This window comes from Doryrhamphus excisus, chromosome 1, assembly GCF_030265055.1.
Source record: "Doryrhamphus excisus isolate RoL2022-K1 chromosome 1, RoL_Dexc_1.0, whole genome shotgun sequence".
Lineage (NCBI taxonomy): Eukaryota > Metazoa > Chordata > Actinopteri > Syngnathiformes > Syngnathidae > Doryrhamphus > Doryrhamphus excisus.
Window position 1 is genome coordinate 2218119 of NC_080466.1, and position 133157 is coordinate 2351275.

Here is a 133157-nt window from a genome sequence, read left to right on the forward strand (position 1 = left end):
AATTTCCCATATTTTAGTTTTATTTTTCATGACAAAAATCCGTTCTGGTTTGCCGGAGCAGCACAGCTTCCGGTCGGCCAGCTTTGGCGTAATTGTCTCTGTATAGTATCCGTTAAAGTCAGGCCTTCAAAATAAGTGAAGCTCATTCGTTTTCACCAGGAAACTACCGTATTTACAGTTTTATTTCCGTATTTGCGTTTAAAAATGTGAAATATTTTAGTTTTCATGACAAAAATCCTCTCTGGTTTGCCGGAACAGCACAGCTTCCGGTCGGCCAGCTTTGGCGTAATTGTTTCTGTATAGTAGCCGCTAAAGTCAGGCCGTTTTCACACAAGGAAACTACCGTATTTACAGTTTTATTTCCGTATTTGCGTTTAAAAAAATGTCCCATATTTTAGTTTTCATGACAAAAATCCTCTCTGGTTTGCCGGAACAGCACAGCTTCCGGTCGGCCAGCTTTGGCGTAATTGTTTCTGTATACTAGCCGCTAAAGTCAGGCCTTCAAAATAAAAGAATCGCACCTGTAAAGTTAGAGAATTGCGCCATAGTTGCAGTCGTGTCTACACTTGCATTACTCTCTCCACCCTCTGCTTTGATTTTAACTTTCATTTTACAGCACCACAGACATTACTCGGTCTCTTTTAGACCTAAAACGTTTCTAAGAACACCTAAAAAATAATACAATAACAATAATAACAGTGAATAATGTAGAATTGCTTTTTGACAAATTATAGGAATTCCGACTGTAAAAACGCACCACCAAGCAACGTTGCGTGGCGGAAGCGCAACCCACAAACTGCGGAAGATAACGCCCCCTTTTTGCGTCATCAACATGAGAACCAATTGTAGCCCTCAACGCTTGGAGTACACGTCACTTTTGGAGCACAAGCCGGCTGAGAGGGGTTGAACACCCGCAGTCAGCACTCTGTCCGTTTCTGTCTGTCGTCTTTTTTAACGATACATGTTAATTTTTTAAAAATAGAACAAGCAATTAGTCCATTGACACGACTCGGACACTCTGATATTAAAGGTAAGCGTCTGTATTTAATCTACAAGAACTGGCTGGCTGAAAGTGGGTTGGTGCTACATTCTGATAGCTAACGATTCGACGTCGCGTTAGCATACAGGTTGTCTTGGCACAGAATGTTGTATTTTATACTAATTTCAACACACATCATTGTCAGTAAGGTTTTTTAATCCGGCAACGACATGTGTATTTGCTTGAAATATGTCAGGAAAAGATTTTTGGAAGGTGGTCACCTTATCCTTATCCAAAATGTAGGGGGCCCACAATCAAAACGTCAACAATTTGCATATACTACTACTACTTCTAGTGGTAAGATGTATGGCAATTAATTACAAAAAAAAAACAATTCCACTGCATTTTAGCCCTGATTAAAAAAATACAAATACAAAAGGGCTATCAGACATCCTGTTCGTGGTTCACTGGTTGACATACTAGGTGTTGACAAGGGCAAAGGCTGGAGATGACTGTCATCCTGATGAATGACAATTACAACCTGTGAGCTTTAAAAAGAGGTGTTGTGTTTAAAATCTGTTTTTCCTCTGTTAACCATGGTTACCTGCAAGAAAACACAGTCATTATTGCAAGATTGTGCCGAAGCCAACCATTTAGCAGATCATTAAGAATATCAAGAAGAGAGAGTTTCAGTTGATGTGAAGAATGCTTCAGAGCGCCTAAGAAAGTTTGTTTTTAACTGAGGGATAGGGGTACAGACAGTGCAGCGCTTGTTCAGGAATGGTAGCAAGCAGGCGTGAGTGCATATGCTCACAAAGTGAGATGAAGATGACTTGGTGTCGTATTCTGCAAAAGATACAGGTATTGGATTCCAGAAGCCTGGTGTAAAACCATTTTCTCTTACGAATTCCCTTTCTGATTGTTTGGTGCATCCAGAAAAAGTTTCCATGGCAACAGTAAACCATCCTGAAATCATTCATGTGTGGGTTGCTTCACAGCCAATGGGGTGGGCTCACACAATGGCCCTTAGCCTGCATCATTTTGTATATGATGAAGGGCCACAGTCCTGTCCTGGTTTGACTTATGTGATCTGCTAGCAAAAAAAGGTTTCCAGCAACAACAAGCTTGTTTGCTGAACATTTCACATCACTGAGATGTATCAGTAAATGTGTCGCCAAAATATTAGTAAAATGTCTGATTCACTAATCATAACAGGCTGGTCAGGTTTCCCGGGGACACAGTCATGCTATCAAAATATTGTTCAAATATTTCCTTAGCACACAGTTGGGAGCACTTGTGTATTGAGAAAGGGCAGATCAAACAAGAAGCAAGTGTGATGTGACCAAGTCTTGACGGGCATTTTCATCTGTTGGTTTCTCTCTGCTTCAGCTTGCTGATGGCTACCTACCAGGAGTTCATCCAACAGAATGAGGACAGGGACGGGGTGAGATTCAGCTGGAACCTCTGGCCCTCCAGCCGACTGGAAGCAACTAGGCTTGTGGTGCCGGTTTCTTGTCTCTTCACACCCCTTAAGGAGAGACCTGACCTGCCTCCAGTCCAGTATGAGCCCGTCATGTGCAGCCGGGCCAACTGCAAGGCGGTGCTCAATCCACTGTGGTGAGTTGCAGAGAGAAAAAAAAACATGCATGTCAGAAATATGCCTGTGAATATTCATTCTTCCAGGTCATTGTATTCTCAGGACAGCTGTCCTATCTAGACTGACTGGTGCGTGCCCCACCTAGTCTTTGAGCAGGAATTAATGATCTGTGCTCAGTTTCAGACTGGTAGGATAGGGTTTGCCTTTGTAGACTGCATTTGGAGACGAAAACAACGTGACTGGTGGAAATGGGAAAATAATGGAAAATGAAAATAACTCAGAACCATTGCACAAATACTTTTAGAATGTCTTAAAGAGATTAAAGATATGGTTTGCATGAAAAATGGGTGTGTTTAAACAAAATATGCTATCTTCTAAGTTGTGCCACCGGCTCGGATGTAAATACCTGGAAATAAAACTGAATTGTTGCTCTGCAGTCTCATATTCATCTTTTCATGTCAAACCCAAACCATTTTTTTCAGTCTACGGCAATAATGTAGTATGTGGTATAGCATATATAATAAGTAAAGTGTAAATGTGACCCAATAACGATGAAGGACGATAGCTGGATCGGCCATAAAAAGTTAGCACAACTGACTGCAAGTCATTTGTTTTAAAGGTTTATTTTTTAAACATACTTTTCCTCTTGACTTTGCAAATACTTTTGTTCCATATTTTACAGCCAAGTAGACTTCCGAGCAAAGATTTGGGCATGCAACTTCTGCTTCCAGAGAAACCCAGTAAGTACTAATGTTCACTCAATGTTTGCCAAAAGTGTAGGAAGCGCCAACATCACGAGGGCTTTCTACAGTCATGGAAAAAACCTTGTTTTCTCACTTTATTGATCCATTTTAATGCCTGGCACAACTAAATGTACATTTGTTTGTACAGATTAATGATGATAACAAGAATAGGTGGTGAGAGTTTAATTAAAGAGCTGATATCTAGCAACTGACATGGTTTTCTTGATAACCAAAATCACTTAAGTTCTTACATCGCTAGCTATAGTATTTTACTGCCCAAACTAAACAGAGTTATTTGGTTGTCATTATATTTGTACAAATAAAACGTACCGTTTAGTTGTACCAGGCATTAAAAAGAACAAGAAACTGACGAAACAAGGGTGGTTTCGTCAATTAAAATTTTGTAAAAATGCCTTTTTTCTTTTTTGCAGTTCCCCCCTTCTTATGCAGGAATATCAGAAGTGAACCAGCCAGCTGAACTCATGCCCCAGTTTTCCACCATTGAGTACATAGTACAGGTTCGAACTACACATGTTTGAAAATGTGGCTATTTGGACATCATAATACCACACACATTAAAACAACCCTGAATCGTATACAACTATCTTGCCCTTGATAGCGAGGACCCCCAGCTCCCCTGATCTTCCTCTATGTGGTGGACACATGTTTGGAAGAAGAGGACCTCCAAGCTTTGAAGGAGTCCCTTCAGATGTCCCTGAGTCTTCTGCCTCCAAATGCCTTAGTGGGCCTCATCACATTTGGACGGATGGTGCAGGTTCACGAGCTCAGCTGTGAGCTGATCTCCAAGAGCTACGTCTTCAGGGGCACCAAGGATCTCACCTCTAAACAGATCCAGGTGGGTGGAGCAAGACTGTCGTTTGGCTGTTTTATGTGGCAGTTATTCCATATGCTTTTTATATGGCCATAAAATTAACTTCAGCAATGCAAGTTTGTCAGACAATGACTGTGTTTTTAGGAGATGTTGGGTTTAACCAAGCCGGCAGCATCAGGACAACCAGGACGCCCTCCTGCACCTCAAGATGCTGCAACCTCTTGCAGGTATATCACCAGCACTTCCTGTCTTAATGTTGTTAATGTATAGCAGACATTTGAAAATTAGAAAAAAATAAAGTTGATGATGTATGTTTGATATGCAGGTTCCTTCAGCCTGTGCACAAAGTTGATATGAACTTGACTGATTTACTGGGGGAGCTTCAGCGAGACCCCTGGCCAGTTCCTCAGGGTAAACGGCCACTCCGTTCTACTGGTGTTGCTCTGACTGTTGCTGTTGGGCTGCTAGAGGTAAACGAGCCACAAACACACTCATAAAGCAGGAATTTTAGTACCATTGCTTCATCAAGAAAGCGACATATTTTGAAGAGAAAAAATATTGCCATGTCATCTATATTTGTAGAATTCTTCACTTTTTCATTGGAGCCAAAATAATACAAAGTGACTATTATACTATTATCTTGTTGTGCCTTAATTAATGTGTCTCAGTAATGGCTATTTTGTACTTGATGTCTTCGAATAGCTCATGATCTATAAAGTCTCGCCTCTTTTTTTCTTCACAACAAAATACCAAAAAGACGTTACATTGGTGTTGAATTGATCTGCTATGTCAATAAAGTACAAGTCAACAATACCCTGCAAAATTAATCACAGCTCTAGGTGGAAAAATGGAGACTTGTGTTGCCATGTCTTGATCTTTTCCATTTCATTATGGCCGAATAAGCAAGTGCACAACATTTGATTGCACTTTAAGAGAAACTGTGAGTTTGTCATATTCATTAGTGTGTGAAGTATGTAATTTTTACATTTATATATCGCCATATTAGCTGTTATTACAGCGTAGCCTGAACTTTAGCCTCTTCATGATGATTCTTCCACGTTACTGTCCATAGTGATGCATACCGCAACACTGTTATCTTGTGCAAAACCGTGTGATTTGCCAGTTCAAAGTTCCTTTTTGCCTTGTCTTTTCCCCCCTCTACTGTCATCATCCCCTAATCTGTATGATTATGTAATGCTAGTGCTGCCAATAATTCAACTGATGCACTCTCCTTCTGCAGTGAGATTACATTTGTTCTGTCAGTGACTTCAGACTTAATGGTTTGTCAAGCGACATTGTTACTTAATGGATGCCTTAGATGTGTGATACAGCATTGAAAAAAAAAACTGGAGTTGACTTACCTTATTAGACAGCTGGTCCTCTTTGCACCAGAAATGATCCTGTTCTTTAATGGAAAATGTTTCAATATGGCCTTATTTGTGAATTACCATGTTGTACAAGTACTAATTGATTTGGCACTTAGCTTCAAATGGCAAACGTCAGCATAAATTTAGCTATATTCAAAAAAACATAAGCAGTGTATACAAATGAATGGTGTGCTTGTGTTTAATGAATCCTTTTGCTTACTTATCTCACCCCAAATTAGGGCACATTCCCCAACACAGGTGCTCGCGTGATGATGTTCATCGGAGGGCCTCCCACCCAGGGTCCCGGCATGGTGGTGGGAGATGAGCTGAAAACCCCCATCCGCTCCTGGCATGACATCCAGAAGGATAACGCTCGCCACTTGAAAAAGGCTACTAAGGTGAACAAATGGATAATAGCCAGTGGTATTCAGGAAAAACACGATTGGACTAAATGTTTTCTTTCTATAAACAACGTACAGAATCTGCCCTAACTGACGTTTTATGTTCTTTCTGACATGCAGTACTATGAAGCCCTGGCCAATCGCTCAGCAGTAAATGGCCACAGTATTGATATATACGCCTGTGCTTTGGACCAGACTGGACTGCTGGAGATGAAGTGTTTATCTAATCTCACTGGGTACGTCACCACCTGACAGCTCAACAACACATGCGTGTGTGTGTGTGTGTGTGATTGTTTAGGCCATCCATGGACGGTGTTCTGCACACACCAAACAATCAGTCTTGATCAGCAAGATATCCAAGGTAGTCAGTTCCAGTTCTACAAGTTTGGCCCAATACTTTGAATTTTTGGGTTCAGACTTTAGAGTTATTCCTCGCACCTCTTACATTTTGGAATAAGATGGTGTGGAAACTTTGTGTGTGTTTTATAAAACACTGAAACTAACAGGCAGAGTTCATAAGTAGCTCTTCTGTATCAATGGTAGTGAAGAAAGAGGTATTGCACCTATTTTTGGGGGGTGTAAAACGCAATCTGATGGATTTCTAAGTGAAATTATACAACCATTAATTTGTTTAAATTCCAACCAATTCAAAATCAGAACTGTGTGTCTGCTCTATTCTCAGGGGCCACATAGTGATGGGGGACTCTTTCAACACCTCGTTGTTCAAGCAAACCTTTCAGAGAGTTTTCAATAAAGACTACAATGGAGACTTCCGCATGGCCTTTGGAGGCGTCCTGGAGGTTAAGGTAAACGGTTGATTTGGAGGCACAATTGAATTGTTCAGTTATATAATTAAATTAGCTAAATTCCGTGATCACATTTGAAAGGTCAAGAGTACTTTTTTTTTTTTTTTTTTGCCGTGTAGACTTCGAGAGAGCTGAAGGTTTGTGGGACCATTGGACCTTGTGTTTCACTTAACTCCAAGGGCTCCTGTGTGTCAGAGAATGTAAGTCATAGCCCCACATTGACGTTATTGGAGGAGTCACTGAATTGAATTCACTCAAATCTGCTTTTGTGTAGGAGATGGGCGTTGGTGGCACAAGCCAGTGGAAAGTATGCAGTCTCAACCCTTCCACCACGTTGGGCATTTACTTTGAAGTCGTGAATCAGGTAGAAAAATATTTGCATGAGCCTGAAGCTAATGGGCGTTACTAACTTACAACGGAGTATCTTTTGCATCTCATTAGAGCTGCAACAACAACTATGCTAATTTTTGGGGCTTAGTATTGACAATACAACATTTATACTATATGTCAGAAGTTTAATTGCTGATTAATTTGACTTTTTTGGTATTGTAGTAATTGTTTTGTTTTAAAAATGTACATATTATCTGATTTCAGCTTTTCAAATGTGATTTTTTTTTTCCTTCATCATTGATGAAACCACACCTTTTGTGTGATATTCACACACGTCAGCTTTTACTTTGGAAAACCGTGATTGACATGTTTGCCTCTTGTGTGTGTGGTTCATATTGATCTTGTCTATCTATAGTCTAGGCCAGGGGTCAGCAACCCGCGGCTCCAGAGCCGCATGTGGCTCTCCAGCCTCTTTGTTGCGGCTCCCTTTGCAATGCTTGAATATTTTTTAGCACCCGTGTGGTGAAAATGCACGTCTTTGTTATGAGTTTACAAAAATCCAACTTTGTGTGAGACCATGAATGCATCCTGACTGAGTTCTGACTGGTGACTGAATGAGCAGACAGGATGCTATCCAGTTCTCTCTGACAGGTTAACATGAAGGGAAATGAGTAATACTTTGAGTTATTTGAGTTATTAATTATTATTAATGAGTTATTTGACGATTCTAAAAAATAAATTAGAGCTCATTTAAAAACAAAAGTTTATCTCCAGTACTAGCAAGAGTACTCCAACTCGTCTTTTTTTTCCCCTCCAATGTTGTTTTAAACATACAACGTTTTGCGGCTCCAGGCTATTTTTCTTTAGTGGGCAAGTGGGTGAAATGGCTCTTTTCATAGTAAAGGTTGCCGACCCCTGGTCTAGGCCCTAACCCAGGGGTCAGCAACCCCCATGCGGCTCTTTAAACTACTTGTTGCACCTCACTTTTTGTATTTTGTTTTTTTTTAACACCGAGGTGGAGGAAATGTACATTTTCAAAAAGAGTTAGAAATATCCGGCTCTCAGAAGTCTGTGAATGCATCTAGACTGATGATTGGATAAGCAAGGGAAGGGGGAGGGGTGCCAGTGTGTGCAGTGAGACACAAAAAAGTCATGATCGTAGCATATTTTCAAGAAGTGAATGAACACTCCAAACTCAACTTGAGTTGCTAGTGTCATGGCCACACAATATGATGACAAGGAAGGAGAAGCCGTTCACAGATGGAACATACATGAAATAAGTCTCACATGTGTCATGTTTTGTGTGTGCAGCACAATGCACCAGTCCCACAGGGTGGCCGAGGTGCAATCCAGTTTGTAACCCAGTACCAGCACTCCAACACCCAGAGAAGGATACGGGTGACGACCATTGCCAGGAAGTAAGACTGCTTGTATTATTAAGTGGATCTAGTCTATTGGGTGCTTACGCAAACGTACGTCATTTTATGTTTGTCCTCACGTACTTGCTATGCTGATGAGACTGATCTTGACTTAGTCAAAAGGTGACAGCTCAAAGTCGTGTCCTCGTGCGTCACCTGCACCACACCCATGTACGACTGCACCTACAATGTTCTTCCTATGCTTTGTGTCCCCACCCAAGCTGGGCAGATGCACAGTCGCAAATTCAGCACATCGAGTCTTCCTTTGATCAGGAAGCAGCCGCTGTGCTCATGGCTCGTCTGGGAGTGTTCCGAGCCGAGTCGGAGGAGGGGCCCGATGTCCTGCGTTGGCTTGACAGGCAGCTTATTCGCCTGGTGAGTGGAATGTGAAGAACACATGATCTCTTGTTTTTGTGTGTACAGTAGTAGATTGCAGTTGATTGGTTCCAGACCCGACTGAAAAGTGAATTTACGCTAAGTATGTTCCCTTATTCATGAATGAAATATTTTCGTAGTTAGAACATTGAATCCCTGTTTACAATCCTCTAAATATATTTTTTTACATTATTAGAGCACTGTAGACATGAAACAGCACCCCTAAAGTCACCTTTTAAACTTTGTATTACCGAGTATAGAACACAAAATAAAAATAAGCCATCAAAGTAATCAAATAAGCCTGGGTAATTGCTGCAACAGTAGCCTGTTTTTTTATTATAAGGGATTATTGTGCCTGTTGAAATAATTCAAACCTGCAATAAAGGCTTGTTGCGCCTCACCAAACATTTCAGAAACTTTACTAACACCTAGTGGCCGGTGTCAAATACTACAGTGTATCATTTTGAATGTCTTTTATATTTTCATTTTAGGTCATTCAGTCATTTCTATGCTTGAAAATTGTTAATTTGGGCAAAACATTTTTTTGCATGAATATGCATATTTATCGAAGAGTTACACTCTGTATTTAACCACAAAAAACAAATGGTGAGGGATGACTATGTGCTTTTTTTAACATGCTTTCATGTCTTTGCAGTGCCAGAAGTTTGGTCAATTCAATAAAGATGATCCTACATCCTTCAAACTGTCAGAGTCCCTGTCACTTTACCCTCAGGTAAACCGTTATTTACTGTACTACATGTTGAACGTGACTGTTGCCTTTTTTTTTATTTGTAAACACTTCAATATATTTGCCGCTGCCTGTTCGCCCTTGTTCAAAACTAATGGGACTGTCTTGGTATAATGAGTCAATAACTTCATGTCCTGTTGGCAAATGAGGTTTAAAAACATAAGCTAATGGCACAAACCAAAAAGCTCAGTTTTACCAGTCCAGACACAAACACTCCGAGTCCGAGTGCACTGAAAATCTGCACTCTGACAAGAGTTTTGCATCATGGCCGATTATTAAAGTTTTAATCAGGGACCCCTTCAGTCAAATGAGTTCCACTACTCTCCCAAATGATGAAACCCATATTCAATTGTCGCGCTCAGAGATGTTAATGTTGCAATGTTTGAATGTTTTATCCTTCTCGCAAAGGTAACTGAGCTCATCAAATAGATACTTTGTTTACGCTGCAGTGGAACATTTAGTCTGTTTTTGTTTTTTAACATTGTGTTCTCTTTCACACCTGCAGTTTATGTTCCACCTGCGGCGGTCGCCCTTCCTGCAAGTGTTTAACAACAGCCCGGATGAGTCGTCCTATTACAGGCACCACTTTGTCAGGCAGGACCTGACACAATCGCTCATCATGATCCAGCCCATCCTCTACTCGTACTCCTTTTATGGGCCACCAGAGGTCAGCCATGTACCTTTCAGGGCACTGATGTTTGCACTGAGGTGCATCGTCTGTTCCTCTCCAGGCTTCACCCGATTGTTTTCATTGACATCTTCTTCTTCCCCTATCAGCCTGTGCTCCTGGACAGTAGCAGCATCCTGCCAGATCGAATCTTGTTGATGGACACATTCTTCCAACTTGTTATCTACCATGGAGAGGTATTCAGATTAATCTAGTCCTCATATTTCTGCTTAGATTCCGTAAGGCAGGACACTGCAATTATAGAAAGAATGCATGAGGCTGCTTCTGCATCTGCAAGCTTCAGAATGAAATTCTTGAAAGTAGCTGTAACAAATTTTTAAGGTTTCATTGAAAAATTCTCCTCGTCTTTTTGTCCCCAGACCATCGCTCAGTGGCGAAAGGCCGGCTACCAAGAAATGGCTGAATATGAGAACTTTAAACAGCTTCTGCAGGCTCCACTAGATGACGCGCAGGAGATTCTGCAAACACGCTTCCCCATGCCACGCTACGTTGATACGGAGCACGGAGGCTCGCAGGCTCGCTTCCTGCTCTCAAAGGTCAACCCTTCCCAGACCCACAACAACCTCTACGCATGGGGACAGGTACACCGTTGACTTCTTCTGGAAACGAATTATTTAATCAGGCATTGTGGAGACAACCTGTAATTTCTCAGTACAGATAGCGGCAGGCATAAAAGTCAGTTTCTGATAAGTTCATTGGCTGTACTTTAAAATAATCGTACAAATCTTCCTCTGTTTATGTACTCAGAAGTAACTAGTAAACAGTTACCTAAGCCCCTACTCAAATTAAATATAAGGCGTACTTATAACACCTGATGGCGGATTAACTGACAAAGCTATTTTTAAACAAGCTCCAAATAATTAATCTCTTATTTCCCCAAGTGAAAGAAGATGTGCAGAATAAAGAGCTTCACACAGAGGCCATAAATGGGTCTATGGCAGTCTCGGAATGAGAATACCAAGAAAACTTGCATAAACTAATCTCAGTGACAAATGCATTTAGTTCATTAGAGTGGTCAGGGGGATTAGAGGCAAAATGAGATTGGATGGTCTGAAAGAGAGAGAGGGTGCAAAATAACCAATCCGGTATTTGGTGTGCAACCAACCACAGGAAACGGGAGCGCCGATCCTCACTGATGACGTCAGCCTGCAGGTCTTCATGGACCACTTGAAGAAGCTGGCTGTGTCCAGCTCCGCATAGACATCGCTACATCCCATCTCACCGTGAGAAAACACAAGGAATTAAGATAAGACATTCCAGTTTGGCTTTTAACATCCAGAAACGTTTGTGTTCCCATCCCCCTAACGCCCCCTTAAAAGTAACCAGTGTCTACACTAATAGTGTTATTATTGCCCACTTTGTCTGACCTTTATCATGTGCAACAGGACTATGGTTTCATCCAGGTTCTCTGCTAATCTACATCAAAATTCCTATTTTATATTTGATATGACCTTTTGACATGACATTTGTTTGTTTGTTTTTTGTTTGTCCGAAAAGTGTATCTACTACAGCACATTATGTTGAAATTGCCGTTTAATAAAATGCATATAAATGTGTGCTTTGAAGCGTAGAAATGATCCCTTAATAAATTAAAATGGACCCCTGCTTCTTAAACCTTGACCAACCATACTCCATTTTTTTTTTTGCAGTATGTTTTAGTGTGGGTTGTCAGTCATCCAGGTCTATGGGGTGCACCTTTTAATCCACAAGGCTTCTTATACCTGTATGTCCACCTGCTGGTGGCAAGCATTGTTAGTGTTCCCGTACAACAATACAATTAATTTTGGTATCAAAAGGCTGAAAGGTCGGCAGTGGTTTACCAACAAATATTATAAGAATATGACATTGAAGTAGAAATGTGTCTTTAATGATAATAAACATTACAATTTATTAGGAATTTTGTAGACGGAAGTCCACTTATCCAGTCTCGGTCACCATCTGGTATTTTCACCCAGTGTCTTTCTAAGTATCTTTGTAATCAAACTCCGACAGTTTGATTTAGGATGTGTCTGGATTCCTAATGTGGTCCATGTAAAGATCTGTCGTCCGAGTTGGCTGTCCTCAAATCAACCCTTACTTCAGTTTAACATTTCATATGTAGCCCATCATCCGTTTGAGTACGGTGAATGGCTAACTTGGACAAAAATAATTGCACTTATCAGTCACAACGCTACTAAAATGCATCGTGATTCAATAAAAGAAGAAGTCCAAGTATTAAAGAATTTTGTTCATTATTGTGGTTCTGCTATGCGGTGCTGTATAGAAATGTGTCACAGTTCTGTATCTCCCACAGGGCTATAATCTATCTGTGGCGGTTGGTCGTTGATGATGACATCAGATTTACATAATTGGCCCTGACACGTGAGCATGTAATTTTTATGGCTGCCATCTGTTGTGCAGAGTTCTAATAATTGAATGTATGCATGCAGTTTGATACAATACGTGCCTACTGGTGTCAGGGATTTGGGTCTTGTGGGGGAAAAAAAAACATAATTGTGACCCTTCTCAGTTATGTGAGGTTCATCGTGACAAGTAGGGCTTCCCTCAATTTTCCACCAGGGATATCTTCATCCAGGTTACTGCAAGGAGACATATGCTATGTGCACATTGCAAAACGACACTCCCCCCTAAACAACTGCCATGTTTCTCATTTGTGCTACTGTACGTAAAACCCGCATCTGCATGCAGTCGCAATCATAAAACCACTCACACTCCATCTACTGTCACTGTAAGCTGATTTCAGAGCACCCAGACAGTATGATTTCGAGGATCAGTGAACGGCAGATTATGAAGACTAATCTCTCATGGGCTATCTGTTTAGCAGGAAATTCTACTCTTAGCAGCTTTGAGGGTTGAGTTGCCACTGAAATACAAATGAAGTCAGTGTCTAGCGAGAGCTTAGGTCGAGAAGGTTTCCGCATAGGAGTCCACATATGCTCCAGAGGTATTCAAGGCGTGGCATTTTTAAGCTCCTTTGACACATACACTTGTGCAAAATACCAAATAGCATCTATTTTCCTAACTGTAGTGGTGCAGCGAGGGGCATTTGGGACCAATTCCGTATGTTGACAAAAAAAAATGATCCTCTCAAGAGACAACAATCACACCAGCCTCGCCTTTTTTTAATCTGTTTGTTCCTGCTGGGATAAGTTGAACAAAAGAGCATTAAAATTGCTTTCTGACCTTTTTAGTGATCATTCAGGATGCTCATGTCCCATGTGACGCACAACTGTATTTCTTATCAAATCCCGACCAGATCACTTCACCTCCCATCAGTCCATTCTGGCTTCTATCCCTGATAAATTATGTAAGAATTCTATATCGAATATGTCTTAGAGTCTTTATGGATTAACTATGACACAATGCTGGCGTCAGCGGATGCAAAGATAAAGTAAGACGTTGAATGAGTAAGCGGCTACAACATTCACAGTTGCAGACACTTCATTAGGTACGACTTTGAATGCACCACACTTGTGTGCTTTGAGACCCAAAAGTAAAAATGTGTTTTTCCTTTTTATATGTCTTTTCACAACATTGTGAGAATGTATCTGAAATTGTTTTCTAAAAAAGAAACAGTCTAGTGCACGATATAGAATGTATATAGCAAGTTTTACGCTGCTGCACGGGGATCGAGTGGTTAGCGCACAGACCTCGCAGCTAAGAGACCCGAGTTCAATCCCACCCTCGCCCATCTCTGTGTGGAGATTGCATGTTCTCCTCGTGCATGCGTGGGTTTTCTCCGGTTTCCTCCCACATTCCAAAAACATGCTAGGTTAATTAGCGACTCCAAATTGTCCATAGGTATGAATGTGAGTGTGAATGGTTGTTTGTCTATATGTGCCCTGTGATTGGCTGGCGACCAGTCCAGGGTGTAACCCGCCTCTTGCCCGAATACAGCTGGGATAGGCTCCAGCACCCCCGCGACTCGTGAGGATAAGCGGTAGAAAACGAATGAATGAGTCTCGTGCACTATACCGAATGTATATAGCAAGTTTTATGCTGATGCACGGAGGTCTAGTGGTTAGCGCACAGACCTCACAGCTAGGAGACCCGAGTTCAATCCCACCCTCGGCCATCTCTGTGTGGGTTTTCTCCGGGTACTCCGGTTTCCTCCCACATTCCAAAAACATGCTAGGTTAATTGGCGACTCCAAATTGTCCATAGGTATGAATGTGAGTGTGAATGGTTGTTTGTCTATATGTGCCCTGTGATTGGCTGGCGACCAGTCCAGGGTGTACCCCGCCTCTCGCCCGAAGACAGCTGGGATAGGCTCCAGTACCCCCCGCGACCCCGTGAGGATAAGCGGTAGAAAATGAACGAATGAAGGAATGAATGAATGAGTCTAGTGCACTATATCGAACGTATATAGCAAGTTTTATGCGTTTGCAGCTACAGTGTAGACAACCAAGACCTCCTCAGTACAAACTACAATATTTACACAATTCAATATTCTTTTCCCAATCAATACACATTGTGTTATGATCTGTGTTGTCGCTCTGCTGCCGCCTCCTGCCTTTTCGTTGCGTCGCACTTCTGACTGGCAGGAGGCGGTCCTCTCGTGCACACACCTGCTGCCAATTTACCTGTCAGGCTTCTTAAGCGTGACTCATACGTTCCTCATGCTACACGCCCTCCGCTTTGCTTGGCAACGTGTAGGTTTTTTTGTGTACCTTAGCGTGTCTTGTAAGTAACGGCCTGTTAGAACCTTTTCTGCTGTTAGTTGTTTGTTCTGCCTGCTGTTTTTTTTTGTTTTACTTTGTCTCCTCGACAGCACGTGGAAGAACGTGCTAAAAATACAACTGGTTTTAGCCCGTGTACACAAAGTGTTTACAGCGTGACAATAAATGAGGCCACAGAGGCCTGACATCTTTCTTACCTCAGCAGCATGCATTCATCTTCATCTTCATCTTCCACCACGCAGGCTAAGCTCTCCAACACGAAGCTGAGGACGGACAAATCAGGCCGAGGCGCGCCACCAAATGTCCCAAATACTGTTAAATAAGCTGCTGCTGATACGGCACCTATAACTTAGCCACCTTAGCTCACCTTCCCATGGGGCCCACATGAAGGTGACCAAAACCCACAGCAGTGGTACAGTAAACCTCAGATATATCGGACTCGGATATATCGGAAATTCGCTCACAACGGACAGATAAAAAAGAACCAATTTTTCTGTAATGCATTTCCAATAAAAATTCATTGCATATATCGGATTTTTTATAACGGATTTCGCCTATTTCGGACAAAATCTCCAGTCCCGTTCCAATGCATTTCCATTAAATTTCCCTCGCATATATCGGATGGCCGCATCGTGGCGCTCCGATTCGCCGAATCGTGACAGGCCGCTATACGACGTCATTTGCAGCGTTTGCAGCGTTGCCTGCGCGTCCAGGTACATTGGAAACATAGTCAAGGAAGTGCCTTTTTATAACGGATAAAATCCGATTTACGCATATACCGGATATAAATCCGATATATGCGTAAAACGGACATTTTCCGGTAACGGATTTCGCTTATATCGGACAAAACCAGTGGGAACAATTGAATCCGATATATCCGAGGTTTACTGTACACACAATGCCACCACGGTGTATAATAACTAGTAATAACTAGTAATAACAGGTAAAGTTTAGCGGAGACACAGGCCATAGCTGGGATAGGCTCCAGCCTAACCCGAGACCCTAATAAGGGCATGCAGCATAGCAGGTGGATGGCTGGATGGATGTACACCCTCGCCAATAAACACATTATAATAGGACTGTTTGTGTAACTCAACGTTACCGTAATGCATTCCCACATCGTATCAGCATTTGGAACCAAATATGAGATGAAAGAAAAATACAGGATCTGTGCAGCTCGGGGCGAAAATTAGATGGTGCATTCAAGGACCAGGCAGCATAATCCTACAAACTGTAGTATTTATGTAAACTGTGGGAACTATATATATTTTAAATAAAATTTCCAGAATTGATATGAATTTAGATACAATTTGATGTAGTTATTTACAAATGAATTTTAAAAATGAAAGGGGACCTATTATGTATGCTTTGCACTTTTCCTTATATGGGCATGCCCTGGCAAAGCAGAGGAGTGTGACCAATCACAGCGGAGTGGGCTTTGCAGAATGCATGCCCGGAGGGGGGTAAATTACACAGCGAAAAGCAGGAAACATTGCAGGAATAGGTACAGAGTCTGGGAGATCTAGAAAGCTTTATATGTGTGTTATTGTGTGTAGCTGCTCTATGGGAGTCCACGGCTCAATACAAAGGCAAATGGAAAGGAAAATATAATAGGTCCCCTTAGAGTGTGTGCCCCCCCCCCCCCCCCTCCCTTGTCAATTCAAATGTTTATTGGGTCTTTAACTAGAAAAAAAAACACATTTATGAGTTTTCCTTTTCTAGATAGAGGCAAAGACCCGGAAATGAACAGTCTACATTTGAATGAACTGGAATTCTTCTGAATGCTGGCTTGGGAGGGGGATGGAGAGAAAAAAGGGGGCGGGTGCACGATGAGAAAATCCAACACTTGATGCAAGGAGGAGCCAAATCCTTTAACAACGTGACTTCCTATAGGCTAAACCCTCAAATAGAGAAGGGGGGGTGGGGTGGTGTAATGATGCAAAAGTGACCCCAGCGTGGTGAGACCTTGTGTTTCCTCTCCTCAATGGAGCTTCTATGGAAATGGTGGAGCATGTGCTAACTTCCTCCTTGAAGCACCGAGGATATAACCTCTATTCTTCCACTTTGCACCCATGAACTCCCCGCGTCCCAGACCATGAAGACAACTCGCAAATGCAGGACTCTTCTGTCGGTGGGCCTGAACTTCTTCGCCTTGTTCTTCTCCATCACGGCTTTCATCACCACCTACTGGTGTGTCGGGACGCAGAGGGTACCCAAGCCCAAGTGCAGTAAGCTGCGAACCCACCAGTGCATCGACTACGGCGTGAACGAGACGGACCCCAACAAGGTGGTTTACAGCTGGGAGACCGGGGACGACCGCTTCCTGTTCCGCCAGTTCCACACCGGCATCTGGTTTTCTTGTGAGGAGAACATCCACGATGAAAGTAAGAACACCAGGTGTGTGTGACTGTGCTTAGAAAAGTTAGTAAACAATATGTGAAGGTGGGGCATGTATTGCTTCGTACTAAGAAGGTGCCCGACTATTTTGGCCCTCAGCACATCTCATTCACCCAAAGTCAGTAACATTTTATAAATATGTGCCAATACGGGTAACATGTACACCATACATGTTTATGTCATCATAATTTTGCTGGTCATGGTTTTCCAACAAGCTGTGATGTCCCACTTTGTTTGGTGGTCCTTGAACCCAAGATGTGAAACAAAGCAAAAGGAGGGACAAACTTTGTGTCAAAAATTGTTATGGTAATTTCAATGACTTGTGGATTTTTATTATTCGCTGTTGGGTCCGGAATGGAATCTGCTGTACTGAAAAAAGCACAAAATGTAATTTATTCCAGAAGGTCCGAGTCCGTTTTTCCGTTAAGAAATAAGGTAAACCCAAAGAATCCATTCCAGAAAGCCAAAAATGTTAACACAAAACGTGTTTTTATAGTTTTTCAGTTATTAGTTGACATGTAAAAAACAATTCAAAATTCATAGTAGGGATTTTCACCTCAATAATCCAATATGGAGTCAAAGAAAGTTGCAAATGCCGGCATTTTCATAAAGAAGAACTACTGAATTCAAGAAATAGGTACACTGTATTAATAAAACGACATGGTCGTAGTGTAAGATTTACACAAACTTGGGAAAAATTATGTCAGAAATTTTCTACGAAATTCAGTAGGGATTTTCACCTCAATAATCCAATATGGAGTCAAACAAAGTTGAAAATGCTGGCATTTTCATAAAGAAGAACTACTGAATTCAAGCAATAAGTGTACTGTATTAATACAAGGACAAGGTCATAGTGTAAGATTTACACAAAGTTGGGAAAAATTATGTCAAAAATTTTCTACGTTAACCAAAAAACATGCTAAGCGAGGGTCCACTGTACAGTCATTCCTCGCGATATCGTGGTTCGATTATTGTTCCCTCGCTATATTGCATTTTTTTCCAAATTGATTAATAAATGTGTGGTAGACTAGTCTTTTTATTAGTAGTACTGTGCAGCAGTAATGACACAAAACACTGATACATTACCTTACATAAAAAAAAAAAAAAGTTCTCCTCCCAATCTGTGTGGAAGTGGTATATTTTGGGCTTTTTAAATTTAGAGGAAATTCCAGGCTAACAGGTTAGCTTGATAGCTATCTGCCATCTGAAGTCCCTGCAGAGGAGAAGAGTTGCGCAATGTGGTCTATATAATGATTATTTTTAATAATGTTAAACACCATATTCAGGTTTTCTATGCTCCAAGTATGAAAATATTCCATTTATTAACATTGAATCCTATATTGCGGAAATGTATTTTTCAAGGTCGGGCCTTGAACCAATTAACTGTGTTAATTGTCACAAAATGTTTTCATTTTTTTTTTTGAAATTTGATTTGCCAACAAAAAAAGAGTCATGGTAACTGAACTTCCGTTCCCACTCAGTGATGCTGTGAATGGTTGCGTGTCTCCACATGTGCCCTGAGAGCAGTCCACGGTCACTGAAAGCTGTCTGGGATAGGCTCCAGCCAGGATATGTCTGAATATAATATACAGTATCTTATATATATTATATAACACCACAGTATTGATCGTTACATACTTACATTCTTGCGTCTATTTCTTGCTCAGAAGAATGCAAAAGGAGTTTCTAAATTAATTAAAGAACATTTTCTAATTAAAGAACAAGAGTCTTGTGGGAGGAGATGATTGTAAAAGCGAAGTGTGCGTAAGGTCATGTCAAGTGAAGGTCAAAGCTGTTATCTGACCAGATTACTCTCCTGTGGCGAAATCTGGACTTACTATGTTGACAGTTACCCAAATGTGTTCCAACGTACTGTAACTGCCCTACACGACTACATACTTTATGTGTAGCGGCAACATAAAAACAATGCACAAATGACGATTATTCGTGAGGAAATTGCTTTGCACGTGTCTATCTCATCAAGTGCCCCCCGTACGATGGAGGGGGAGCTGAGACAGCTTGAGTTAATAAGGATTATGTAACAGCGGACTTGATGAGTTTTTCCTCAAAACAGCTGTTGCCAACCTCCGTCTACCTGATTAAAGAGTTCCTTTTAAAAAAAAAAAATCCAGCAACGTTCTCCATCTGACACAATGTTTATTAGGCTTCATGTTTAGACCTTCTGTTTTGTTTTTTGTTTTTTTTTTTAATATATGTTGTTTATTTCTATGCAAAGTGACTATAAAGCTAAAGAGTTAAGAACCAGATATTAAGAGGGCTTGGCCAATGACTGACCATCTGTCGGATGTCAATTACAGGCGCTAAATATATCAATCAGTTTGAAATGTGTTGTTTTTATGCAATAGATGTATTGGAATATACGCTATATCATAGTAATAATAATAATTTTTGCTGTGATACTAGGTGAGAGATGCAGAAGCTTCATCGATTTGGCGCCTGCATCAGAGAAAGGTGAGCGTCCACTGAACTAAAATGTGTACTGTCATGTGATGGATGTTCTGTTTTATTTTTTCCCAAATTCCATTTAAATGTTTAAAAAAAAAGGATTTTTTTTTATTTTTTTTTATTTTTTTTTTATTTTTTTTTATTTTACTTGTACTTTTGTGTCAGTGAACAAAATGTCCATTAAATAAATACAAAACCCCTTACTGTAAATTGAAAAAGAAATTGTAAAAAAATGATGTTATTTTATTTTTTTATTATTTTTTATTTTACTTGTACTTTTGTGTCAGTGAACAAAATGTCCATTAAATAAATACAAAACCCCTTACTGTAAAGTGAAAAAAAAATTGTAAAAAAAAGATTTTATTTATTTTTTTTCATATTTTTTTATTTTACTTGTACTTTTGTGTCAGTGAACAAAATGTCCATTAAATAAATACAACACCCCTTACTGTAAATTCTAGTGTATAAGCCACCCCATACTAAATTCATGTTCTCATATGTATCTATGTCATAAAGTGGAATATTGTGGCACACAAGAGTCCAGGCAGCTCTTGTGTACTCATATATCATATTACTCTATTATGATATCATATTACTCAATGTAACAGTTTGATTCACGTTTCATCTTACAAGCAACATCATCACACAGCAACTCAACACTCAAACGTTATACCTCAGAAATATAGAAATAAGCATCAATACACATTTTATATGAAAAAAGAACATTTATTTGGAGAAAATTACGCTGCATTGTTGTTTCTGTCCACCAGAGGACCCGGAGCCCAAAGTAAAATGAAAGAAGCTGACGTCATTGCAGCGCCCCAATGAATGCGCTGATTAGACACAATGCCTTATAGGACCTATTATGCTCTTTCTTCGTCCCTTTGTATTGAGATGTTGATTCTTATAGAGCAGCTTCACACGATAACCCGCACAGAAAGCCTTCTAGATCTTCCAGAATCTGCAACTATTCCAGCCTTATTTCCTTGGATATGTAATTTTATTTTAATTTATTCCACCCACGGCCTGCCTCCAGTCACGCCCACTCCACTGTGATTGATCCCACTCAGCTTGTACAGCTCATAGCATGTACAGCTTGTACACAGGCATGCCCATATAAGGTAGTTCGACTCACTGTGACATCACAGTGAGCTGGTGTTCAAAGAAAACGCTCTGAAATCAAGCGTTCAGAGCCATCCAATTTATTCGGGGGTCACTTCCAAAAGTGCAGAGCTCATTATCTGAAACTTTGGCATCGTTTAACTCGATAATACGACGATTATAGGTCAGAAAAGTGGAAAAAGTACAATAGGTGCCCTTTAAATTGATATTGGGACATGTTTGTATATTTGTATACACATCTTTTGAGTATTATGTTGTAGTGTATACAATACTCAGTTTTTTTTTTAAATGAAAACTTGTGTAATGGGATGTAGAACTGTAATGTCCATGCTTATGGTTAAGGAAGACGTAATTGCAATTACTTTTTTTAATATAAACAATTTTTAATGACGCCCTTATTTTGTAAACACAACTGACATAGGTAGAGTGTGCATCACTCTTATTTTTAAAGGATGGGAGTGTGTTTAGAAGGTTTTCTGTCTGTTGCCAAGTGAGACCAGCTGGGAGCCTCTTGCCGTCGTGGCTCTCATCCTTATTTCACTCACAACACGCAGCCGCACCAGCATGCTCTGCTAAACTAAACTAAGCTAACCCAGTCAGATTATACTGGTCATTGCTGTATGTGAGTTTACGCTTACGCTTGGGGACAAAGTCAGAGTTTCAAAGTTTTTTTTTTTGCAGACTTAGACGGTCTTTTACGTCGTTGTGTGTTGGCCTGTTTAGTTCAAGTGCGGGCTGTCGTTTTCCACGAGACTACATTTTTTATTGGCAAGTTCAGCTATTCCGTACGATAGCGACCTAACAGAGCACATAAAAATAAGGCGAGGAGGCACAGCTCGGGTGAACATAAAACAGGAAAACAGCTCACATAGATGCAATGGAATACGTCCAAAACAAAGCAATGAAGATGCACACAGGTGCATCGATTACGAGCAAAAAATATTGAACCTACCACTCGCTGAACTAAATCGAACACATGCAAAACACAAGCAGAATATGTGAATAGCGAATCAGTTAATTTGCATTGTTGATCATGACGCTTGTGCATGTCATTTTTTATTGACACTCTAGGAGACAAAAAGTTTCTTCTGTTGTTTCTTTTAATATTGTTGTTTTTTTTGTAAAAAGTCGGTGGATTTATTGCTGGTGTTTTTTTATTTTTTTAATTTTATTTATTTTTTTTTTTTACAATGCTTTCTTCTGTACAGACTTGGAAACACAGGCTCCATACAGACTGTCCCGTTATAATATGCTTATGGAAGAGTGTGAAATCTACAGTATTTTGTGGCAGGCCTTCACAAATCATAAATTCATGGAAGGTGTAATTGTTGTGATGGAAATATGTAATATTATATTCATTGTATTTAACTAGTGATTCCAATGTTTCTCATCAGGGATGCTGTGGCTGTCGCTGGTCTCTGAGATGCTCTACATCATTTTACTGGTGGTGGGCTTCAGCCTCATGTGCTTGGAACTCGTCCACTCCAGCAACGTCATCGACGGACTCAAGCTCAATGCCTTCGCTGCGGTCTTCACGGTGCTCTCAGGTTGTCACCATGTTTTTTTTTTTTATCTGTTTGTATTTTTGATACTACCCTGGGGCTAGTGTGGAGCTATGTCAATAATTCTGATGATTAAAATGGATTGGCAATTGGCAATACTGCCTCTGTCCACCAGAGGATTCCACAGCCCAGAGGGAGACTGACGTCATCGCAGTGCCCCCAGCAGGCCCCAATGAATGCATTATGGGAAAACCTTCAGAAGTATTTCTTTTTTTTTTCATTTTTGTATTGGTTCATATTTGTATATTTCTCAGGTATACCTTTTGAGTGTTAAGTTGCTGTGTGATGAGTTTATTGTTCTTTCTCAGGTGACACTGAGTCAGACTGATATATTGAGTACTGGCCTTCTGTAATTTCCAACGGTTGACAAGCTTATGATTTTTTTCATATTTCATGATTGGCTCCTGCTAAATAATATAATAAGCTACCATTTCCTCAGTGACTCCTAAGCGGCACAGTATTCAAATGATTAGTAGTGGTTCTGAAGTAAAGATGTCACAAGATTAGAATTTAGTCATAAATTAGCTGCACTTTTTTGTAAGGGTTCCAAATTTAAAAAAAGAGTAGTAGCTTATTCACTAGAATTTATGGTAGTAAATTGCAAAATATTGTCATATTTTCTTCATTGTACTTTTCTTTAAAGTAAAGTTAAAATCTCATCTGGTGAGGAAGCTTTTTTCAGCTTTTTAGAATGTTGTAAAATCCACAAATAGTAATTACGCACTAAATTTATTTTGAGGTTCGGACTTTTACAACAAAGTCACAGAGCTTCTCGTGGAGAAGGATCGGGTGCATGTACTTCATAAACAGCTGAACCTCAGTTAGCGTCCGCCACAGTTAATGTGTTTTTTGGTTAACGTTGAACATTTTGTTTTGATTTGTGTATGGTTTTCTTTTTTTTTTGGTTGACATACATAATTTTGCTCATCTTGTCGTGTTATGTAACTGTGTTCTTAATGTATTTATATGTATTTTATCACAAACTAGCATATCTTCAAACTAGCATATCTTCATCAACAAAAGTTGAAAATGTTTACATAAAATGTTTCACTTCTAACTCATTTTTATTGCAAAACTAATTTAAAGGCATATAATATAAAATGATGAATGAAAGTGATAAATGCACATTTAAGGTTACTTTTACCTTCATTGAAGGCGTGACTGTTCTCAAAGACACAATGAGACCCCACACAGACACCGGTTTCCTGTTTTGTTATGAGTTATTCCTTGAATTTAATAGTATTTATCACCTTTTTTTAAATCAAAATTCTGCACTTGCAACTTTTTTTGGCAGCATTTTGAGTCACAGAATTGAGGCGAAAAAAAATTCAAGAAATAACTCATAGCAAAACAAGAAGGTGGTCATGTCTTTGGGAGATAGTCATGTCGGTACATTTTCTAACCTTATTCCTTTCCAATCCAGGTCTCCTGGGCATGGTGGCTCATGTGATGTACACACAAGTCTTCCAGGTCACCGTCAGTCTGGGGCCCCCCGACTGGAGACCCTATAACTGGGACTATGGCTGGTCCTTCTGGTACGATCCAAGTCTGTTATTGACATTGACTTAGTCATATGAAAGATAACATTTCAAATCCGAGACAACATTTTTAATCCAAGCCGGTATTATTACCCGATACTTTTAAGAAACTCCCAACCCAGAGAAGATGTAGTAGCCTGAAATAGTCGTGTAGCTGGACTCTCACCTTCTCCCCAGCATCACTGTCACTAATGAAAAAAAAAAACCCAAAGCTCTCATGTTAGGCAGGATTAGGCTTTGGCGCCAAAGCCCCGATACAGGCTGGATTGGGATTGCATAAGGGGATGATATTTCACCCCTTGACAATATGTGCAGTGTGTGGAAAATTCATCTGTGAGGCTAAACAATTCTTGACCTTTTAGGAGCGTTGACCAACCTGAGCGCTGAGTCGTTACACGAGATGATGATTTGATTGTCTGACCTTACACGCGACCTGCTTTACTTGAGGAGAGGAAGGGGGACTTAAAGGGATTGACGCTAATCTAGGCAAACATGCGGTGACGATATTGAGGTTGGCGTGGGGGGGGGGGGGGGTATCGAAATGCAGTTTGTATCGAGCGCCACTTTTTCCTCCCAAAGTGAATCCCGAGTAACTAAATCTGTGTTATGTCGTTTCAGCATGGCCTGGGCGTCCTTCACCTGCTGCATGGGCGCGTCGGTCACCACGCTCAACTCCTACACAAAGACCGTCATTGAGTTCAGGCACAAACGAAAGACCTTCGAGCAAAGCATTCGGGAGGAACACGCCAGGGAGGCTTTTGAATATTTCCGAGAACCCTCTGTACACTCCATTTCCAAATCTGTGGAGATTTATTCCAGCCAGACTCTGAAGAGTGGCAGGATAACTCCCATACCGGCGGACTCCTTAGACCTGAGTGACATTCGGGGTTCTTTGGGGGAAGAACAGTGCTGAGAGAGGCCATACGGTGGTCTATAAGATCCACGGGAAACATTTAAACCTTGCCTTAATTCAATCTTGTCCCGTGGGGGGGTACGGAGTTCTCTTTATAAACAATGTAGATGTTCAAGAAAATTCCCGTTATTGCAGTGAAGGTCTCTTGGATGCTTCTTGCCTTATTGAACAATCTTATCTTACACCCTAGACTGGTGGCCAGCCAATCACAGGGCACATATATATAGACAAACAACCATTCACACTCACATTCATACCTATGGACAATTTGGAGTCGCTAATTAACCTAGCATGTTTTTTTTTTTTAAATGTGGGAGGAAACCGGATTACCCGCTCATAAATTGGTATTGCAATAAAACAACATTATCGGCTGCACGGTGCTCAAGTGGTTAGCGCACAGGCCTCACAGCTAGGAGACCCGAGTTCAATTCCACCCTCGGCTATCTTTGTGTGGAGTTTGCATGTTCTCCCGGTGCATATGCAACGCGAGGATCCATTGTGTGTTACATAAAGATAAGTCAAAAATGTGAACGGCATGATATCAAAAACATGTTTTTTTGAGGAATACCTGCAATATGAAATGATTAAAAAAAATTTCATTATGAAGATATTTCAAGAAAACAACCTGACCGAGTCATTTTTGACCCACTTATGGAAGGTTGGGGTAGTAACACAAAAATAAAAATTTCTTAAAATGTATAAAAGGTAACTTAAAAATGTGAACGGCATGATATCAAAAACATGTTTTTTGAGGAATGCCTGGAATATGAAATGATAACAATTTTTCATTATGAAGATATTTCAAGAAAACAACCTGACCGGGTCATTTTTGACCCACTTATGGAAGGTTGGGGTAGTAACACAAAAATAAAAATTTCTTAAAATGTATAAAAGGTAACTTAAAAATGTGAACGGCATGATATCAAAAACATGTTTTTTGAGGAATGCCTGGAATATGAAATGATAAAAAAAATTTAATTACAAAGATATTTCAAGAAAACAACCTGACCGGGTCATTTTTGACCCACTTATGGAAGGTTGGGGTAGTAACACAAAAATAAAAAATTCTTAAAATGTGTAGAAGGTAAAGTAAAAATGTGAACGGCATGATATCAAAAACATGTTTTTTTGAGGAATACCTGGAATATGAAATGATAAAAAAATTTTCATTATGAAGATATTTCAAGAAAACAACCTGACCGGGTCATTTTTGACCCACTTATGGAAGGTTGGGGTAGTAACACAAAAAATAAAATTTCTTAAAATGTATAAAAATCTCTGTGTGGAGTTTGCATGTTCTCCCGGTGCATGCGTGGGTTTTTTCCGGATTCCTACCACATTCCTAAAACAAAAAAAATTCCAAATTGTCCATAGGTATGAATGTGAGTGTTTTTAGCATGTTTTTGGAATGTGGGAGGAAACCGGAGTACCCGGAGAAAACCCACGCATGCACAGGCTACAAACATGCAAACTCCTAGCTGTGAGGTCTGCACGCTAACCACTCGACCGCCGTGCCGCCGTATTGAACAACAGGTTTTTATGCAAATGAAAGACGGATGCAATCATTTTCAACTCGCAAAATAAAGCCACAAATGCTAATCTTGTGCCTACACAGACGTGCAATTGTGATGTTGACGTATGTACTATGTAAGTAAGTAAGCAAGTCCATACTGTAAGTGTGTGGTATTTTTGTACACAGTTATAGTTATACTGGATCATCGTGAAGGATGAAAAAAGGAAGAATCTGTCGTCTTGGATTTCAATTTCTGGCATTTTTATGTTTGATGTTTTCTGCTTCAGTTTGAAGACAATAAATTGTAAGTTGAGAAAATGTGTCATTCTTAAATTTAGTTTGGCCAGTGATTGGACGTTGTACCTTAGAGGGCAGTGTTGTGTCGTGAAAAACTGGCAGAAGCCTTTACTGTGAAGGAGTAAGTATTCAGCCAGCTTTATTACTGGAGTGTCCAAATTGTATACATTTTTGTGCATCAAAACAAATCCAATATATGCTAACCTAGTCTCAATAGGCGGCTTGTGGGCCAGATTTGACCCACCAAACAATGTAAACCAATTTACCAGAGGCTTGGATCTTGAGAGTTTTGTGCAGGATTTTTGCTCTTCACCTTGTACTTACTAAAATTGTGCAGTATATTGTGCAAATTTTCTTCATTTTCTTGTAAAATGTTTAAGAGATCTCGCTTTAATCTGTTAATAACCCTTAGATGCACGAGTGACTGGATCCTACACTTTTCCATAAGTGGGTCAAAAATGACCCATACTAGAATCAATGCGTTTTTATGCCAATTTTGCCATTTTTATTAGGAATAATCACTTGTATGATATTTAGTATTATATTTAGGACCACACAAGAATGATTTCATGTTAGAAACATCTTCATTTTTCACTTTTTTCCATCTTTGAAAAAGAAAATGACCTACCCTTAAGTTTTCATTATTTTCCGTTTTATTATTATTATTATATTTATTTATTTATTACTGATTGATTGATTTTCTTTATTCTTGTTTATTTATTTTTCATCTTATTTTGTATAGAAAAATAAAAATTAAGATATTTGAGAACAGTGGAATGTTTTATCAGAGCTTTTATTGTAGAAAATTGGAACCAAAGCGAAGTTTTTACATTTTTTTTATTTTTAATAAATGTGTTTTTTTGGGGGGTTTCACCCAGACCCGAGCTCCAGTGGCCCCCAAGTAAATTGAGTTTGAGACCCCTGATGTACAGTATATATATTTGTCATTTTTTCTGAACTGCACGCTGACATAAATAGATGTGTGTGCAAATTAGTTTTGTTACCTTGAAAAAAGTAGAAAAGTAGAAATGATGACTCTAATTCTTGCTGTTTTCTGCATTAATTACTTACAAACTTTGAGTTCAGTAACCGTCATCAAACTCATTCTGGGCCTGCTGCCGGGCTAACATTGCCCGGATGAGAGCGCTAGAGCTGACAGGAAGTGGATTTTCTGGAGGATTAGTGGCGTCCCAATAAAGACTTTCACTTCTCTCTGCTTTCTGTCTTGCTTGCATGACTTGCATCATAGCGTTCGAGTATGAAGACGGCACGTCCTCGCTTTCTCGTTCTGCATCCTCCTCTTTTTGTCTTGCCTGCATCGCCTGCATCAATGCCGTGGATGTGTTGAGAGGATTTTCAGGAAAGTCATCTACATCCCTTTCGTTGTCCTCATCCACGTCCCTGGCACCGATCCCTGGAGTGAAGGACGACTGGTGCATTGGGTAAAATTCTTCCCTGTTTTGACCCTCAGCTCTCCGATCGGAACTGAAGATACCAGAGATAACAGGAGCTCCAACATGGCTGCGTCTGTCTTCTTCTTCCTCAAGTCGTTGGTGAAGAATTAAAGCCTGGACCATAGCGTTGGAGTTGGACTGGGTGCCTGAAGAACCGCCATCAGGGCGTTTGGGGTGCTGATACAAAAAAAAAAGTGAATTTATTTGTATTTATTCAAATGAAATGAATATTCTACTTTAAAAAAAACATACCTTCTTTAGATTTTTCAGTTTGTGTTTCTTATTAGGATGAGATTTCTGGAGGTTCTGCAGTTTTTCCAGCAAGAAAGTCTTGTCTTTGCCCTCCTGGTGAGGAAAATTAGTACACAGGGTAAAGTTTTACAAGTCAAACACACACACTTAGGAGTCACACTCACGTTAACAATTTGCTGTCTCAGTCGACGAATAAGTTGCTTGCGGCCTTGAGTGACTTGCCAGAAGAGATAAATGATAATTCTGACAAGAATCATATACAAAGAACATCAGTCGAGTGGAACAAAGAAGAATTTCTTTCTTTCTTTCTATGCCGCTTATCCTCACTTGGGTCACGGGTATGCTGGAACCTATCCCAGCTGGACTGGTCGCAAGTCAATCGCAGGACACATATAGACAAACAACCATTCACACTCACATTCATACCTATGGACAATTTGGAGTCGCTAATTAACCTAGCATGTTTTTGGAATGTGGGAGGAAACCGGAGTACACGGGGAGAACATGCAAACTCCACAAATAGAGATAGCCGAGGGTGGAATTGAACTCAGGTCTCCTAGCTGTGAGACCTGCGCGCTAACCACTCGACCACCGTGCAGCCGATAATGTCGTTTATTGCAATACCAATTCATGAGCGGGTACTCCGGTTTCCTCCCACATTCCAAAAACATGGGTACACCCTGGACTGGTCGCCAGCCAATCACAGGGCACATATAGACAAACAACCATTCACACTCACATTAATACCTATGGACAATTTGGAGTCGCTAATTAACCTAGCATGTTTTTAGAATGTCGGAGGAAACCGGAGTACCCGGAGAAAACCCACGCATGCACGGGGAGAACATGCAAACTCCACACAGAGATAGCCGAGGGTGGAATTGAACTCAGGTCTCCTAGCTGTGAGGCCTGCGCGCTAACCACTTGACCACTGTGCAGCCGATAATGTCGTTGTCGTATTGCAATACCAATTCATGAGCAGGTACTCCGGTTTCCTCCCATATTCCAAAAACATGGGAACACCCTGGACTGGTCGCCAGCCAATCACAGGGCACATATAGACAAACAACCATTCACACTCACATTCATACCTATGGACAATTTGGAGTCGCTAATTAACCTAGCATGTTTTTGGAATGTCGGAGGAAACCGGAGTACCCGCTCATGAATTGGTATTGCAATAAACGACATTATCGGCTGCACAGTGGTCAAGTGGTTAGCGCGCAGGTCTCACAGCTAGGAGACCCGAGTTCAATTCCACCCTCGGCTATCTCTATTTGTGGAGTTAGCATGTTCTCCCCAGGTACTGCGGTTTCCTCCCACATTCCAAAAACATGCTAGGTTAATTAGCCACTCCAAATTGTCCATAGGTATGAATGTGAGTGTGAATGGTTGTTTGTCTATATGTGCCTTGTGATTGGCTGGCCACCAGTACAGGGTCGCCTTTGGGCGCCACTTGCCCAAAGACAGCTGGGGTAGGCTCCAGCACCCCCCGCAACCCTCGTGAGGATAAACGTTAGAAAATGAATGAATGAATAATAAACAACAGTTGTATTGAGCAACTTACAAGATGATGAGCGTGCCGAGAAAGTAAATAATTTCACTTTTTATGACATTTTCATAAATCCATATAGCCCCCTGAGAACCAGGGATGTGCTCTAAACCATCAATCCAGATTCCAACCACACTGAAGGTGTTGTTCAGGCCCCGAAAAGGCCCACACTGCTGCGAGGGAGTCAGTCTACAAAGAAAGTGGACATGACTTGATTTGAATAAAATTGTTACAATTAGAATTCTCACTGGTTCGGAATATGATTTTTTTTTTTTTGTATTTTAATTGAGTTTTACCACTAAATCTACTTTCCATATTGTAATACAGTAAAGTCTCGTTATATCGATATTGTCGGGAGTCGGAAAAAATATCGATATAACCGGACTGTCGATATATCCGATCCTGCGCCGAACTGCATTAAAAGTGGGCAATAATCCATAGTATTGTTCTATAGTATAGAACAATGTCGAGCAGCTTAAATCAATCTTTGCTTAAGGATTTCAATACCAAAAAAGAACACGGCGAACGGCTGCTTCCAGTCAACTTTATTTTTCACACTTCCACCACCAGAGCGCAGCACACACACCGATTCCCGCACTTCCTGGTTCACAGGTCATGCTCAACCCGCCCCACATAGCTGGCCAAACACATGCCTGCAACAGAAGAACCAACTGCGTTCGTGGTTTCTCTCGAGTGTATAGAATAAAAAGATATCTGAATACAACACAATTAAATACATGTATTTGTACGCTTGTGTCTTCGTTGGAATAGGTGTGTATGCTATGTCAGTTGGTTCTTCTGTTGCAGGCATGTGTTTGGCCAGCTATGTGGGGCGGGTTGAGCATGACCTGTGAACCAGGAAGTGCGGGAATCGGTGTGTGTGCTGCGCTCTGGTGGTGGAAGTGTGAAAAATAAAGTTGACTGGAAGCAGCCGTTCGCCGTGTTCTTTTTTGGTATTGAAATCCTTAAGCAAAGATTGATTTAAGCTGCTTTTGTATCGATATAAGCAGACCAAATTGGCTGGCGGGAGATGAAAAGGGCATCGTAGTAACCGGATTATCATAATAACCGGGTATCGTACTAACGGAACTAATTATATCATAAAAGACTAGAAATTTACCAGGAAATGAAAATAGTATCGTAATAAGCAGTAATTCGTTATAACCGATATCGATATAACGAGACTTTACTGTATATAATAATTTTATCCTGGTGATGATGTCCTCGTACCTCCATGCAGTGTATGCAACCATGCAGAGGGCTCCCACAAAGAACGGGAAGAAGAGGAGAGCGATGAAGATGGTTTGCATCTGAGCTGCCCTGCCTGTTCGTCTTGGAGGCTGACAGTTGTGGGTCAAGCTGACCTGGAGAAAAGCAGACTGATTCATTTCTATCATTTTTACCTCCTGGAAAAAGTATCTCCAAATCAAAGTAAATTGCTGTTAATGTTCTAAAATGTGCTCCGCACTTGAGATTAATATGCAAATAAAACATTCATTCATTCATTTTCTACCGCTTTTTCCTCACGAGGGTCGCGGGGGTGCTGGAGCCTATCCCAGCCGTCTTCGGGCGTAAGGCGGGGTACACCCTAGACTGGTCGCCAGCCAATCACAGGGCACATATAGACAAACAACCATTCACACTCACATTCGTACCTATGGACAATTTGGAGTCGCCAATTAACCTAGCATGTTTTTGGAATGTGGGAGGAAACCGGAGTACCCGGAGAAAACCCACGCATGCACGGGGAGAACATGCAAACTCCACACAGAGATGACCGAGGGTGGAAATGAACCCTGGTCTCCTCGCTGTGAGGTCTGCGCGCTAACCACTAGACCACCGTGCCGCCCCCCAAATAAAACATATTCTGTTAAATTTGTTGAAATCTTGTGCAAGGTTATCTTAAAGCTGTGTTGTGAAAAGTCATTTTAGGCTGCAAAAATCCCCCCTAAAAAGCCCCCTCTGGAGCTCCTGTATAATGTCACAAAAGCTGGAAAAAGCAAAGTAATTAAATTTTCATCCTGTAATGGAAAACACGAGGGGTTTCTTCTATGAAGAGCTTTGAATGGCATGACTTGAAAGGTCATTCACGACGTTCATGAAAGATTCAGCAATGCCGCATCAAGCCAGGGTCCAATTACCAATTATCCTGAATTCATTTATTTTGTGCCATTTGGGTGACCTCTCATTAAAATGGCTTTTCATCCATAAAGTCTAAACCGTACTGGATATTTCGTTACTCCATTTCGATTACTCTTCCTTCACTGGGATTGAATTAACATTATTAGACATTGACTAAGCTACCCAAATATTGTAAGAGCTAACAGTGGTACACAGTATATACTGTAAAGTATATATTTACCTTTTTAATGTAAAACAAGATGAATAACTTGACAATCTGGATGGCAGGCAGCAGTGGAGAGAAATAAATTCCAATCCTAAAGTTAAGAGAAGCAGAGAGCAAAACAATGTATGATACTGCAGGTAGGGATGCCTTAGAATAGTCCACCATTTGTGTGAGGGACGCCTCCCTGGTGAGGTGTTCTGGGCATGCCCAGTCGGGGAAAAGGCCCTGGGGCAGACCTAAGACACGCTGGAGGGATTATGGGAACGCCTTGGTGTGCTCCCGGTGGAGCTGGAGGAGAGGTGGCCGGGGACCGGGAAGTCTGGGCTTCCCTACTGAGACTGCTGCCCCCCGGACCCGGACCCTGACCCGGATAAGCGGAGGAAAATGGATGGATGGGTTGTGTGATTCTGATTCGGCTATCGACTTCGAGGTCGAACCATATGAAAATGTCATGTGACTACACGACATAGCCATGTACTAGTGCTCGCAAGCGGCATTGAGAACGTAAACAAAGGCGAGGAAGCCTCAAGCTAACACGGCACACTCTCCGTACTTAGCATTTTCCTTGCTGATGCGCCGTCTTTAGTGAATAAAATGACTAAAAAGTCACGAATGCAATGTCAAGCTCTAACAACAAACCGATTAATCAATAGTTAATCGATTACCCAATTAATTGACAAATATTTTGGTAATAAATAAACCATTTTTGTAGTGAAATATACAAATATTATCTATTTTCAGCTTCTGAAATGTGAATATTTTTTAAATTTCATTAGTCATCTGTGAAATCAGAACCATTATCTTGGTGTTTTAGCCAAAACAAGATACTCACACATATCAGCTTTGACATTGGAAATCAATGATGGGCATTTTTACCTTTTTTCTGTTGTTCTGATGTTACGGACTCAGACTGTATTATGGAAAACAGGAAGTGAACAAATGTAACAGTTACTGATTGTAAGTACCAGATGGAGGGGTAGGATTTAATACGCTTTGCTTCTTCCTACTCCTTTCGGACATGTGGAACTGTGAACTGATTATGTGATGCACTCAATTGTAATCTGATGCATGTTCAAATGAAATAAAACCATTACCATTACCATAAAGAGACAGAAATTTAAAATCGGATTCATTGATTAATCTAAAAAATAATCAACCAATTAATCGGTTACTTCACTGCGAACCGCTTTCGGCGAAATTGAAATTTAACTTTGGAAATTCTTAGTCAAAAGGAACTAAAAAGTGTTCACCTCCATGATAATTGCAGTTATTGAGTCAATCATTGCGTTTACCAGAGCAGAGTCTGTGCGTAGATCAGCTCAAGGACATTCCTGGCAACGTCAAACTCAGGGACGCCAAGACGTGGGAAGAATTTAGTTCCAATCAAACTGCAAGAGATTAGTGATAAAGGAAAGTCATATCTGGCTAGAATGGCACATGTCTAGCAATGATATAGTGTTTTAAATCATCAAAATAGGGCAAGATACTGCAACTATTACATGTTAGCATCAGTGTACATGTTAATGCATGATCACAGCATGTATATCAAAGCATGCAACGTTGTTAAAGGCTGTGTCTCAATGACGTGCATTGTTAGCTAGCTTATATTAACTCGTTTTCTCGTGTTATAATGCACAGAAAATGAAAAGAAATATGTGTTCATGTTTCATATAAGAATTGTGAATGATGGGCAAAATTGTTAAAGGCTGTGTCCCAATGACGTGCATTGTTAGCTAGCTCATATTAACTCGTTTTCTTGTGTTATAATGCACAGAAAAGGGAAGGAAATATGCGTTCATGTTTCATATAAGAATTGTGAATGATGGGCAAAATTGTTAAAGGCTGTGTCCCAATGACGTGCATTGTTAGCTAGCTCATATTAACTCTTTTTCTCGTGTTATAATGCACAGAAAAGGGAAATAAATATGTTTTCATGTTTCATATAAGAATTGTGAATGATGGGCAAAATTGTTAAAGGCTGTGGCCCAATGACGTGCATTGTTAGCTAGCTCATATTAACTCGTTTTCTTGTGTTATAATGCACAGAAAAGGGAAAGAAATATGTGTTCATGTTTTATATAAGAATTGCGAATGATGGGCAAAATCGTTAAAGGCTGTGTCCCAATGACGTGCATTGTTAGCTAGCTCATATTAACTCGTTTTCTTGTGTTATAATGCACAGAAAATGGAAAGACATACGTGTTCATGTTTCATATAAGAATTGCGAATGATGGGCAAAATTGCTAAAGGCTGTGTCCCAATGACGTGCATTGTTAGCTAGCTTATATTAACTCGTTTTTGGTGTTATAATGCACAGAAAAGGGAAAGAAATATGTTTTCATGTTTCATATAAGAATTGTGAATGATGGGCAAAATTGTTAAAGGCTGTGTCCCAATGACGTGCATTGTTAGCTAGCTCATATTAACTCGTTTTCTCGTGTTATAATGCACAGAAAATGGAAAGAAATATGTGTTCATGTTTCATATAAGAATTGTGAATGATGGGCAAAATTGTTAAAGGCTGTGTCCCAATGACGTGCATTGTTAGCTAGCTCATATTAACTCGTTTTCTTGTGTTATAATGCACAGAAAAGGGAAATAAATATGTTTTCATGTTTCATATAAGAATTGTGAATGATGGACAAAATTGTTAAAGGCTGTGGCCCAATGACGTGTATTGTTAGCTAGCTCATATTAACTTGTTTTCTCGTGTTATAATGCACAGAAAAGGGAACGAAATATGTGTTCATGTTTCATATAAGAATTGTGAATGATGGGCAAAATTGTTAAAGGCTGTGTCCCAATGACGTGCATTGTTAGCTAGCTTATATTAACTCGTTTTTGGTGTTATAATGCACAGAAAAGGGAAAGAAATATGTGTTCATGTTTCATATAAGAATTGTGAATTTTTGGGTGGGCAAAATTCCCCAAAAACAGCACAGTTCCCCTTTAAAGCCACATAACTCACTTGCTAAGAAACTCTCCAAACAGGGAGCCCAACATCAGAAAGAAAAAGTCAAAGATGACCAAGCGGTACAACGCCTGTCCGACCATGGATTCCCAACACTGTGGAAAAAAAATTCAAAATGTGACTTTATATGATGTAACTCATGCTCAGAAAGTTTCCTTTTTTTTTTTTTTAAATTCAACATACCAAAAACTTGTGGGCCACCTCATTCATCCAGTAGTAACATAAGACACCAAGAATTAACATCTTGAGAAAAACATTCCTGTAAATAAGAAAATATCTATTTTAATAGAACGAATAAGTCCCAAATAAATAACATGTCTTGATCTGTTACTATGAATATTCAATTCATAGATTGATTATGGTCAAATAGCCCTTTTTCAGACCTGAGCACCAGAACGTAGATCTGCCTGCGTTGACTAGAGTAACGCTCAAACTTATTGAAGAGAGAATAGAAGAGTGGGACCACCAGGTTCATCAAGGACACCACGAAGGGAACGAGGAGAGTCTCTGCCTCCTGAAGCAGCGACCACTTTGGAACATCCGTTGTCCTCTGCCAATAAGGAAGTCACATTAAAATCGATTTATAAATCCGAAGTCACTCTTATGTTATCTGTGGTGCATGCTGATAAGGATGTTAATATTATATGGCAAGGGTGTCCAAACTTTTTCCACCAAGGCTCATATACTGAACAATGAAAGGATGCAAGGGATAAAATGATATTTTGTAAAGAAACACATGTCAATATTGTAAGTTGTACATACATAAAAAGTGCATTATTTGTATGAACTGTGTTTTTTTTTCCAACATAATTTTATTTTGTTTTGTTTTTTTCTCGTAATATGACAACTTTTAAACAAAAAAGTCAAATTGACATTATTTTTCATCAGTATTATGAGCTTAATGTCATAAAAATGAAGCTTTTTCTCATTAGAGTATGACATTTTTCTCTTAATATTTTCACTTTATTCTTGTAAAATTTGCAAGTATTTTTTCCATTTCCACTGTTGTTTTGTTTTCTTAAATTTCCCAGCTATTTCATCTATCTTTGGATAGAAGTTTTACAGGGATAGAAGTAATACAGGGAAGTTTTCTTTCCTGTATTATGACTTTATTTACATAATATTTGACATCTTGTTGACCTCTTGTTTTCTATTCTAGGAACATTACAACTTTTACCACAACCAAATTTTCAAAAACTTTATTCCTTATTTTGTTTGTTTCTAAAAATACAAAAACTTATGAAATGTTTTTTTTATATTCCAATTCATGCCATTAAAATTACAATTACATTATATACATGTATGTATAGTATGTATAATATAATAATTTCTCTTTTCAGAATATGTTTTTCTCATTATGGTATAACATTTTTCTCTTAATATTTTCACTTTATTCTTGTAAAATTGCAATTATGTTTTCCATTTCCGCTGTTATTTTGTTTTCTTAAATTTCCCAGCTATTTCATCTATCTTTGTGTAAGTTTTCTTCCCTATATTATGACTTAATTTACATAATATTTGACATTTTGTTGACCTCTCGTTTTCTATTCTAGGAACATTAGAACTTTTACCACAACCAAATTTTCAAAAAAATTACGACTTTATTCCTTATTTTGTTTGTTTCTAAAAATACAAAAACTTAAGAAATGTTTTTTTTTAATATTCTACTTTATGCCATTAAAATGACATTATATACATGTATGCATAATATGTATAATACAGGGGTGGGCAAACTACGGCCCGGGGGCCACATCCGGCCCACCAAGTGTTTGAATACGGCCCGCCCAATCTTTCCAAAGTATTTAATTTAAACTCAACATACAACCTGGCATCATGGCCTGAGCCAACCTTTTGATGGTTGTATCAATTTCGTTGTTTGACATGGTCTGTTGTTTACAAAGTGCTCCTGAAAAAAGAGACACAAACACATAATAATAATACAAATAAAAATAATAATTATTATATTATTATTATTATAACTATTATGATTATTATATTATATTAATGCTAATTATATTAATTATATATAATAATATTGTTATATTTGCATATTTTACATAATAATAATATAATAATTATTATTTTAATTTTATTTTAATTATTATAATATTTTATTATTTTTAAAATATGTAAATATAAATATAAAATAATAAATAATAATAGCAGATTGCATGACAATTTTACAGATACAATAATACCAGGTGGACTGTTACGTGTAAAACAAATTTTGTTATATCAATGCGGCCCGCGAGTCAAAAAGTTTGCCCACCCCTGGTATAATATAATAAATTCTATTTTCAGAATATGTTTCCCACTCCACTCCAAAATGGTTATTACATCTGTTCATGTAATTCTACATGACCCATCATTTGTTCACTTTTCTTACATGAATTATCAGTCCAACTTCGACGGCGCTGTACTATGAGTCCCATATAGTGAAATTCATGCGATCATCAGACCTGAGTACCTGCTGTTCGTATTGGCAGAGAAAATAGATGCTGGCGCCGCAGCCAACAGCCAAGCCGGTGGAGAGGAGCCACGAGCCCAGATGAATCCCGATGTGCTTTAGCTTTTCGATGAGGGTTAGCTGTTCTCTCTGGGCCCTCTCTGACATGGACTCCTGGAAGATACAAGACGGTCAAACATGGAATCTGAACATTGGAAGCGTATGGTAGTATTCCAGTGTAATCCTAAGAGAGGCATGTATTCTCATTGGTATTATTGTTTAGCAAAAATACTGAGTCACAATGAGAATGATGAATACTGAAACCAGCCATGTTGTTTAGTCTAGAGACAGTGCCACTGAAGACAGCAAGCAGAAATTAAGGTATCAGATATGAGGATGCTGAGGTTCTCATTGGGAGTGACCAGGATGGATAGGATCAGGAAGGAGTACATCAGAGGGACATTAAATGTTAGAGGCCTTGGAGATAAAGTCAGTTATCGGCCAGACTGAGATGGTTGGGACATGTCCAGAGGAGAGATAGTGAATATATCGGTAGAAGGATGCTGCGTTTAGAGCAGGGGTCTCAAACACGCGGTTTGAGGCCCCCGCCTTGATATGAAAGTTTAATGTTAGTGCGGCCCGCACAAGTTTGATATGGATGCTGTATGGTATCATGTACCCAGAAAAAATTATTACGTTTGATTAATGTTCATGTTAAAGGTTAAATAACTGTTAATCGTTATCCTCCCTATCTGTGTGGAAGTGGTAAGTTTTTGGCTATTTAAGTTGAAAGGAAATAACTTGAAGGCTACCGTTTAGGTCGCTAGCTCTCTAGTTTGCGAGTTAGCATGTGTCTCAAGACCCTGCAGTTGCGCAATATGTTGTAAATAAAAAGAGTATAAATGTGACTATAGTCGTGTTTTGTCATGTCTACAGGGCTCTAATAATGCTTTGTTCATTTTAATGTGAAAAAAATAATTTGTCTACCCACCAACTATATGTGGTTTCTTAAGTTTTTATTATTTGCCGTTTTATTATTATTATTATATTTATTTATTTATTACTGATTGATTGATTTTCTTTATTCTTGATTTGTTTATTTATTTTTCATCTTATTTTGTGTAGAAAAATAAAAAGTAAGATATTTGAGAACAGTGGAATGTTTTATCAGAGCTTTCATTGTAGAAAATTGGAACCAAAGAAAAAAAATTTGTTTTTAATAAATGCATTTTTTTTTTTTTGGAAAACCTGATGTGGCCCAGTCTCACCCAGACCCGAGCTCCAGTGGCCCCCAAGTAAATTGAGTTTGAGACCCCTGGTTTAGAGCATCCCTCAGCTTGGGATCATTGCTGAAATCAGTGTGCACAACGCGCCTTTCAAGTGCGAGCATGTCATGTCTAGAGGGCTCTAATTATAAAAAAAAAACATAAAATAAAACATATTTGAATGTCATAAACAGGTTGCTCTAACTACAAAATATTATTTATAAATAAGGACTCCTACTTTGCGGAAATTCACTTATCACAGTCAGGATAAACGAGGGATTACTGTAAAAGCGGGATTATAAATGGTTATCATTCCAACAGAAAAAACAATAATTTTCATATTTAGTCAAAGCGTGTGTTACATTATTCACCTTAAGTTGTACACTGAGGTTATTCTTGCGCTGTCTCACTGCTCTCTGGTTGACGATGCTGAAATCCCAGCTGCACAAAAGCTGCCATGCGCTGTTTGACACTTGATCTGCAAGCACGTAGTTCGTCTTGAATGACTTTGCCATGCTGACGAGGACAGAAAGAGCATCACATCGACTTCTTATAAGCAGTCAAGGGTTCGCAATATTTGAGGCGTGTGACCTAGACTGACCTAAAAATGAGTGCAATGCCACACAACACCATGTAAACGGCAATAGTGAAAAAGTAGGCCAGCTGCATGTTGTACTCCACGGGGTCCACTAGGGTTTCATTGCTGTAGCCGCCGTAGTACATGACCGTGTAGGTGAAGTAACCCTGAAGGAGTTGAAACAAGTTCACTGTAAATGTTCTCTTCAACTCGATGCAAAATGATATTTCAATATTGATTAATTTCTGATGATGATAACTATACAGTAATATGCTACAGTCTTAGGTTTTATTGTTTCAATGAACTTTTTCTGGCATCCATATTTACATTATGGAACAGTCCAAACCAGAGTCGCATAGGTATGCTGGAGCCTACCCCAGCTGTCTTCGGGCAAGTGGCGGGGTACACCCCGGACTGGTCGCAAACCAATCACAGGGCACATATAGACAAACAACCATTCACACTCACATTCATACCTATGGACAATTTGGAGACGCTAACTAACCTAGCATGTTTTTGGAATGTGGGAGGAAACCGGAGTACCCGGAGAAAACCCACGCACGCACGGGGAAAACATGCAAACCCCACACAGAGATGGCCGAGGGTGGAATTGAACTCGGGTCTCCAAGTCAAATCCAAGTCGTTCCGTCGACATGAGAATTATTATAATATAATATTTTATATTTACTATGTAACAGCTGCTTGGGTAATTTCTGTGTAAGCCTTGTGTACAACAGCAATAAATCTAAAAATGCATAATATACAGGTAAAAAAAGAACATGCTTCTATTTTGAAGCTTATTTTGCACTGAACAGGAAGTGACTTTTTTAAGGCTCCCCTTGACTTAAGCAGGTATTTTAGTAATAAGAACATGGTGGACTGGGACTGGGACTGCTGGAGCCTATCTTCAGCTCCATCTTCCCGCTGTCTTCGGGTGAGAGGTGGGGTACACCCTGGACTGGTGGCCAGCCAATCACAGAGCACATATAGACAAACAACCATTCACACTCACATTCATACCTATGGACAATTTGGAGACGCTAACTAACCTAGCATGTTTTTGGAATGTGGGAGGAAACCAGAGTACCAGGATGAAACCCACGCCCAAGGAGAACATGCAAACTCCATACAGAGATGCACAAGCAGAGTTCGAAACCAGTTCTTCCCAATCTCCTGACTGTGTGGCCAATATTCTAATCCAGGGGTGGGCAAACTTTTTGACTCGCGGGCCACATTAATTTAACAAAATTGACGGGGGGGGGGATTATGTAGTATTTTACACGTAACAGTCCATTTTTACACCTATATTTTTACACATATTTTACATGTAAAAGTGTCATGCAATCTGCTATATGTGGACTTTGAAATCATTTATTTGATGTAAAGTGTGTTTCTCAATGTATCATTATTATTATTATTATTGTTATTTTTATTAGAATTATTATTATTATTAGTTATAGTAATGTTATTATATTATTATTATTATTATTTTGTTATAATAATAATATTACTACCATTATTATATTAATATTATTAACAACAATATTAATATAATAGTAGTATTATTATCATTATTTGTATTACTATTAGTGTGCTTGTGCTCCTTTTTCCAGGAGTATTTTGTAATATTAATACCATTATTATATTAATATTATTAACAACAATATTAATATAATAGTAGTATTATTATCATTATTTGCATTACTATTATTGTGCTTGTGCTCCTTTTTTCAGGAGTATTTTGTAATATTAATACCAATATTATATTCATATTATTAACAACAATATTAATATAATAGTAGTGTTATTATCATTATTGACAACATTATTATTATTATTATTATTATTATTATTATTATTATTATTATTATTATTATTATTATTATTATTATTGTTATTATTATTATTATTATTATGTGCTTGTGTCCCTTTTTACAGGAGCATTTTGAAACAGACCACATCAAATAACGAAATTGATAAAGCAGCTACCTCAACCATCAAAAAATTGGCCCAAGCCACGATGCCAGGTTTTATGTTGAGTTCAAATGAAATATTTGGAAAAAACAGGCGGGCCATATTGAAACACTTGGCGGGCCGGATGTGGCCCCCGGGCCGTAGTTTGCCCACCCCTGTTGTAATCACTCGGCCACATTGAGGCCTGGGCTGTCGTAGCTGTATTTTTTTTTAATATTGTGTAATAAAGGCTAGATCAGTATAGTCTTAGGAACCTAGGTGGCCTAAGGTTGTACAAACTACATAGTATCATTTTATGAAGATGCTCATATGAGCCTAGACTCACAGCTCCTGTTAGTATCTCTAGTCCCCTGAAGCTCACACTTGGGGGTACGTTAGGGCAGTGATCATACACAAGCAGCGGGATGGTGATGAATCCAAAGTTGACCAGGAAGGAGAATACGTTGAACATGAGCAACCACTTGAGAAAGAGAAAATAGGAGAGCACACTGGTGCCGAACTTTCCTCCTATCTCTTTCATAATGCCTTGCCACAGTTCCAAGGTCTGTTTAGCTGACCGCATACTGTAGCCGACCCTGCGAAGAGACTGCAAGAGGAGACGTTTAAGGACACGCAAGGCAATACGCGACATGCAATAGCACAAAACAGATCATATTGTGATCTCGGAGAGACTCACCACTGAGGCACTCTCGGAGCAGTCAGCAAAACATGTGAACCGCCGAGATTGCCTGGAAGACTTATATGCAAGCACTTGACTCCTGTGAACGTCACTCAAAACGTTATTTGCTGTGACATAAACAACAGTAGTCAATTTGCTTCTATTTTAATTATTTTTGATTTTTTTTTTTTATTGCACAATCTGCTGTAATTATATGACACTGCAATCTGAAAAAAAAAAAACATGGGACTTCCTGGTAATTATAATTCTGTATGGACCTTGAACAGTGACTCAGTACAAATGCAGTCAGAAAGGCAGAATATCAATCCTCCAGGAAATAGAGCCAGTCTGTGGCTAGTATCGTACTTGTAGTCCAAAGTACTCCAAAGTACTGACAGAGTGATATAACGGAACCCCAAATGAAGCAGCAACCATGAGTACTCTTACCTGATGTGTTTTTTTTCTTTAAAGCTCATGGGAAGGTCCCGTATAGCTTTGACTCTGTCCCCTGTTGATAAGGCGACGAGTTCTTTGACCAGGCTCTGTTCCTCTGTTCCACATATAAAAGAGGAATAGTTGGAAAGAGTATAAAATAGCATAGTCTGTAAAAATGCAAAAGTTTAATTTGCTATTACATTGGATCCTCACACATTCATAATGTTTTGTTTTGCCAAGTACTTTGCTTTGCATTTTCATTTTAAAATTGTATTGGTATCTGTACTGTATATTTCATAGGTACCTATTGTTAAGTTGCTGTGTGATGAGTTTAGCGCTTTTGGTAAGATGATACTGAGTCAGAAATTTCCAGTGTGTTGACAAGCTCATGCCTGGTCCTCAAGGACTCATGTGTGCCAAAATTTGCTATTTTTTTCACACGGATGTGTGTGGCTCATAGTCCAGTACCACTTAAATATGTACTGTGTGACACATAGTATAAATCCAACATACTCTACCTTTCTCCATCTCGCTCATGATGGCTTCTTCTGCAAATGCGATATGATCAGGATCCGCACTAGGAAATATGTTCATCCTCAGTCCAACTCCCCTCAATCTCATTGTCATGGTGCCTGAAAGACAGATGGGGGGATACTTGTTATCTTGTAATTGCCAATATCAATTCATTCATTTTCTACTGCTTTTCTTCACAAGGGTCGCGGTGTGTGCTGGAGCCTATCCCAGCTGTCTTCGGGCGAGAGGCAGGGACTGGTCGGACTGGTCGCCAGCCAATCACAGGGCACATATAGACAAACAACCATTCACACTCACATTCATACCTATGGACAATTTGGAGTCGCTAATTAACCTAGCATGTTTTTGGAATGTGGGAGGAAACCGGAGTACCCGGAGAAAACCCACGCATGCACAGGGAGAACATGCAGACTCCACACAGAGATGGCCGAGGGTGGAATTGAACCCTGGTCTCCTAGCTGTGTGGTCTGCACGCTAACCACTCGACCGCCGTGCAGCTGGCCAATATCAATATTTGAAAAAAGGACTGTCCACATGCCCAGAAGACTTTAATTGAAAGACACACACGAGCACCGGTCTTATTTATGTTTTGAATTTTCTCTAATTTTATATTCTACATGGGGTAATTTGGTAAGTTGTTTTTTTTTTGGAGTTAATTAAAAATCAAGGTCAAGAAGCTATCACAGCGTTATTAAATCTATTTGCCATTGTAATATTAAATGATACCGGAGAGGCAGTTAAAGAGCTAGCAATAGTAGTAAGAAATGGTTTCGTAATTACCTGATGATGCAGAAGGAAGTTGGACGGGTGGCAATCGATCGTACTGAGAGTCATGGTTGACTTGGAATGAACTCCGGTCTGCATAGAAAGATTGAGGTAGTATACTGTTTGCATCAGGATTTTTTGGCCCTAGATATTGCTCACTCACTGAAGACGTTCTGGAAGACAGGAATCTCTGGGCGTCTTGACTGTAGTCCCATGGGGATACTATCTCTCCCTCTCCATCCTTCTTCCTGACGGCCCTCATAGGGTTCTCTCACGACAGCATCATAGCTGGCACTCTGAACAATCGCGGAGTCATATGTTTCCGTCCTGTCGTTCCACCAGGCTTGGTCTTCTTGACCATAGGGGTTAGTATGCTGTGGTTTTCTGGAAGACCTAAATACCACAGAGAACAAATCGTGTGAACTATCAAATATTTGCATTGGGGGAATCATTATTTGATCTGAATTGATCACTTGCTGATTTTGTCATTTTTACTCCTTTCAAATATCAAAAATGTTATTGGAATGTGGAGGTGGGGGCGGAAACCGGAGTTTTCCCAAGCTACTACTAACCACTCGTCCACCGTGCATGTAATGTGATCAAAATTGAGCTCTTTGGCATCAACTTGACTCATTGTGTTTTGAGTTATGATAAATAATATGACATGAAAAACACAATTCCCACTAACAAACAGAATTAGAAACATTCTGTGGCTTTGTTTATCCACCCCACTAAGGGTCTGAATGAGGTCACGTCATGTTGAATCTGAGATGAGAACCTCCATGGATGGGTTTTGCATTGTGACAATGACCCAAAACAAATAACCAAGACAAGAAACAAGGCAGTCAAGAACTGGCCTAGCAAGGCTACAGACTTCCATGTTCCATGTAATTCCATGGAAAATCAATGCAGGGAGCTGAAACTTTGAGTGGCCAAGCAGTATCATCAAAACCTTCACGATTAGGAGAGTATCGGTAAAGAGGAGTGGACCAAAATCCCTCCCTTGATGGAGGGTTTCTCCATCAAGTACTAAGTAATATATTATAGATAATTTCAAAGACGGCAATGGAAACATAATTATGAATATTTGTGATTAAATAACTTTGATTAGGGGCTGCACGGTGTTCAATTGGTTAGCGCGCAGACCTCACAGCTAGGAGACCAGGGTTCAATTCCACCCTCAGCCATCTCTGTGTGGAGTTTGCATGTTCTCCACATGCATGCGTGGGTTTTCTCCGGGTACTCCGGTTTCCTCCCACATTCCAAAAACATGCTAGGTTAATCGGCGACTCCAAATTGTCCATCGGTATGAATGTGAGTGTGAATGGTTGTTTGTCTATATGTGCCCTGTGATTGGCTGGCGACCAGTCCAGGGTGTACCCCGCATCTCGCCCAAAGACAGCTGGGATAGGCTCCAGCACCCCCCGCGACCCTCGTGAGGAAAAGCGGTAGAAAATGAATGAATGAATGAATGAATTTCAAAGACGGCAATGGAAAAATAATTATTAATATTTGTGAGTAAATAACTTAGATTAGGGGCTGCACGGTGGTCGAGTGGTTAGCGCGCAGACCTCACAGATAGAAAACCAGGGTTCAATTCCACCCTCAGCCATCTCTGTGTGGAGTTTGCATGTTCTCCCCGTGCATGCGTGGGTTTTCTCCCACATTCCAAAAACATGCTAGGTTAGTTGGCGACTCCAAATTGTCCATAGGTATGAATGTGAGTGTGAATGGTTGTTTGTCTATATGTGCCCTGTGATTGGCTGGCCACCAGTCTAGGGTGTACAACGCCTCTCGCCCAGAGACAGCTGGGATAGGCTCCAGCACCCCCCGCGACCCTCGTGAGGATAAGCAGTAGAAAATGAATGAATGAATGAACAATTTTCCATTTTCCCAAAGTTAGCATTCTTAACAATACTCTTTCAGCCGTGGGTGTATAGCCTCCTTTAGTACACACAGTTCCATTAAGCGCAAATATTACATCACAGATAAATGGCAATGCAAATTAAGCTGGTAAACATTGAAATACCTAATTAAGTGTTTCACATTTTTACTACCAAACACACCTTCTATCAACTTCCAGAGTTTCGCTGTCATGGTAGGCAGGGTTGAGAACTCCTCCGTTGTTGCTGTAACTTGACATGAGCGTCGTCAAACTGATCCTTGATCCTTTTTCAATATCCTGCTTCAGTGCTGTTGAAAACAATCAAGTGAAGACAACATTAGGCGATAATATTGGGTCGAAGGTTTTAATGAGAAAACGCTTCTTAGGAGGATAAGAAGCTTTGAGACACTTTGAGAGAAGAGCATGTGTCATTTAATCGGCCTGTACCTTCCCTATCTGCTTATCAATAATTCACAAAAGGGGTTTGGCTTCCAGTATGTGTAGTAATTCCACGGTCGCCCAACAGGGTGTATGCACCCCCCACCCCAAAACAACTGATTAATACTTTATATCAATATATCAAACAAATATTTTAAAGATAGATCATTATAATATCTGCTTACCTGGTAATTTTGTACAAAAAGAATCTTCTAGATGTAAAGTTTGATTAAAAAAAAAAGCAAATGTTACTTCAACTAAAACACAAAAAAAAACATGTGCGTCTAATAAGAACCATCAGGAAAAAGAGACCAGGAAGTGTGTGCCCAAGCCACAAAGGTAAAAGTCCACTGCCTATGAATAGAGCAGCAGGGGGTGGGGGGTGAGGGGGGGGTCTTATGTATTGTTGACACTGTCTATTGTGAAAAAAGAATGCATTGCCAAGGCATCACTTATTTAAGATCCGTATTAGAAGGTACATGGATGTCAGTGTAGGTTTAGAATGACAAGACATGTATTGTGTTGTAATGTCACAGTTTTGAATGGTCTTTCTTGTAAACAGGTGAGTTGTTGAGATGGAATTCATATTGACCGCTCATGTTTTGTTGGAATTATGGACGACGCAATATCTGTGAGATATGACTTCATTTGGAATAAGCAATGAAAACAAACTAATTTGAATCATAATTGAATGGATGGGTCATGTGATTTTTTTTTCCACTTAGAATGCATTCCGTTTGTGATATTGTTTCATCTGATATTGCCAACAAATACATATATTTCTATTCATCCATCCATCCATCCTGTTGGTGACCAATCCAGGGTGTACCCCGCCTCTCGTCCAAAGACAGCTGGGATAGACTCCAGCACGCCCGCGACCCTCATGAGGATAAGCGGTAGAAAATGAATGAATTAATGAATTTTTCTTTGTCAGTTGCGGCGCCCCCTCAGAATGTCGCCAGGTTTGAGTTGAAAGTTAAGTGAGAAACTGTAAATAAGGCTGTAAAACGTTAATAGGTGAATGTGATATTCACAATAGACTAATGTCCTGGAATTCAAATATTCACTTTGAGTATTCACACTGATTTGAAAATTGTATTATCTCATTAAAGATGATAAAAAAACAAAGCCGCATGATGAAAATTGTAATACACAATTTCCTTTTAAGAAACTATTAATAAGTGTGCCATATATAAGGCATTTCCTTTTGTCGCTTTCCAGGAAGTAGTGCTGGTACATGCTCTCATATCATATTGCAATATTTTGCACGACTAATTCGCACCTTGGTTAATAGTTATTGCAGTTATGCAGTTGTTTACTCTGCATTTGTATCTGTTTTTCGTGTGTAATTATATTTGTCTTTATTGTATTGTATGTTTGTAATATAGTGTTGTTAAAATAAAACAAACCGGTGCGCATGCTGTTTGTGTCACGTGACAGCAACACACACAAATACACACAATGAACTGTGGGAAATGTAGTACAGAAAGTTTGGCGACTTTACGCTGCAGGTTTTTTTGTGGGTTATGTTGTTGTTGTTTTTTAAATCAATAATACGGTTATAATTTCTAAGAAATTCAAGATCGGATGCTAAAATCTGAATCGAATGGCATGTTAAAAGTTCATGAAGTAATTTGGTTGTCCCCGCCAATGAAAAACAAGAAGAAGAGTTCAGGAAGTTGTCGCTTGAAAGAATGTTTTCTTCCTGAGAAACACGACTGATCGTCAACACTATTAAATACACGCTACTTTTATATTTATCCAAAGTAGCCGAAGACTGTTCTGTTTCGTGTATATATACATTTTTCATCAAAGTGGCCAATGGAGGTTGATTCAGGTAAATGTAATTTTCCATGGTTTGTGTCTTCCTGTACCTGTCGTTTCTGTCGCTTAGCTTCGTTTAACTTCAGCTAACTGGCTAATGCTAGTTTGCGTCGAAATCAGATGTCGTGTTATTAATGAGCTTCTGCGGCAAAGTGAATCGGTGATAACAGATATGTTAGCTAATGTTGGCTTTTTTCAGTTGGTGTTACACTAACGGATTAGCAAACTGTCCCCAGTCTGTAAAGTTAGTGGACAACTGCCATAAACATCACTGCCTTCATTTGCTTTGACTCTAGGGAAAATATTTATTTTTCTATGCCGTCCAGTGCACAAATTTCTAAACGAGTTGCGATTGTTTCTGGGTTTTCTTTGTATTATGTTCATTGCATAATAATTACAGTATAAATCATTACGTCATATCCGTAAATGCAACGTAATGACCGTGTCAATCAAATTGTGCATTACAAAGCGCCATTATTTATTTATTAATGTCCATTATTTATTGGTAAATGCACCTTAAAGGCCTTTTTGGTTGATGTGTGTAGCAACATTGGAATCTCAGAAACGCACTATATGCCATATATTATGTACATAGAACCGTTTGCTACAGTGGGAGGGGACTAGTTTACCGTAAATTCCGGCCTATTGAGCACACCCACCATATTTAAGGTGCCCATGTAATAAAAGGCAGTATTAATTCATAAAGACAAACTTTAAACCTTGCGATCTTACCAATATTTTTATCAATCTTACCAGCGTCACTTGTTAGTTCTGTGAGATTTGGGATGCTGCCGCGGTCCAACTATCAACTTTAGTAATTCTACACTTGATCAAACTTATTTAAGACTTGGCAGATCAAAGCAGACTTCAAAATCTGTGATATTAGCTTCTTTTGCGGAAAAGCACTACCGCATTATTCAATAATCATAGAGTTTTGATTATATTATCATATTGCAGGAGAAAATGGACGAGAAGGTTTTATATTTCGAGCATTATTTTTAACACTGTGAATGTTTTACTTTAAAATGTCAGCAGAAAAAAATGTCAATACATTTTATAGAAATGTGAGGCAGAGGCCGTCATCATAAGAACCATATGTTCTCTACCCCTGCCTTAGATTAGCATGTTATGAGATCATCAGGTACCATTCATTCCCCCCACCTCTCACCTTTTCCAGTGTTCTACACCGATCGAAGCGGAAGAGTCACCAGCAACCCCTTGCTCGACCAGCTCCCCAGCTACCAGTCCTTGCTGTATCGCAGGAAGTCGTCATCTGGTGGCACCAAGCGAAGGAACAGCTCTCGAGCCAGGATTGGCTCTTCCAACAGTGGCAAATGGGCTGTGGGTACTCTAAATAGACATGGAGAGAAACAGAAGAACCAGATGGAGCACAGACCAATCAGAGAACTTACCAAGACCATTGCTGAGAAACGCAGAGACAAGTAAGACCATCCGTACACTGACATGCTTTCCCATTGTTCATTTTCAAAATTGTATACAGTGACCTTACGTACCTGTTTGCTATTAGAGAACTACGCCGACAAGAGGATGGAGCGCTCAATAGCTGGAGGCAGTGGAGGCAAAGCACCTTTAGGTATCTGCGCAGGCTGCAAGATAACATCCATGATTGGATGACCTCCTTGCAGCTCTGGAGGAGCGACATCCACCTGATAGAAGGTGAGGGAGTGGTTACAATATAGTCAGGTATAGTTTTGCATTCCTCAAAACTGCGAAACTTTCACTTGGCATTTAAAAAATGCTGCAATGTAATCCAATGAGGAATGTGACGCCATCTTTGTTGCATTGTTACCTTACCTTGCCATTGCTGGTGCTGAGCGGTACTCTTATGGAACTCGAGCAACAGGAAATATTGTTATGTTCACATGTGTTTAAATATCTTGCTGTGTTGGTCAATTCAAGTCAGTTGTTTTAATTTTTAGTTTGTTTGTGTTGTGTTAGAGAAAAAAAGCACTCCTGATCAAAATTTTAAGACCAGTTGAAGAATATCAGCTCCCAATTTTTGAAGTAAATAACAAGAATGAAGCAGCTACTCATTACTGAGTCCTTTTTTGAACATTTCAGTTTTGGGGGAGTTATATTTGTTTTCTTAATATTCAACAGTACAAAATGCAAGCTATTGCAATTTTTCAACTGGTCTTAAAATGTTTGATCCAGACTGTAAATTACTTTTTTGCGCTTAATTTGCTGGAACACGTTGAATTTCTAGTTCTAGCTGCAACAGTCAGGAGTCAGAGTACTGTATTTGGAACACTTGCTCATGGAGTGCATGAGAAAATGTATAGGATTGTACTTATTCCTAATGTCCAACTACAACTGTAGTCTTTCTAATTATTTTTTTTCTTCTCCTTTCTTGTCTAGGGATGTTTGGCACGGGCATCCTGTCCTACTTTTCTTTCCTGCGCTTCCTTGTCATGCTCAACCTGATCATCTTCACCCTCATGTTCAGCTTTGTCTTGTTGCCCATCATCATTTCCCCTCACGCTTCAGGAAACATCACCTACAACCTGGACGATGGTTTGTTTACACCAGGAGTACAGCCATCATTTTGTTGCTGTTGTTACAAACGTATGCTAGAAGGTGTTAATCCACGCCACCATTTTTGACAACAGGCGGTGTTTGCAGTGTTTATCCAAGCAGTGCTCGTCGAGGACTTGTCATCTTTCACCAGCACATCACTGATCTGTTGTCGGGGGGAGTAAGTTAATTTTGTCTTCTGCACACCGACCACAGAATTTGTTGTCAAGGTTTCTAAGTTCACACGAATGCAGATACATTTGTAGAGCTAATTTTTTTTAATGTGTTTTGGCCTCTGGTCTACACATTGACCAGCTGCCATGTGCATTTTGGCTGATCAAAAACCTAAAAAAGCAACCACAGTTAAGTTGCTCGCACAGAACCCAGGAAACCTTTTTTTTTTTTTTAAATCTTCTGTTTTTAAATGAGTTTAACACATGTGATCATGTTGCATATTTCCAAAAAAAACCTCTCTTTTACTTTACCTATCCACGTTCACGCTGAAGACGGAGTGTTTCAAAATCTCCAGTCTGACCATAGTTTTCCAAAAGCTTTGTTTTTGTGTTGATGAGAGGCCAAAATGCATGCATTTTTTAAAGTATCTGTATTCATGTGGCTAACAGTAGAACACGAGTGATGAAGATATTATTGACTGAAAGATACAGGTGTTTTCCTTTTGTGCAGCGGTAGACCCGTGCGTGTTATAAGGCGCATTTATGTTTAACAAAAAAACGAACAATGTTGTTTCCTGGGGTCTGCAAACACTAATTTTAGATAATATACATGTCACTGTACACTGAATGTATGACTATTTTGATGAACATATGCAGCTGTGGTTGCTTTTTCATGTTTCTGATTGGCCAAAATGGACATAACAGCCTGTGAATGTGTTTTTGTGTATGGTGCAGGATGAATGATGAAGATTGAGGAAATGTACGTTTTTTAAAAAAAACATCCCATGTGCTTTCTCTGCAGGGCTTTCTTGAACAAACCTATCTCTTTTATGGATACTACATGGCGGACAAAATCCACTTCTCCAAGATCATCTATAATTTGCCCCTAGCCTACCTGCTGGTCACTGTAGCATATCTCTTTCTCAGTCTCATCTGGATTGTCAAGAGGTGATTAAAAAGTCTTCAAAGGCTTGTGTTTAAAACGTTTAATAAAGTGTTGCTGACCTCGGAGGGCTTATTTTACCAGGTCTGCTACCGGTTTCAAACGTAGTCTGGTTCAGGATGAGGATCGCTTCCAGAGTTTTTGCAACAAGATCTTTGCTGGTTGGGACTTCTGTATTACCAATGGGAATGCTGCAAAGTTGAAGAGGAGCAGTCTGCTTTATGAACTGAAGGTTAGTTGGCAATATATTTGATTTACTTGTTTTCCTAGGCATTTTCCAGAGAGATAAATCTTCATTTGTTGGCTTCCTTTGACTTTAGACTGATTTGGAGGAAGAGAGGATCAAACAGAAAATAGCAGATCGCACCCGGAAAGAGAAATGTCGCATCTATCTCATACGCTTCATCCTCAACCTATTCGTCATTGCTGTACTGGCCGGTTGCTTCTACAGTATTTACATTGCCACCATCTTCTCCCAGAAAGCACAGATGAAGGAGGTCAAGGTAACGACACGCTCCTTCGCATGAAAACTGTTGCGGTGTGTCACTTTTCGTGTGTCAATTTTTCTGGTTTGCAGGAGAATTTCATCGTGGATCTCATCTATGAGTATCTGCCGTCAATTGTTATCACCGTGGCTAATTTCATCACACCCCTCCTTTTCTCTGTCATCATCAACTACGAGGACTACTCGCCCGCCTTCGAGATCCGCTTCACACTCATCAGGTGTGTGGACAAATTTGATTGAAATGTGATGATGAATAAATTTCCACCAAGTAGTATTCAATATTAATAAAAATGAATATTTTCATAGTTGGAGCATACAAAACCTATTTATGACTTTCTAAATATGTTGTTTTTTTTACCATTAATGTAGACATGGAATATTGTATCACCCCTACAGTTACCTTTACTCTCCTATTATTCTCTTATTACTCTCTTATTATACGAGTGTGCCCAAAACCGACCACTTCCACACTGAATGGGAGGAGAACTTTTTTTTTATGTCGGACATGCCATGGCTGACCACATGTTGTGTGAACGTAATGTCATGTCTCATCAGTGTAACATTACTGACACTTTTTTTCCCAGAATGCTACATAAAGTATAACTCAGGGGTGGGCAAACTACGGCCCGGGGGCCACATCCGGCCCGCCAAGTGTTTGAATACGGCCCGCCCAATCTTTCAAAAGTATTTAATTGAAACTCAACATACAACCTGGCATCATGGCCTGAGCCAACCTTTTGATGGTTGTATCAATTTCGTTGTTTGACATGGTCTGTTGTTTACAAAGTGCTCCTGAAAAAAGAGACACAAGCACATAGTAATAATAAAAATGTAAATAATAATTATTATTATATTATTATTATAACTATTATGATTATTGTATTTATTATATTAATGCTAATTATTATTTTAATTATATATAATAATATTGTTATATTTGCATATTTTACATAATAATAATATAATAATTATTATTTTAATGTTATTTTAATTAGTATAATATTTTATTATTTTTAAATTATTTAAATATAAATATAAAATTATAAATAATAATAGCAGATTGCATGACAATTTTACAGATACAATAATACCAGGTGGACTGTTACGTGTAAAATATATAGTCTGCCCCCGCCGGAAATTTTGTTATATCAATGCGGCCCGCGAGTCAAAACGTTTGCCCACCCCTGGTATAACTTGTCTTTTAATATTTTTTAAATAATAATAATAGGCCACAGTCAACCACAAAACAGGTGTCATTTATTAATTAATTGACTTTCAAAAAACGCAATACACTACGGGAGCCAGGATTTGTATGAAATGTAGACCTGAAATATAAATAATCTTGAGAAGGCACCCTCCAAACCAAAGTTAGTTACAGTTGGGTACATGTGATTTATTATATTTGCAGCATTGATGTGTCAAGATGTGAAATATTGACCTTGAATGTGTGTGACACAAAGTGGCTTCATTTCTTAACTGTTCCTGTGTGTACACCAACTAGGTGTGTATTCATGCGACTGACCAGCATTGGAGTCTTGCTCTTCTCACTGTGGTCTCAGATCACAACATGTAAAGAGGAGCCTTGCGTCTGCGGCTACAACCATTTGCTCTACTCCGTAAGTCACATCATTCCAAAACGTTGATATTTAGCAAATTTGACGGTGTAGTATAGGCGGTATAGTCACGGTGCCTTAACTTTCATTACAGTGTTGGGAGACACGTGTTGGCCAGGAAATGTACAAACTCACCATCTTTGACTTCATCATCATTGTATCAGTCACCATCTTTGTGGAGTTTCCCAGAAAGTGCGTTTCAAAATTATAACATTTGTGTCAAGTTTCCCCAGATTAGCTCAATATGCTACACAGTGTTTATTTTAAGAATGTGGCGTTCATGATATCCTGTACTTCTTCTGCTCAGGCTGATAGTGAAGTACTGCAACTGTGGCTTGGCTAAGTGGTGGGGTCAGCAGGAGTTTGGTATCCCTCAGAACGTTCTCGAGATTGTCTATGGCCAGACTATCTGTTGGATTGGTACATTCTACTCCCCGATGCTGCCTGCCATCTGCACTATCAAGTACTTCTTTATCTTTTACATCAAGAAGGTAATTAAGGTCCTACATGTTGTATTTTTAGAAGTCAGATCAGACGTTTTGTATTACAATGTATGTTTTTAGTAGTCTGTACTTGATACTGTTTTGGTTCCCCCCCTACCAGGTGTCACTGATGAAAAATTGCCGTCCAGCGACACGTCCATTCAGAGCATCGAGTTCCAACTTCTTCTTCCTGGGTGTTCTTCTGATCGGCCTGAGTTTGGCTTGTGTGCCGGTCATTGTTAGTGTAGCACAGTAAGTAATTAAATATCCGTATTAGTGCCCTGATTAAAATCAAGGTCAACATGAGCCGTATGAACAAGTATGATATTAATAAGAATAACAAGCATATAGTTCATCTATACTAGACTTTTTCCTATTCATCCATGTTTGCCCAGGATCAACTGTTCCCAGGCATGTGGACCATTTGTCAACTACACCACCTCTTGGGAGGTGCTGCCGAGTGCCATTTCCCAGCTACCCACTTGGCTCCAAACTCTCGTCTCCATTCTTTCATCCGAGGCCTTTGCTGTAACCTTTTTTGTTTGTACATGGTATGTATCAGAATGTGTCTAAATGTATAATAATCGCAACGCGGATAACGTAAGTGCAATTTTTTTTTCATCTTTTCTCTTGCAGTCTGGCAATGTTTTATGTGATTGCTCTAGCTGGAGCTCACAAGAGGGTTATTAAGCAACTAAGGGACCAACTTGCTATGGTGAGTATATGGAATTTTTTTGTCGCATTATTTATCGCGATAGTGATTTAATCAGCGTATTTATTGCATGAGAAAGAGAAATTTTTAGACAATAATTAATGGTATGATTCAGTGCAGTTTTATGCAAATCAACCATGATAAATATATTGGCAAATTACCAATAGTTACCAAACGTTTTCAATTGCAACTATGTAATTAATAAGTTTGACGCCAAATATATTTTTTAATTCAAATTAGTATCAAAGTACATGTAAACTGGAATGCATTCTGTATTTAACTGTTCAGGAGGGTCGAGACAAGCATTTCCTGATCCAGAAGCTTTGCCAGGCCCAAAAGCTCTCAGCTGTCACATCTCCTGGGTCAAGAAGTCAGCGCTGCTCCAGCAGAAGCAGCCCCAGTTACCACACCAGCTTCTCGAACAATTTTCCAGAAGGTGTGTTCTTGGCACATCCACCTCCAGACACTTCTACTCACGTGTGAAGCAGGGACTAAGCAACCAATACTACACTGGACTGAAATGCACTCGGGTCAGATGGAACCATTTGTTTGTATGATGTATTTTCTCTTTTTTACTGTTTCTTACCTTGATGGTGTGAAAATCAAACGTTCAAACTATTTAATGCAATGTTTATGTATTTTCTGTCCAAAATAACCATTGATTGTAAAAAGAAAACACTACCATTGTATGTTCCTTCTAAGAAGGACTTAAACACTATATTGATATCGTGTAATACTATATTAAACACTACTACACTATACTATAAACACTATATTTTGCATCGACTACTGATAATTTTGTGCACTTGACATGCATTAAGACTCACTATATGGTTTAAAGAATTTGTATTTTTACTTTAATATCTATTTTATTATTATACAGTAATATAAAGTAGACTAATGTCATTTGGATCATAATAATAGCACTGGTTTTGCAAATAACTGACGGTACAGTAGTACACAGTTGAAAACAGTAATTATTACAACACATCATACACTTATTTAATGTTACACGGGTTTTTTTCTATTATTACTATTTTGTCTGTTGTATTATTGGGTGCTGTGAATGTGTAAAGGGACAATGAAACTCTAAATCCTGAGCTTTGTTCTCTTTCGAGATTAACGCTGTTGCGCCTCCACGTCAACAGGAGGCGCTGCTGATGAATTTTAAGTACATTTGCAGCGAGTCAGCTGATCCGGAAGCGGATGCAGCATGCTGTTCAACGGTTTGACAGGCGACCATTCATCCAAAATGCTGAAAATCACCATACGGGCCGATATAAGTACCATTTGGGTCTTGTTCTGGATCGCGTATTCTCAGTTTTTGGTCGTATCGTCCGATGACATCGTGGTGGCATGTGGAGGATTCGTCAAATCCGATGTTGAAATCAATTACTCGCTGATCGAGGTGAGTGTACTAATGCCCCTGGTTTTAGCCATTGAGCTGTTTGCTAACTAGCGTTATTTTACTTATCACAGTGATATACCTGCTTGAAAAAAATGACCGCATTTCACTCGGTATAACTCATTTTGTTCCTTATATATGTGTAAACTGAGGAGAATGTGTTGCACGAGGCACTAGTGTTAATCCCGGCTCATTCACAGACTGCTAAAGATTAGCTGTTGGGTCAATTAGTTACATTAAGTGTTCCTCTTCTGTTAGTCGGTAAGACGTCACTGCATCGTAAAACTAGATTTCAAGAGCTCAATTGTGTCGAAATTAGAAGACAGGTTCTGTGATTAACGTTGTTTCATGAACCTTTTCTCCTGTTTTACTTTCAGATTAAACTCTACACTAAACAAGGCTCATTAAAATATCAGACTGACTGTGCTCCGATCAATGGATACTTTATGATCCCTCTCTACGACAAGGTATGACAAATGGACATATTATTTATTTGCTGTTGGATGATAATGATACACACTTCTTTTATTCTTTGTACAGGGAGACTTTGTTTTAAAGATTGAACCTCCCCTTGGCTGGAGCTTTGGTATGTTGGTCTGTTTCATTTTTGTGACTGGCAACATTTCAATTCTACACAACTTTATTTACACGCTATTTGATGCTCATAAGCTATTATATAAAGTCAGAATTGAACAGTCATAATGCAAAACTACTCAAGAGTTCAAGCAGTGACAGCAAGGCAATGCTTGTAAACAAAAGATGCAAAATAAGTCAAATGGTATTACATTTGAGAAGGGAGTGATCAAACATGGCATCAATAGGCGTATTCTGTCAAATTTTGAATGAAGAAATATGCACATTAGCTCTCAATAAGGTCAACAAATCTTACCTTTGTGCATGCCCACATATATCAACATTTGGGAGCAAATATGAGGGGAAAGAAAAAGCGTAAAAATACACTATACTAGTCTATCTGTACAAATATTATATGAATTGACAGCCCTAATACATATATACATATAACATTGTATTGTAATGTATATTTCTGTTAATAAAACACAGTAAAAACTTGGCATATTCCAGACACATTTGCTGATAATTAATCATAATTAATTAATTTGAAAACCGTGATTAATATTGTTTCTGTAACATTTGCCAGAGCCTACCAGCGTTGAGCTCCATGTGGATGGAGTCACAGACATATGTACAAAAGAACAGGACATCAATTTTGTTTTCACTGGCTTTTCCGTATCAGGCAAGGTGAGATTTCTTTAGCTTTTCTTTCTTCATACTGCAACTGCATTTTTGGAAGTAATTGCTTTATATTTACAGATTTATTTTGTGATGTTTAAAAAATGTGGAAACCCTAAATATGTGTACTGCAGGTGTCAATCAACACCAACATGACAGTTTACTACTTTTGAAATGTCATCCTAAACCTAATTTATTTGTGATGTTTTCATTTCACAGGTCCTCAGTAAAGGCCATCTTCTTGGCCCAGCTGGAGTAGAAGTTAAATTGAGCCGAGCAGGAACAGACGAGAAACTCCAGAGTGTCATCACACAACCCGGGGGAACGTAAGTACCTTCAGCGTTTTTGATCAAGACACGCTTTTCCACTGATGGGATCCATATTTGTCTTATGTTTTGCCACTCTTCCTACAACACAGATACACCTTTCACAAAGTCCTCCCTGGAATTTATGACATCATTGCTTCCCATCCTTCCTGGATCCTGGAGCAGGTTGGTACCTTTCAGGTCATGTTTAACTGATGCATTGTGATGTCTCACCACATCTTAACCTTATGTGTATATGATTTAAAGGTGTCTTATTACATTTTGTGTGGCTGTAAATTAAAATTTCCCACTGCCGAGTACACCCAGAAACAAACTTGTGTTTTCAAAAGCAATACTGTAATGTTTCTGTAATGTTCACGTGTAATGATGTGGTCAACACCAAGGAGATTATGTTACAACCTGAGATCGATAATCCCTTCAAAAGTTCCCAATTTGAGGTTATTTCATGCACCAGTTAGGTTTGTAGCCAAGTAACTCTCAACGCCATTAGAACAGCAAATAGCGAATTTAAACGCTTTATTTTGCATCAGTTTAGTGTAAAATATTTATATGCACCTCAGCCAATATGGTTGCCTCGACTTCTTTTGATAAACCAAAAGTTGCGTCATCAGGGGTGAAATATGTGTACGCATCTTTCATCCATGCATGGAGCTCACGCAAAGATTTTCAGACACGGGAGTTAGCAACACCACAAATGAAACAAATTAACTCTAGAATACGTAGCACCATGGGGACTGCCTTCTGTTCCATTTTAAGAATGGAATTGTCCCATATGTCGAAACATTACACTATATTAGACAATATGCAGATGTCGCCTTCTTTTTTGGAGTTGGTGGCTCCCATCTTTCCTTCTTTTACAGTCTATCGTGATCCTTACAAGCATCAGCATATTCATGAGCTATTTAGCACTGACTATTTCTAGATGATTGTGGGAGGAGTAATGGGATGACATGGGCTTTGGAGTCGTGCGCACAGTTCACTGTAGGTGGATTTTTTTATTTTTTTTCCCTTTATTTGGGCAAATATGTGAATCATTACAGTGCATTTCTTACATCAATCAAAATATAACTTTCCATTATTTACATTTGTATTCAACTATCGGATCCCAAGCCCAAAAGGAGTAGGCTGAAGCAAAAGCTTATAAATGCCTACCCCTTTTTGCAGGATATAATCATGTTCATGCCACTGTCTTGTTTCCCCTGTTATTATTTTCATTGTAATATTATTATTATTATCATTATCATTATTATTATTATTATTATTATTATTTTATAATGAGAAGAAGGCATACAAGCATGCACCACATGCTTTTGAAGGTCTTTTTTTTTTTTACTTTCATACGTAAATTATTTGGTTTTGTGAGTACGCAATCCAAGCAAATGAGGCCCCTAGTCAGCCATAGCGTACATAATCAGTCTGACCTTCTTGCAGCTGCTTGTGACCTTTTGCCATCTTCCCACAGAGCGCAACCTCAGTGCACATTTCCACTGCCAATGCGCCGGCCGCTGACCATCTGGTGGTCGGAGGCTATGACGTCTCGGGGGAGGTGCGCAGTGATGGAGAGCCCATGAAAGAGGTCACCTTCCTTCTTTACTCGGCCAAAGTGAAAAGAGAGGTAAACTGACATATTGTCCAGAAAGAGGAGAGATGTCAACATGGTCAAGATCAAAGTACTTCATTGTAACTTCTATGTTTCCTCTGGTCCTCAGGATGTAAAGGACTGCAATTTTTCTCCAGTGGAGGGTGCCGATTCTGGGGACAGCTCTCTTGTCTACCTGTGCAGTGCCCTCTCTAGGGAGGATGGCACCTTCAACTTCCCCTCACTGGCTAGTGGAGAGTACACTGTGGTAAGCTCTCCATGAGAAGCGTTTTTAATTTGCAATTCTATTTATAGCTCATAAGGTATCTCCTTTAGGTGCCCTTCTACAGAGGAGAAAGGATCACTTTCGATGTCGCTCCTTCTAGAATGAATTTCAAGGTTGAGCACAGCAGTTTGACACTAGAGGTATAAAGTCTAATCATGTATTTTAAACTTTCGAATATGTTCAATCCACTAATAATACACTCAATGTTAACTTCTTTTGTATAGCCTATCTTTCGAGTTATGGGTTTCTCTGTGACCGGACGGGTTCTGAACAGTGTAGCTGGGGAGGGCGTAGCCGATGCCACAGTCTCCCTCAACAATCAGATAAAAGGTAACATTATCACATGACCACATACTTTGTTTTCAACACTGTAATTACGCATACAGGGTATCGCATTCTGGCTTCTGCTGCCTTCCTCCACAGTTGTCAGCAAAGAGGACGGTTCTTACAGGCTGGAGAACATGACAGCTGGTACTTACACCATCCGCGTCCAAAAGGAGCTGATGTTCTTCGAGCCAATAACGGTCAAAATTGCCCCCAACACACCACAACTCCCGGACATCATTACAGCAGGGTGCGTCCATCTGATATCGTTTGTGTTCATGTTTTTTCATTGTCTGCTCCCATTTGCAGGTGGTTGCAGTGGACCTTGAACCACTTCATTGTGTCCACCTGCACAATCTCATGAGATCCAATGATAGAACATAGTCATTGAGCGTTCATCTCCACAAAGCCTGATAAATTATTCATGGTCCAAAAGTAGTTTGTGTTTAAATATTCAGCTACTTTCTTGCTCCTAGACGACTGCTTAAAATGTAAACAACGGATTTTTACCATTTGGTTTCGGAGTGGACTGTACCATTCAAGCCATAATGGAGCTAACACATTAGCTAACCTATGTACTGTATATATTTGTTTTTTTTTTTTTTTTAAACAAACCTACGTCATTGACAGTGAGTCAAACCATAAGGCATTTTTTTAATCTGAGCTTTTGTTAGACATAGCATGCTTACCTAATTTTATGGTTCATGAATATATATTCATTATATTCAAGTTCTTCAGGAATTTCTACTCCTTGTTTTTATGCAGGTTCAGTGTTTGTGGTCAGATCTCCATCAGCCGCTTGCCTGAGGGCATGAAGCAGCAGGGTCGCTACAAGGTCACCTTGACACACCAGGGCCAAGACAAGACATCAGGCCGGGTCATTGACTCTGACACCCACGGGGCGTTCTGTTTTCAGGCGAAACCCGGAGATTACAGTGTCCACGTACGACTACCATTCAAATGAATACTTGTGTCTGAAAAAGATATTTCATGTGACTTTGCGTTTATTTGATCACACCAAACTAGTGCAGTGCCGTATGTATACAATGAACAAATGTTGTACACATAATAGTAGAAGCCCGCTGTGTGTGCAGGTATCTCTCCCAGAAGCAGATGTGAAAGCAGGCCTGGCATTGCAGCCTCATTCTCTGGAGTTTTCAGTTGTGGACCAGCCTCTCACAGACCTACTCTTTACCCAGTTCATGGCCTCTGTCTCTGGAAAGGTTTACTGTTTAGGTAATGTGTAATTAACACTTTGCATGCCGTAAATACATTATTTACATGAAGCAATGACTTATATACTGTCGTTTTGACGGCACTTGACCACATGCTGTCTTGCTGACCTCCAGCGTCCTGTGATGACCTGTCGGTAACACTGCAACCAGTTAGCCGACAAGGAGAGAGAAGGATTGTGCCCTTGTCTGGTAGCAGTGACATCCTCAGCTTCTCCTTTGACAATGTTCTACCCGGGAAATACAAAGGTCAGAAATCAATTTCCTTGTGTATATATAATGTTTTCCATAAATGTGACATCCTTGCTTTGTGTGCATGCAAGCTTTATACATGAGACCCCGAAACTGAAAGTGATTATGGGTAAAAAAAAATTATGTGGCATGTGTTTTAACAACTTCTGTATGTCTTAATTTTTACCTGCTCCAGTGAGCATCTCTCACGAGGAGTGGTGTTGGAAGCATAAATCCATGGAAGTTGAGGTCCTGGACTCTGACATACTGGGGGTGGAGTTCCGACAGATCGGCTACATCCTACGCTGCTCCCTCTCCCATGCCATTACTCTGGTCAGTAATGAACTCATACCGGGTGTATGACACGTTCTTACATTTACATTAAATGTGTGTTTCTTTGCAGGAGTTCTTCCAAGATGGCAGCAAACCCGAGAACGTGGGCATCTACAATCTCTCCAAGGGAGTCAACCGTTTCTGCCTCTCCAAACCTGGTGAGATTCATTTTCCTTCATTCATTGTATGATTCAGATTGTATGAATTATTAAGTTATTAAAGCATTATTCAACTCTTCCACTGAGCTTATTAAGAGCGAGGCACCAGTTTTATCTCGACATCTAAAACCGGAGGAAAGTAATTAATCTTCTAAAAATGTCTCATCCAGGCGTTTACAAAGTCACCCCTCGCTCCTGCCACCAGTTTGAACAGGATTTTTACACTTATGATACGTAAGTAAAACAACCACAATGCGGTCACCCTGTATACAGTTCTGTCACATGACATGCTTTAACATTGGTCTTAACAGCTCAGCACCCAGTATCCTGACTCTTACCGCTGTGCGCCATCACATGACAGGGCTCATCACCACTGACAAGATCCTCGACGTCACAATCACTATCAAGTAAGGCACATTTGGGGGAGGATTTTATTAGATGGTGCTCGTCAATAATAAACATCTATTACATGTGCTGTCAGGTACATTGCATTTATGGATTTATGAAGCTAACTAATAATGATCATAATAGTAAATATGTATATTATTTTTCATAGGGCACTAATGGCAGCAATCTAATTAATTTACATGTAAATACACTTTATCAAAAAAGCTACAATTCTAGAATATAAACATAAATCCATATCAAAATAATACACTGTAAAAAGTAATGAATGAATGTTGCAATGTAACCTGCTATGTATAGTACAGCATGTGTCTGTTTCCAGCTATACATTTAGTTCTTTTTGCCTGTCAGATCGTCCATTGAAAGTGAGCCGGCACTGGTTCTTGGCCCCCTGCGGAGTCTGGAGGAGCAGAGGCAGGAGCAGCAACTGCAGGAGATTCAGCTACGGCGCCAGGAACGAGAGCGGCGAGCAGCTGAAGAGGATGGGACCTCCAAGGATGATAGTCCTCCCGTTCAAGAGAGGGCTGATGATCTGACAGGCCCCTTCCACTATGAGTTCTCCTACTGGGCAAGGTCAATTGCAGTCAACAGAACAGTCAGAACAATCAATATTTATTCCATTAAAAGAATTGCTTATTCCCCACAAACCACACTTTAAATACAATTTAATTCACACAAAGATAAGTCTAATGGGAAAACCACCTTTAATTTGCAGGGCTGGTGAGAAGGTAACAGTTACTCCCTCCTCCAAGGAGCTGCTCTTCTACCCTCCTGAAGTAGAGGCCACCATCACAGGAGGTACTGCATGTTCCCCCGTACAAATTGCTGTCCAATAATCCACACTGATTGAAGTCACTTTTTGACGTAAATTTCAACCTATGCCTGCTATAGCAACAGGAAATTTGAATTCATTTTTTTGCAGAGTCCTGTCCGGGTCGCGTGGTGGACATTATAGGCCGTGCAGGGCTCTTCTTGGAAGGCAAAGTGTCACCGGAACTGCAAGGTGTAGAGATCTCCATCAGTGAGAAAGGTGCTACTCTACCACTCATCACTGTGGCTACTGATGAGATGGGAACATACAGGTATGGAAAACCAAGAAATGTTTGAAAACAAGTAAATAGAAGTTTGTGGTTTGAGTTACAAAAATTATTTTAAAGCAAGAATGTAAGCAAAAACTGAACTGACTGAATCTATATGATGAATTGGCTTAACATTCTGCACAAGACGTGTTCTCTGTTCAAAGATCTTTCCAAATTGCATTAGTGAAGCTGACATTTGTTTGAAAGGACCCTCATTAGATTTGTTGCCCACATTCATGCCTCCCTCCGGGATGAGTTGTGGTGACTTCGGTGATCGTTGGTCACTTATTGGCAGAGCACTTTTAATGTTAGCCTGATGACTGATGAAATGTATGACTTCACTGTGAGACACTACTTCACTTATAGCCGACAGTCAACAGACATATAGCGAACAGCGTAGGTTTTGATGGTACACCTGAAGAGTTTACATCCTAACAAATGGACTTCCTGTTTAAAGTTTTGGTCATGACGAGGCCTTACATGAAATGCTATTTTGAACTGTGGGTGTCACATTCAAAAATGACTTAAAAAAAAAAGAGCTCTAGAGAGATTTTGTTTATAGATAGACACGATTTCTCATCTGTAGAAAAGGTGGTAGAAGGCAGTCTCTCTCCTTTTGTCATTCTCAGTGACAATTACACATTCACACACTCGCATTCACATACACAACACACCTCCATATGGACACTCACAGCACATGGGTGCTTCTCTACACTATCTACCATCTTATCCCTGATGTTTATATGCTATTAGTATGCTATTATTACAGTAATAATGATGTCAAGCAGTGAGATTTTAATTACTGTAACTGTATGGCTGTAATTGTGTTTACTATCATGGGTCATGTCCTCATTGTTACTATTGCTACTGGTAAGTTGGACTGTTTCATTTCACTGATATCATCTCCATTGTGACCCTTAGCCATCATTGACATTTAACTGTTCTGTTTGTCACTGTTGTTGTTATGGGACTTCTTGTTGCTGCTGTTTTTGTCTCTCCCTCCACCCCCCACCCCATCTTTCTCTTCTTCTTTTCTGTTCTTCTTCTTGCTCCGGTCCGGTCGCTCCAAATGGCATAACAAAAACATCAAATAACGGCAAATAAAATTTCATGGTACAGGGAAACACCTTTCCTGACACAGAGCAAATCTGTTTAGCATGTAAGGGCATTTAGATCAACAATACTATCTGCCCCAATGGCTGGACGGGACAAAAAAAAAAAAAAAAAAGGTGCTCTACCAGTCACAGTTCTTAACTGACTGTAATTAATTAACTGTAATTAAGTTGACCAACACCCGTCCAATATAACAAGGGCACTGGTGAGTGATCTGATTCAGGATGTCACCCCATTTACAATTTCATATTTCATTTTTTCCAACTTTTGACCTCTATTCCTTTCTTCTGCGATATGTTTGAAACTTTGTGAACGTCATAACCACTTTCTTTCTCCTCTTGTCCGTGCAGTGTGGGTCCACTCCACAGCGACAGGCAGTATGACATCAGTGCCAGTAAAGAAGGTTTTGTCCTGAGTCAAGTGGAGGGAAGCCAGGGAGATTTCAAGGCCTTTGCTCTGGCTGGAATCACCTTTAAGGTATGTATTTTTTTTTCCACCTGCAGTACTGATTCTTTTATCCTGAATACTCGTCAAATCGCTCTGCGTCATATTTATCTCCTGCCGTATGATGCAAATTCACCGTTGATGTACTAAACTGCTGATAGGGTTGTCATACGACTTCATGTTAAACAATCCAAACTATCCCTTTATCACTTAAGCTCATAATTTGAGATGATATATTGCTGGCTGCTACCCCCCCCCCCCAGTAACCAGTTTAGTTCCAAGCATGGTGGTGTTTTTTTATTGGAATGATGAATAAACACATGAAATACTTAACATACTGTCCACAGCCAAATCTGCATTCTGCTGCTATCGAGTTACCTGGTGGGATCTGCAATTATCGACCATGAATTATTCAGTGTTCTCTGTCAAACTGAGATAAATAGTTTGAAACTGTCTTGTGTATCATTTATATATACACACACATTTTAGTGGTGTTATGACAGCATCGCTGACAAACGACTCACCTTGCCCAAAGCCATCATTTTATTTGAGTAGGAGGCTCTGCCCATGACAATAAGGTATTGTGACAATAATAATTTAGTTGACAGCTTCTTTTTTTTGTAGTTTAATATCTTCTCTGTTGATCTTCTTGATCTCTGTTGATGTCAGCTATGCTTAATGTTAATCATTGACATTAGAACCACTATTACTGATATTATAACTGTGGTACTAGAACTACAATTGCAATATACTGTGCCGAAATAAGTGAATAAGTATGACCATGAAACCTATTAACGTGGGCTCCTTGTCTTTGTGTGTGTCTTTTGTTGTAGATGAAGTCAGAAGACGGTCATCCGCTGTCAGGAGTTCTTTTGTCTCTAAGTGGAGGACAGTTTCGCTCAAACCTCTTGACTCAGGACTCTGGCATCCTCAACTTCAATAACCTGGTAGGGAGTTCTTTTTTTTTTCACATTTAAAAATATTTTTTCAATATTACTTTTAGGGGTGCATAATTTATATTGGACTGATAATTATTGGCCTGATATGAGAAATTATGACATTGTACCAATTTATCTGATAACGTAAAAAAAAAAGCCACTGCTGCCTTTTTGTGTTTTTAATAAAAGTGATGTCATAATTTTTTGAAAGGAAAAATCTTTACTTCTTAGCTCCAAGTGTACACAGACTACTGTTAAATCTAAATGTAAAACAATAATAGATGCTAAAATGTATTGATACCAGTCTTGAGAAGCACAAAGTATCTTACCGGCTTGAAAACAAATAAAATCCTAGTCATGTAGTTATTAAATTGACACGTCAACATGGCTGTTATTAAAAGTCACCAATTTTCCCGGTCTCTTGTAAACATTCAACTTTGATTTTTTCAACATCAGAACTAGAGCCCTACATTTTTGACCTAATGTTGTCAGGTAACCTAAGTCGGAATGTGATTTTATGCATCATTTGTGACATGAACACTTTCTTCATTCTCTCCAGAGTCCAGGTCAGTATTACTTCAAGCCGATGATGAAGGAATTCCGTTTTGAGCCGGCATCCCAGATGATTACAGTAGAGGAGGGTCAAATCCTTAGTATTGATATCACTGGCATTAAGACTGCCTACAGGTACTGTTAGCTTCTGTATCATCTCAGCCGTCCCAATGATAGCATAGTCTAATAACTCTACGTTTGTCTGCAGCTGCTACGGAGCAGTGCTGTCTCTGAGTGGTGATGCTGAGAGGGATGTTGCCGTGGAAGCGGTTGGCCAAGGAGACTGTAGCCTCTACAGCGAGGACACTGTCACTGATGAGGAAGGTCGCTTCCGACTCAGGGGTCTACTGGTGAAGATGATAATTACCTGGTTTTAAAATGACATTTTTTTTTATATATCCTCTGATATGCACTAAAACGATTCTGCTTGTCTATAGCCTGATTGCAAATACCTGATTCAACTGCGAGCTGAAGGCAACGACCACATAGAGAGAGCTTTACCTCAGCAAAGAGCCATAGAGGTAAGCTGCATATTTATTATGTCTCTTTCCCAGGGACAACATGGCTGAACATTTTGACACATTCCTTGTCTTATACTCAGGTTTGTGCTCACATCTGAGCATGCTAATCTAACCACCAGATTAGATTAGGCTTCTTAATAAATCATCCTAATCTATGTTTTGATTAACACGTGTAATAGTGAAACTGCAATTACCTCAATTAATCAACTGTCATTGACTTATGGACATGAAAGAGACCCAAAAAGCAGCACCTACCCAGTCATGTAAATCTTAATTTATGTTGGAAATGAGTTCCCTGCATAATATTTAAGATAATCTTGGTGCATCATTTCACGCATTCACCACTCTACTTTCACTTCACATATAATTATTTCGACCAAGAGTCATTATTTATTGGGGAAAGGAAATTTCACATAAAAATTTGGACCACTCTGCAAATTTGTTACAATAAATAAAAGCATACACTAATAAAAGGCTTTCCTCCTGCACACTTCAGTAAATAAATGGGCTCAGTCACCAAATCAGGATATATGGTAAATGAAAAAGAAAAGGCGACCCAGGAGGAAGACTCAAAGTGTTGCTCTGGCGACAATCCCAATCAGTTAAATTCCAGTCCTTACATAAATAAGATTTTGATGCTTTTGATTAATATTGTCATATTAAAGTTTTCTGGATGCTTTACAGCACAACATTCCTGCCAGGAAAACTATTATTTTCCTCATTAAATTGTCAGTGTGGGAATATAGAGTGCGACCTATCACATGGGTCCATTCTGAACACGAAACAAAAGCACAGATAATCCCATTGCAAGCTGAAAACCTTTCACTTTGTAATTTGTCCTCTTTTGAGAAGTGCAGGCCCCTTAATCTCTCTTGCAAGGCTGAAAAGGCCTTAATTCCCATTAATTCTCTGTTATTCTCTCACACCGTGTGATTGGCTCACAACTTTATCTGCATTTGGAGTCCAAGCCTGCATCTGCACATGCTGCACCGCATTCTCTTCTTCTATTCAGGTCGGCAGCAGTGACATTGACGGAATCAACATCATCGCCTTCAGACAAATCAATCAGTTTGACCTGAGTGGTAATGTCATCACATCCCCTGAACATCTAGCAACTCTTTCGGTATGTTAATAATTGAATTAATATTATGTAAGCCTCCTGGGCTTTCTTCATATGACATGAAAGTATGAGATAAGCCGGGTTGAACAACTCTTTTCTCTCTGCTCAGGTGAAGCTGTATAAGAGTGACAACTTGGACAACCCCATCAATAGTGTTTCGCTTGGCCAGTCCCTCTTCTTCCATTTCCCGCCACTGGACAGAGATGGAGAGGTAACACCCTTCACTTGTGCATTCTATTATATTAGAGGAACATTTTCAATGTTTAACGCATCTCATCTGTTTTGCAGAGGGTTGGATTAGAGTAGGTATGGTCCAATGCGCGGTTTTGACAGTATGATTTTGAAAAGAACAGGAAAAAAAACTGATTTTCGGTTACTTGACCAAAGGGATGAATGTGAGTATGTCCTGTGATTGGCTGCCGTCCGGTCCAGAGTGTACCCGCCTCTTGCCCAAAGTCAGCTGGGATAGGCTCCAGCATACCCACACAACCCCAATCAGGATAATTGGTAGCACAGTAACAAGTGGTCTTGGGGTCTATCACACAGTGAATATAAAATACACATACAAAAACAACAATATTGTAAAACGGCATATCATGTCAACATCATGAAAACCAGAAAAACAAGAAAAAAAAATGATGAAAAAAATATATATTTTTTTTAAACATCTTGAATTGTTTAATTTTCTTAAAGGGGACCGATTATTCTCATTTTTCCACCCTTTGTATTGAGTTGTGGTCTCCTATAGAGCAAGCTACACACAATAACCCGCACAGAAAACTTTTTAGATTTTCTAGCATCTGCACCTATTCCAGCTGTATTTCCTTTGATTTGTGCTTCCTGCCAAAACGGTTTGTTTTAATTTATTCCACCCACGGTCACGCTCTGCTGTGATTGGTCACATGTCCAAAGTGCTTCCTACTTCTGAACCATATACCACGATGTCACCCCCTGTGACATCATCAAGGGACAGTTTTACCACGCCTTTTGAAACCAAGCGTTTTGAGCCATCCTAAACTTCTTTTAGGGCTCATTTTCAAATTCGCAAACCTCATTATCTGAAACTTTTGCATGGTTAAAAACAGGAATACAACATTCTCACAACATTTATAGGTCAGAAAAGTAGAAAAAGCATATTAAGTCCCCTTTAAGGAACAAGGCAACCTATTCCAATGAGTAGCAGTTCTTATGTCTGTGCACAATATGTTCTTGCCACAGGCTCAACTGTCACCATTTGTTTGCTGTCTGGTAGAGTGACTGTGTCTTTGATAAGAATAAATACTTTTAGAATGCCGCACGGTGGAGAAGTGGTGATAGCATGTCATGATACCCCATTTCTCGCCCATAGTCATCTGGGATAGGCTCCAGCGGCATTGAAAGTATTTTTTTTTGACTGCTTTTATTGACTTTCCTGTGAGGATGTGTTTTCTTGACATGATGTCCTGTTGTTGCCCCCTCCTCCTTCAGAGCTACGTCCTGATGCTGTACTCCACACTGTCCCGCACGCAATACGACTTCACGCTGCCTCAGGTCTCCTTCACTTCCACAGGCTACCATAAGCATGTCACTCTTACATTCAATCCCACTGTAAGCAAGTTATTTATTTTTTCACTCCAGTGTGTGATTTTTTTTTTTCTGAATATAAATAACACCGTTGTCTCATCTGTCTTCTCCCCAAGCGCAAAGTGCCTGACCAAGATGTCGCCCAGGGCTCCTATATTGCACTACCCCTTACGTTACTACTCCTGTTAGCAGCATACAACCACGAAAAGGTATGTGAAATTCACTTTCCTACACCCTTCAAAGTGGCATTTCGTTCATATCCTTACTGGTCTAATGGTCTTCCAGGTCATCCCCTTCCTGCTGCAGATGGTGAATCGTATCCAGGGTGTACGGAGCATGGCCCAGGCCAGCGGTGACAGCGTCGCTTTGGACGAGGCCAAACGTCAGGCCAAGAGGCAGAAGGCCCGGCGCACATGACCACCTCAGACCACATCGTCCTCCTACATTGAATATTGAATAGTCCACAAGCAGTCATGGTCGCAACGTCTAAGCAAGCGTTTGTCAACCATGTCTTCAGGTTTCAGAATTTTCCTGGATATGCAGTCGTCCCTCGTCATATCGCGTTTCCAATTTCCCGGCTCCGCTCTATCATGGTTCTTTATTTTTGTGGTTGACTACAGGCTATTAGTCAAAATAGAATGTTAAAGCAAAGGTTGTGTATTTTTGGCCCAAATGAAGCATAGAAATAACTAAAACTAAAATGCAAATATGACTTTTAGAACCTGCAATTGAAAGACGCGTTCAACACTAGTCATCAGTTGTCAGTAATGTTGCAGTATGGTACATTGAGGAGACAATAGCCACCGCAGGAAGTACCGCAAGTAAAAAAAAATTAAAAAAAAATGAACAAAGGAAATCTCCAAATGCTAATGTGTGAGTCGAAATTATGTCTTATTTTCTATTATGTCTACTATATTGAATAATCTGATTGTAGAGGTGATTATTTAGGCGTTATATCATGTATAGATGGCTCTAATAAGTCTTAAAACCTACTTTTTAAACGTCGTAAACTACAAATTAAAAAAAAAAATATTAAATCAAATTAAATTAAATAAAAATAAATCTACAAATAAAAAAAATCCTAAAAAATAAAAATCCTAATTTGTGGATTATCACGGTCGGTCAGGTCTGAAGACAATTGTGTAGCATTTTTTTCCACATTTCAATTCTCTTAAAAATATATATTTTTTAAAAGACTACATTTTGCATCACTATTGATTGTGTGGTGGAAAACTGTGCTCAGGTTAGAAATATAATGATTCAATATATTGTATGGAATTTACCCTCAACCAAAATATTTCCCTTATTTATCCTACCACATGACTGCTCGTCATTCCACTTAACTGACATAATGTGATACACTCCACTTAACCTATAAGTTTAAACGGTGACTGCTTTTCATTAGCGCTGGATGCTCGATCCAGGATTTTTTTTTTTTTTTCATTTTATGTTGAGGGAGGGGGTCGTGGAGAGAAAATGGGCTTGATATAATTTATTAACATGACTGATTAAAAATGACTGTGTGTTGTGATAGTAGGTGTTTTAATAATTATGTTGACTTTGACGACCGTCAGCAGTAAAATGATCCATATTCTGTCACATGGCTTCATAATTAAATCTGTGTTTCAGAATCCCCCCCCTAAACCCCCACCCACCCAAACCCATCCATCTGCTCACTGTTGTGACAGAGATTGAAAACCACTTGAGTTTGTATCTAATTGTAGAAATGTGTTCTAAAAGTACACATTATTGATGACATGATTGGTTTGAGGGGAAGATGCGTGGTGTGTCATTGTTGAACTTTGTGTTTTTATAAAGTTGAAGTGGAAGAAAAGTAACTTGGCTCGTGTATAATGTCACCTCTGGGGGGCAATGTGATCCAACTCATTTTCAGACTCCCATATTGTTATTTATTTTTTTTTCCAAATTAAATACAATAGACACAGGCAGTCTGCTTTCTAACAACACTGTCTTTGAAACGATAATGAGCAGTTTGGTTCAGCTAAAACGAGCTTGCAAATGTAAAAATGCTGTAATGAGGCTGCTTTTCCGAGTCGTTGTACGTGAAGGGGAAATGTAAATATGAGACAAAATAATCTCTCTACTATGTCTCAAGGGCTGTTCTGCATGTCCGCTGCATAGTTTAAATGTCAGCCAGCCAGGAGTGGAATGAATAAGTATGAAAATGGGGGGCTGCGAGTCTAGAGGGCACTGGCACTGAGGATGCCCTCCAAAATATATATCTTCTTACAATGTACTTGTACTATCGGTGAATCAACAATACATTCACTGGCCACTCTAATGAAATCCAATATAAGAACTTAATGAAAATTTTCACCTAGTGTTAAACTCTGAGCGGTATGAGAAGGTCACAACATCCTAATGAGAACCACTGGGGCATAGGAGTGAACGAGGGGGGAAATACCCAGCAATGGATGTAGTATTGCAATACTGCAATGCTGTTATGAGTACAAGCAAATATCATAAATATTTGAGTCCAAATTTAGTAGGTCTGCACTAATATTGCAAGTCCTCCCTGCACGCAGTTCACATATAATCAGTCGCGGGTCACCTTTTGCGGATTACGAAAAAAAAAAAAATTTGTATGAATGCTGTCAAGAGCCGAGCCTGGCCTTTTAAGAGAAATTGCATTGTGGGAACTTTAGTGTCTCTTGTCTGTCTATAGTTTTCTGCGTCCTGATTGGCTGTAGACCAATTCCAATCAATCTCATTCAAGTAGCCTTGCAACGTCTCCTGTATGTGTCATAGCTAGTTTGCTAGCTTGCTAACAAGGTAACAAGGATACAAAAACAATACAGCACAGCGAAACTGTACCAGGACCAAAAGGTACGGTAAGTGAAAAATATGTCTGAGACTTGATTTCCTGTGAGTTTTTTTGAGTGTTTAAACAAGATAAATGTGAGAAAATTAAAACAATTTTAAGTTATGTGTTATGTTTAACGCTTAGCTGCTGTTTAGCAAGTAGTTGATTTATGTGATGTGTTATGTGATGCGTCAAAAACTTTGCCCGCCTCTGCTCTAAACTGATGTTTTCAGTTATGAAAACCGATGTTTTTCTGCTTATCGCTTGTCTATAAATTTTGCTGTTGTCGTGTATCGTGTACCTGTGTGCGACATGAGCGTACTACTATGTGTGTATGTTTTTGCTAATGTGCACCATTTTGTATTGTTTTGTATATATTTGCCAACCAAACGGCAAATTAATTAATCAGTACTTTTCTTTCTTTTTTCCGTCGATGTTAATGCTCTGAGCGTGTTCATTCTATTTAAAACCAAAATATTCCCACACTGCGGCTTTCATTTCATGTTAGCATATGTTGGCTAACTGCAGCTAGGGTAGTAGCTAGTAGCTAGAAGCTAGAAGCTAGTAGCTAGTAGCTGGTAGCTGGTAGCTAGTAGCTAGTAGCTAGTAGCTAGTAGCTAGAAGCTAGAAGCCAGAAGCTAGTAGCTAGAAGCTAGAAGCTAGAAGCTAGTAGCTAGAAGCTAGTAGATAGTAGATAGTAGCCACACCTCCACTCTCTCCATTCATTCCACTTGTAAAACCAGTGCGCAAAAACAGATCAGAGTGAACCCTCTTGTCATCCAGTCTGTGTTTGGATAAGTCGATTTTCCTACCTATCTATATTTAAGACAATCAGTTTCATTGTCTGAGAGCTTGGCCATTTAATGCGCAGCCTTTCTGACAGTAACGGGGGTCTTCTGGTGCCTCGTCTGTTTTGAATTGATGAGATGCAGCCAATTAGAGCGAGCCACTTAGCTCAGCATCTGAATTGTACAGCAGCACATTAGGGACATCACTTCCATCAGAATAATGTTTGAGGTATGAGTCATCTTTAATGTGTCTGGAATGATGCTTGTTATTTCTTTTTCCTCATGTGGAGGACAATCATATCACTCGCCGGCATTTTTTAAAAAATTGTTTTACAGGAGCAGCTGCTTTCACGACGTGATTCACTCCTTCATTAGGTCGGCATCCAGTGTGTGTGTGTGTGTGTGTGTGTGTGTGTGTGTGTGTGTGTGTATCTCGTCTCTAAGTAGTTCCCAAATTGTTTTCCACAGGCCCTCTGGGGGTCCTTATGCATTTTAAAAGAATTCCCCTGCAAAATGTGGATTAGTGTAAACCTTCAAAACCAGATAATGTGCTCAATTAGTTGCGTCATCAGAGGATTCTATGGCTGAAAAATAAAACCGCTATCTTAATGGCATCAGTGTTTTTTAACCTCTTGAGTCCTACACCAAAAAAAAAAAATGAATACGTTTTTCCGCTGCATCTGAAGATCTATGCAGATGTTCCTGTTATCAAAAATAACCGGGACATTTGTGATGGATTAAAGCAGGGGTGGGCAAACTACGGCCCGGGGGCCACATGCGGCCCACTAAGCGGTTGAATCCGGCCCGCCAGTTGCTTTCTATGGTAATGGTAATGGTGAATGAGAGAAAGTGCGGTTTTAAGTGTGACAGAAATATCAATATATCTAACTACAAGTGGACCCTCGGTTAGCGTACGCCCTGGTTAGCATGTTTTTGGGTTAACATTGAAAATGTACATCTAAATTTTGCATGTGTTTGTACATTTTCAGGTTAGCCTGCAATATGGTAATGGTAATGGTTTTATTTCATTTGAACATGCATCAGATTACAATTGAATGCATCCCATAATCAGTTCCCAGTTCCACATGTAGGAAGAAGAAGGAGTAGGAAGAAGCAAAGCTTATTAAATCCTACCCCTCCATCTGGTACTTTTACAATCAGTAACTGTTACATTTGTTCACTTCCTGCTTTCCTAATATGGTTTAAGGTTTTTTTGGGTTTTTTTTTTGTCACGTACCGAAGTATGAGGTGATATGACCATACAATGACATAATGGGTACCATAGTATATAATATAGTGATTTATTGTATTTATTAGTGATTATACCTGGAATATGAAATGAAAAAAAATTCCAAGGGTTAAATATATATTCTGGCCCCCCGGACAATTTTGTTAACCCAAAGCGGCCCGCGAGTCAAAAAGTTTGCCCACCCCTGGATTAAAGCATGTAATATTGTACAAATTCTTCAGTAAAAGCTCTGGATTGTTGCTTTAGCCGCACCTTATTGTTAGAATGAATTCCAGAAAGTTTTTAATCTAAACAATTGGCCAGGACGCTCTTGCAAAAGAGAAAGTGATCCATTTAAGACGTAAACAAAACTTTAGCTTGTGTGTGTTGCAGTTGTGTTCTATGTTCTATGTTCTATGTTCTATGTTCTGGACATGTCAACAAGACGTTACGTCAGGTTTATGTAATTATTGTTGTAGTTGCAATAGATAGATATACATAAAAGCATATTTCTATCTGAGATTAAATGTGAGTTAACTATCAACAAATGTGATTAATCACAATCAAATATAAATAAAAACCTGTTACTGACACCTGATAATGTCGGATGTTATTTTCACAATTTGAATGCATTTTTTTTAATTTTCTTGTATTTGTATTGTAGTTCATTTAGCCACAAATATGCATTTTTTTCCAAATTAATTTCAAATGAATTTATGAGTGGGGCTGCACGGTGGTCTAGTGGTTACCGTGCAGACCTCACAACTAGGAGACCAGGGTTCAATTCCACCCTCTGCCATCTCTGTGTGGAGTTTGCATGTTCTCCCCGTGCATGCGTGGGTTTTCTCCGGGTACTCCGGTTTCCTCCCACATTCCAAAAACATGCTAAGTTAATTGGCGACTCCAAATTGTCCATAGGTATGAATGTGAGTGTGAATGGTTGTTTGTCTATATGTGCCCTGTGATTGGCTGGCGACCAGTCCAGGGTGTATCCCGCCTCTCGCTCGAAGACAGCTGGGATAGGCTCCATATAGGCTGAATATATGTTTGGAAAACCGCGATAGAGTGAAGCTGTGAAATTCAAACCGCAACGTGACGAGGGATGACTGAATTGTTTGACACTAAATAACACATTTTGGCCCACATGATGCATGTTATTATTTTATTTTAAGCCAGTATACCATCAACATGACAATTGGGGCTGTTAATAATCATAATAATAATACATTTTATTTGTATAACGATTTTCCAAAATACACAAAGACACTTCACAGAAGAATGGAGTTGAACAAAAACAAGCAAACAGAGCAAAAGATACTACATTCATTCGTCAATACACAGTATTGACGAATTAACACACATGATTTTACGCTTATAATTTTAATAATTTTAATAATTTTAATGATTTTTAATATTTTAAAATATTTTTTAAATAATTTTAAATAAGTTTTAATATTTTTTAATAATTTGTAATATTTTTTTAATAATTTTTAATAAATTTTAAATAATTTTTAATAATTTTCAATAATTTTAAATAAAATTTTAATAATTTTTAATAATTTTTAATAATTTTTAATTTTTTTTAAAATAATTTTTAATAATTTTAATAATTTTACGTCACAGTCAAAACACAAGAAAAAGTGCATTACTTCAAGAAAAATATCCACTTATTGGTTTTTGAAGTAAATTTGAATCATTTTCAATATAGCTGTTTTTTTTGTACATTTTCCACCATTTGATGCAGTTGCATCCTTACAACACAAATGCAACCTTGCACATCCACATCTTCCCACTCTCGTACTGCTTGTTGCTCAGTGTGAGTCATTGGCCCTGAACACTGGCCGGGACCCAAGTCATGGTCGAGGAGAAGGAGGCGGCAACGTCGCTTGGTCTGCAGCAAATTATGAGCAGTCATTTGACGAGGAATCCAGAAAAGGGGGAAGAGGAATGAAATATTTATAAGGATAGATGACAAGATGGCGCGGCGTAAAGGATGATGTGTAACAGTATCTACTGGCAGCTTTTTGTGGGCATGTCTGCAGAGACGTAACCCAGACAGCCTCTCAGTGCCAGTTTATATCAGTACAAGAAGTGTGTCATGTCACCCCTTTATGAAACCTAATGCCTACTTACTGCCTGATGTGATTATAGCTGAGGTGGCTGCGCCCTGACAAATGGAATGGAGGTGCGCCACAGCAAATCAAAGTCTCTGATGTTTTAGCGTTTGGTTAAAACCAAATATCATCCTATTTACTCTTGAGCCCTTCCTTCTCTGTGGCATAGTCCCAACGAGGGATGCTCCGATTGATCTGTATCATGAGATTTTCATGTAAAATATTCATATATGAATACCTTTCACAAAAGTAATGGTAATGGTTTTATTTCATTTGAACATGCATCAGATTACAATTGAATGCATCCCATAATCAGTTCCCAGTTCCACATGTCCAAAAGGAGTAGGAAGAAGCAAAGCTTATTAAATCCTACCCCTCCATCTGGTACTTTTACAATCAGTAACTGTTACATTTGTTCACTTCCTGCTTTCCATAATACAGTTTAAGGCTTTTTTATTTTATTTTTTATTATTATTTGTTTTTAATAATGCACCTCGTACCGAAGTACAAGGTGATATGAGCATACAGTGACATAATGGGTACCATAGTGCATGTCAATATAGTGATATATATAGCACATCATGACTGGTTCAAGACTCTTCATCCTTGTATTTAGCAAACATTTGTTCACTTCCTGCTTTCCTAATATAGTTTAAGTAATTTTTTCTTTTTATTTTTATTTTGCAAAACTGGGTGGCACAATGCAAAACTGGGCGGCACGGCGGTCGAGTGGTTAGCGCACAGACCTCACAGCTAGGAGACCAGGGTTCAATTCCACCCTCGGCCATCTCTGTGTGGAGTTTGCACGTTCTCCCCCGTGCATGTGTGGGTTTTCTCCGGGTACTCCGGTTTCGTCCCACATTCCAAAAACATGCTAGGTTAATTAGCGACTCCAAATTGTCCATAGGTATGAATGTGAGTGTGAATGGTTGTTTGTCTATATGTGCCCTGTGATTGGCTTGGCCCTTGTGAGGAAAAGCGGTAGAAAATGAATGAATGAATGAATGAATGAACAATGCAAAACTCTAAATTGCTTGTGAACATTGCACTTATTTCTGTTTTTTTTTCTTCTTAAATAAACAAAGCCGACAAAATGATCACTCCACAACAAATTCTTTGTTCAAGTAACTTGGATTTTCCTGTTGCATCTTGAATGAAACCACTGCGTTGGGCAGGTAACCAACTAAAATTATCGATCTTTCTACATTGGTATCGATCAATATGTAGGCACCGCAGTCAGGAGATCGGGAAGACCTGGGTTCGATTCTCCATGTGGAGTTTGCATGTTCTCCCTGTGCATGCGTGGGTTTTCTTCGGGTTATCCGGTTTCCTCCCACATTCCAAAAACATGCTAGGTTAATTGGCAACTCCAAATTGTCCATAGGTATGAATACTATAATAATAATAAGTGAATACATTTTTTTTTACATAGAGTATAAACCTCAGTATAAACGTCCTACACAGGAACACTAGCTTCCCCTCTCTCCAGGTGTATGTTGTTGACCTTCACCACCACATTGTCCGCCCCGCATGTCTGTGCATGCCGCAGTGGATCAGCAAGGATATATCACCTCTGTCCATCAATCTCAGCCCTTAAGAGGTCTCACTTTGCTCCACCGGGCACACTCCAAAAGCTCTTAAAACTGACCCGATGGATCACGGAAGCCGACGCAAGCCACAAGCACCGTGCAACGGCTCTGCGACCGGTGATTGTTGGCTTTAAGGCTTCTGTTTTGACACCACGGTGATAAAAAACGCTGACAGGCTCTGGGACTCACATTCTCTATATCCATCTCATTTGATCTCATAGCTCCTCTCTCCGTATAGCCTCACCTCTTAGTTCCGATACACTGGTGCCAAAGTCTCCCCTATCATCTGTATGGTCAACGGAGCTTGACAAAAAGTGGGGGGAGGAGAGAGACGTGGTGAGCAGAGCGAGACAGAACCGTGTCTGGGGCGGAAAAAGCTGGAAGTTGATCATTTGGAGTTGTAGAAGTCTTTGAGCAAAGTCATTGCAGAGGGAAAGCACAGAGGTGGGATGTCAGAAAACTTAAGACTCGTATCCTGAGGTCTATTACACTCCTTTGATAGAGCTGTAGCACTATGATCATTTTTGACAAGTTTTACAATGTATCTATATGTGGCAGTGGGTTGTGGGCGGGGTCCGAGGTGACATCATCAAAAATCAAAATTATTAAAAAAAAAAAAGAAATGTACTAATTTTACCAGAATGAATAGTGAAGAGTCAAAACTAATTAATTAATCAAATTAATTAAAAATAATTGTTAATTAATAATAATAATAATAAATTAATATCATATTAATAGACAGTGACAGTGCTAAAATTGTAATATTGTGAATTCACAGTCTTAAAGTTAAGATAAAATCATCTTAGCTGTTATCGGATGAATACCAAAGGGAGAAAAAAGTGGTAATTTCATAGTAAAATTTGGAGGAAAAGTTTTTTTGATGAAAAAAGTCAGAATGTTACGAGAAAAAAAATGTAATAAATACAGGAAATACTATGTGAAATCATGTTTGAGAACAAAACTGAACTATTACATTAATAAAGCTGCAAAACAAATAAAAAAATAAAAAAATAAAAATTCTGCTTAAGGTCCCAATTTGGCCAGGGGTGGCCCTGCATACACGTGTCCATCGCACAAACTTTGTTCTTCCAACCATATGAGTACCTCTCACTTTTCATATTTATTTTGCTTCCTCCAATTCATAATCTCATCACCCATGTCCACAAATCTACTACTGACAAGGTTTATGATGTATCTATATGTGGCAGTGGGTTGTGGGTGGGGTCCGAGGTGACATCATCATCTATCATCAAAAATCGGAATTATTAAAAAAAAAGTGCTAATTTCCCTGAAATAAATAGTGAAGAGTCAAAATATTAATTAAAAATAATTATTAATTAATTAAAATATTTCTTTTTTTAAAATGACAGTGCTAAAATTGTAATATTGTGAATTCACAGTCTTAAAGTTAAGATAAAATCATCTTAGTAGTTATCGGATGAATACCAAAGGGAGAAAAAAGTAGTAATTTCATAGTAAAATTTGGAGGAAAAGTTTTTTGGAAGAAAAAAAATCAGAATGTTACAAGAAAAAAAAATGTCATAAATACAGGAAATACTATGTGAAATCATGTTTGAGAACAAAACTGAACTATTACATTAATAAAGCTGCAAGACAAAAAAATAAATCAAAATTCTGCTTAAGGTCCCAATTTGGCCAGGGGTGGCCCTGCATACACGTGTCCATCGCACAAACTTTGTATCTATATGTGGCAGTGGGTTGGGGGCAGGGTCCGAGGTGACATCATCATCTATCATCAAAAATCAAAATTCTTAAAAAAAAAAAAAAAAAAAGAAAAGAAATGTTCTAATTTTACCAGAATGAATAGTTAAGAGTCAAAATATTAATTAAAAATAATTGTTAATAAATTAAAATTTTATTAATTAAAATTTCTTTTTTTAAATGACAGTGCTAAAATTGTAATATTGTGAATTCACAGTCTTAATGTTAAGGGAGAAAAAAGTAGTAATTTCATAGGAAATTTGAAGGAACATTTTTTTTAAGAAAAAAGTCAGAATGTTACGATTAAAAAATGTCATGAATACAGGAAATACTATGTGAAATCATGTTTGAGAACAAAACTGAACTATTACATTAATAAAGCTGCAAGACAAAAAAAATAAAATCAAAATTCAGCTTAAGGTCCCAATTTGGCACAAACTTTGTTCTTCCAACCATATGAGTACCTCTCACTTTTCATATTTATTTATATATACTTCCTCCAATTCATAATCTCATCACCCATGTCCACAAATCTACTAAGAGTTGCTTTCTCACTAGTGACCAGCAGAAAGTCAAATTTCATTCCAGCCACGGCCAATCCATCCGGAATCAATCCCAATCAGCTTTATTTTGTGAATCATGAAGCCTGTTGTGATATTATTCCATTCCAGTCCAATCAGTGCAATAATGCAGACTACAGTCTGTTTTTTACAGATCTTCACCAGAATGCAAAAGGTTACTTGCTTGGTCCGTTTTGTGTTTAGTTATTTATTTTCTGTGAAGAGGCAGCCAGAAGGTAGAAGGTGCACCCACTGGACAATCGCTTCAGTATCAGGCGGTGGTAAAATTGCTGATTTTTAACGAACAAAGTGAAACAAAAATATGCACATGGAGCCTCGATGGTGACTATTTGCAAATAAGATCAACAGTATGCTCGGCAAGTGCTTCCCGATGGATGCCCACAGGGAGGCAGACTTGAATGGCAGCTTGGCAAGCCAGTGTTGGAGAGATCCATCACGGCACGACAGGAGGGAGAGGGCTCCGACGTCTTGGCCTGCCCTGAGAGGCCAACGCCTGTCAGCTTAATGAGCCTTTCAGTGACAGGTGATGTGGTTGTTATGTTGTGCGTGTGCACACGTGTGAATGGATGTGTTTTGCAAATGTCTTCATTCTCTTCTCCGTGTCAGTGCAAACATCGCCGTACTTTTGTCGCAGACTTGAAAAACTTTTTCCTTTTTGTCTTGAGAATGGATAAAGTTCAACCAACCTGATGTGAATGCACATGAAACTTCATAACTCTTTGACCTCGCTATCGTGAAACTTACTTTCCCCCTGCAGCAGGCTGCCCTGCTTCTGAACTCGTCTCACCTCTTCCCCTCAAACCACCCACTCATCTTCCTCCCCCCCCGCCCCCCCGTGAGGGGATTCTGTTCACAGAATATAGATGAATCCAGCATGGACACTTTCTATTGATTTCTCCCACACCGCAGACTCCTCAGATAATAAATGGGTGCTTCCCTCCATGCGGCTTTGCCTCATATTCCTCTAGAAGATGCTCAAGAAGTGGGACCCTAATTGATAGGACCCGATCCTGGTCCTCATGTGTCATGTGGTCTGAGTTTAAGTCAGTTTATATTGTCTATCAAATGTGGCGGCGAGACATGACAACAACAATTACAACTAGAGCACATATACGTAATAGTCATGAGTTAACAATATAGATATAACATTAAATCATGTGGGGATATATGTACTGTACATGTGTACTGTGTGTGTTTATATGTATGCGTGTACAGGTATGCATATTGTTTTGAGAAGTCCAACTCATCACTTGAGTGGCGCCACCAACTAACTGGAACTAGGTTCCTCATTACTGATATCCGACCAGAACTCGGCTCAAGGGACAAAGATGGGGGGTATGTCACCGTGGATGAACTACACTGCTGATAGGGATGTCATACAACTTCATGTAAAAAAGAAATACACCGTTTATTTTTTATGGTGGAGCGGCGTGCAGTTATTTGGATGTTGTTGTGGGGTCTTTTGTGACCTATTGGATGAGTCATTGTCTTCAGTTGTAGGCCACACAGCTAGAAGACCGGGGTTCGATTCCCGGCTCAGGAATCTCCGTGTGGAGTTTGCGTGTTCTGTGCTGTTGTGTGTTCTTCTTTCCTCCCACATTCCGAAAAATCAAAAACATGCTAGGTTAATTAGCGACCAAATTGTCCATAGGTATGAATGTGAGTGTGAATGGTTGTTTGTCTATATGTGCCCTGTGATTGGCTGGAGACCAGTCCAGGGTGTACCCCGTCTCTCGCCCAAAGACAGCTGGGATAGGCTCCAGCATGTCCACAACCCTTGTGAGGATATAGAAAATGAATGAATGAATGACAACTGGGATAGGCTCCAGCATGCCTGCGACCCTTGTGAGGATATAGAAAATGAATGAATGAATGAATGTGTTGTCATTGACTAATATTTACATTTGTTTGAAACATCTGAAACATTTAAGTGCGACAAACTGGGATAGGCTCCAGCATGTCTGCGACAATTGTGAGGATATAGAAAATGAATGAATGTGTTGTCACTGACTAAAATCTACATTTGTTTGATGATCTGAAACATTTAAGTGCGACAAACTGGGATAGGCTCCAGCATGCCTGGGACTCTTGTGAGGATATAGAAAAGAATGAATGAATGAATGTGTTGTCATTGACAAATATTTAAATTTGTTTGATGATCTGAAACATTTAAGTGCGACAAACTGGGATAGGCTCCAGCATGCCTACGACCCTTTAGGATATAGAAAATGAATGAATGAATGTGTTGTCATTGACTAATATTTACATTTTTTTGATGATCTGAAACATTTAAGTGCGACAAACTGGGATAGGCTCCAGCATGCCCGCGACCCTTGTGAGGATATAGAAAATGAATGAATGAATGAATGAATGTGTTGTCACTGACTAATACTTACATTTGTTTGATGATCTGAAACATTTAAGTGCGACAAACTGGGATAGGCTCCAGCATGTCCGCGACCCTTGAGGATATAGAAAATGAATTAATGAATGTGTTGTCATTGACTAATATTTACATTTCTTTGATGATCTGAAACATTTAAGTGCAGCAAACTGGGATAGGCTCCAGCATGCCTGCAACCCTTGTGAGGATATAGAAAATGAATGAATGAATGAATGAATGTGTTGTCATTGACTAATATTTACATTTCTTTGATGATCTGAAACATTTAAGTGTGACAAACTGGGAGAGGCTCCAGCATGCCCGCGACCCTTGTGAGGATATAGAAAATGAATGAATGAATGAATGTGTTGTCATTGACTAATACTTACATTTGTTTGATGATCTGAAACATTTAAGTGCGACAAACTGGGATAGGCTCCAGCATGCCCCCGCCACCCTCGTGAGGAAAAATGGGTAGAAAATGAATGAATGAATGAATGTGTTGTCATTGACTAATATTTTGATTTCTTTGATGATCTGAAACATTTAAGTGCGACAAACTGGGATAGGCTCCAGCATGCCTGCGACCCTTGTGAGGATATAGAAAATGAATGAATGAATGAATGTGTTGTCACTGACTAATATTTACATTTGTTTGATGATCTGAAACATTTAAGTGCGACAAACTGGGATAGGCTCCAGCATGCCTGAGACCCTTGTGAGGATATAGAAAATGAATGAATGAATGTGTTGTCATTGACTAATATTTACATTTGTTTGATGATCTGAAACATTTAAGTGTGACAAACTGGGATAGGCTCCAGCATGCCTACGACCCTTGAGGATATAGAAAATGAATGAATGAATGTATTGTGATTGACTAATATTTACATTTTTTTGATGATCTGAAACATTTAAGTGCGACAAACTGGGATAGGCTCCAGCATGCCCACGACCCTTGTGAGGATATAGAAAATGAATGAATGTGTTGTCATTGACTAATATTTACATTTGTTTGATGATCTGAAACAGTTAAGTGCGACAAACTGGGATAGGCTCCAGCATGCCTGCGACCTTTGTGAGGATATAGAATATGAATGAATGAATGAATGTGTTGTCATTGACTAATATTTACATTTGTTTGATGATCTGAAACAGTTAAGTGCGACAAACTGGGATAGGCTCCAGCGCCCCCGCGACCCTCGTGAGGAAAAATCGGTAGAAAATGAATGAATGAATGAATGTGTTGTCATTGACTAATATTTACATTTGTTTGATGATCTGAAACATTTAAGTGCGACAAACTGGGATAGGCTCCAGCATGCCTGCGACCCTTGTGAGTATATAGAAAATGAATGAATGAATGAATGAATGTGTTGTCATTGACTAATATTTACATTTGTTTGATGATCTGAAACATTCAAGTGCAGCAAACTGGGATAGGCTCCAGCATTCCTGCGACCCTTGTGAGGATATAGAAAATGAATGAATGAATGTGTTGTCATTGACTAATATTTACATTTGTTTGATGATCTGAAACATTTAAGTGCGACAAACTGGGATAGGCTCCAGCATGCCTGTGACCTTTGTGAGGATATAGAAAATGAATGAATGAATGAATGTGTTGTCATTGACTAATATTTACATTTGTTTGATGATCTGAAACATTTAAGTGCGACAAACTGGGATAGGCTCCAGCATGCCTACGACCCTTTAGGATATAGAAAATGAATGAATGAATGTGTTGTCATTGACTAATATTTACATTTTTTTGATGATCTGAAACATTTAAGTGCGACAAACTGGGATAGGCTCCAGCATGCCTGCGACCCTTGTGAGGATATAGAAAATGAATGAATGAATGTGTTGTCATTGACTAATATTTACATTTGTTTGATGATCTGAAACATTTAAGTGCGACAAACTGGGATAGGCTCCAGCATACCTGCAACCCTTGTGAGGATATAGAAAATGAATGAATGAATGAATGTGTTGTCATTGACAAATATTTAAATTTGTTTGATGATCTGAAACATTTAAGTGCGACAAACTGGGATAGGCTCCAGCATGCCCCCGCCACCCTCGTGAGGAAAAATTGGTAGAAAATGAATGAATGAATGAATGAATGTGTTGTCATTGACTAATATTTTGATTTCTTTGATGATCTGAAACATTTAAGTGCGACAAACTGGGATAGGCTCCAGCATGCCTGCGACCCTTGTGAGTATATAGAAAATGAATGAATGAATGAATGAATGTGTTGTCATTGACTAATATTTACATTTGTTTGATGATCTGAAACATTCAAGTGCAGCAAACTGGGATAGGCTCCAGCATTCCTGCGACCCTTGTGAGGATATAGAAAATGAATGAATGAATGTGTTGTCATTGACTAATATTTACATTTGTTTGATGATCTGAAACATTTAAGTGCAGCAAACTAGGATAGGCTCCAGCATGCCTGCGACCCTTGTGAGGATATAGAAAATGAATGAATGTGTTGTCATTGACTAATATTTACATTTGTTTGATGATCTGAAACATTTAAGTGCGACAAACTGGGATAGGCTCCAGCGCCCCCGCGACCCTCGTGAGGAAAAATCGGTAGAAAATGAATGAATGAATGAATGTGTTGTCATTGACTAATATTTACATTTGTTTGATGATCTGAAACATTTAAGTGCGACAAACTGGGATAGGCTCCAGCATGCCCGCGACCCTTGTGAGGATATAGAAAATGATTGAATGAGTGAATGTGTTGTCACTGACTAATATTTACATTTGTTTGATGATCTGAAACATTTAAGTGCGACAAACATGCAAAAATAAGAAACCAGGAAGAGGTCAAACACTTTGCTATGGAAAAAATCAGACCAAAAAAGTTGGTTGTTGGTTAAATTGTCAAATTCTACACCTTAAATAACACAAAATCACATTGAGTCGTTATTGATACACATTTGATTCAATCTTATCGAAGGCCAATTGAGTGTGTGGTTTTCACTGCAGCCAAGAAAAGTCTCTTATCAAGGGAACATGAGCATGTGAGTGATTGTTTGTACCTGTGGGCTTCCACTCGTGACCTTTTCCCCCATGACAGTAAGAAAAATGTGCAAATCATAAATCTCAAAATAAATTTGCAGGTAACCGTTAAAGCATTAAACCACATTGTTAGCAGTTTTAGGGACAAGCAGGGGAATGATGCAAGTGTAAAGATGATTGACCATCATGCATTTTCCCTGGAAGTCGTCTTACAGGTTTAAAAGTACAAATCTATGCCCTCATTTTGGCCACTTCTCTGGGGCTTTTGAAATGATTTATCAGACTTGACACATCAATTTTCTTTGCTCTCACACATTTGCTTCCATATGCTTTGCTTTGTATTTGTCAACATCGGTTTCCTTTTATCACATTTTTAAGATGTGTTTTTTGAAATATCACATTTCAGTAATGCTTTGGAACATTTGTCATTGCGGACTCTTCGTGTAAAGCAGTTTCCAAATACGCATGATTGATTTAATATATTCAATGTCATCCGGTTTCAGTGTGATAACGCACAGAATTAAGTCCAATGAATTTAATGCCTGCTTCATGATACAGTAATTATATAGAACTGTATTTTACATATGACCTTCACATAAAACATTTCTAATAGCAGAAAGTCCTATTGTGCATCTTTTTCTACACTTAGTTAGTCTGGTAATTGGATGCAATAGTGTGCAATTTTCAGGCGAGGCTTAATCAGAACTTGCCCAAAAGTCATTTATTGTTAAGTTATCTGTCTTCCAGATAATGGTTTTAATAGTTTATGTTCAATAGTATTGACAGTCGGTATGGATTGGACGGGAACTGGTTTAGCTCGTGACATTTTGTAGCAGCTGAGGTTGACCTGCACATGCTTCTTAATGGAGGGATGTTGATTGGAGAGTAAGGGAAATTACTTTTGCAGCAATATCTCTTTATACGTCAAGGCCAGAGCAATGACTTGTGTCTTGTTTTCTTTGTCCTCTCCCAAGCCAAGCCTCGCCTCCCACGTCTCCATCATTGTGAGACCACAGCTTTTCATGTCCTGCTGAATACTAATGCAAGAAATCGAAATCGTGAAATTACCTAGTTTTCTTATAGCGCAAGTTGCATCAAAAACGTACTTAAGATATTTTAAAATTAGCCAACAAATATGCAAACATGTTCCAATAGGATTTCAAAATGAATATAATTCCATGGTGCTGCAATGCTGCCTCTGATCACCAGAGGGAGCCAGAGGAGCCCAGAGGGAGGCTGACGTCATCCCATTACAGCGTCCCATTGAATGTGTTGCTCAGGTGCAATGCATTGTGGGAAAACTGCAAATGAGTTGTTTTTTTTTTTTTGTTCCAAACTTGTATCGGTACATGTGTGTTTATTATTCAGGTATACTTTTTGAGTGTTAAGCTGCTGTGTGATGAGTTTAGTGTTGTTATACTGTGAATAGGCTATATAATGACCTCCTGTGTTTTCCAATGGGTGGACGATCTAATTCTGAGTGCACTGATTTGCTTGTAATTGGCTAGATATTGTTTCGTCACTGACGAAATATGCATTTTTTAAATTAATTTATGAGTGGGGCGGCACGGCGCCTCTCGCCCGAAGACTGCTGGGATAGGCTCCAGCACCCCCGCGACCCTCGTGAGGAAAAAGCGGTAGAAAATGAATGAATGAATAAACAGGTTTTCTACTTTCCAACTACAAAAATAATGACTGTGCACGCAATAAAGCAATAACAAAAAAATGTCCAGATAAAGGTGGTTCTTCTTATGTGAACAGAATTGTGAATGGACACACACCAATGATTTGCGTGCACACAAGCAGATGCACTCAGAAGTAATTGGTTTTGACTGAGGACTCACCGGTGGAACAACAGGAGGACGAGAAGGGAAAAGAGAGAAGCAAGAGAGGGGATGCTTTGCTTCAGCTCATTAACCAGCGCCTGTTAGCTGGGAAATAAATTGGGGGGAGATTCTACCACTGGAGAGGCTGATTAGTTCATTTTTCTCCTCCTCCTGACTGATGCGTCGTATGTTTTGGATGGCGCCTGTCTCTCACTCCCGGAAGTCAACGGCGTGCGTGTCTTACAGCAGATGTTAATGAGACAGGAGTCACGCTTGTGTCGCCTGAAGCGGGTCAAAGGTCAACTACACCTACAGTACTGTTCTGTGATTATTAAGTTGCCTTTGCCGTACATGTTCATTGTGAGAAGCGATTTGGATGTGTCTCCCACGTTATGGCAGAAGTGCATAAAAGCCGCAGTTGAGATAATTTGCTATCGCTTTAAACATACAGTATTACCATGACAAGCAAGGCGGAACACTAAGTGAACACTTGACGAGCCGCATATCATATCACCAATATCACAGTGTGCCTCGACTTTACAAATGCAACATTTTTTAGTAGTAAGTGGCAATAATTTGTAAGATTACAAATTTCAACCAACCACATATTACTCTGTGGGGGTACCAGTCAGGGACAGCAACATTTACTACTGGTATCCAATAATAATGCACAATAATTGAAAACACTTCCATATAAAACACCCATGTTAGACTAGACTCTACATTTAGTTTGAAGTGTGATGAGCGTGTACCATGAGAGGTGCAACAGCTTGAGAAAAATAAAGAAAACCATAAATTTCACACGGGCGGCACGGCGGTCTAGTGGTTAGCGCGCAGACCTCACAGACCAGGGTTCAATTCCACCCTCGGCCATCTCTGTGTGGAGTTTGCATGTTCTCCCCGTGCATGCGTGGGTTTTCTCCGGGTACTCCGTTTTCCTCCCACATTTCAAAAACATGCTAGGTTAATTAGCGACTCCAAATTGTCCATAGGTATGAATGTGAGTGTGAATGGTTGTTTGTCTATATGTGCCCAGGGTGTAGTCGCCCGAAGACAGCTGGGATAGGTTCCAGCAACCCCCGCGACCCTCGTGATAAGCGGTAGAAAATGAACGAATGAATGAATATATAATAAATATATATAATTAAATATAAATACTTAATAAAATTACAGTGAAAAATTTGTCCTACAAATTGATGCTGAATGCATTCTTGGAGACCAAATAAATCACCAATTTTATGATAATATATAATAATAGTATGAATAATAATGAGTGTGAATGGTTGTTTGTCTATATGTGCCCTGTGATTGGCTGGCCACCAGTCCAGGGTGTACCCCGCCTCACGCTCGAAGACAGCTGGGATAGGCTCCAGCACCTCCCGCGACCCTCGTGAGGAAAAACGGTAGAAAATGAATGAATGAATAAATAAATTTCCCACGCTAACTTCAATTTATATTAAAGGGACATAATAGATTTTCAGTTCCACAATGAGTGATTAAACAGAGTCTGGGGTGAGCTAACCCGATTCTTTGAGGGGAGGCTCACTCTGTCACCTTTATTATCATTAATACTAGGGGTGAAATTAAAACGTGGAAAAAAATTAGTGTCTCACGATAATGAATCCATGATTAATCACATGAAATAAAAATGAACTCTGTAACTTTGCCGGTCTCCATATTTCCTCACGAGGGTCGCGGGGGTTGCTGGAGCCTATCCCAGCTGTCTTCGGGCAAGAGGCGGGGTACACCCTGGACTGGTGGCCAGCCTAATCACAGGGCACATATAGACAAACAACCATTCACACTCACATTCATACCTATGGACAATTTGGAGTCGCTAATTAACCTAGCATGTTTTTGGAATGTGGGAGGAAACCGGAGTACCCGGAGAAAACCCACGCATGCACGGGGAGAACATGCAAACTCCACACAGAGATGCCCGAGGGTGGAATTGAACCCTGCAGCCCATTTATTATATATATTCAATTCATATTGTTTATTTTTATATTGTTTATTTTTTACTGTTTAACTGGTTCTGTCCCCTTTGCTGCTGTGCAATGTAAATTTTTCCACTGAGGGACAAATAAAGGTACAGTAAACCTCGGATATATCGGATTCAATTGTTCCCACTGGTTTTGTCCGATATAAGCGAAATCCGTTATATGCGTATACCGGAAAATGTCTGTTTTACGCATATATCGGATTTATATCCGGTATATGCGTAAATCGGATTTTATCCGTTATAAAAAGGCACTTCCTTGACTATGTTTCCAATGTACCTGGACGCGCAGGCAACGCTGCAAACGCTGCAAATGACGTCGTATAGCGGCCTGTCACGATTCGGGGAATCGGAGCGCCACGATGCGGCCATCCGATATATGCGAGGGAAATTTAATGGAAATGCATTGGAACGGGACTGGAGATTTTGTCCAAAATAGGCGAAATCCGTTATAAAAAATCCGATATATGCAATGAATTTTTATTGGAAATGCATTACAGAAAAATCGGTTCTTTTTTATCTGTCCGTTGTGAGCGAATTTCCGATATATCCGAGGTTTACTGTATATCTAATCTAATCGAATCTACAATTAACGTTAAAAGTCATTGTCGTGGATCCAAGCTTGTGCATCGTCTCATCTCGTGACTTGTGTGATTGACACAATTAATTATAATTAATACTATAATATAATAACTATATTATATAACTATATAATAACTATATAATAACTATAATAACTAATAATTAATAATAATTAATACTATTCTTAAGGATGTTTAAGGAGAACTAAATGTTCAAAACACACCACTGCAAATGCGTATGTTCACTCCCTATTCTCTATTTATAAAATTAATCGAATAAATGGTATAATTCTAATTTCTGTGTTTCAATTTCAAGTTGCACCAAAGACTTTTTTAAAGTCATTCACGAATGCGTGTAAACGGTGACCGGCCTTTTTAAAGCGCCAAAATGGGCTGTCATCTTCCGCCCCTTACACTACTCCTCCCACCCTAATAACGTCATTAATCAGGGAACGTCAGAGCCGAGATATGGGTCGATAAACAATTTGGTGCAACATGCCTAATGGAAACAGGAGTAGTTTAATATATTCACCTGCTTATAAATCCTGCTGGAAAGATCTGGATCAAATAAAGGCCTTCATAATAAATAATATATGTATTATAATAAGTGATGAAGAAATGAAACAGAGTTCCATGATGAGTGAGGACAGACAATGTAGTACTTCAAGTAGTGCTAAGAAATGAAGAGTATAAGTATACGTGGCAGTCAGTAGATATAGTATTGCATGTGAGCAGGATTCTTCTTCCGTGTACTTTGTCAATATAATCTTTTTGTACTATTTCTGGAAATAGTTAATTCCAGTACATTTAGATATTTACTCAATTCGGTCGATAATTTGATTCCACATACTGATATACTGAAGGTGTTTTAAATGTCATTTATCCCAAGGTCATGTTTACTTTACGTGTTTACTTTGTGCATAATTTTAACTTTTTGAATGTTTACCATATCAGGAAACTTTAAGAATTATGCTTTTAGGAATAAAGGGTTTATGTCTTCTCTATAGAGCATTATGGACCTTTCTTGTAGTATAAGAGAACTTCGATCAAGTATTACCGAATATAATGAATATATATGTGCTCTTTTACACATTTGAAAATATTGTTAGAATGCCACTCCTTATAGAATTGGCTTCTTTATTTTGTAATGTAAGATTAATGTGTACGGGCGGCACGGTGGTCTAGTGGTTAGCACGCAGTCCTCACAGCTAGGAGACCAGGGTTCAATTCCACCCTCGGCCATCTCTGTGTGGAGTTTGCATGTTCTCCCCGTGCATGCGTGGGTTTTCTCCGGGTACTCCGGTTTCCTCCCACATTCCAAAAACATGCTAGGTTAATTGGCGACTCCAAATTGTCCATAGGTATGAATGTGAGTGTGAATGGTTGTTTGTCTGTGATTAACTGTGATTAATTGCAATTGAATTTGTGGGCCAAAATATGATTAATCATGACAAAATGTTTTTATTCGATTGACAGCCCTAGTTTTATTTATGGGCATGCGTTCATAACCACGAAAAGTCATAACCCCGAACACCATAAACCAAGGATCGTCTGTAACAAACAATTCAAAAAACATAACATACTTAGCAATATGGCCAACAGAGTATCTTCACTATGTTGGAGAGTTCTTCAGAAGATGAAGTCTATCCCAGCAGTCTTCCGGCGAGAGGCGGGGTACACCCTGGACTGGTCGCCAGCCAATCACAGGGCACATATAGACAAACAACCATTCACACTCAATTCGCAGTCGCTAATTAACCTAGCATGTTTTTGGAATGTGGGAGGAAACCGGAGTACCCGGAGAAAACCCACGCATGCACGGGGAGAACATGCAAACTCCACACTGGAAGTGGGATTGAACCCTGGTCTCCTAGCTGTGAGGTCTGCGCGCTAACCACTCCATCACCGTGCAGCCAAGATAAGATTTCACATGATCGGTATTAATTAGCTTCTGGGTTTCAACTACGATGTCATTCATCTGGCTCTTGGGTTAGTCTTTTCCTGGCTCTCATCTCCGGATCCCCCTGATAGTGTCTCGCCCCCCCCCCCCTGTTCTGAGGCATGCTGGGACGTCAGACTTCCCACTCACAGGCTGCTCATCAAATCCGTGCACACACGCAAACACACATGTTCACGCTACTCTGCATATTTATGCCGGTCCAACAGCACCTTGCGGCACAGCGGGCCGCCGTTTCCTTTCTGTCAGCGCCTTCTCCAAAACAAGCCCAGAGTAGCAGTTATCTGAATCCATCAGTAGCCTGACTGACTGGAACTGGCAAGACCACCTGCTGGAACTCTGGACTAAGTTCACCATTTTGGAATTATATCTGAAAGTATACACTCCCGCAGGAAGTCTCTGAAAGTTCATCTTAAAGGGGAACTGCACTTTTTTGGGAATTTTCATTCACAATCCAATGCCTGTGAAACATGAACATATATATTTTTACACATATATTTTTCCCTTTTCTGTGCATTATAACACGAGAATATAAGCTAGCTAACAATGCACTCATGTCATTGGGACACACCTATAAAGACCACAAAAAAAACCCTCTCAAACTCAATTTACTTGGGGGCCACTGGAGCTAGGGTCTGGGTGAGACTGGGCCGCATCAGGTTTTCCAAAAAAAAACGCATTTATTAAAAACAAAAAAATTTAAAAAACTTCGCTTTGGTTCCAATTTTCGACAAGAAAAGCTCTGATAAAACATTCCACTGTTCTCAAATATCTTACTTTTTATTTTTCTACACAAAATAAGATGAAAAATAAATAAATAAATCAAGAATAAAGAAAATCAATCAATCAGTAATAAATAAATAAATATAATAATAATAATAATAAAACGGCAAATAATAAAAACTTAAGAAACCACATATAGTTGGTGGGTAGACAAATATTTTTTTTCAGATTAAAATGAACAAAGCATTATTAGAGCCCTGTAGACATGACAAAACACGACTATAGTCACATTTATACTCTTTTTATTTACAACATATTGCGCAACTGCAGCGTCTTGAGACACATGCTAACTCGCAAACTAGAGAGCTGGCGACCTAAACGGTAGCCTTCAAGTTATTTCCTTTAAACTTAAATAGCCAAAAACTTACCACTTCCACACGGATAGGGAGGATAACTATTAACAGTTATTTAACCTTTAACATGAACATGAATCAAACGTAATAATTTTTTCTGGGTACATGATACCATACGGCATCCATATCAAACTTGCGCGGGCCGCACTAACATTAAACTTTCATATTAAGACGGGGGCCTCAAAGTAGTGTCCTGCGGGCCACATTTGGCCCGCGGGCCGCACGTTTGAGACCCCTGTTCTACATCTTTGAGTTCATCTCGTGAATGATGGGAGCAAAAAGAGAAAGTTGTTGATAAGAACAGAAAGCCTCGGAGATGTGTTGACAATAGAGAGGACCCCCCGGTGAGTTGTCTTCATCTCTGATCGTATCTCTGGGTTTTCCCAGTTGGTCGTTTAGGTCACCTCCAAGTCCAGTACTACTTGTCCAGATGATTAGCTGCCCAGGCTTGGCTGCCAGTTTTTGCACCCTGTGGATTTATGATGGTGATGACTGGCCCGGTCTCCGGGGACAGGCGTACGTTGCTCCGCGGTGTGTCAATGAGGCCAAGGGAGACACAGCTGTCCTACTAATGAGGGAACACAAGGTTATCTATGGTGGGCTGATGCAGTGTCGTGGGGTATAGAGATGAGGCAACACCTCAGTATTAAATCATGTGTACGCCTTTGAATATTCTCATTCGTTCGGGTCTTTGTATTCTCAAGGCGTTGAATCAATCACAACTGTTCTGTCTGATCTGGTCTGACTGGTGTGTGTCCTACCTAGTCTTTGAGCATGAATTGAACAGTGACTTGAACAATGCAGTTGCCATTGATTCAAAGGCCTGAGATTATCAGGTCTTGATTGACATCTTGACTGGCAATTTGTAAATTACGTTCAACTCCGGAACCTTCTCTTTGTCTCTTTAATGTCTCACACTTATTAAAGTATAAAATACATAGGTTCTCACCAGTTTCAATTTTGCATTTGAAGGTCGCCAAACAAAGTGCAAAATCTCAGTGAAGGAAAAAAAAGATATATACATATATGTCAAAATTGTGGGCTTTTTTAACAATTGTACTATTACGACCCTGAGGAACATAACACAAAACAATAAAAAAAAAAAAACCCTCCCTTGCCCAAAGATGCGCCAACCCAAACAGGGCTATCGTCCAGTCCCCTCACCGCTACCCCTAAACAAGAACAAAATCCTCAAACAAAACCAAAACCCAAAACAGGACAGTTGGTCAAACCAGGAAAAACAAGAACTCAAAACTAATCGAAAAAACACAGTGTAGTGTACGTAGTACAGTACAGTACAGCACCTGTACTGTATATGGCATTGAACGCGTCCCTCACCACATTGCGGTTCGAATTTTGCTGCAGGTTTTCAAACATGAATTCATAAATCATTCTTTTTTTTGACTTATTATTAGTGCAAATAAAACATGCATGAGCAAGTTTTACATATGTACAGTTTTGCTTAAATTATTAATAATTTAATAATTATTAAAAATTATTAATAATTTAATAATAATTAATAATTTAATTTTCTAATAATAATAATTTGATTTAATGTAATTATTTTTTTATTTAAATTATTAATAATTTAATAATTTAAAGAAAAATAGCTAAATGATTAAAAATACAAAGCCATTAAGAATAAAATTGTGACTGTAGTGTTTTTCATTTGTCATTTGTCATTACAATCATTCTACATTACATTTATCATTACATACACTTGATCGCCACAACAACAGGCTTTTATTGCAGGTTTAAATGATCTCACAACAAGCATAATAATAATAACATAATACAAAAATAATTATCACCAAACTATGTATAAAGGTGCTTACTTTTCTATAGGGCTCTAATAATGTTAATAATTTTATTAATAATATTATTATTAATTATTAATAAATATTAATAATAATTTTATTTAGAAGATCATTTTCTGCGTCATGGTTGGATCTACAACTAATGAGGGTTTACTGCATGTGCATATTACTTCAGAAATATTACTTTCCTAAAAGAAACTTGAAGAACGGAAGCTAAATAGTATAGACATTTTTTATAAAACGGATTGTATTCTTCAATACTAAAAAGCCAAACGCCGTGCAGACCATCTGCTCAACATCGACATGACCACGGAGCTTCATTTCTGGTGCACTTGATGGTCCCCTCTGGCACCTCTTAACCTCAGATTAATATGAGGGAATTGAGAAAGTCCCCGTGTGAAGATGTCAATGAATGAGGCCACATATTAGCTGACTTTTTTTCATTTTGTGGGTAGTTTGCTACAATGTGAGTTCTCTTATCGAGCAGTTTAATATTATAACATATTGGCTGAATCACACACAATAGATGACTACAATGAATGAGATACTTTACATGAGTGATAGTATACCATTATTGTGTGAATGAGGCAATACGGTTATATATGTTACATTATGACCATTACAGGAGGATGCAGAAGTTTTGCTGGGTGTCATCATTGAAGAGGAAAGAAACCACTCATAATCCTGTTACTGTTTAATAATTCGAGTATGTGCTTGCAGACATTAATTTGCCATCACCTACAGTGCTTTTAATTGACAGGAGAATTAATAAGGATTGAGATGGTTGCTCTTTCTTGGACGTGTTGATAAGCAAAATGGAACATTGGAACAACCAGTTATTTTTCATTTCATTCACGCTACTATGGCTTGTCGGGGGGAAAAAATGAGAATGAGAAATAGTAATTAAGGCAGTGATGATTATTGGAGGCTGCACGGTGGTGAGCACGCAGGTCTCACAGCTAGGAGACCTGAGTTCGATTCCACCCTCGGCGATCTCTGTGTGGAGTTTGCATGCATGGGTTTTCTCCAGGTACTCCGGTTTCTCCTGGTTATTTGGGCATCTCGCCCAAAGACAGCTGGGATAGGCTCCAGCACCGTCTGTGACCCACGTGAAGATAATCGGTAGAAAATGAATGAATGAATGCATGATTATTGTATGTGAAACTCTAGTTTTCTTAGTGCTAGTTTTCTCTTTAAGCGGTTGCAAGTGAGTACCTACCGTGTGTCCATATTTAATATCAAATCATCTTGTGTGCATTATCTTTTAAAAGGTCACCTTTGTGTGCATAGTCATAGTCCTGTCAGGGACGAAGCCATGCAAACTGATACGCCATCTGTTCCAAAGATTGATAGCTCACCGCTGTTATCAATGATACGCCGGCATGCCTTTTAAGCATTCTTTGGATGTCCGTTGTTTTTCTTCAAGGTCGTATCATCATCATCATCATCATGAGTGGAAAAACACATAATGCATAAAATGGTATTTGTGAATATGCGGAGAGGAGCACAAAGGATGGCATTGTCAGTCATCACTTTGAATTACAGTGATGTAATATTGCAAAGATGCGGTCATGTTGGGCTGCAAATGGGAAAAAAAAAACACTCCAAGGAATTGTGGAGGTGCGGCTTTAGAGATCCATCATGTTCCGAGGTGACTTTAATGGCAGAGCAGGAGAGTGGAGCAACGGTGACATTCGTAAAAATCCCATCGATAAAAAGCCACTGATCACCAAATGTCTCAATGTAGAGGTGAAGAGGGGAATTACCTTCAGTTTTATTATCATATATTCTTTTGGCGAAAAATTTGGCGAAGGGGCCTTCTATACGTAGTATATAGGTGGCATCAAGCAGTAGGACATACTTGCAATGAAACAAAAACAACACATCCAAGTTAACGCATCACATAAATCAACAAATAAGCGCTAAACAAAACACGTAACTTAAAACTGTTAAAACTGTTAAAATGGCAATGCCCGCAAGGCATGCTGGGTAGTTCAGCTGCAACAAGAATACGAACACATCCAAGTTGTTGTAAGTTAACGCATCACATAATTCAACAACTAAGCGCTAAACAAAACACGTAACTTAAAACTGTTAAAACGGAAATGCCCGCAAGGCATGCTGGGTAATTCAGCTGCAACAACAATACAAACTACGACTTATTTAAAAACCACAATTTGATTTGCAATCAGGCATATATGCGACAAACAAGGAAAAATGTCAAGAGTGCCACAAGCTTCCCAGCATGCCTTGCGGCAAGAATATATGTGTTTTTTTTTGGCATAGGTATTACAGTAAACCTCGGATATATCGGACTCGGATATATCGGAAATTCGCTCACAACGGACAGATAAAAAAGAACTGATTTTTCTGTAATGCATTTCCAATAAAAATTCATTGCATATATCGGATTTTTTATAACGGATTTCGCCTATTTCGGACAAAATCTCCAGTCCCGTTCCAATGCATTTCCATGAAATTTCCCTCGCATATATCGGATGGCCGCATCGTGGCGCTCCGATTCGCCGAATCGTGACAGGCCGCTATACGACGTCATTTGCAGCGTTTGCAGCGTTGCCTGCGCGTCCAGGTACATTGGAAACATAGTCAAGGAAGTGCCTTTTTATAACGGATAAAATCCGATTTACGCGTATACCGGATATAAATCCGATATATGCGTAAAACGGACATTTTTCGGTATACGCATATAATGGATTTCGCTTATATCGGACAAAACCAGTGGGAACAATTGAATCCGATATATCCGAGGTTTACTGTATATGTAAATATTTGTTTGCATGCCCACATGGTCCAGTAGGTCGGTTACATCGTGTTGCTTGTGTTTGACTATTTTGGGCGACTCAAGCGTGCCACATTAGCGAAGGGTAAAGGTTTTTTTTTTTTTTTTTTTTAAAAAAGGTATTTGGAACACTTGAAGGACCTTTTAAAATAACCACTTTTCGCCCGTCAGTGGCATTTGAGCTATTTTTGTTGCAGAATTTTGTCACATTTTTCGAGGTAAGTCACATTCATAGTGAGAAGCATAACATTTGAGATATGGAGTCAACATCACTGATGCCGCTTATGATGGCAATTCATTTGAAATGCCAGCCAAGAGACGGGCAATCCAAGAATAAGAATTTCACATGGTGCTGTTTTGTGCCCCCCCCCCCACACACACACACACTCACTTGGAGTTACAGCTTCATCTTCCCACTCCAGCCAAGGACGTGTACGAGTGTGCAGGTGACACACACTCATTGCCGCAGTCATTTGACCTCTCACCCCAACAATGGAGTCTGACCCTGAGCTGCTCCTTCATTTAATCACCTGACCTTCGCATCACGCCACCAGCGTTCTCCTTTCAGGCTTTTTTACCGAGCTTTTGCCGCCTCCCCTGTCGATGAAGGGCTCACGACAGTCGTCCGCCATTCTGCATGACTGCCAGTATAAATCTGACGCAGGTAATTACCCATCACTGTCTGGAGGCCACGAATGGGCTTCCCTGTCTTCTGTACTTCCACCTTTGTCTGCTCAGCTGTGAGGAGCATGGTGGGTGCAGGCATTTAGATTCTATAGCTCAGGCAGGTGAGGACATTAGTTCTACCGTGTGACCAGGATGATGGCTCCAGAAGGCACATTCAATCAATTAATTATGTGCTTGGGATAGGACTTTGGGGATGTATTGACCCAGAGCTGGGGGTGACTGACAAGACACGGAAAAGCTCTGCTATTTTATTTTTTGGAATATTTTTTTGCTAAATTAACAATTTATGCAGACACTTCTGCACTCGTACGGACCCCGAAGCAAACTGTGCAGAATATTATTGGAATTCAGTCAAGACATAGCCAACAAAAACGCAAGCTTGAGCCTGTGTCCTTGCACGTAGACTTTATTGTTGTGGGAACTTGGAGGTGATGTCAATAAAGTTGTCAGTCATACTTTGCTGGTAAACACAAGTTACAGTACAAAAAAAAACAATAACATGATGCCAGAAGAAGGAACAACCGAATTGTCACAATACATTTTTAAAGAAAGCTTAAGGCTTCATTTTCATGTGCAGTTGTTCCGATGCTAAGTGATCCTTATTATTCAAATGACTTAACTCTAATGTGACAATTATTCACTGACAAAATTCCCACAGGCATACCTGACCTGCCGTTATTCCTGCTGCTCTCATGTACGCCCCATCCATCTAACCCACACCTCACTCACTCCCTCGTGTCCTGCCAGTCCATCTCCATGCTTTGGTTTGGACTGTGCATTAAAAACAGCAGGTGATACATAGCACTTATTTTACACAATATAAGACGCACACACATGATATGTGTATGATATATATATATATATATATATATATATATATATATATATATACGTATATACATATACACGGCACGGTGGACGAGTGGTTAGCGCTTGGTCTCACAGCTAAGAGACCAGGGTTCAATTCCACCCTCGGCCATCTCTGTGTGGAGTTTGCATGTTCTCCTCGTGCATGCGTGGGTTTTCGGCGGGTACTCCGGTTTCCTCCCACATTCCAAAAAGGCGACTCCAAATTGTCCATAGGTATGAATGTGAGTGTGAATGGTTGTTTGTCTATATGTGCCCTGTGATTGGCTGGCCACCAGTCCAGGGTGTACCCCGCCTCTCACACAGCTGGGATAGGCTCCAGCACCCCCGCGACCCTCGTGAGGAAAAGCGGTAGAAAATGAATTAATGAATATATATATGTATATATATGTGTATATATGTATACATATATCGGATATATCGGATTCAATTGTTCCCACTGGTTTTGTCCGATATAAGCGAAATCCGTTATATGCGTATACCGGAAAATGTCCGTTTTACGCATATATCGGATTTATATCCGGTATATGCGTAAATGGGATTTTATCCGTTATAAAAAGGCACTTCCTTGACTATGTTTCCAATGTACCTGGACGCGCAGGCAACGCTGCAAACGCTGCAAATGACGTCGTATAGCGGCCTGTCACGATTCGGCGAATCGGAGCGCCACGATGCGGCCATCCGATATATGCGAGGGAAATTTAATGGAAATGCATTGGAACGGGACTGGAGATTTTGTCCGAAATAGGCGAAATCCGTTATAAAAAATCTGATATATGCAATGAATTTTTATTGGAAATGCATTACAGAAAAATCGGTTCTTTTTTATCTGTCCGTTGTGAGCGAATTTACGATATATCCGAGTCTGATATATCCGAGGTTTACTGTGTATATATATGTGTGTGTATATATATATATATATATATATACTGTATATATATGTATGTGTGTGTGTGTGTGTCTACAATTGCCTTACTTTTCCTTTACTGTATTTGTAACTTTTCCATATGCTATTATCCACCTTCGACTAAGCTAATGAGAAGTGTCTTCCCTCATGCGTTGGCCTGATTATTCTAATTACCATGTTCCCCTCCCATTACACTCATTTTTATTTATCATTAACAATCAGCTCCTCGTATGATAGGGATTTGTTTATAAACTATGAGCATATTTTGAATTAGAAACGGGTTGAGAAAATGGAGAGGTTATTTGAAACAAGCTGACCAGAAACATAATGCGGGAAAAGGTCAAAACCTCGGTAATCAACTGAGCCGGGTTTAGTTTCAAGCACGTTCACCATGCAGATGGACCATAATGTTGCATCCGTAAGAGCACGAAGGCATGCAATGAGCGGATGAGGTCACTGTAGCTTGTTGTGGGTCGATAAACAAACAACAAATCTCAAATCGATAAGCATCTTGCTAAGAAAAAGGTTATGTTCACTGCTCCGAACGCCTCGCGACTGGGTGGGTCTATTAAAAAAAAAAAAAAAAAGACACAGGGGGAATGAATGCGTCCCGTACGCTGCTGATTGGTTTTGACAAAACAAAAGAATCGGGTCCCTCTGTCTAACAAGAAAATCTGTTGTGAACACAATATCTGGTGTGAATTAATGGAGCAAAACAAAATGTCACTTTCGTCTGATTATCAGGCCGCTCTGACTACTATGACGTTTGAATTACTTACTGTATTAGCGGGTACAAATATCACAAAATCAATACCGCATTCATTTTCTATCATGTTTCATTACTTCCGACAACATTACTCGGACTAGTTGCTCTGTCATGCAATTACTAATCCCTGCACCACACCAGAAAATGAGAAAAGTGAAATATGAAAGCAAGAGTTTAGTGGTTGGTTTGCCCCGTAAAAAACAAAACAAAACAAAACAATAATATGTAGCCTTGCTTTAATTCAGGGGTCTCAAACACGCGGCCCGCGGGCCAAATGTGGCCCGCAGGACACTAGTTTGAGGCCCCCGCCTTGATATGAAAGTTTAATGTCAGTGCGGCCCGCGCAAGTTTGATATGGATGCTGTATGGTATCATGTACCCAGAAAAAAAATATTACGTTTGATTAATGTTCATGTTAAAGGTTAAATAACTGTTAATAGTTATCCTCCCTATCCGTGTGGAAGTGGTAAGTTTTTGGCTATTTAAGTTTAAAGGAAATAACTTGAAGGCTACCGTTTAGGTCGCTAGCGCTCTAGTTTGCGAGTTAGCATGCGTCTCAAGACCCTGCGGTTGCGCAATATGTTGTAAATAAAAAGAGTATAAATGTGACTATAGTCGTGTTTTGTCATGTCTACAGGGCTCTAATAATGCTTTGTTCATTTTAATCTGAAAAAAATCATTTGTCTACACACCAACTATATGTGGTTTCTTAAGTTTTTATTATTTGCTGTTTTATTGTTATTATTATATTTATTTATTTATTACTGATTGATTGATTTTTTTTTTAATTCTTGATTTGTTTATTTATTTTTCATCTTATTTTGTGTAGAAAAATAAAAAATTAAGATATTTGAGAACAGTGGAATGTTTTATCAGAGCTTTTCTTATAGAAAATCGAAACCAAGGCAAATTTTATTCATTTTTCTGTTTTTAATAAATGCGTTTTTTTTTTTTTTTTTTTGGAAAACTTGATGCGACCCAGTCTCGCCCAGACCCTAGCTCCAGTGGGCCCCAAGTAAATTGAGTTTGAGACCCCTGCTTTAGATAAAAGCTTGCAACTCGGCTTCCTGAAATATTGCTGCTGCTCTTTCCTTCACTGATGCGAGGATGCACTTTTGCTGAACTCAACAGTTTTTCGGTCTTCTTTCAAATGTATTGAAAGATATTCTGTATAAGAAAAATAGTAAGCCGGGTACACGGGGCTGGAAAAAAAACTTTGCCGCAGGGTATTCCTTTTTTTTTTTTTGCTTTGGTGATCAGGCATCAGTTTAGATGGAGTATTTAATAGCTCTCAGCAGCTGGCAGCTTTACCATCTCCTCTGACAGCGTATCAGTCAGACGACACCTCGCTCTCCCATCCTTCACCGGGAGTTAGCTCACCCCATCTCTCTCTCTCTCTCTCTCTCTCTCTCGCCTTTGCAGATTACACATTCGATCCACTTTAGATCGCTCTATTTGTCATGTGTGATTTGTCGAACGGCGGTTGGTATGTTGTGACGTATTTGATAAACACCAGCCGCTGCTCTGCCTAATCTCACCTTGGCGGGAAAGATAAAGAGCCATGAGACATGACTGGAACCTCACCTTGACTTTGATAGGTCGCCGTGCGGGCAAAGGTGCAATGCAAGTGTAAGGGAAACTGTACAAGTGAGCGTTTGAAGGATTAGTTGAGGCGGGTATTGTACTCGGTGACAGCTTGGTGCAATTTGTCTGCTTCCCCCCTCCTCCTCCCCCCGCAGGCGTAACTCATTGTGCCCGCACCACAACTGAACTATAGTAGACCGAGTTAGCATGTAATGTTTCAGGCACTTCTTGAATTGTTGTGCAAATGAAAGCGGCTCATATTTGAATGCAGTGATTTTAGCTGTGCTGTCACTGTGTGAAATGAAGTGTGTTACACAAGCTACCCAGCTGTGAGAGCATTGTGTTGGGCTTTTCTTGCATGTGTGTGTGTGTGTGTGTGTATCTGGTAGGGAATCTTTGTGTGTTTTCCATAGATGTACAATATGTGTACGCTTCCCCACTCATGCTGCAGGGATTAGAGTGCTTTCACATAGGTAAGAGTGTTGAAATTTGGGTTTCCACAGCAACCCCTGATGGTAACTATGAATCACATTAATGGTACCTCTCATTGTGACTCCATCTTGATCAAATTGTGGTGGTAAGAATTACTGGGGCCGTGGCCGGAGAGCAGCTTGAGCTGGCAGTGACTGAAAAAAGAATAAGTGCAAGTTGCAGCTACAGGTTCATAGCTCCGTGTGGGTGTGGGTTTGTCAGTATTGTTATTACCACCAATTACCACTATTAACTTGAGTAGTACTACCCGTCACTGCAGTGGTGTGGTCATTAAGATGTAGTGTGGGTGGGCACATTTTCACATATGATGTAATTTTTACATTCATTCATTCATTCATTTTCTGGAGCCTAAGAAGCAAAGCTTATTAAATCCTACCCCTCCGTCTGGTACTTTTACAATCAATTTGTTCACTTCCTGCTTTCCTAATATAGTTAAAAAACATTTTTGTTTTTTTCTTGATTTTTTGAAATTCTTTAATTTAATTTTTTATTTATTGATTTTTTTGTCACATACCGAAGTACGAGGTGACATGACCATCCAATGCCATAATGGGTACCATAGTAAGTGTCAATATAGTGATATATATAGCACATCATGACTGGTTCAAGACTCTTCATCCTTGTATTTAGCAAATTTATTTTATTTATTAATTAATTTTATTAATTTATATTTTTATTTTTTTAGTTTGAAAAAAATTTTTTAATTTTTTGTCCCATGCCAAAGTTCGAGGTGATATGAGCATCCAATGCCATAATGGGTACCATAGTAAGTGTCAATATAGTGATATATATAGCACATCATGACTGGTTCAAGACTCTTCATCCTTGTATTTAGCAAATTTATTTTATTTATTAATTTATTTTATTAATTTAATTTTTTTATTTTTTTATTTTAAAAAAAATATATAATTTTTTATTTTTTGTCCCATGCCAAAGTTCGAGGTGATATGAGCATCCAATGACAAAATGGGTACCATAGTAAGTGTCAATATAGTGATATATATAGCACATCATGACTGGTTCAAGACTCTTCATCCTTGTACTTAGCAAATTTATTTTATTTATTAATGTATTTTATTAATTAAAATTTTTTATTTTTTTAGTTAAAAAAAAAATAGAATTTTTTATTTTTTGTCCCATGCCAAAGTTCGAGGTGATATGAGCATCCAATGCCATAATGGGTACCATAGTAAGTGTCAATATAGTGATATATATAGCACATCATGACTGGTTCAAGACTCTTCATCCTTGTATTTAGCAAACATCCTTGTATGAAAAGAGAGCTGAGCCGGAAAGCAAAGTTCTCAATTTACCAGTGGATCTACGTATGTTCCCAACGTCAGCTGTGATCGTGACCGAAAGAACAAGATCGTGGATACAAATGGCTGAAATGACTTTTCCACCATAGGGTGGCTGGACTCACTGTAAGAAATAGGTCATCAAATAGGACATTGAGACGAGCCGTCTAGTCCAGATGCTTCCCAGATGCCTCCCTGGTGAGGTGTTCTGGGCATGCCCAGCCGGGAGAAGACCCTGGGACAGACCTTGGATACGCTGGAGGGATTATGTCTCACAGCTGGCCTGGAAACTCCTTGGTGTCCTCCTTATGGAGCAGGAAAAAAGTGTCCGGGGAACGGGAAATCTGGTCTTCCAGACTGCTGCCCCCGAGACCTACACCCGCATAAGCCAAAGAATATGTATGGATGGATGGATGGATGGATGGATGGGTGGTAACTTCTATTTATGCTAAAACAGGGGTGGGCAAACTTTTTGACTCGCGGGCCGCATTGATATAACAAAATTTCCGGGGGGGGGGGCAGACTATATATTTTACACGTAACAGTCCACCTGGTATTATTGTATCTGTAAAATTGTCATGCAATCTGCTATTATTATTTACTATTTTATATTTATATTTAAATATTTTTTAAATAATAAAATATTGTAATAATTAAAATAAAATTAAAATAATAATTATTATATTATTATTATGTAAAATATGCAAATATAACAATATTATTATATATAATTAATATAATAATTAGCATTAATGTAATGATATAATAATCATAATAGTTATAATAATATAATAATAATTATTATTTTAATTTTTATTATTATTATGTGCTTGTGTCTCTTTTTTCAGGAGCACTTTGTAAACAACAGACCATGTCAAACAACGAAATTGATACAACCATCAAAAGGTTGGCTCAGGCCATGATGCCAGGTTGTATGTTGAGTTTAAATGAAATACTTTTGAAAGATTGGGCGGGCCGTATTCAAACACTTGGCGGGCCGGATGTGGCCCCCGGGCCGTAGTTTGCCCACCCCTGTGCTAAAAGATGCTCCCACAATCCTACCAATTTCAACTTGACACACATCCAGACCTTCACTTCAGCACGGAGAGCCATTGGCGCTGAAGCGTGAACGGGGTTGTAGTGTGTGAATCAAGATCACAATAAACAGAATTAAAACGAATAAATACTTAGCCATCATAGACGCAGAGTGATTTATTTTGCACTTTCGCAGAGCTTGCTGAATACCGCCAGCCCCCGAGAAATCAATATGTAATTATAGACATCCTACCTTGGGCCGTTCATCTCTCAGCATCCACTCCTCTGACCTGCACCAGCAACGCTGCTCTCAAAACAAATGTCACAACGGTGTTGGGTTCAAGCACAGAAACAAGAAATACTCTGATGAGTACAACCTTGTGTGTACATGTACTATATTGTATCCCTGGAAGTCTTCCCTGAGTACGCCTATTTTATATCACTTTTCATTTTCTAATGGATCAGATAGAAATCATATTTGTTTCCTTCCGAAACAAACATAAAGTCGAAAATGCTTAACATATAAGTTATACAGTTATAAAATACAATGTATCGTCATAGAGTTGGATGACAGCATGCCTTGCGGACGCTTGTTGTCCATTGTCTGTGTGACTCAAGATGGCCATAATAATCCATCCATCCATTTTCTACTGCTTATCCTCACAAGGGTCGCGGGGGTGCTGGAGCCTATCCCAGCTGTCTTCGGTACACCCTGGACTGGTGGCCAGCCAATCACAGGGCACATATAGACAAACAACCATTCACACTCACATTCATACCTATGGACAATTAGCCTAGCATGTTTTTGGAATGTGGGAGGAAACCGGAGTACCCGGAGAAAACCCATGCATGCAAATCCCACACAGAGATGCCCGAGGGTGGAATTGAACTTGGGTCTCCAAGCTGTGAGGTCTGCGCGCTAACCACTTGACCACCGTGCAGCGGCCATAATAATACGCATCAATATACAGTAGTGATGGGCTTTATTTGGATGGAGGTTTGAGTACTTGAGTACTCTTGGAACTACTTTAATGTTTTTCAAGTAGTTTTTAAACAACATTCATCATTACTGTGGTATAACTCACTTACCGTAGACTAGCAAGTCTACATCTACGACTTTAAACCCGACAATTCTAATGACTAATTTCCATTAGACTATTTTGACGAATTGTTTTTCAGGAAGCTGACGAAAAGTGACGCTATGTTTTTATTGATTGTTGTTGTTTTTGAGTGTACGCTAACCTCAGTTAGCATCCATTTTGGTTAGTGTGTGTTTTGAAAATGTAATGTATACTTTGCCGGTATTTTTTATATATTATTTATACAGTGGTACCTTAGCATACTAGTGTTCTAACTAACAAGTTTTTTTTTTTTTAATGTGAGCTAATTGTAGTATTAGCTACAATTTGGGTATGAGATGCTAGTTAACGGCAGGCATAGCCAAGGGCAGCTAGTATTTTGGGGCTTATGTCAATGTTACACTAACTGAAGAGCTAGCAGTGCTAGCATTAGCTAAAAAAAAAAAACTCACAGTGTTGACCGTGTAGAAAACCCCCATGGATAAATGAATTTACAGTCTTTATAGGAGCTTTTTTGGGGGTTGGCGTCCATTTTTTTTATTCCCATCTCAGATGATGCGGACGCTGAGCTTCATGTGTCTGGTCAGTGAGCGGCTTAGGTTAGTGGCGATGTGCTCATAGCGGTGAGCTTTGCTGAGCATTATGGGTCATGGCGTGTTGATGTAGCTTTGCAGGCCTGAACTCTGCTCTCTCTGCTCGCTTCTCGCCACACAAACGCGCTAACGCTTACCGCACTCGAGCTATAGCGGCGCTTCTTATCTAGCCCCAGCGGTTTAAGACTGACCCCCACACAGGCGGCACCAGGCACACTAATCCATCTTTCTGCCCAGACGGACTCATCTCCCGGTTATCACCCCACCCACTATCGGCTGCTACTTAAGCATAGGTAAACACCTTTTTCCCCATTCTCTAATCTGGCTTTAACAGTTTCATTTTCTAATATCTATCCTGCAATTTTTCCTGCTTCTCTCTGGTAGTCCCAAGCCCCTAGTGGTATTTGGTGGTACCAAGCGGGTGCCTCTTGGTCTGGCGACGACACCCCAAGCTCGGGTCGCACTGACATCACATGATTGCCTATGAATATGTGCTCACAACGAGGGCTGAAATGGTTCGGGAATAGGAGCCGTTTTGATTCACCGCCTCCTCCTTCTGCCTCAGGCTGCAGCGTTTGAGCTGCACAGGTCAGTCTGGAAGTATTTCGGGATCCATAGCAGCCAACTGGACATCATTTGATGCTGCGCAAGACAAAATGGTGTGTAATTTAATAGTTGGAGCAACGTGAATACAGCAAATAACCATTCCATTCAAATTACTTCAGTCATTTCAGATCCTCGATGATATAAAAAATTTAATTTGAGTTAGGTTTCTTGTAATTATGGCTTCTGTCAATAGTGTGGTTAATTTAATACAGGGGTGGGCAAACTTTTTGACTCGCGGGCCGCATTGATATAACAAAATTTCCGAGGGGGGGGCAGACTATATATTTTACACGTAACAGTCTACCTGGTATTATTGTATCTGTAAAATTGTCATGCAATCTGCTATTATTATTTATTATTTTATATGTATATTTAAATATTTTAAAAATAATAAAATATTATAATAATTAAAATAAAATTAAAATAATAATTATTATATTATTATTATGTAAAATATGCAAATATAACAATATTATTATATATAATTAATATAATAATTAGCATTAATATGATAATCATAATAGTTGTAATAAGAATATAATAATTATTATTTTAATTTTTATTATTATTATGTGCTTGTGTCCCTTTTTTCAGGAGCACTTTGTAAACAACAGACCATGTCAAACAACGAAATTGATACAACCATCAAAAGGTTGGCTCAGGCCATGATGCCAGCTTGTATGTTGAGTTTAAATTAAATACTTTTGAAAGATTGGGCGGGCCGTATTCAAACACTTGGCGGGCCGGATGTGGCCCCCGGGCCGTAGTTTGCCCACCCCTGGTTTAATACATGAATACATTAGTTTAATACAAATTAACGTGACTTCATATGGGGTTTATTTAATCATTTCAGAAGATGAAAACTAAAACACCGTAGCTCACAAATCAATAGCCGGAACACGGGAGTGTGTCTCTCACTCTCTTGTTTGATGGATAAAATATGCTCATGCGTTCCACTACAATAGTCTTTATTTTAATTTGAACACTGCAAAAACTCTTATAAGGTCTTATTTATAGTCAGACTGTCTACGTTTAGAGTTCAGAAATGCACAGCCATCAACATAATGTAATATGTCATTTGGTATTTTTGTCAATTGATTGATTATTATTTCTTTTTTTTTCCAGTAAGTCATTACAGTCTGGGATGGATACAAACACTTACAAAGCACCATTATGAATTCGGAAGCAAGCAGCTGAGCTAACAAATAGTATTATAAACAAATTAATTAGTTTATACAATAATTAGTTTATACTAATTAATTAGTTTATACAATAATTAGTTTATACAATAATTTATACAATTAATTAGTTTATACAATAATTAGTTTATACTAATTAATTAGTTTATACAATAATTAGTTTATACAATAATTTATACAATAATTAGTTTATACAATAATTTATACAATTAATTAGTTTATACAATAATTAGTTCATACAATAATTTATACAGTTAATTAGTTTATACAATAATTAGTTTATACTACTTAATTAGTTTATACAATAATTAGTTTATACAATAATTTATACAATTAATTAGTTTATACAATAATTAGTTTATACAATAATGTATACAATTAATTAGTTTATACAATAATTAGTTTATACTAATTAATTAGTTTATACAATAATTAGTTTATACAATAATTTATACAATTAATTAGTTTATACAATAATTAGTTTATACAATAATTTATACAATTAATTAGTTTATACAATAATTAGTTTATACAATAATTTATACAATTAATTAGTTCATACAATAATAATTATAAACTAATTATCCAAGTGTCTTTTAACCTTGATATACGTAGTTTCATTTTTGTTTCAAGGTGACTATACAGTGTCAAAATCTATAGTATTACTGTTGCTATTCACATGGTGACATTTTCAGTTATTATGTCATCCACACTTTCCAATTTGTTGCTCTTGTGTATATATATAATATATTAGTATATACAGTATATTACAGTATGTAATAAATTACCGGTATTATTATAATTGTTATAAAAATATGTTATTACATGCATGTTAGGTTAATTGGCGACTCCAAATTGTCCATAGGTATGAATGTGAGTGTGAATGGTTGTTTGTCTATATGTGCCCTGTGATTGGCTGGCGACCAGTCTAGGGTGTATTCCGCCCGAAGACAGCTAGGATAGGCTCCAGCATAGCCGCGACCCTCGTGAGGATAAGTGGCAGAGAAAATGAATAATTATATACTGTATAAACTAGATTTATTCGATAATTGCTGCTGACGCACAGAAAATCCGGAAAGATTAAAAGATTAATTCCACAGAATTATATGAATATTTTTTTCTTGCATGCCCCAAATCTTGGATTTTAAACAATTGAATGATACATGAATAACAACTACAACTACTATCAATTGCTCAAATATTTGAGCAGTATTAGTGATATTTAGAGAGTCCTCATAAGGAACCGAGGAAACTAAATACAGAAAGCAAAGAGAAATGGGATGTGAAAAAGAGTCACGAGGGAAGGTTGTATCGCCAGTAGGCACTGACAATTTAAAATTTAATATCAACCACTGTTTCCCCAGTTAGCAGTCCCCACTCCCTCAAACTGTTCCCCAGTTTCTTCTTCACACATTTACTCTCAATTATTGGCTTTAAGGTGAGTACACCAGATCACCCATCAAGACAGGGAATTCATCCATCTGCGGGTTTCTTTCATACAGAGTCAAATTTAAGATTTTTTTTCATGTAAAAACCATTATTCATGTTAAGGAGACTGCCAGTCCACTAATAGGAATACTGGAATTTAGCCACTTAACCAGTAGCCAAACTATACGTCTGCTAGAAGCGTTATTATTATGATATTTGCAGCAGACAGTCCCATCCGACTGCAGGTACTTAATGAGTTTTAACTTGTGTCAACACACCAAGATGTTTAATTTAGATTAGTCGTCATCGTAATGCAGACATGAAAAACTATGTGTCACGTCTTGGCTTCGGCATTGCGACACGACCCCAAGATGCAGAGAGCAGGAGATCCAAGTGCAGGTCAAAAGTCTATTTTAATATATGAAGAGCTTGCAACCAAAAGGCGCTAAATCCAATTTTCACTAAGTTGCATGTTTTTCATGAGTTTAATAGACCTCTGTCATGTGTATCCAAATCACATATTCTTGAAATCATTTTAAAAAATATGAAAAAAAAGTGATATGAAATGTATGCTTTCAACCAAAAGGCGCTATTTCCATTTCAGATTTCAACCAAAAGGAGCTAAATCCCTTTCTTTATTCTTTATTCTGATTGGCCCAAGTTTCCCATCTATTGATAATCTGACCAATCAGAGAGAAGAATACAATTGGCACTGCACATACAGAAAGCCAGTATCAGTGCGCATCCTGTTTTGTTTGTGTACATTAAGTAATTGTAAGTATTGTATGTTGAGAATGGCTTCTGTGTTGTAATTATTTTATTAGCATAGCACATTAGAGCACCTTACATTCTTTTACAACAATGCCATTGAAGAAGTTAAAGGTGACTTCAAATTTATTTCAGCCAAAAGGCGCTAAATCCATCATTTCAACCAAAAGGCGCTAAATCCGAAAAAAAAAAAAAAAATTAAAAAAAATATATAAAATACATGGTGTGTGCAGGATTTTTATAGCATGCATTTTTATGACCTATAATTATAGCTCTTTCATTTGCAATATAGATTTGATGACCAAATAGATTGATATGTGCGTAATTAAAAATCATTGATTTTCTCGAAATCAGTCAAAATGGATTTAGCGCCTTTTGGTTGCACAATTAGCAACAGGTGCGAGTGAAAAGAGGAAAGCAGGCAGACAAAACAGGAAACGCTACCAAAACAAGAGCATGAAACAGGAACCAAGGCATAGAAGTAGAAACCAACTAAACTGTCACACAGGCGAGCTTGCGGATCGTGACACTATGACCTGTTATTTAAGCTCAGGTTGAGTGATTTAAGCTTTAAGTCTCGTCTTAAAAGCCACTTTTATTCTTTGGCTTTTAACTCAGAGTGAGTCCTATGGTCCTGTGTCTTTTAGATCTTTCTTTTTATTTTAATTGGTTTTATTTTTTATACTTTTATCGCTTTGCTTCTTGTTTTTAATATTTTAATATCTATTTTACTATTTTATTTATTAAATTATCTTTTAGTTTTGGATTAAATTAAATTCTTACCTTTTATTTATTGTATTTTATTTTTACTTTTTATTTTACTAGTCTGTTGAATGAAATATCACAATAATTCCACTGGTTTCTAATCGCATTCTAGTGATATATGCGTCATTATGGTAATCATAGCGACTGCCGAAGCTCCAGGAGATACACGAGGCTTGTGGGTGGGGGGGTCTGTTTACAGAGCAACTGGAGCCCTTTTATCGGAAAGGGTCAGAGAAGCTAAGTTCTCTATTGCAAAGTTCTGCAGAAACATTTTATTTTTTAGTTTTCTAACCATTAGTTTTTGTGTTTTATTGTGTTTTAAAGACAAATACGCAACAAACTAATATTTAATGAAGTGGACTGTTGCAAATATATGTGTGTAAATAGTCAGCCCCCCCTTGCAAACTGTGATCTGCAAGTAGAAAGGTTTGCCCACCCATGTCCTAATGCAGGGGTGGGCAAACTACGGCCCGGGGGCCACATCCGGCCCGCCAAGTGTTTGAATACGGCCCGCCCAATCTTTCCAAAGTATTTAATTTAAACTCAACATACAACCTGGCATCATGGCCTGAGCCAACCTTTTGATGGTTGTATCAATTTCGTTTTTTGACATGGTCTGTTGTTTACAAAGTGCTCCTGAAAAAAGGGACACAAGCACATAATAATAATAATAATAATAATTATTATTATTAGATTATTAGAATTATTATTAGAGCTATTATGATTATTATAATTATTATATCAATGCTAATTATTATATTAATTATATATAATATTATTGTTATATTAGCATATTTTACATAATAATAATATAATAATTATTATTTTAATTTTATTATAATTATTATAATATTTTATTATTTTAAAAATATTTAAATATAAATATAAAATAATAAATAATAGCAGATTGCATGACACTTTTACAGATACAATAATACCAGGTGGACTGTTACGTGTAAAATATATAGTCTGCCCCCCCCCCACCCCCACCCCGTAAATTTTGTCATATCAATGCGGCCCACGAGTCAAAAAGTTTGCCCACCCCTGTCCTAATGAGATTTCCAGTGAATATCAAGCTAATTATGTCTAATTATTTCAATACTATATTGGTACAAATGGAACCTTCTGATGCAATATTGTGTTTCATACTTCATACACGCAGTACTGTATGATTTTGAATGAGACTACCTTTTTTCGCACATACAAGACACGCTTGACGGGGCAGCGCCCTTGCACCCTGCCCTCTTTGTAATGGCTCTGCATCCCCCAGGGTGGGAACACTGTGGTCAGCAGTGGGTTAAATAATTGCTGTAGTGACATCAACAGTGGAATGTGGAATGGCTCGACGCTACAGTGTAAATGCTTTACCCCCCCCCCCCCACACCCCCCGCCCAAACCGCAGTGGAAAAGTAGAGCTTTTCATGCTATTTTTACCATAATATCAAGATGGCAGCCCCACTGAGTGCGAATGTTCTTGTCAGGCTTCCCGACAGTCATGCATGTTGCCGTACTGACGTTTTGTAATCTTTTCTTGTACTTTGGACGTCTGCCATGCTTGCAGGGGCTTGGCACATTTTCACGTACGGGGCCAGTGTTTTGTTTTTGTGATAATCTTAGCCTGAATAAAAGTTACTATTGTGCTCATATCTCCGTGCATGCAAACGTTACCTCAATTTGTGCACATCGGTGTTAGCTATTTTGGTCATGTCTGTTGTACGCCGTCCCAGTGAAGCAAACAATTTTCATATCAGTTGAGAAATCTCAGTTATGACATTTCGACAACATAAAAGTACAGTAAACCTCGCATATATCGGACTCGGATATATCGGAAATTCGCTCACAACGGACAGATAAAAAAGAACCGATTTTTCTGTAATGCATTTCCAATAAGAATTCATTGCATATATCGGATTTTTTATAACGGATTTCGCCTATTTCCGACAAAATCTCCAGTCCCGTTCCAATGCATTTCCATGATATTTCCCTCGCATATATCGGATGGCCGCATCGTGGCGCTCTGATTCGCCGAATCGTGACAGGCCGCTATACGACGTCATTTGCAGCGTTTGCAGCGTTGCCTGCGCGTCCAGGTACATTGGAAACATAGTCAAGGAAGTGCCTTTTTATAACGGATAAAATCCGATTCACGCATATACCGGATATAAATCCGATATATGCGTAAAACGGACATTTTCCGGTATACGCATATAACGGATTTCGCTTATATCGGACAAAACCAGTGGGAACAATTGAATCCGATATATCCGAGGTTTACTGTACAACCCATGGCAAAGCGTAGCAAATCTCGGGCTGGTTGCCTGGCATTTTCTCATCATTCCGTGTCACCTGGGTAACTGGATCCAGCTCGGAACCCGATGTGACCAGAGGTAAAGAGAGAAAGAGTGAAAGGACAAAGAAAGAGAGAGCCGGATGGGGGGATTAAACTTTCATGAGTTGGGTGTTGGCAACCACAATCAAAATGCAAAGATTGAACTTTTCTCCAGGATCGAGGATGGAGTGATGAGAGTAGGGAACGCCTGGAGCTGTGTGAGAATTGTGGGAAGTTTCAGGATGGGGTGGGTGGGGGGGATCATAGATTTGGCCTGGATATATAAGAGAAGAAGAGCAGACATTTCCCACCACCACACGGTTGTATTGTACTCCATCTTCAATCTCTCCTGTCTTTATTCTCCAGAAAGGTCATGTGTCTGCCATTGTTTTCCACACTCAACTCCGAGTGAAAGCCCAAGGATTGTGACTCCATGATTTGACAAATGCATGGGTGGCATCCTCAAGATGTCTTCTATAGATTTGAATCTATGAACACACACACACAGTGGTAAATACGGACATACACAAGTATACATATCCTGGCTCCACTCATCTCCCTCTCTGTGTTATCTTGGCTCCCTCTTCCAGGAAATGTGCAGTGCAATATTATGATCGATGTGTTGTGTTCAAAGACAAAGCAGTCCCAATTGTTTCATGGTTTTGTTAAACGTGTGCTTGGTTTTGAGTCCGACTGTGAAGGCAGCACGGCCTTGATATGGATACAATTTGGTCAACTATATTCATGTATTTGAGGAATGTTGAATATTGCGTTCTCCTGGTATGATCTTTCATTCCCTCCGCAAGGCATGAATAATCAGCAAACCATACATACTAATAAGTTGACATCCGTTATTCATATGGAAATCAAGTTCAGATCATTTTCTTATGATAACTGATGATTATTTGGATTCATGTACAGTAAACCTCGGATATATCGGATTCAATTGTTCGCACTGGTTTTGTCCGATATAAGCGAAATCCATTATATGCGTATACCGGAAAATGTCCGTTTTACGCATATATCGGATTTATATCCGGTATATGCGTAAATCGGATTTTATCCGTTATAAAAAGGCACTTCCTTGACTATGTTTCCAATGTACCTGGACGCGCAGGCAACGCTGCAAACGCTGCAAATGACGTCGTATAGCGGCCTGTCACGATTCGGCGAATCGGAGCGCCACGATGCGGCCATCCGATATATGCGAGGGAAATTTAATGGAAATGCATTGGAACGGGACTGGAGATTTTGTCCGAAATAGGCGAAATCTGTTATAAAAAATCCGATATATGCAATGAATTTTTATTGGAAATGCATTACAGAAAAATCGGTTCTTTTTTATCTGTCCGTTGTGAGCGAATTTCCGATATATCCGAGTCCGATATATCCGAGGTTTACTGTATTACCATTTTTGTAGCTGATAAAGATAAAGAGACCAAAATATCAAGATCATAATGTTTAGCCATTAGAGAAAAATGTCATCGGTCCCCAAAAAAAAATGCATTCTGAAGAAAGATGAAAAACATGCGGTGAAACCTCTGTTGACATTTTTTTTTTTTTGCCTAAATTTCACCTCGGTTTTCCATTTCCCATATAACATGGCAGTCATTTTCTTGTATTATTAACACACTGCATGAGTCCAACTGCATTATTAACTCATTCACTCCCAATTATAAATTTTATACATATTTATAGAGGTGATGATGCAACTTCGCAACAGAAGAGATCATGTTCAGTGTAGTTTTAAACCCTAAAAATGGCCACAGGTTAACAGAAGTGCATTTTAGAAGAGTGGGAAAAGCATAACGAGTCCTCTTTAAGGTAATGTAATGTAAGGTAATGTCTCAATATTGTGTGTCATTACTGCTACCCAGTGACCAGAATACTACATATTCATTGTATTTCAATATATTTTGACTAATAATAGACCACAAAACAGCAACCAATTATTAATTAATGTTGCGATATAGTGAGGGACGATAATCGAACCACGATATTGCGAGTGACAACAGCATGTGTACATTTTGTATTTTTTTCTCTTTAAATTCAGTGCATAGTCCGCAAATGTATTCACATATAAAAGTGAAATCCCTGCAGTGTTACAGTATTTAACAACAACTAATATCCATGGGAGACCTTCGAAGGCGGTTCTAATCATACACAGTTGTTTTGTTGCCAAGAAATGTCCTATTTTTCAAGGCATTTTGGGATTTTAGATTGCATTCAGTTACATAATAGATACCTTTGAGGGAATCTGACAGAAGTCTTGCCACACAGATAACGTAAAAAAATGCACATTGACTCCACATTTACAGGTGCATTTTCAGCCAATTAGCTCCGCGGAGAACCTCTGAATAAAACATCAGTTTATGTTTAAGCAGGAATAAATAAATGCACTGTAGTTTATATGTATTATTCATGAGAGACATGAAGAAAAATATGTATTTTACAATGAAGAGGATTTGGGTATAGTAGAATGTTCATTGTCCGGTTGCAATTATTGTTGTGTGACCTGTAGCTGCAGCTTCAAGCGGTGGAGCCAACTGATGGATGGATGGATGGATGGATGGATGCATAGATGAACAGTTAAGATAAGATAAGATAGGTGGGGAAATTTGCATTGCACAGCAGCAAGAGTACAGAATCAGTTAAGCAGTACAAAATACACAATATAGGAAAAAAAACAATATAAACAACCCAAGTATTAACAAAATCGACAGTTTTTCCCAGAGTTATATACAAATACAGTATGCAGATAATATGAGATCTTGCTAGTGAGTTAATATGAGGCATTATAGAAATACTTCACATAGAACTTATGGTAAGTTGATGGTAAGAAAGCAACAAAAAAAAAACGGAAAACTTTGACTTGTCTTATCATCTTCAATGGTTGTACACATCCCTCAAAGAGCTCGCGAACAAACATGCAGACTATTTTCCTACATGCACCTTTGTATGCAAATGTATCCCTACTCCATTGAGATTCCTTCCCAAATACTTCCACGCGTAAGCGGAATTGCCGAGGGTTTTACTTACACCTTTCCTCTTAACCTTGATGTTCTCTCCAATTCCCAAACATCTGCTTAATACATGTAGCCCTGAGCATTCACTTCCTCCTGACAAGAGAAAGAAAGAGAGATGGTGCGAGAGAGAGAGAGAGAGAGAGAGAGAGTAAAGGATTGGGGAGGGGATCAGGTATCTCCAGAGACCGCCATTAGTATTCAGAAGCCCGGCTTGCAGGCCTCGTGTCTGATAACCCTGCTGCAGAGGGCCTGCTTAAAGCGACTACGGTACGGGTAATCATTTTGGTATACAACAACAAGTATTACATCATTTTAGTACATGGGCTTGAATGTCTGTTATTACCATGGCAACCCCTCAGGAACTTAGTGGTCCATTATATCAGGGGGAACCAACGTAGTGTTAGTGCTACCGTTATTGTCCTGGACTTCAGTCGCTATCGCTTCTCATGAACAGGTTTGGGAATTTTTCTCATACACGACAATGCTCATAATATTCATCATCTTGTCTAAATTTAGTCAATTTGGACAGTTTCACATGTCCAAAAAGGAGTAGGAAGAAGCACAGCTTATTCAATCCGTGGTGTACTCACATGAATGTGAGTGTGAATGGTTGTTTGTCTATATGTGCCCTGTGATTGGCTGGCGACCGGGCCATTGTGTACACCGCCTCTCGCTTGAAGACAGCTGGGATAGGCTCCAGCACCCCCGCGACCCTCATGAGGAAAAAAGCAGTAGAAAATGAATGAATGAATGAATGGACAGTTTCACATGTCCAAAAAGGAGTAGGAAGAAGCACAGCTTATTCAATCCGTGGTGGCTTTAGTGGTTAGCTCGCAGGCTGCACAGCTAGGAGACCTGGATTCGATTCCCCCCTCGGGCATCTCTGTGTGGAGTTTGCATGTTCTCCCCTTGTGTGGGTTTTTTCCGGGTACTCCGGTTTCCTCCCACATTCCAAAAACATGCTAGGTTAATTAGCGACTCCAAATTGTCCATAGGTATGAATGTGAGTGTGAATGGTTGTTTGTCTATATGTGCCCTGTGATTGGCTGGCGACCGGTCCATTGTGTACCCCGCCTCTCGCTTGAAGACAGCTGGGATAGGCTCCAGCATGCCTGTGACCCTTGTGAGGATAAGCGGTACAGAAAATGGTAATAATTGTGATTTTAGGGATAAAGGACTTTTGTAGCACTTTGTGTACTTTTATAATTATTTCTCCATGTCTCCGCACAATAACTTAGATATGGTAATATTCTAGAAAAATAGCGAGTTTTTGGTTTAGAACAAATTTTGTTTTATTCATTGCTCTTCATGTTGCATATTTTTAATGTGCGATTACCATCTCTTATGAACCCCAGAAATGTATTTTCATTCACCCTGTCAGTGTGATTATTGAAATGATTTTCGCCTCAGTAGACACAGAAAGGAACAAAGAGACGGAGGATGCCTTGCCGTTCATTTATCCCGCTGACAGGTGAGAATATTTTTAGTCACAGGAAGCGATAACCCTGACATTTTTGGCACTGTGAATGTGCGTGCGCGTCGAGTCAGGGGTTATTGCTGGGGGCAGAAAATCAAAGCGAAAGAGAAAACAATACGAGCTATTGTCTCCGTTTGCTCCCTCGATGCCTCTCAGAGATAGCCTTTGCTGCGTCGCCATCTTTTTGTGTAATTTGCTTCTATTTTTCCCCCCCTTCATCCCTATATAGTGTTGTGTTTCATGTGTTTATTTAATAGTGGCATATTATTACTGTTTTCTTTCTCACTGGGCCCTTTTTTGTCAGTGTTAAACCCTCTTATGCAGACTCCAAGAGCTTGCTGTTTATGTCTGTAAACTAAAACAGTGCCTACTGTGAAAGCAATTAATAGTGACATCCTCCCAACAAACACACACACATAGAGGAAGAAATGCAAATCTAGTCCAACACTATGAAAACATCCAGATTTGGGTCATGACCCCTTGTTAGAAGATACTCAGGGATAGATGTTTCCTCTCAAACCACTTCCATTGACAAGCTACATCTGTCTGATCTTTGGTTGAGTCCTCACCCCACTCAGGTTCTACTGCAGGGGTGCTCACACTTTTTCAGCATGCGAGCTACTTTTAAAATGACCGAGTCAAAATGATCTACCCACTACAAAAATGCAAAACATCTATTTATTTTCAAATGTATTGAGGATTATTTGTACGTACAATGTATGTTGATGTACCTTACATAACCAAATGAGCCAATATTGCAAAACACACATAATTAACTATTAACATTTTTTGTAATTACCTGAGTTTACTTTGATGACTTGCACTGAATTGAACCAGCCAGGGATGCATAGTCCGGACAGTAGCTGCTGATAGCCAGCCTCAAGCACACTTCCAAATGTTTATCAGTCATGGATAATATCCGTATCATAATATCCGTATAATATTCCATATCCGTATGGAAGTGATATGTTTTTTGCCTTTTTACTTGGTCCAGCTCCTTCACTCATTTTAGTGACCATAAACTTTAGCGAGGGCTTAAAATCTGACGCAATTCGCCGACTAGCTTAGCACTTTGCATCGTTGTTTACGCATGAGCGGTGACCTAAAGGTCAAAATTCAGTTGTCATCTGACTGGTTGTCCTGTATGTCAATCAAGTAACGGGGATGGATGATAGGCTGACATCGTAAGTTCTGCTGCACTTAGAGACGTTGTTTGATTTGATTGGTCGCCCGAAGGGCAACATTCAGTTGTCATCTGAATGGCTGCCCTGTATATCAATCAAGTGACGGCATTGATGCTAGGATGATATTTTTGTAATGTCACGCCGCGATCGACCAGCGATCGACCAGTACCACCTCCACGATCGACCGGTAGATCGCGATCGACTTAATGAGCACCCCTGTTCTACTGGTTTAACCATTCGTGTCTTCATTCAAATATCCTTTGCAGGATTTCTAGTTTCACACGACATTGCCTTTAAGGCATGTTAACATTTGATTTCATCTAAAAGTATCGAAGTTTATGTCAATGCCTTGCTTCGTTCGAAGTGTGCAGCAGCAAATGCAGATTAACACAACAGGAGCAGTTTGCCTTAAAAATCACACCTGTTTATTTAGGGCTAAGCTCATGCTAGATGTGGTCGGTTTGGACCACACATCCTTACCAGCGAATGGATACTGCTACTAATACAGTAGCCATATTAGGGTCACCCTATTTTCTATGCCTCTTTTTCACATCCCATTTCTCTTTGCTTTCTGTATTTAGTTTCCTCGGTTCCTTATGAGGACTCTCTAAATATCACTAATACTGCTCAAATATTTGAGCAATTGATGTAGTTGTTATTCATCTATCATTCAATTGTTTAAAATCCAAGTTTTGGGGGATGCAAGAAAAAATTATTCATATAATTCTGTGGAATTAATCTTTTAATCTTTCCAGATTTTCTGTGTGTCAGCAGCAATTATTGAATAAATCTAGTTTATACATTATATAATTATTCATTTTCTCTGCCATCCTCACAAGGGTCGCGGGTATGCTGGAGCCTATCCCAGAGGCGGGGTACACCCCTAGACTGGTGGCCAGCCAATCACAGGGCACATATAGACAAACAACCATTCACACTCACATTCATACCTATGGACAATTTGGAGTCGCTATTTAACCTAGCATGTTTTTGGAATGTGGGAGGAAACCGGAGTACCCGGAGAAAACCCACGCATGCACGGGGAGAACATGCAAACTTATTTTGTTTTTAGTTTGTAGTTTGCAGTAGTGTGGAACTGCACTGAATCCTTATTTTTTCCTTATGCATAAAAAAATTCATGAATATTGTATAAATACTATGGCTGTCAGTTTTTTAAATAAATTAATCGTGATTAATCACCATTAGCCACATCATGTCTGTCTGAAATATGTCAATTTTTACTGTATTTAATGAACAGAACGATAATAACAATGTTAATACATAATATATACATAATATACACACATATATATATATATTTTAACAGCTCCAAATGAAATGATGAAATGAACTGAATATGTCAATCAAGCTAAAAGATACCACACTAGTCTAAAAATGTATTTGTCTCTATAATAGCAACAGAACATTTGAGTCACATTTTAAACCGTGTTATTATGAGTGATAGGTTGGGTTGCGTTCAGAGACATGACGTAATTTAAGGTAAATTTACTTGTTTCCAATGCACTTTCCAGCATACTTAACTGCAACAAATTGTACATCCGAATTAAGACTGATGAAGGGAGTGATAAGAATATCCATTTCATGTTTTTCTGTATCATCTTGTTTATTTACACACGCATTATAAAGCGTTTTTTGCGATGTCCCTGAATGTATCTCACGTCCTTGTATTGTCAATTCCATCTGCTCATTAACTCATTCACTACCTACGACATATTGATGTTTTTTCAATCCGACCGCTCGCTCCCAAAGAGGTATTTATACGTCTTTTATTTCACTTTTTTGCCCAAGATGCACAAAGAGGTGCTGATGCAACTCCACAATAAAAGAGAGCATGTTTGGTGCAGTTTTAAGCCGAAAAAAGTGTATTGTACATGAGCATGGCCTGCATGTTCCCCATTGAATTATATGCTGTACATCAACCAGGAAGTGAAACGGCATGTTACCATGTTGTGTGAAAGGAATTTATGTGTGGAAACGACTAACATTTGGACTAATAGTATACCATCTTCAATTATGAAACTTAATAAATTATTCATTCATTCATTCATTTTCTACCGCTTTTTCCTCACAAGGGTTGCGGGGGTGCTGGAGCCTATCCCAGCTGTCTTTGTGCGAGAGGGTGGGGTACACCCTGGACTGGTGGCCAGCCAATCACAGGGCACATATAGACAAACAACCATTCACACTCACATTCATACCTATGGACAATTTGGAGTGGCTAATTAACCTAGCATGTTTTTGGAATGTGGGAGGAAACCGGAGTACCCGGAGAAAACCCACGCATGCACGGGGAGAACATGCAAACTCCACACAGAGATGGTGGAATTGAGGGTGGAATTGAATCCTGGTCCATCCAGCTGTGAGGTCTGCACGCTAACCACTCGACCACCGTGCCGCCCCTATAAATTAATATATTTTTGCAATACTGTGACACCTGTGTATGAAATAGGAATGTTAACATGTTAAAATATTACCTGTTAAGTCAATACAAGTTTATATGGATTTATTCACAGATTATTAGAACTTTGCAATATTTCACAAATTCACTAGAAGTCAACCACCGTCAGGGAACTGATTATGTGGGACTTTGGAGAGTCCGTTGTACTTTATTTACTTTGAAAGTCATCTCCACCCCAGCTTTTGCCGTCCCGCTATGTTTTTATCCACTCTTTTTATCCACTCTGTCACTCAGTTCACATTGCGCTTGCTTCCTTTTCGATTCATTTCCATTTAAAATACACGTTTACAAGCCTGTACTTGCAACAGTTGCCCAGATCTCCCCACAGCTTTATTAATCAGTTTCTGTGCAATCTTAATGATCTTGACAGTCATGAGGTGAGAGACGCTGACCAGTGTGGGTGGGAGGCATCCTTAGGCGGATACAACATTGTCAAGGTCCTTCTGTCCTTTGCACATTGCCTCCGGACACAGTTAGTTGTCTGTGCAGATTAGCATTGAAACCACAATTTAGACATTAAGATCATACCCGCAATGTGCTTGTCTGTACATGAACAACACATATGAATAGCGCAGATATAACGCCACGCAAGGAGGATGAGAGTAGTCTCGCTGCAGGATGCCAGCTGTTGCTGCTAAGCAACGGAGAACATACGGCGAAGGAGACAATTCTTGATTTATGACAGAGTAAACCCAATGTGCAGCTTGACCTGGAATATGCGCGTCCCCGGCTGTAATCTGACAAACAGCAGTCAGTATCTTGTCACTGCTCGGCTTTTGTGGAGAGCAGCAGATTTGTCCTGGGAACAATTTTGAGGCTTTATAGAATAGATAGACGATTGTTATGTTTGAATAAGGAACAATATCCAGAATAATCAATATGATGTGGTGCCAGTGGCGTACCATTCCCGGCAGTACAATGTCTTGCACAATTCAAAAAAGATCGAGTCCAAAATTCTGTCTTTTACAAAGGCAGAGCAAAGTTTTGATTGACACTGTCAGATAGATATTAATATTTATGAATGGGTTCCACAGAAAGAGGTACCACAGAGGGTATTGTTACTTCAAGGAGCAGTGATTTTGAAGCTCTATTCATATAAAGTATACTGCAAACACAAAGAATAAACAGGGGAAAAAGTGTCAAATATTTTATTTTGGGTCTATGGCGTATAAAACATGATCTGATGTAAAGTCGTCATTTTGTGACATGCAAAAGTATGTCACAAAGAAGATGAAATGAATAATACAAAACTGTGCAACTTACATTTCAGCCGCATCCAAAATTACTTTGGCCAAACTTTCACAAAACATGAAATGTAACCAGCATAGTCCGTACGCTTATCCGTTTTCTATGCTGCTTATCATTACCAGCCAATGGCGAAAAAATATATATGTCCTATATACCTAAGCCTCATGGGGCCCTAAGCAAAATTTGATTTTGTGGCCCTCACAAACGGAAAAAATAATTACTTTTTTAAAGTTAATTGGTCTTCGGGGCCCACTAATAGTCACGGGGCCCTAAGAAGTTCTTTTATCCCTTGGGCAAGCTCTGTATATGACCATCAATGGCAGGGCAAGGGTCAAGAAATCAACGGGGCCCCCACCCCATTAGTGCACATCGAAAAAATTTGGGTTTTTTTGTACTCAACTCCTCTTCATCATGTCTCTCTCAAGTGGGGACCTCGGTGACCAATAAACAAACAAACCTTTCGGCTCGCGCAGATTGACGCAAACAACGCTGAAGGCAGATAGGGCCAAGCGGGGCCCCTCCAGGGGGGTTTGCTAAGTTGTTGTTTTATAATTGCATCGTAAATGCACATTGTTGTTGTTTCTGTGCAGTACATGTATTAGCACCTGGGGCACCCGGCCTCCTCTCAGGCTTCCTTAGCGAGGGGCCGCCCTAAACACCGGGGCCCCAGGCAAATGCCTACTTTGCCTGTTAGCACGCCTCTAATGACCATAAACATTTTTGAACACAGCTTTCTCCAACAAGTCCTAGTGCTCAAGTTTTCTTCCAGTTTCGGATCAACATTTGCATTAACAGTCCATCCATCCATCTTGGACCGCTTATCCAAGGTTGGGTCTAGTTGGTGGGCAGCAGCCAAAGGGAGGCCTGGACTTCTGACTCTGAGTCTCTTCTGTATGACAGTACCTTTCACCTTATCTCTTAGGAAGAGCTCAGCCACCCTGAGAGAAAACTCATTTCGTAAAGGTAAGGATGGGAACGTAGATCGACTGATGGTAGATCGATTGATCGTAGATCGACTGATCGTAGATCGACTGATGGTAGATCGACTGATGGTAGATCGACTGATCGTAGATCGACTGATGGTAGATCGACTGATCGTAGATCGACGGATCGTAGATCGACGGATCGTAGATCGACGGATCGTAGATCGACTGATCGTAGATCGACTGACGGTAGATCGACTGACGGTAGATCGACTGACGGTAGATCGACTGATGGTAGATCGATTGATCGTAGATCGACTGATCGTAGATCGACTGATCTTAGATCGACTGATCGTAGACAAGACCCCAAGGTACTTCACTTGTGACAGAGTCCAGGGTGAAGCCCTAATTATGGTCCACACAATGAGTAAAAACATTAATGGGTGGATTTGCGGTTGGGCAAATAACTGATCTGAACCGGAAACCTTGTAAAGAACCAAGAGTGATGGACATAGACAAGGCGATAGTGTAATGGAGGGGTGATGGAAGATGCTTGTCTTGTTAGCTTGATCCTGGGCATAAATATCATGCATCAATTATAATCGCTTTCATCCATCTCTGTGCTCACCGAGCAAGACTAAGATGATGTCTACAGTGGCCTCATCAAGACTTATTGCTTTTTGTCAGTGCTGGGGGGGCCACTTCATTGATTGGAGTTATTACCGATTCCGTCAAGCACACAATGCAAACAAATTTGCTGAAATTATGTTTGTCAGTTGCCACATGGCCTGTATTCTCCCTACGAGGCCTCCGCACCACAGGCGGCTGCACAAAGATTGTTGAACACATGCTGACTTGTATCAGGACAAACAAATCGAAGACATCCGATCTGCTCCGTTATTGGGTGGAAAAGTTAACTGCTGGCACTGACGGCGAACACACACACCAGCGAAACTCAATGGATTCCAAATGCCTATAGTGACACACTATTGATACAAAACAAACTATGTGAAAATATCAACATTTTAAGGCTGAAATCCGGTAGAGTAAACTCAGTAATGTCACGATTCCCTGGCCAAAAATAGTGGCGGGTTGAATTTGACCTCTGTGATTGGCTGGCGACCAGTCCAGGGTGTACCCCGCCTCTCGCCCGAAGACAGCTGGGATAGGCTCCAGCACCCCCCGCGACCCTCGTGAGGAAAAAGCGGTAGAAAATGAATGAATGAATGAATTTGACCTTCCTTCCATCCTCCTAGAGCAGTTAAAACTTGGATGTGATATTTACCCAATGTGTCTTTGGGGTATTATTTTTGTAAATATCAAGGTTGATTCCATGACATTTCATGCATATTGTAAGTTTCCATGAGTGCTTAAATTCTTGGTTGGAGGTTACAAATGATTTCTCTCATAACAAATATGTACAGTCGCTATCTAACTGAAATATTGCTACAGTAAACCTCGGATATATCGGATTCAATTGTTCCCACTGGTTTTGTCCGATATAAGCGAAATCCGTTATATGCGTGTAGGAGCTATTTATTAGTGTGTTCCTAGGTTTCTGATATCTGTTGATTTATTTTTTGTTGTTGTTGTTTTGTTTGGATTACTTGATAATATTTTCTTGTTAGTTATTTATTTATTTATCTATCATATTTTGTTGGGGTTAATTAGTAGTTAATTTCTGGGTTTATTTCATTGGATAACACCATGGGCACCTGCAATATATTTAGGTAGGCAGTGCTCACAGGACCAGCATGCACCGGGGGTGGGCCTATGGTTTTTGTACCAGCGCAAGAGAGGCAACAGGAAAAGGCCCTTGTTCCTTTTTGTTTGTTTGTTTGCTTGCTCGGTAATAAAAGGAAAGAAGAAGAAACGGAACAAGATTGTTTGGATAATGACTCTTTTGCCTGCGTAAAACAAAACCCATGGTGCATCAGTGGCCTTTTGATTATAGTGTAAGTTACGTTTATTATTTTAGTGAAGGACAAATAGCCACTACAATGCGTATACCGGAAAATGTCCGTTTTACGCATATATCGGATTTATATCCGGTATATGCGTAAATCGGATTTTATCCGTTATAAAAAGGCACTTCCTTGACTATGTTTCCAATGTACCTGGACGCGCAGGCAACGCTGCAAACGCTGCAAATGACGTCGTATAGCCGCCTGTCACGATTCGGCGAATCGGAGCGCCACGATGCGGCCATCCGATATATGCGAGGGAAATTTCATGGAAATGAATTGGAACGGGACTGGAGATTTTGTCCGAAATAGGCGAAATCCGTTATAAAAAAAACGATATATGCAATGAATTTTTATTGGAAATGCATTACAGAAAAATCGGTTCTTTTTTATCTGTCCGTTGTGAGCGAATTTCCGATATATCCGAGGTTTACTGTACTTAAAAATACATGTTGTTGTTTTTTTAATACGGATATATCCGAGCGGCACAGTGGCTTATGTGTCCTTCATTTGACTGCCAGCCGGTCCAGGTTCCAACTGACTTCCAACCTAAATGAGGACAAGTGGATGGATGGATGAATATATTGATAGAAATATACAATTTACCACAGCGGTTAGCGTTGAATAAGACTGAAAATTAACCCTGAAAGTCTTTGAAAAGTGATCACAATTTGAACGTGGTTCATGGCTGTGCAGTGTGTTTGCTGTGTGGGGTTTATTCCATATAATCGCCGCAAAAATTAATTAGTGTAGATGGGGCTTTATCACGAATAAATCAGTCGGCGCCGCTTACAATAATAATAAAAATCAACAGCATGTAATATTGAAATTCAACCTTTCTGTTTATACAGTTTGCCGTAATCCTATAGCGAGATAAACACGTTTATTTGCATTCTTTCATTAGCAGAGGTCACTGTTAATCAGACCAATCAGCGGAGACGTATAATCTGTCTCACCTACGCAGCTCAAAGTTGGACCGCTCTCTAGGCTTCTGCATCTCACACTTATTTCCCAGGCTCCCACTCCCTCATTAACTGCCTCCTTAACCTTCTATGTCGCCTTGCTTTTTTTTTTTTTCTCTCCTTCCTTCAAATAATCACTTACGTTACTATTTTTACCAGTCCTGGTCAAAGAGGAGTGTGGTGAGCAGCAGGGGGGAAAAAATAGTGTGCAAGGGAAGGACACAGAGTGTTTGTACTAGGAATTAAGCAAATGGGGTGTAGTACTGGCTGCAGCCAGCAGAGGCGCTGCTGATTCGTTCTGTTGTCAAAAGACGGGCATGATGTAATCAGCCCCGATGCGCTACAAACCTGCCGACTTCCAATCAAAATCGTTAATTTACCAATTGATTAATCAAGTAAATTCAGTTAACTGACCATATACGGTTGTAACATTATTATAGCCCTCTAGATATGACACATATAGTCACCTTTACACTCATATAATCAGATATAATATACGTATAATCAGAGGAAAGAAGCCATTCAAGACATAAATAAGACTCATGCTCATGTGGGTTGCAATAAATGTGTTCCAGATATGTGGACAGGAAGTGACATCGGGGGCTTATAGTTGAATTTTAGCTGGATTATGGTCACAATTTTAGCTTGTGTTATTGTTAGGATTAATGTTGTGCCTCACTGAACATTGATTACTCACTCTAGATCAGGGGTCTCAAACTAAATTTACTTAGGGGGGCCACTGGAGCTCGGGTCTGGGTGAGACTGGGCCGCATCAGGTTTTCAAAAAAATAACAAAAAAAAAAACGCATTTATTAAAAACAAAAAAATTTAAAAAAAACATCGCTTTGGTTCCAATTTTCTACAATAAAAGCTCTGATAAAACATTCCACTGTTCTCAAATATATTACTTTTTATTTTTCTACACAAAATAAGATGAAAAATAAATTAAAAAATCCAGAATAAAAAAAATCAATCAATCAGTAATAAATAAATAAATATAATAATAATAATAATAATAAAAACTTAAGAAACCACATATAGTTGGTGGGTAGACAAATTATTTTTTTCAGATTAAAATGAACAAAGCATTATTAGAGCCCTGTAGACATGACAAAACACGACTATAGTCACATTTACACTCTTTTTATTTACAACATATTGCGCAACCTCAGGGTCTTGAGACACATGCTAACTCGCAAACTAGAGAGCTAGCGACCTAAACGGTAGCCTTCAAGTTATTTCCTTGAAACTTAAATCGCCAAAAACTTACCACTTCCACACGGATAGGGAGGATAACTATTAACAGTTATTTAACCTTTAACATGAACATGAATCAAACGTAATAATTTTTTCTGGGTACATGATACCATACAGCATCCATATCAAACTTGCGCGGGCCGCACTAACATTAAACTTTCATATACAGCTGGAATAGGTGCAGATTCTGCAAAATCTAGAAAGTTTTCCATGTGTGTTATTGTGTGTAGCTGCTCTATAGGAGACCCTAACTCCTACAATACAAAATGAGCATAATAGGTCCCCTTTAATAATGTATGATGCAGTAGTTTCCATAGAGTTACTGTGATGAGCGAGTGCTTCACAGGATCGGGATTTATGCAACCTGATATCGCAGTTCCATACACTAGAGGTCAAATGTAGTCCATTGGAAATAATCTACTTACTTCTGTGTCTATATGAATAACTCATGAGAATAGTCGACATTAACGTAGGAAAAGTCATTTTTTTTTCAATGTGCCAGACATGGAGTACTATTTAAACCTATTCAGAACGGCTTCACTTTTTGTCCAGTCAGCAGTCTGAATGTAGGAAGAATAAATTATTCAATGCTTTAATGAAGGTGCATGTTAATTTACTCGATCGAATTCTGTGTTCCTCTGAGTAAATTTGCTGTGGGACAGGAGAAGAACTGAATAGCTGAAAAGATACATAATATGAATATTTAAGTTACAGTATCTTTAATAGTTACACAGAGGGGGGGGGGGTTGTCTTTACCCCCACCAACTCACCTACTAGATGTTGACATTGTCCTCCATGATTGAATATTATCAGATTATATTCAGAACCCTCTCTTCTCTCTTCCATTGCCATTGTTCACCAGCGATGGAAGCTACCAAGCTAAATGCTATATGCACAGTCAAGGTTTAAGCAATAAAAATGCCTCATACACTTATTAAATGCATTTTAAATTATAAAATGTATAGGTATTCACTTGATTAGAGTAGCTTGGTCAGAGTCTAGAGCAGGGGTGGGCAAACTACGGCCCGGGGGCCACATCTGGCCCGCCAAGTGTTTCAATATGGCCCGCCTGTTTTTACTATTATATTAATATAGTTGTTAATAATATTAATATAATAATGGTAGTAATATTATTAATATAATAATAATAATAATAATAATAATAATAATAATAATAATAATAATAATAATAATAATAATAATAATAATAATAATAATAATAATAATAATAATAATAATAATAATAATAATAATAATATAACATTACTATAACTAATAATAATAATAATTCTAATAAAAATAACAATAATAATACATTGAGAAACACACTTTACATCAAATAAATGATTTCAAAGTGCACATATAGCAGATTGCATGACACTTTTACATGTAAAATATGTGTAAAAATATAGGTGTAAAAATGGACTGTTACGTGTAAAATACTACATAATCCCCCCCCCGTCAATTTTGTTAAATTAATGCGGCCCGCGAGTCAAAAAGTTTGCCCACCCCTAGGCTCCCCTAGGGCACCCAGCCCACCGTGCTGTTGCGTGTACGTTTGTCGTGGGGCCTTCTCTTCCCACTGGTTTTGTCCGATATAAGCGAAATCCGTTATATGCGTATACCGGAAAATGTCCGTTTTACGTATATATCGGATTTATATCCGGTATATGTGTAAATCGGATTTTATCCGTTATAAAAAGGCACTTCCTTGACTATGTTTCCAATGTACCTGGACGTGCAGGCAACGCTGCAAACGCTGCAAATGACGTCGTATAGCGGCCTGTCACGATTCGGCGAATCGGAGCGCCACGATGCGGCCATCCGATATATGCGAGGGAAATTTCATGGAAATGCATTGGAACGGGACTGGAGATTTTGTCCGAAATAGGCGAAATCCGTTATAAAAAATCCGATATATGCAATGAATTTTTATTGGAAATGCATTACAGAAAAATCGGTTCTTTTTTATCTGTCCGTTGTGAGCGAATTTCCGATATATCCGAGTCCGATATATCCGAGGTTTACTGTAGTACGAGACCCCCTTGTTTTGCAGTGTGCTGTCATACCTGCACCTACATAATCCACGCCGCTGCTTGCATGTTATAATCCCATTAACGATTGACGATCACGTATTAACTTTTGTTCACCTCGCTACAAGCTTTGATGGTGTATTTGTACCTTTGTTACCTCTTCAGTGTGTAACATTGAAGACAGAATGTTGACATTATCACAATGTAAGAATGGGAATTGAACGATAACACGATTTTGGTCATTCGCACAAGATAACATTTTACATGAAAGCAATCAAAACGTCTCATTTTTCACAGTGTACACATTTTGCTATGTTACCAGGCAACCAACAGGAGATGGCTGTGTAACTATTATGTGGTGACCTTCTACTAACCCAGCAGCTGAGAACAGGCCCGGAATTACAGTGCTGACATTTTTATTTAGGTTACACCAGCAAAGCTCTGTTGTTCGATTAAAAACCCGACATAACCTATTTGCTGTGCAGATACCGTGAGTGTCATCGGGTGCATGGCTTCCTTATTTACAAGTTTAGTTGTCATGTGCAGCGCTAACTGTTCTTCTGGATGACTGTATGTTGTATGTCTATGCTTGATGTTTCCTGAATATAATAATAATAATACTAATAATGTCCTCATTTGAATATTTGACATTGAGTATAATTCACAAGTCAATAGCAACCCAATTTAAGTTAGATGTTATCATGAATGTGCTGACTGCTACTTGGTGACAGCATTTATCTAAAACAGAGGATTTTGGAAGGTTTTTGAAAGCTCTTTCATAAGGCTAATATTGCGGTCAAAACCGCATTACAACAAGCCATAAAGGAATGTGACTTTTCTGTCTTGTGCCTTCACCCCATGACTCCCAAATTTGGACCTCGTGAGAACTTGCCAGAGGGGTGGATGGAGAAATCCCCTCGTTTAAGTTCTTATGATTGTTTTATTAAGTATGCAATATTGGCTAAACATCATTAGAAATTGGAAAAACACTATTTTTTGTTTGACCCAGACACGGCATGGCAACATGGGTGTCACTGCAAAGCAACCCTGAGTCTTAACACACTAAAAAATGGCCAACATAATTCACTGAAAATGCAATATATTCCAAATTGTACAATATTAACAATGGGATTTAGATTAGGTTGATGGCAGCCGCGTCCTGCCTGTAGAGGGTGTGCATCTGCCACACGTATTCTGTCCTGATAAACAAATACAGTAATTGCTGAGCACAGATAAATATGAATCTTTCCCTCATTCCTGGAGAATTACCCCCCGTTGCTAATGTGGCCCATACCAAGTCCCCCCATGGGCTTGATTACTTCACTCTGGGATGTTGACAACCACACAAGGTCATCTTCCAAAGCTGATATACCATGGACTGTCTTATTCAAAAACGTTACATTAACTTTTGAGCTCTAATTTCATAGACAGGCGCGGCGCACCTGCCTTGCGCCTCGCCTACACTGTGCCAACTGGGTGTGGCTAGCACATTTGCACATGCAAATTTCATGAGCAGCGCAGTCGGGCGCAGCGTCGCGCACCCACGCCTCCATACCTCCCACCTGCACTAGTGGCAAAGAGGTTGGAGGGAAGGCATGAGAAAATGTGAACTCCTCCGCTGGTGCGCCGACAAGCCCATCTCGGCACAGTCCAGTCTACCGAATTGGCTGCGCACCACAGTGGTGCGCTGGACTAAATTACCACTGGGTGGGCTGCGCCACCTTGCGCCACGCCACCTTGCGCCGCGCCACCTTGCGCCGCGCCACCTTGCGCCGCGCCACCTTGCGCCGCGCCACCTTGCGCCGCGCCACCTTGCGCCGCGCCACCTTGCGCCGCGCCACCTTGC

The 133157-nt window shown here is 39.2% G+C and overlaps 5 protein-coding genes and 1 long non-coding RNA gene across 7 annotated transcripts; 5 read left to right on the forward strand and 1 right to left on the reverse strand.

Annotated features, from left to right (window-relative positions):
• The first annotated feature begins 870 nt into the window (after window positions 1–870).
• Window positions 871–11904, forward strand: sec23b (SEC23 homolog B, coat complex II component). The gene is made up of 19 exons (XM_058063892.1): window positions 871–1030; window positions 2369–2596; window positions 3259–3316; window positions 3751–3837; window positions 3939–4175; window positions 4296–4378; window positions 4477–4621; window positions 5758–5916; window positions 6040–6155; window positions 6602–6725; window positions 6845–6925; window positions 7000–7089; window positions 8367–8473; window positions 8695–8848; window positions 9504–9581; window positions 10102–10263; window positions 10374–10460; window positions 10644–10865; window positions 11395–11904. The coding sequence occupies exons 2-19, from the start codon at window positions 2376–2378 to the stop codon at window positions 11482–11484; spliced, it is 2301 nt and encodes a 766-aa protein (XP_057919875.1). The 5' UTR covers window positions 871–1030; window positions 2369–2375; the 3' UTR covers window positions 11485–11904.
• A 4873-nt stretch (window positions 11905–16777) lies between these two features.
• Window positions 16778–27032, forward strand: LOC131110787 (germ cell-specific gene 1-like protein). Its single transcript, XM_058064011.1, has 5 exons — window positions 16778–17347; window positions 19785–19832; window positions 22343–22495; window positions 23934–24045; window positions 24667–27032. The coding sequence occupies exons 1-5, from the start codon at window positions 17059–17061 to the stop codon at window positions 24959–24961; spliced, it is 897 nt and encodes a 298-aa protein (XP_057919994.1). The 5' UTR covers window positions 16778–17058; the 3' UTR covers window positions 24962–27032.
• A 432-nt stretch (window positions 27033–27464) lies between these two features.
• On the reverse strand, window positions 27465–48949 carry tmc5 (transmembrane channel like 5). Of its 2 annotated transcripts, none has more exons than XM_058063767.1 (21): window positions 48902–48949; window positions 46068–46194; window positions 44165–44394; window positions 44017–44094; window positions 43221–43334; window positions 42715–42817; window positions 42286–42367; window positions 41935–42195; window positions 39660–39802; window positions 39430–39574; window positions 37815–37967; window positions 35731–35897; window positions 35531–35606; window positions 35345–35442; window positions 33669–33764; window positions 32392–32467; window positions 31260–31393; window positions 30045–30218; window positions 28642–28720; window positions 28478–28570; window positions 27465–28402 (listed from the first exon to the last, which is right to left on the reverse strand). In XM_058063767.1, the coding sequence occupies exons 2-21, from the start codon at window positions 46142–46144 to the stop codon at window positions 27854–27856; spliced, it is 2928 nt and encodes a 975-aa protein (XP_057919750.1). In that variant the 5' UTR covers window positions 46145–46194; window positions 48902–48949; the 3' UTR covers window positions 27465–27853. The 2 variants fall into 2 exon arrangements, with proteins under 2 accessions (XP_057919750.1, XP_057919670.1); XM_058063687.1 differs by lacking the exon at window positions 48902–48949 and adding an exon at window positions 46510–46664 and having other exon boundaries at window positions 27466–28402.
• On the forward strand, window positions 47814–56165 carry LOC131110671 (transmembrane channel-like protein 7). Its single transcript, XM_058064000.1, has 16 exons — window positions 47814–48161; window positions 49326–49590; window positions 49677–49825; window positions 50528–50683; window positions 50779–50864; window positions 51659–51804; window positions 51884–52031; window positions 52120–52302; window positions 52377–52522; window positions 53806–53920; window positions 54012–54109; window positions 54225–54408; window positions 54521–54651; window positions 54795–54950; window positions 55036–55114; window positions 55400–56165. Exons 1-16 carry the CDS (start codon window positions 48146–48148, stop codon window positions 55592–55594), a joined length of 2253 nt encoding a protein of 750 aa, XP_057919983.1. The 5' UTR covers window positions 47814–48145; the 3' UTR covers window positions 55595–56165.
• A 79-nt stretch (window positions 56166–56244) lies between these two features.
• Window positions 56245–71809, forward strand: nomo (nodal modulator). The gene is made up of 31 exons (XM_058063561.1): window positions 56245–56519; window positions 56894–56983; window positions 57057–57102; window positions 57676–57776; window positions 57987–58093; window positions 58186–58258; window positions 59556–59708; window positions 59803–59940; window positions 60009–60098; window positions 60183–60288; window positions 60382–60532; window positions 61048–61225; window positions 61377–61518; window positions 61632–61763; window positions 61942–62078; window positions 62149–62236; window positions 62407–62470; window positions 62548–62643; window positions 62993–63214; window positions 63357–63439; window positions 63564–63723; window positions 65184–65310; window positions 66111–66224; window positions 66775–66902; window positions 66976–67117; window positions 67205–67288; window positions 68301–68411; window positions 68518–68619; window positions 69876–69995; window positions 70088–70180; window positions 70257–71809. The coding sequence occupies exons 1-31, from the start codon at window positions 56325–56327 to the stop codon at window positions 70386–70388; spliced, it is 3705 nt and encodes a 1234-aa protein (XP_057919544.1). The 5' UTR covers window positions 56245–56324; the 3' UTR covers window positions 70389–71809.
• Window positions 71810–72607: 798 nt separating this feature from the next.
• Window positions 72608–108412, forward strand: LOC131134418 (uncharacterized). Its single transcript, XR_009131390.1, has 4 exons — window positions 72608–72818; window positions 98759–99019; window positions 107901–107956; window positions 108048–108412. It is a non-coding gene; the product is annotated as an uncharacterized LOC131134418 (long non-coding RNA).
• Window positions 108413–133157: the final 24745 nt, after the last annotated feature.

Excerpts from the sequence above, each read along its gene's own strand:
- sec23b (XM_058063892.1), top strand. The coding sequence starts at position 2,376 with ATGGCTACCTACCAGGAGTTCATCCAACAGAATGAGGACAGGGACGGG. Across the intron at positions 2,597-3,258 it reads GCGGTGCTCAATCCACTGTG|CCAAGTAGACTTCCGAGCAA; the intron begins GTGAGTTGCAGA and ends CATATTTTACAG. Across the intron at positions 10,461-10,643 it reads TTGTTATCTACCATGGAGAG|ACCATCGCTCAGTGGCGAAA; the intron begins GTATTCAGATTA and ends TTTTGTCCCCAG.
- LOC131110787 (XM_058064011.1), top strand. The coding sequence starts at position 17,059 with ATGAAGACAACTCGCAAATGCAGGACTCTTCTGTCGGTGGGCCTGAAC. Across the intron at positions 17,348-19,784 it reads GGAGAACATCCACGATGAAA|GTGAGAGATGCAGAAGCTTC; the intron begins GTAAGAACACCA and ends CTGTGATACTAG. Across the intron at positions 19,833-22,342 it reads GGCGCCTGCATCAGAGAAAG|GGATGCTGTGGCTGTCGCTG; the intron begins GTGAGCGTCCAC and ends GTTTCTCATCAG.
- tmc5 (XM_058063767.1), bottom strand. The coding sequence starts at position 46,144 with ATGTCAAGTTACAGCAACAACGGAGGAGTTCTCAACCCTGCCTACCAT. Across the intron at positions 42,368-42,714 it reads AAAGAAAAAAAACACATCAG|GAGTCAAGTGCTTGCATATA; the intron begins GTAAGAGTACTC and ends TGACGTTCACAG. Across the intron at positions 39,803-41,934 it reads TAGAGATACTAACAGGAGCT|GGTTACTTCACCTACACGGT; the intron begins GTGAGTCTAGGC and ends CAACTCCTTCAG.
- LOC131110671 (XM_058064000.1), top strand. Across the intron at positions 50,865-51,658 it reads CTGATCTGTTGTCGGGGGGA|GGCTTTCTTGAACAAACCTA; the intron begins GTAAGTTAATTT and ends CTTTCTCTGCAG. Across the intron at positions 54,409-54,520 it reads TTATCTTTTACATCAAGAAG|GTGTCACTGATGAAAAATTG; the intron begins GTAATTAAGGTC and ends CCCCCCTACCAG.
- nomo (XM_058063561.1), top strand. The coding sequence starts at position 56,325 with ATGCTGTTCAACGGTTTGACAGGCGACCATTCATCCAAAATGCTGAAA. Across the intron at positions 57,777-57,986 it reads GCTTTTCCGTATCAGGCAAG|GTCCTCAGTAAAGGCCATCT; the intron begins GTGAGATTTCTT and ends TTCATTTCACAG. Across the intron at positions 63,215-63,356 it reads GAGTTCTCCTACTGGGCAAG|GGCTGGTGAGAAGGTAACAG; the intron begins GTCAATTGCAGT and ends TTTAATTTGCAG.